Source organism: Lactuca serriola, chromosome 7 (assembly GCF_051521515.1).
Source record: "Lactuca serriola cultivar US96UC23 chromosome 7, Lser_US96UC23_V15, whole genome shotgun sequence".
In the NCBI taxonomy this organism is placed as follows: Eukaryota; Viridiplantae; Streptophyta; class Magnoliopsida; order Asterales; family Asteraceae; genus Lactuca; species Lactuca serriola.
In genome coordinates, this window is record NC_136414.1 from 202,395,277 (window position 1) to 202,539,455 (window position 144,179).

A 144,179-nucleotide genomic window follows, 5' to 3' on the forward strand; every position below is an offset into this window, starting at 1 on the left:
TACACGGATCACAAGAGTTTGAGGTACCTTATGGATCAGCCGAGTCTGAACATGAGGCAGAGGAGGTGGTTGGATGTGCTGAAGGATTATGATTGTGAGATCCTTTACCATCCAGGGAAGGCCAACGTGGTGGCTGACGCCCTGAGCCGCAAAGTGTCGACAGCCCCTATCAGAGATTTGTGTTTGAGGATGACAGTGATTACTCCGTTGTTGGAACGGATCATGGAGGCTCAGGTAGAGGGCCTCAAGGAGGAGAGGCAAAAGTGTGAGAGGATAGTGGGCCGAGTAGCTTCGTTTGATTATGACAGTCGGGGATTGCTTACACTTCGTGGGAGAGTGTGGGTACCGTACTGGGGTGGGGTACGGCAGGTGTTGATGGATGAGGCTCATAAGTCTCGATTTTCTATCCACCCAGGGGCGACGAAGATGTATAGAGATCTTCGACCCGATTATTGGTGGCCCTGCATAAAGCGGGATGTCGCTTGGTATGTTGAGAGGTGCCTGACCTGCAGGAAGGTCAAGGCGGAGCACCAGAGGCCTCACGGCAAGATGCAGCCGTTAGACATTCCCGTGTGGAAATGGGAGGACATCACCATGGATTTTGTCACCAAGCTTCCTAGGACCGCACGAGGAGTGGATTCGATATGGGTAGTAGTGGATCGGTTGACGAAGAGTGCTCATTTTATCCCGATCCAGGAGAGTATATCAGCAGAAAAGTTAGCCGATATCTATGTGCGTGAGATCGTGGCACGTCATGGAGTGACGGTATGGGTACTCGTCTTCATTTCAGCACCGCTTTCCACCCTCAGACGGACGGGCAGAGCGAGAGGACGATTCAGACTCTCGAGGACATGCTCAGAGCGTGTGTTCTAGACTTCGGTGGCAGTTGGGATACGTATCTTCCGTTAGCGGAATTTTCGTATAACAACAGTTATCATGCGAGCATTGATCGACCACCCTTTGAGATGCTTTATGGGAGGAAGTGTAGGACCCCGATTTGTTGGGGCGAGGTCGGTCAGCGAGTCGTTGGGAGCACAGAGGTGGTGCTCAAGACGACCGAGTTGATTCAGCAGGTCCGTAGTAGACTGCAGACTGCGCAGAGTCGGCAGAAGAGCTACGCCGACAGGAGGCGTTCAGACTTGGAGTTCCGGGTGCGCAATATGGTCCTCCTGAAGGTCTCACCCTGGAAGGGTGTCATCAGGTTCCGGAAGAGGGGCAAGTTGGGCCCCAGGTTCATTGGTCCCTTCAGGGTTTTGGCCCGAGTGGTTCGGGTTGCTTATCGGTTGGATCTTCCTGTAGAGCTTAGCCAGATCCACAACACTTTCCATGTGTCTCAGTTGAGGAAGTGTTTGGTGGATGAGTCAGCAGTTGTTCCCCTAGAGGATATTCAGGTGGATAGCAGCCTGAATTATATTAAGAGGCCGGTCGCGATTCTGGACCGGAAGACAAAGACCTTGAGGAACAAGGAAATTCAGTTAGTGAAGGTGCAGTGGTAGCACCGGAAGGGGTCTGAGTGGACGTGGGAGGCTGAGGAAGAAATGAGAGAGCATTACCCGGAGTTATTTGCAGATTCAGCCGCAGCAGACTTCGAGGACGAAGTCTGAGACAAGTGGGGGAGAATTGTAACGCCCCGTCTCTGGTATGATGCTTTCGTGGCTTTTATTTAGAAGTTTTATTGAGGGACTCGGCGATTCAATGGCCTGACTCGTCGAGTAGGGTTGAGTTTTCGTGCACGTGTTAGTTGGTGACTCGGCGAGTCCATATTTGGGACTCGGCGAGTCTGCCTGCCTAGAAGAAACCCTAAATCCCCGGGTTGCTCACTATTTAAGCAATGCTTTGTGCCCCAAACTCGCCTCCTTCACCCTCAGAGAGCTGTGAGAAAACCCTAATCCATCCCTTGTTTGTTTTAAGTGCTTTTGTGTGGATTTTGAAGGCTTGCAGAAGAAGAAGAAGAAAGGAGCAAGGAGAAGAGGTGTTAAGCAAAGATCCAAGGGCAAAATCAGAGTTCATTGAGGTATTTCTCGGATTCCTTCTGTTTTATGCTTTAGATTTCCATTTGAACTCTTATAGGGCTAGTTTGATGCATTCTCCAAGCCTTATAGTTGTTTGGATGCCTTAATAGGTCGAGATATCCCTAGATCTGTTCATTTAGGAGTTGTAGAGCCCGGATCTATTGCCTTTTTGAAGATGCTTTGCATAAGAACGCTAGATCTACTCTTCTAAGTGCCTTTTTAGCCTTCATCTCCTTCTTCATGTGTATGTACACGTAAAGTTGGAAACTTTACGTGGTGAATCAGCTTATTGGACTCAGATCTATCATTTGTATGCGCTGGATTCAAGCAGAATCAAGTTTAGAGTAGTTGCATGGATGTGACTCGGCGAGTCGGAGGAACGACTCGGCGAGTCAGGTCGCGAGTCCCATTTTTCCCCTTTTTTGAGTGATGTCGAGTGGAAGCCGTGAATAGTAGAGTGGACTCAGTGAGTTGGAGGGCAGGCTCAGTAATGGAGGGACTCGACGAGTTGTTCATACAACTCGGCGAGTCCAAGGCAATCTTCTTAGCTCAAGAACAACTCGTCGAGTTGTTCATATGACTCGGCGAGTCAGATGAAGATTGTCTGAGTTCTTGGATCGAGAGGGTACTCGTCGAGTCGATGCCATACTCGGCGAGTAGCCACGAGTAGGGCTGAGAAGTGAGACTAGAGACTCGGCGAGTTGGCGGCCCAACTCGGCGAGTCAGGTCAATTGTGGGTTGACTTTGACCAAGAGAGTTGACTTTGACCAAGGGTAAAAGAGTCATTTTACCCAGTGCAGTGTTTAGCATTTGATTGAGTGTGTTTATGGACTTATAGCCGGGGAGATACCGGAGCAGCATCAGTTAGCTTCCAGAGCCATTCACACAGCAGCCAGTTCACGAGGTGAGTTTCCTTCCAGTAGTAACGGGTCTAAGGCCAGAATGCCGGCCCGTTTAGCTAGCAGTCAGCTTCGGACCTCGATCTGATGTAGTAGTTAGTATGTTTGATGCCTTCGTGGTTCAGACAGGATATATGTGTTTATGCCAGTTGATATGTTTATGCTATGTTCAGTCAGCTTCGGACTTCGGTCCGATGTGGGGGACAGAGGTCCAGTCAGCTTCGGACTCCGGTCCAATGTAGGGGACGTAGGTCCCAGTCAGCTTCGGACTTCGGTCTGATGTCCTAGTCAGCTTCGGACTCGGTTCGATGTAGGGGACGAAGGTCCCAGTCAGCTTCGGACTTCGGTCCAATGTTCCAGTCAGCTTCGGACTTCGGTCCGATGTAGGGGGCAAGGCCCCGGTTAGCCGGACTTCGGTCCGATGCAGTGGGCAAGGCCCAATATGTGCTTTATATGTTATTGTGTGGTATGTGGTAGTTTGGGGGAGCTCACTAAGCTTCGTGCTTACAGTTTCAGTTTTGGTTTCAGGTACTTCCGCAAGCAAAGGGAAGAGCTCGGGATGAAGGCATCGCACACACCACAGCTTCAGTTTTTATCCTGGGAGTTGATCAGCTATCTTAGATATGTTTTGATACAGTTGTGACACAGTTTTCTCACTGTATTTTAGTATGGTTTTGAGATTCGCAACGCATGGTTTTATTATAATATACTCAGTTTCAAGATTTTTGGTTATATTAAAAATGAAATTTTCGGGTCGTATTTTTGGGTCGTTTCACGGCTCTTTTCCTTTGAAACAAAGTACCTGAAACCAAAATTGTAAACTGTAAGTACGAAGCTTAGTGAGTTCTTCCATCATACCACATACCACATAACACCATCGGTATCTCTCAACCGGTAATTGCCATCAGTATCTTTCAACCGGTAACCGGGGACTATTTCACCTCTACCACTATCACATAATAATATGTCATAAACATATTGATCACGTACTAACATCATAAACATGTTGATCACATACTAACATATCATAAACACGCTGATCACATACTAACATATCATAAACATGTTGATCACATACTAACATATCATAAACATACAGATAAGCATTACATGGGTTTTGTATACCCCTTCAGTATCTTTCAATCGGTAACTGGCATCGGTATCTTTCAACCAGTGTCCATCATCGATATCTTTCAACCGGTATCTGCCATCGGTATCTTTCAACCGGTAACCGATGACTATTTCACCCCCTACCACTATCATATAATAACATGATATAATCATACAGTCAGGCATATCTGGGGTACTGACCTACCCTTCGATCCTAACGACCGAGTCAAGGAAGGACTATTCCCTGCTACTACCACTGACACACATAGCATATCACATAAGCATATCACATAATCATATCTCATAAGAATATCTCATAAGCATGTCACATAAGCATATCTCATACGCATATCACATGAGCATATCACATAAACAGACCAAGATAATTATCACAAAGACAACCAACTACCCACATTGGTGGGTCGGCATTGTGGCCTTAGACCCACCCCTACTGGAAGGTAACTCACCTTACACTGCTGAAGTCCCATAGACACAATCCCACACTGCTGTAGTCCCGCAGACTCAACCCCAGCTGCTGGATGACAGGTTCCCGAACTGTCAATACCAAAATAACACCTAATTAATAATTGGGTCCCAGCACATAATCATAAACACATACTTGGATAATTACTACATTACCCCAGGTTGGCTTTATTCAAGCCCAAGGCCCAATCCATAGGCCCAAATTTAACTAGGAATCAAAACCCAACACATGGCCCAATTGTCCAAATTGGGCCTAGGCCTACACATGGTCTTATTCTAAAGCCCAACCTCATATATTCATTAAGGCCCAAACTATGGCCCATCTATGACCCAATTTTCTAAATTGAGCCCAACTCCTCATATGGGCCTTACCCGAAAGCCCAACTAATTACTCTAGTCCAATTGTTTGACTTTGGATGACCCAATAATAATCCAACCATCAAGACCCAACAATAAACCCAAGAGAAATTAGGGTTTCACATAAAATGATGATTAGGGTTAAGTGTTTCTCACTTAACCCATTAGGGACAATCCACTAAGGACTTAATCCATTAAGCCGAATATTGCCTATATTAATTTCGGCCAATGATTATTATTTATTATTCCACGATATTAATAATTCCCGTGTGTTCCGATTAAATTCCCCAATAGGGTTTTGATGGCATTAGGGTTTTCCAACCCAAATACTAGCCCATTTATTAATTTGTTGGGCTTTTAGGTCATTTAGGGCTTTATTGGGCCTATTAAGGTCTCTTTGGGTCAATTAGGGTCCATTAGACCCATTAGGGTTTCCTTAAGCCCATCGATCACATGTTTGGGCTTTTATGTCCATGAAGCCTCATTGGGCCCATTAGGGTTTTAGTCCCTTGACCAAACATCCCACACTAGCAATCCCAACACAACTTAGCACACTACCACCCGACACGACGCCCGGTGGCAGCAAGAGGCGGCAACCACCACCGTAAGGTGGTGGTTTTCAATATCTTTTCATTATTCCTATTTGTAATTACACTTTACAATGCTAAATCTCAAATAAACACACACACGTACTAACACACACATACACACGGAGGTGCATAGTGGTAGCCACCACCTCACGGTGGTGGTGGTGGCGGTGGCGGTTCTTAGTTTTCCAGCCAACCAACTAATACATATAATATTACACTCATCAAAAACGCTCATACACACACTAAATCACCTACATGCACATCTCGAGGCGGCAGCATCGGCAGTTGTGATGACAGCCACCACCTCACGTGGTGGTGGTGGCGGTTTACCTTGCTTCCCTGCCCAAAACAACACACACATTCCACTGTTAGCCCCAAAATCAGCCCATAAAGGCGAACACAGACATAATCAGCCACCTGCAAGGTGGCAGAACATCGCCAGAATGCACAGAGGTGGCGACAGATGGCGGCGGCGACCCAAAACGATGACCACAAGGCTGCCAACGGCAACAATCGATATATACGACGCCAGATAACTGGGAATAACAGAGGAGGGGAGAGGGAGAGACGGTAGATGTGCTTACCATCGATTTTTCCAGTCACTCACGGCCTTCGCAACAACAATACCCCACTCGATCCTTAGGTGTTTACGGCCGTAAACTCTCATGGTGACTTGTTTTGTTTGTTGTTTAAGTCTTAAACACTTCTAGGAAGGATCAAGGTTGGCATCCAAGGCTTAGAAAGGAACTAGGGTCCATTTAGCCACCTTAAGAGGGGTTCACGGCGCAAGAACATCCTTGGCCATGAACTCCTTTGTTCTTATGATTCTTGATGATTTTCAAGTGTTATCAAGTTCATATTAAGCACACAAGAAGCTAGGGCAAGTGTACTTACAAGATAGAAGCTCGATTGGGTGTTTAAGGTCCAAGAACACTAGTGTACGTTCTTGGTGTTTTGAAGATCTAAGTGAAAAACAATAACAAATGGATGAAATGATGTATAAATAATAGATATTAGGTTATAACAACAAGTCAAGTCGAGAAATACTTACGTTTTCGGAAGATCGGGCGAAGAACGGGATGATAGTAGAGAGAGAATGGGGAGTAAACTTGAGGGTGGAAGTGAGAAATGTGGGTTTTGGGCAGTAAACTCATGTCTAAGCCATGAGTTCATGGCCGCATGGGAGTTTACGGCCCAAACTCCAAAAGTTTGGTCGTGAACTCCTTATTAGGGTGGTATGTGTGGTTTTGCAACTCCAAGACCCGAGACAGTACTTCCTTTCATTCGTTCGTTTGAAGAATAATCACTAAAAACACTCAAATGGATTTTAAATTGGCTAACAATTATCAGAAATGTAATTGACTTTTAATTGAAGTACTTGACTTTAGAGTTTGTACAAATGAAAATTCCGGGTTGTCACAAGAAGCTTGGAGCCTTTCGTGCAGAGATGATGGCTTTGATAGGAGCGCGTACGTTGACATTTTAAGAGTTTAGAGCTTGTGGAGCACTAGATTATCATGGGGGTAGGGACCCCATTGCTAGCAGCAGGTGGTTGGTAGATGTTGCCAACGCTTTCCGCGCGAGCCAGTTTCCCGAGGGAGACAAGGTCAGACTCGCCTCTTGTCTTCTGAAGGTCAGAGCACACGATTGGTGGGAGGAAGTTGTTCATGCCTTGGGGGATGATGTCGCGTTGGACGCGATGTCATGGAGTGATTTCTCAGCTAGGTTCAGGGCTTAGTTTGCACCAGTTATTGAGGTGCAACAGTTGGCACGAGAGTTCCAGGATCTTCAGCAGACTACTAAGATGGTGGCTGAGATCACCGCCAAGTTCAGGGAGAGGGCTCTCTTGGTTCCGCAGTATGTGGTGAACGAGGAGATGAAAAAAGCTCGATATCATGAAATGTTGGGATATGACATCATCCAGTTTGTAAGCAGGTCCAGCTGCAAAACGCTAGAGGGTATGATTGCTCGGGCCAGAGAGAAGGAAATTGATCTAGAGCAGATCAGGAAGAGGAAGCCGGATGAGGTTCAGGTAACCACGGGTTCGGGCAAAAGGCCCAAGGGGTCAGATTGGAGATCAAGGGATTACCAGATCCGCAGCCGATGCGGAAAGTGTGGCAAGACGCACGAGGGTGCGTGTAAGAGTGGTAGTGGTGGTGATTCTGGCTGCTTCAGGTGTGGTCGGACTGGTCATTTTAGTTGAGATTGTACTATTACCACCACTCAGGGGTCAGATTTGATATGTTTCCTTTGCAGTCGGTGGGGCCACAGGAAGGCCCATTGTCCGAGTTTGCTTCTGGAAGTATAGACGACCTGTCCCTTCCACTTTGAGGATCACCGACAGCCATCAGGGTCGGGTAGAGGCGCCTGCGGTGGGAAGCAGGGCTTTTTAGTTGTTGGTAGTGGAGTCGCGAGTAGTACACGAAGAAGTACCCGACAATATTGGGCTAGCAGCTAAGTTTCAGGGTTAGTTAGCGACTACTCAATTGATTAATGTGGTAGTCGGGTAGCTCGGGAGAAGGAGATTATTTTGGATGGGCAGTGCGGTAAAAGGAAGCAAGCACTTATTTCAGGACAATTGGGAAAAAGTGAGGAGTCATACTCAGCTAACTTGAGTGTTGGAAGTCGGGAGGACCTTGAGGTGTGTGGTAAGTGTGGAGGAACTCATGGGTTTGCTTGTCACAAGTTCAGGTGTTTCAAGTGCGGGGAAAGGGGGCACGTGTATCGGGATTGTCAGAAGGATCATATATATTTTCATTACCACCAGCTTGGTCATTTCAAGTCTTGCTGTCCTGTTTTGGTGGTGGAGAGAGTCCAGGTTCAGGTGCCCATTGTCCCATAGGAAGTCAAGATCGAGCCGCACTAGATCACAGGTATGTCATTTGAATTCTCCCTTTTGTAATAATTCTAATGATACTTCGGAATTTTGTGGTCTGCTTGTGATTGAGTGATATGCCATCTGCATATCTTGGATTTTAGAATAAAAGTTAGAGGACGTCCCCTATAAAGCAGGTTACTTCGGACGCAGTAGCGGAAACAAGTATGTGTGAGACTCGATAGCATCTCACTACCTTCGGGAAGGTGTGGTTCGGGTATAGATTGGTTATATTCCAGCATGAGGAGCACCTGAGGGAGGTGCTAGAGACTTTGAGGAGGGAAAGACTTTTTGCAAAGTACTCCAAATGTGAGTTCTGGTTGTGTGAGGTGCAATTGCTTGGGTACCTTGTCAATCAGAAAGGTATTCTAGTCGTTCCGGCTAAGATAAAAGTCGTGATATAGTTGGAGTTTCTGAGGTATCCAATTGGGATTCGAAGCTTCCTGGGTCTAGCGGGTTATTTTCGGAGATGTATTCGGGTCCTTGGAGGTGGTGTGATCTTTTGGACTGGTTAGTATTGTCACACTAGCAATGGTAAGCGTGGTTTTCAGCATATTGCGCATAGAATAGTAAGAAGGATTGAGAATCCTTCCAGTATTGTGTGCTATAAGACGTTAGTTGAATCTAAGTGGGTGAGATTCATCCAAGGATTTAGAAGTAGGAGTAGTTTTGAAACTGGATTAAGTTTCGCACCCTTGTCAGAAAAGAAGACAGCCCAGGCAGTTGTATGGTATGAAGATAGTGTTAGAGTGTTATAAGTCTGCGGGTGTAGCCGTAGCATTCACTACCAGCCAAGTAGTGTTAGAGTGTTGTAAGTCTGCGGGTGTAGCCGTAGCATTCACTAGCAGCCAGATAGTGCTAGATTGTTGTAAGTCTGCAGGTGTAGCCATAGCATTCACTAGCAGCCAGATAGTGTTAGAGTGTTGTAAGTCTGCGGGTGTAGCCGTAGCATTCACTAGCAGCCAGATGATGTTAGAGTGTTGTAAGTTTGTGGGTGTAGCCGTAGCATTCACTAGCAGCCAGATAGTGATAGAGTGTTGTAAGTCTGCGGGTGTAGCCACAACATTCACTAAGTTGGTAGATAGCGTGAGTGCGTTGTTAGGACACGGGAAGGACAATAGTACCCACCAGTTCATGCATAGCAGTAAGGATATGGAAATCCGTGGATTGGATTTCAAAATTATCTGGATGGATTAGACCTAGTTGAGCCAGTGATGAGACTGTAGGTGTAACATCCAGATCTCCAGGTATATTATTTTAAATGATTTATTCTGAGAATCATTGATCTACTCGACGAGTTGGTGCCATAACTCGTCGAATAACAGTGGGGTGGCCACATGAGTTTAATGAACTACTCGACGAGCCCAAGAGTAGACTCGTCGAGTAGGCGCTGTAAGTGGAAAACCTAGATCCCGGGGATTGGGGGCCTATTTAAAGGCACTTATAGCCCTCATTTGTGGCTACCAATCCAGAGGGAGAAACCCTAGAGAGCTGGAGCAAGTTGTGTGAGAGAGAAAACTATTTTGATCCTTTTTGGTGTTGCTTTGCAAAAGAAGAAGGTGTTTCCAGCTAGAGGAGGTCAAGAGGGTTGCTAATCTGTGGTTTCCAAGCTTAGATCTTCAGTGTTGAGGTAGCAAATAGATCTTTTCTCTGTTTTGTTTAAGACCCTTGAATTTTAGGGTTTTCTATACCCTTTATTGGCTTGATTTGTTGGGTTTATTGTCCCTTTGAGTGTTAGACTCTGGATCTGGACCTTTAGAGGTCCAGAGAGCCTTATCCTTCCTTCTTTATGTTGTTCCATGGGGGAAATGAACTTAGGTGGCCATTTTATAGAAGATTTCACCAAAAGGAGCCCTATGTATGTTGTATGCATGTAAAGGTCGAACCTTTACATGATTATCGTGCTTGGGAAGGTCAGATCTATAGGATAGAGAAGCAGATCTGACCTCAGAAGGTCATTTGAGTGTTGTCATGGAAGCAACTCGCCGAGTTCATAAGTGGACTCAACGAGTCGAGTCGGGGTTGCCCCACGATTCGTCAGGAGTAATCCGTCGAGTGAAGGGATGACTCGACGTGCCAAGTGAGGCTAGAAGGATTCAGAGGACCCCGCATGGACTCGTTGAGTCGCCCATGTGCACTCGACGAGTCGGGTCAAAGTTTGATCGTTGACTTCAGTTGACCTTAGGGTTTTGGTCAAGACTGATTCAAAAGAGTTTAGGGAGGGGTAGAATGGCCTTCTACCCAATCTTTGGAGATGAGACTATGAGAGGGTATTGATCAGGAATGTTATTCGGATGATAGGAGGTGGCTAGGTCGGGACGTCGAACACGAGAGTTTATTCGACTTCATTCGAGGTGAGCCTTATCACTATACATTACCTAGAGTGATATCTATGTGTAGACCGGAGGGTCTTGTGTGCTATGTGTATGTATGAGATTATGTGCATTTTGATATATGTATGTTATGTGTTGTATAGACTGGACCGGAAGGTCCAACGAGATAGACCGGACTGAAGGGTCCAACAATACAAACCGAACCGAAGGCTTTAACGAGCTATGACTGGACCAGAGGGTCCAACGAACTACGGGACTGGAGGGTCCCGCTGAGACACATTGAATGGAGGGTCGTTCTCTACCCTCGACTGGCGTATGTGTTGTATGTGGTATTTTGGGGGACTCACTAAGCATTTATGCTTACCGTGTTATGTGATATGTGTTTCAGGTACCAGCGAGGATCGCGGGAAGGCACCGGCATGAGTCGTATAAACTGGGGGATTTTGTGTATTATGATCTTGGGATTTGTTTTATGGAGTTGTCATATGATACATTGAGATTTGATGATATTATGAATGAAATTATATTTTTAAAAGTGAAAAATTGTTTTGCAAAATTTACGTTGTTACACTAGGAATGTCACTACAGTTTTGAGATCGGGGAAGCAATGGATTTGTGACATCCTCAAAATCACGGCCAGAAAAGATCGATTTTGTTTATGCTTTTTAAAAATCAGAGTACTTCTTTTAATAAAAATGTTGCGGAATTTGTTCCCAGAAAAACATGATCAAATACGTTATTAAAACATTTTCGAAGAAACGTATTCTATTCATTTTAAAACGTTTGGGATGTCATCGTTAATACATAAACATAAGCATAAACAGAACTTGCATTTATTTACACTAGTGATCTACATCTCTTTAAATCTCTCAGTGTAATGTGACTTCATATCAACACCTGTGATATAAATAAACTGAGTAGGTCAGGTTGGGAAACCTAGTGAGTACATAGGGTTTTCAAGCCACAATAATATAATTATTATGTTTAAACACTCAAACAATCAACCCAATTACCCATCCCCATTATCTTCTTTACTCTTAAGGATTTAACCTAAGAGTCATCTATCCTGCATTCGTTTATTCTGAAGTCCCTTACTTCCAGGGTCATAGGACTGACACTAAATCCATAGCTGCCAATGTTCGTTCGTAATGCACTAATTCCATAGCTGCTATAGTCTACTCTTCAGGTACTAAATCCATAGCTACCAGTGTTCATCTAATAGGTACTAAGTCCATAGCTACCAATTCCTAACAGGTACTAAATCGATAGCTACCAGCGTCTAACTAATAGGTACTAAGTCCATAGCTACCAATTCCTAACAAGTACTAAATCCATAGCTACCAGCGTCTAACTAATAGGTACTAAGTCCATAGCTACCAATTCCTAACAGCTACTAAATCCATAGCTACCAACATCTAACAGGTACTAAGTCCATAGCTACCGGTGTTTGTCCAATAGGCACTAAGTCTATAGCTGCCAATGTATACTCTCATCATCTTATATCTCTCATCATTCATCTACCATGTCATACCCAACATATTCGTATATATAAAATACGTATACAGTTTAAATCATTTAAAACATGTATAAAACGTTCATCCAGCATAGACAACAAGTATTCAGATAATATGCACACATAGCACGTAGTTTATATAAAATACTTCATATCTATGTGTAAGATGAAAGGGACCATGCATTCACCTGAAAGGTGGTGAATTAGCACTCGGACAACACTTCGATAATCTCAAAACAATTTCCTTCGATAAAACCTAGTACCAATACCACTAGGGTTTAGTCTAACGATAACTGCGACAAATTAATAGTCTGACTATTATTATTATTATTATTATTATATAAGCGTTAATAACACTCAATATAACTCATAATAATAGCCCAAATAATTATTTTAAGGACCTAATAACATTCCTATAATTATTTTAAAGCTATATTAAAAATTGCGTAAGCGTAGCACACTTACAGCAAATTTTATCGAAAACCAGAACTTATTTGGAGCAGCGTTTCGAAACCGAAAGACACTTTTTCTCGGGACTCCGGGAGCCTCGGGGATTCCCTCGGGAGCTAAGGGGTTTAACTAGGGCTTAGGGGGGTTTAGATAAGCTAGAGAGAGAAAGTTTAGAGAGAGAGATATGAGAAATGTGTGAGAAATTCGGAGGAGTTCGGACCCCTTTTATAGGCGCCAACAGCCTCGGATAAGGTTGCCAGCCGAAGCCAGTTGTCTCGCACCGTCGGATGGATCAGATCGGACCTACTCGGGGCGTAACTTCTTTGGACGCGGGGCGTACTGCGAGGGTGGCGTGTCATAATCCGAAGCGAAGCCTTGGTCAACAAGCAACGGCCAAGATGCAGCCACGTCATCAACCTCGCAACAGGTCTCGCAAATTTACTTTCCGACTTCTAAAAATCATAACTTTCGCATATGAGCTCTGTTTTTGACGTTCTTTCTATCCACGTGAAGGTGGAAACGTACTCTACAACTTTCGTTTAGACTCTGTTGGCTAATTTTGGCTCGATTTTAAAGTTTATATTATTAACAGGCCGGGACAGGATTCGTCCGTTAAATCCTCATAACTTCTTCATCTGACGTCCGTTTTCGCCCATCTTTTTCTCGTTATGCTACTATTAATGAGATCTTCGATTCCCGTTTAGGCCGTGTCGGCTAAAAATCGCTCGATCTATTATTCGAATTTTGGGATGTACATTGCTAGTCCGAAACTTCGAAAAATCATAACTTCTTCATACGAAGTCAGATTCGGGCGTTCTTTTTATCGATGTTTTTAGTTTAACATATTCTATGACTTTTGTTTAGAGAGCTAAGGCTAAATCTCGCTCTATCATAAATTCACTATTTACGCTTCCCGGTGTCGTGCCGATTCCGTCGCGAAACTTCGACGAGTCATAACTTCCTCGGATTTCGGCGTTCTTTATATGTACAGAAACATTGTGACATATTCTACAACTTGGTTAAGATTTATTTATTCTAAATAATCTTTTCTCGAAAAGTCGTTTTCGACCCCTATTGCCTCTAAATTGACTAGCCCGGATTTGCGGGCGTTACAGGATTACTTCAGGTTACTCGTTAGATAAGGCTACAATTTGTCATGTAGCAGTCACGTTTAGTCGTGGTTTGGGTAACATCAGGATTCGACGCACGGACCCGATCGGTTGGATCAGGAGGTTGTTAGAGCCTCAGTGGCATGATAACTAGTAGCAACTAGTTCCAGAGAAGGATTTTGTTCAGAAGTCGTGTGAGCCTCAGTGGCATGACAACTAGTTCCATAGACCATTTTACCTTGGCTGCTATGAAATGCGCACTCTTAGTGAATCGATCAACGACCACCCAAATCATGTCGTGACCATTCTTTGTTCTGTGCAGTTTAGTGACAAAATCCATAGCAATGTCTTCCCACTTACCCATAGGCACAGGCAATGGTTCTAAACTCCCATACGGTTTCTGATGTTGCGTCTTTACTCTCGCACAAGTCACACACTCAGCCACATACTTTGCAGCATCAAGCTTCATCGTCGGCCACCAGTAGTAGGGTTTCAGGTCCCTATACATTTTAGTGCTACCGGGATGAATCGAGTACATGGTTTTGTGAGCTTCTTCCATCAGAAGATCTCTAACTCCTCCTGTCTTAGGTATCCAAATCCGATCTTGGAACACCTTCAGTCCATGACTGTTTACACCGAACACCAACGTTTTGCCCAAACGTTCCTCCTTTCGGTCATTCTTCTCAGAAGCTTTGCTTTGATCTTTCTTTATACTTTTCAAAATAGTCGAGACAACTTCAATTCTCAATGCTCTTGGCCTTTTCCTTTCAAGATTGACCTTCCGACTAAGAGCATCAACAACAACATTAGCTTTACCGGGGTGGTAAAGTATCTCACAGTCGTAGTCTTTAAGTAATTCTAGCCAGCGTCGTTGCCTCATATTCAATTCCTTCTGATTAAAGAGATATTGGAGACTCTTATGATCAGTGAAAAGTTTGCACTTCGTGCCATAGAGGTAATGCCTCCATATTTTCAGAGCGAAAACTACCGCTGCCAACTCCAAATCATGAGTCGGGTAATTCTATTCATGCTCCTTCAACTGTCGAGACGCATATGCTATCACATTTTCTCTTTGGGTCAAAACACAACCCAATCCAACCCCAGACGCATCGCTATAAACAACGAAGTCTTCAACTCCATCGGGTAGAGAAAGTATCGGTGCCTCGCATAGCTTCTTCTTTAGCTTCTCGAATGCTTCTTTATGCTTATCACTCCAAGCATAAGTAGCTCCTTTGTGGGTCAAAGCTGTTAATGGACTAGCGATCGAAGAAAAACCTTGGATAAACCTTCGGTAATATCCGGCTAATCCCAAAAAGCTTCGGGTCTCCGTGGGACTTTTCGGTTGCTCCCACTTTGTCACTGCTTCAATCTTTGCCGGATCAACCATTATACCTTCTTGGTTGACCACGTGACCCAAGAATTGGACTTCTCGAATCCAAAAATCACATTTGGAGAACTTAGCATATAGCTTCTCCTTCTTCAAGACTTCTAACACTTCTCGCAAGTGTCTGCCATGCTCCTCTTGGCTTTTCGAATAAATCAGAATGTCATCTATGAACACTATCACAGATTTATCTAGGAACGGATTACAAATTTTGTTCATTAAATCCATGAATGCTGCCAGAGCATTGGTTAGTCCAAACGACATAACCAAAAACTCGTAGTGTCCATATCGGGTTCTGAATGCAGTCTTCTCAATATCCTGCTCTCTTACTTTTAGCTGATGATATCCTGACCTAAGATCGATCTTCGAGAGATAGCTCGAACCTTGCAATTGATCAAACAGGTCATCAATCCTTGGCAACGGATATCTATTCTTTATTGTTGCCTTGTTCAGCTCTCTGTAATCGATGCACATTCTCATACTTCCATCTTTCCTCTTCACAAATAACACCGGAGCTCCCCAGGGTGATGAACTAGGTCTAATGAAACCTTTGTCCAATAACTCCTGAAGTTGCATCATCAGCTCCTTCATCTCCGTCGGTGCTAATCGATAAGGTGCTTTTGCAATTGGCGTTGTCCCTGGAAACAAGTCTATTCTAAACTCCACTTGTCTATCAGGCGGTAATCCAGGAAGATCTTCGGGAAATACTTCCGGATAATCACACACAACAGGAATATTCTGCATCACCTTCTTTTCCTTCTTAGCATCGATCACGAATGCTAAATATGATGTACATCCCTTGGTCAAACATTTTCTGGCTTTCATTAGGGAAATGATTCCAGAATTCACTCTGCGTTTGTCCCCATACACCATAAACGAATCTTTCCCAGGCGGGTTCACTTTAACTATCTTCTTCTTGCATAAAATTTCGGCATCATTGGCGCTAAGCCAATCCATTCCCAGAACGATGTCGAAACCGTTAAGTTCTATAGGCAATAATTCCTCGTGGAACTTATTCCCATTCAGATCAATTAAGATGTTTTTCATACGATGGCTAACAGGTACAAACTTGCCACTAGCAACTTCGACTAATAAGGCATTATCTAGTCTATCAACAGGCAAAGCTAGTTTTCTACCAAATTCATGCGATATAAAGGAGTAGTTGGCTCTAGAATCAAATTAAATTTGGGCAGGCAATTCGTTAACGAGAAAGGTACCTGAAGCGACATCAGCTTCATCTTTAGCAGCTTCTAGTGTCATCTGGAATGCTCTCGCCTTCGGCTTTGGCGGAATGTTGGGTCTAGCTGCCTCCTTCTTCTTCGGGCAGTCCCTCGACATGTGTCCCTCCTCACCACAACCATAGCAAACTTTCTTAGTGAGGGTACATTCATTGGCATAGTGCCCTGGCATTCCACATTTGTAGCACGTAGCCACTACCTCACATTTCCCATGATGCTTCTTCTTACATTTGTCGCACCATTTCGCTTCACCTCCTCCTCCTCTCGAACTAGACTTCGAGAACTTGTTTTTCTTATTGGACCCTGAAGTTCCATCGAACTTCCTCTTTTCACCAACATCTATCCTTTCTAGACCCTTTTCCTTCTGCTGGGCCTCCACATTCTTAGCTGCACGAACAGCCGTTTTCAGAGTAATTGCCATTTTGACTGTCGGACCAAACTCGGTAGGCAGTCCATTAGCAAACCTCTCAATCTTGGAGAGTTCCGTTGGCACTAGGTACGGAAATAACTTTATTTTCTCAGTGAATGCAGTAGCATAGTCATCTATGCTCATCCTCCCCTTCTTTAAGTTTTGGAACTCATTGTTCAGATCAATCAGGTCTATCTCTGAACAAAACTGCACCCTTAACTGTTCCAAGAACTCCTCTCATGAAATTTTCAGGGTGGCATAGTATCTGCCAACAACTTCCACCAACTCAAGACTCCAGTCTTCAGTTGTCTGAATGCAAAGACAGTCTTCTGTTTGTTGCTACAGTCGCAACTTTCAAATACCATCTCCATTTCGGAGATCCAATCCATTATCTCAACAGGCTGTGGGCTCCCAGAAAGACTTGGTTGTTTGGCGCCCAAGAAGTTCTTGTACATTCGCCCATCCTTGTTGTTTCTCCTTTCCGGATCATTCCTTCGTTCTCCTTGAGTCCCAACTTGACTCATAATGCGACTATTGTTCCCTTCCTCCGATTGCTCGGGAATCAATTCGGGTTCCTCAATAGGTATGATAGGTTCGTCCCTATTATCATGCAACATCTGTCGCATCTCATCCCTTTGTTCGGCTAGCATAGCCCGAATCATGGCTTGCACCCCAACCATTGTTATTGGTTCTGGTGCTGCTGCTACAACAGGTATTTGCTCAATCACTGGCGGTTGATTCCTGTTTTCATCTGCGTTTCCAACGCCACTCCTTGTTCTCACCATTTTTGATCTACACACCGAATAAGGTGAAATTAGATCCTCATTCACGATAGATATTCAAATCATCCTTATTACTCCGAAACATTTACATGCTAGTTCTAATAACGTAGGCATACGCTTAGAATCCTACACACATAAGGTTTCCAGATCCGGTCGGCAACAGACCGTAGATCCGAACAATTAATATCATATATGGCAACATATAACATTTAGCACATAAAATCATTTTAGGCAACTTTCCTAAAATAAACTAGTGCTCGTGTCTAAAATCCAACAGACACACATCACAAAATTCCACTTAGCATTCTAAGTTTAAGTCTAGAAATCCTATAAATTCCTAGTTTGCTTAAACTAATGCTCTGATACCAACTGTGACATCCCCAAAATCTCGGCCAGAAAAGACCGATTTCATTTATGCTTTTTAAATAATTTCAGAGTAAATCCTTTTGATTTAAAAGAGTTGCGGAATTTGTCCCCAAAACAAACTATCCCGATTACCCATTCCCGTTATCCTCACTTTACGTCCCTAAAATAACATCTATCTCAAGGGACCTAATCTAGGATTTTCATCGGGACGGACATTACTGCTAAGGGGTTTCCTCAACAATAGATATCCTAAAGGCAACCATGAGGGGGATAGAGTACACCGGTGAACACATCGTTCGCAACACCTACAGGTTATGCACCTGCTAGCGTTCCACAGGACTGTCTAGAAAGAGTCTGTGGTCGTTATCCATACTCCGCTGAATAACTAGATCAACAACAACAACAACATCGAGGCATCTCATCTGTTTATTACACACCAACTATCTACCCATGTTCTACCCAACATATTAGTAGATAAAAATATATATTTTCATACATAGTTTAAAACCTGTATATCATTTTCATTCAATACATATTCCACATAACAGATGAGGCACACCCACATGACACGTATTTCATAGAAAGTAAATCAGATCTATGAGATAGAAGAGAATGAATATACATTCACACTTATAACAACAAAATTATACACATAAACAACAATATACTTAATACACTCAAACCATACTTGTATTATTATCGTGTTTATGAAAGGTAGTATACACTCACTTGATCAGAAGATGTTCGGACAGTACTACGGCTTGTAGAAGTAGTATTCTTCGGTAGATCTGGAAGATCTCCACAAAAATCGAACTTCTCGCGGGCAGAGCTTCGGCTCGGGAACCGCACTTCTCGGGATCTTCGGGATCTCGGGACTTGCTTCGGGGCTCGGGAATAATACCGGGGCTTCGGGGTATTTCTGGCATGCAAATCGATGGAAAACGGGAGAGAGAAGAGAGAAAATAGCAAAAGAACTCGGCTGCCCTCGCATCCTATTTATAGGAGGCTGGAGCCTCGGAGTACGCGGGGCGTACGCCTGTACGCGGGGCATACAGGTCCGAAATCGTCATGGCGTTCGTCATCCGAAGAACTCGATTGCGAGGTGCGTCATGCTTCGCTGTACGCGGGGCGTACTTCGGATCAGATCGGTGACTCCTTCGGATATACATCCGAATTAAAGATTTAATTTAAATACAAAATATTTAATAAACTTCGAAAATTCATATCTTCTTCATACGAACTCCGTTTTCGACGTTCTTTATATCCACGTGAAGGTGAGACTACGCTCTACAACTTTCATTTAGACTCTGTCAGCTAATTTTGACTTTATTTTTATTATTTATTTTTAATAAGCCGGGACAGAAAAACTTCGTTATAAATTCATAACTTCTTCGTTTGACGTCCGTTCTCGCCTAACTTTTCATCGCTTCGATACCAACAACGAGACCTTCGGTCCTCGTTTAGATTGCTTCGGCTAAAAACCGCTCGATCTCAAATCGAGTATTTCAGGCTGCATACCACTAAGCCGAAACTTCGGTAAATCATAACTTCCTCATACGAAGTCAGATTTGGGCGTTCTATATATATTCGGAAACCTCGTTTCAACTACTACAAGATTATCCAAAGATATTAAGTTTATTTTACACTTAAATTTTGACGCTTATTTTTATTCTTAATTAATCAAACCACATAATTAAGCAATTAAGCACAAAACACATAATACTCAAATAATACACTTCTATTATTTCAAAACGGGTTACAAAGGTTAACCTAGACTATTATATCAACATTAATGACAAGCCCAGAAACATAGGCGTTACATTATTTGCGAGGAATAGTTTTAGTCCGAATGACCGGATGAAAGGTCAAAGGAAGTGGCCAGCGGGAGTTAGATTCTTTCGGCTGGAGTGTTGAAAGTAGATTGCAGAACGGTTGGACATAGCGGACTTCGAGGACGAAGTCTAGTTTTAGTGGAGGAGAGTTGTAACACCCAGAATCCGAAAGACCAAGAAAGGAAAGAAAAGCCCTTAGTCAAAGGAGTCAACTCGTCGAGTTCAAGGAAGAACTCGACAAGTCGGAGCGGGATCTGTGTGAAAAAGTAAGTGACTGACTCGACGAGTCGGAAAATGGACTCGGCGAGTCTGATCTGGGTTGGGAAACCCTAATTCTAGGACTTGGTACCCTATTTAAGCATCTTATTCTCTTCCCTAGGGTTCATTCTAAGCCTCTCTCGTCCATAACCCAAAACCCTAGCCACCCAACTCCATTGTTTGAGCCTTGGAAGAAGATTAAGGGCCATTGGAGTGCATCTTTGAAGCTTGGAGGGAAAAGGGCAAGGAAGGAAGAGCAGATCCAGCCTCCATATCAATTTGGCATCTGTTAGGAGGTAAAAGTCTAAATCTTGAGCTTTCAATTGATAGATCTCTTTCTAGCTTTGCCTTTTGTCACAATTGGACCATTTCCATGTAGAATCCGGGTGATAAGCCTTTGAGGATGGATTGGACTGCAGATCTGGAAACTTTTGAGCTTTGGAAGCTCAAAGTGGTTTGCTTTATCTAGTTAGGGCTCCATTTCTTGGCCTTGACCTTCATAATTATCTTGGATTTGGTGTTCTAGCCTCATAACACCTTGCATGCATGTAAAGTTAGCTACTTTACGTGCAATGCTAGCATAAGGAGTCCAGATCTATGAGTTAGAGGTGTTGGGATGGACTGAAATCGACATAGTAGAGATGTCTCAGGGAGGACTCGGCGAGTCAGTTTATGGATTCGGCGAATTGAGTCGCTATCCCAAATCCTTATGTTTATAAGCCGGATCAATGAGTAGGGTTAAGGAGGATTTAGTCAGTCAGGACCCATAATGGTTATGAAGATCATAGCACTCGATGAGTTCAATGAGGAACTCAACAAGTCCAAGACAATCTTCTTAGTAATGAAGATGAACTCGACAAGTTGTTGATACAACTCGGCGAGTCAAAGCCTAGACTTTCATGCGATGAGGATGAACTCGACGAGTTCGAAGAAGAACTCGGCGTGTCAGTTGAAGATGGTCCCGAAGGGTTAGTTGAAGGAGAACCCGTCGAGTTATTGCCAGAATCGACGAGTGGAGTCGGGGTTGTTTTGGAGATAGAGGGGCATGGACTCGGCGAGTTGGTAGAACAACTCGGTGAGTCAGGTCAACTGGAAAGTTGACTTTGACCAGGACCTTGACCAGAGTTGACTTAGTTGACCTCTGGAGGACAGTTGAGGCTAAGTTCTATTATTTGGTGTTAGTAGCTCGGTGAGCTAGGAGAGCAGCGCTTCAGAGAATAGTCGATTAGCAGCCAGAGGATTATCAGTAGAGTTCAGCAGTACAGGTGAGTTTTCCTTCCAGTAGGAATAGGTCTATGGCCACAATGCCGGCCCGTTTAGATAGCAGTAGTTCTGGACTTTGGTCCGATGCAGTAGTTCAGTATGCTTGATGTCTTTATGATTCAGGCATGTTTATGTGCTAGTTAGTTCGGACCTCGGTCCGATGCAGTATGCAGTATATGTGCTTATGTTATATGCTATGATCATGTTATGCTATGTTCAGTTAGTCCGGACTTTGGTCCGATGTAGGGGGCAAGGCCCCAGTTAGTCCAGACTTCGGTCCGATGCAGGGTTCGGAATTAGGTCCGATGCAGTAGGCAAGGCCCAGTAGGTGCTTTATATGTTATTGTATGGTATGTGGTAGTTTGGGGGAGCTCACTAAGCTTTGATCTTAGAGTTTCAGTTTTGGTTTCAGGTACTCAGTTTTTAAAAGAGGAGCTCGGGAAGATTGCAGTGCACACACCATATGTTCAGCCTGGGATGTTTATACTCTTATATTTTGACGATCGTTACGATATTTTGAGATACACTGTTTATGATTTTTATATGATGTTTGATGACTATGGTTTTATTATTAAATTAAAACGAAATTTTTAGACTGTATTTTTGAGACATTACACCATGAATGAGATCTAGCCCTTTCCATGGGAGTTTGTTGTCATATTTCAAGTTTGGGATCATTTGGTGGGTTGCAAGCCACCAATTAATCAACTTTATAGATTAAGACGTCGAAGAGGACTTGGATATGTAATTATAGCTTCTGGAATGGAGTATTAAGCACTTAATGGGAAAAGTAGCTTAACAGAGGAGTACGTTTGGCGTACATGTAGGTACGCGCAACGTACACCACCTTCAGCTAGTATGCTTAGTGTACAGAGGAATACGCCCTACGTACTCATCAGATATAGGCTTGGTTTGTTTTGGGCTTCGGTTTGGTCCATGCATGGGATTTTGGTTCTCTAGGCCTTAATGGGTCATCAGAAGTCAGATAATGTGGGCCAAGAAGATGTTTGGGCCCAATTTGGCAAATTAGGCCATTAGTGGGCCACTAGTGGGCTTGGGAAGCCTACCTGGCATTGAGCCATTTTTAGAGCATGGTTTGGGCCTTAGATATGGACCAAGCTGGACTAGGGGTAAAATGGTCATTTTACCCTAAGAAGGATTATTGATTTGGACTAAGTGATATTTTGGGTATTGGTAGCTCGGGGAGCCGAAGGATCAGCAGTTCGGGGATTGTCAGATAGCAGCCAGAGAGGAATTAGCAGTACTTCAGCAGTGCAAGGTGAGTTTCCTCACTGTGTGCATGGGTATAAGGCCATAATGTCGGCCCATTATGTTTGTATATAGTAGGAAAACCCAGGGTTTAGCCTTGGGCACTGTATGTTGTATGTTCCGGATCACGATCCGATGTCGGTTGAAGCCCGCGAAATGTTAGTATGCTTGATGTGCACGAAAGTACCCACTAATTTTAATATTTATAACCTAACAAACTTAAACTAACTATGCACTTATAGGCAGTGTACCTAGTCAGATTACAATATAGCTTGGGTAAGTCGGGTGTCGATCACAGGGAACGGTGTTACTAATTAATCTACTTACTATTAAATTAACCTAATTATTAACAAGTTTAAAAGGGGGTTTTATTTGATTTTACAAGATCAAATTAACCTAAAACAGGAGGAGGACTTCTGGGCTTGGACCCGCAACCCCAACTACTATCCCCCTCCTCCACCTCCGTTTTAGGTTGTTCCCCCCTCTCCGAGCATCGAGGACGATGCTTATATTCAAGCTTGGGGAGGGGTATAGTTGTACACTAGGTTCATTTCATATTCATGCATGCATTTTTCAAAAAAAAAAGTACGAGATGATGACACTCTTTACATACAATTGCTCCATGAAATGAAAAAAAATACCGAAGCAAAACCGGATTGTTACCGGAAGCATAGAATCAGCTGTCATAATTAGGGGACCCAAACACTGTAATTCGAGACCCTAGCCTTAGATAATAAAAAGAATTTATATTGAAACGTTTTTTGGGCGGTAATAACAGCTTTAGGATGATTTGCTTTTGAATGTTTAAAAAGAATCTTTATCGGCAACTCTGAACCCACAGAACACGGACCTATTTGTTGACACGCGTTACCCTCGCGGTAACAGAGAGCTTAAGTATCAGACCCACACAGTCAAGAAAGAAGGAAGGGTACAACTGTCATATCTAGTACCCTAAGCAGACTCTCAAATGCGAAAACGAAGAAATCTAAAGAAATTCCAAAAATGAAGATTGAAGAATCCAAGTTCAAAACGAAGTACAAATCAAAAGCCAATTCAAGTCAAATCTGGTGAATGAAGAACTGTGTGATATGATACTTATGGCTCTCGAAAAAGTGAAAGCATAGGAGCTGGGCCCCTTCGGGTGGGCTCACTGTTTCAGCGAAAGCTGATTCGCCGTGACGGGTTCTTAAGGATGCGTCGATTCTGATTCTTGGCCATCTAGTCTTAAGGACATGAGATCCGGACTCTGTTATTTTCGCCCATAAAGCTTAGTAAGGTATAAAGATTAAATAAAACTTTGGTTGGATTATTGGGTTACACCGTTTCGGGTCTTCCTCACATTGAGAGTCTATGATATGTGGAAGGAAACAGGATGGTTGCCAAGGTATCAATGATCGAAGCCTCATTGATGTAAAGTCTGATCGTACCTTTATTTAGTTACAAAAGTACATATTTTGTGTTTGTTCTTAATCTTCTTTTTCTTTTGCTTCATTTTGTTTCTCAAGTGCATTTTGTATATACCTTAAATTTTCATGGCATTACATTGCATGCATTTATTGTTAGCCTTTAGGATCCTTCACACCCTTTTCATTCTAAGTTCCTTTTTGTCATCCAGAAATCGTCCCGTTTCGTCTATTTCTTGATCTTTCTTGAGGACAAGAAAGGTCTAAGCTTGGGGAGATCTGTTGGGTGCATTTTGTGCACCCTTTTTGCACAACTTTTAGCCCTTTTTCTATGTATATCCTTAAAATAATTTCGTTGTTTTTATTGCATTTTAGCATATCTAGGTTAATTTCTTGAACAACCTTATTTGCACTCTTTCATGTCAATTTCAGGTGAACCGGGGGTTGGAGCGCGCTTTTGGAGGTGCTAGGGAGCGTTGATGAAGATTGCGGGACGATTGGACGAGAATCGGAAGAATTAGAAAAAATCAAGTTTGGACGAGCATCTAGAGGGCAACACGGGGCGTGTTGGGTTTGCCCTAGAATCCAACACGGGGCGTGTTTGGCTATCAAACATTTATCATCTGAATTCGATGAACACGACCCGTCCTCATTTAGCCTATATGGACACGGGGCGTGTTGGGCTATCTGGGCATTTTTGGGCATCGTACTTACACTCAACACGGCCCGTGTTTATTTGCTCTATATCGACACGGGGCGTGTTCGACTTAAAAAAACTGTCTTTTTGGCAGTTTTTCCTCTTTTCTTATTTCGGGAATGAGGTCATTTTTTGGAGCAGAGCAGAAAAAAAAAAGCATTTTTGAGGAGAAGGAGTTGAAGTTTTTAGCAAGGATTGTCCGTTAAGCATTTGGAAACATTTTGATTTCGTATTTGTAAGCATTTTAATTGTTGAATTCATCTTCTAGATTTCTGGTTTTGTTCTAGTCATGTGTGGCTAGAACTCTAATTTCTCCAACTCATGTTTTGACTTTCTAGTTGTGAATCTAATCATATGACATGATGTTTGTTCTTACTTTCTATCTAATGAATTTGATTTTGCTTCAATCGAATGTTTGATTCTAATTGTGATTCTTATTGGCCATTTGAATTAGGGTTAGGTCATTCCAGTTATCTCTTTTACAAAATCCGTAATTGTTTTGTGAAATTGAACAAGTAACAAGCATTAAATTGACATCTACTGAATGAATTTAGTGTAAATCTTATTCATACACTTTTACACTCCCGAGCTTATGAGGAGTATTGGGTGTTGTTGGGAACATTCACATAAAGCTTCATGCAATCTTTCAATCTAATTCTAAGAGCTTGTTTAGATTAGGTTAGTAAGGTTAGGATTAATCAAAGAGCTTGTTTTGGTTAATTATTGTGGTGAATGGAAAGTGTTAGAGCTTGTTAACCTTTTCAAGTACCAACTTAGATAGAATGAAACAAAGGTCTTGTCATCTTGGATTCACATTGTTGAAGTGTCATACATGAAGTTGGAGTCTTTATAATATCAGAATTTAATTTACTCATTCAGCCAATTACTTGTGATTTTACTTTATTTGTCTAATCATTGCAATCAAATCCCCCTTTTTCTTTCATCTTTTGTGAACAAGTACCTTACGCAAAAAGGGTATAGACTGATTGTCCCGTGTCTCTGTGGATCGACCATACTTGCCTTGTACTACTTTCTAGTGCAATAGAGTAGTGTTACTTAGGAGTATATCGTACCCCTTTTATTTGTTGGGTTTGACACCCCTAAAAAATTGGCGTCGTTGCTGAGGAAACGGTGTTACTAATTGTTTATGCCTAGATCTTTTCGTACAGGTACACCATTGCCAATTGATTCGGAGATAGAGAAGACTGCAAAGAAGTTAAGGAAGCAAGCCAAGCTTCGTAAGAGGCAACCGGTTTCCGGTACTTCTTCATCATCCAATCCCCCGGTCATCAACATTTGGGAGGACATACCCCTCTCAAGTGTATCCGCATCAGAAACAGACAGCCCATTACTCTCACCACAAACAACCTCACCCATAAATACCACTCCACCCTCTTCACCTATTCATAATATCCTAAACAGTTCACCTACAAAAACCACAACCAATTCTCAAGCCATGGCACATAACCCTGGAGGGAATCAAGGTCCTCCAAACCCACCACCCGAACAAACTCTCCGTCAATGGTCAAGACAAGAGGTGACTCAACAACCTCTTTGCATCACATACCCAGCCGCCACCAACTTGGAACTAAAATCCGGGCTTATCCACTTACTCCCAACTTTTAGAGGATTGGAGAACGAAGATCCTCACAAGTTCCTCACCGAGTTCCATGTAGTATGTGTGGGTATGAAACCACACAATGTCACGGAGGATCAGATTAAGCTTAGGGCATTCCCCTTTGCAGTGCAAGACGCCGCCAAAGACTGGCTCTATGACCTTCCACCAGGGACGGTGACTACTTGCGTAGACCTTGCGAGATTGTTCTTGGACAAGTATTTTCCCGAGATGAAAGCTTCCGCCCTACGGAGGGAAATCATTGGAATCAAGCAGCACAAGAGAGAAGCTTTTCACACATATTGGGATCGATTCAAGAAACTTTGTGCTCGATGCCCAAAGCATGGAATTACCGAATACCAGCTCCTCCAATATTTCATTGAAGGAATGACTCCAATGGAAAGAAGGCTTCTTAATGCCTCCAGTGGCAGATCTTTACCCGACAAGACTCCTACTGAAATCCGCAATCTAATCAAGAACATGGCTGAAGATTCCAAACATTCAAGCCATGATGAAGAATGGTACACGGATGCACCCCGGGGTGTAAAAGAAGTTCAAACTCCTCAGATTGAAGCTCAATTGTCCGAGCTCACAAAAGTATTCATGATGCTAGCCAAAGACAAAGGTGTGCAGCCCACACCCCGCCCATGCGGTATTTGTACTCAAGTGGGGCATCCAACCGACATGTGCCCTCAGCTTCAAGAGGAAGATTATGAAGAAGCAAAAGCCATGGGAGGTTTTCTTGGGTCTAATCAAAGGGGATATGAGCAGCCACGGGGTGATCAAAGATGGAGTAACAATCAAGGTTGGGGAGGACATCAACAGGCAAATTATCAACCAAGTCAACCACATCAATACCAGCAAAGACCACCTTTTCCACCACAAAACTTCCAGCTAAGGCAACCACAACACTCTCCTCAACAATCGGGTTCATCAAGTACGTCCTTAGAGGACATAGTGAAGAGTTTGGCAACTAGTACACAAGCTTTCCAACAAGAGACAAAAGCAAGCATAAAGAACTTAGAGAAACAAGTTTCATAGCTTGCCACTTTTGTAAGCAAATTAGAATCTCAAGGAAAGTTAGCTGCACAAACTGAAACAAACCCAAGGCACAATGTGTGTGCCATCACATTGAGAGGCGGAAAGAGCTATGATGGTCCAAAAGTGTCGGTTGATCAAAAGGAAGAAGAAATAGTGGTCGAAGAGGCAACCAAAGAAGAGAAGAAGGAAGATAAAACAATCGAAAAGAAGCCCTTTATCAATGAGTCTAAGGCCACACCTGCTCCATTTCCCGAACGATTAAAGAGCATGAAGAAAGAACGGGAAGAGAGTGAGATTATGAAAATGTTCCAGAAAGTTCATATCAACATTCCACTCCTCGAGGCCATCAAGCAGGTACCTAGATATGCAAGGTTCCTTAAGGATCTTTGTGTATCTAAAAATAAATTAAAAGGAAATCAAGTAGTAACAGTTGGGGAGCATGTATCCGCGGTGTTGCAAAAGAGGATGCCCCCGAAGTGCAAGGATCCCGGTGTCTTTACTGTGCCTTGCAAATTTGGGAATCTTTATGTGCCTCGAGCTATGATTGAGCTAGGTGCATCCGTAAATGTCCTACCATATTCTCTTTTCAAATCAATTGGTGTAGGAACATTGAGCAAAACCGGTGTGATCATCCAACTTGCAGAGCGGTCTTTGGTACATCCAAAAGGTGTATTGGAGGACGTGTTAGTGCAAGTTGATGAATTTGTTTTCCCGGCTGATTTTTATGTCTTAGATATGGGAGATGATGACTCTCCAAGTTCAAGTTCCATACTTTTGGGTAGACCTTCCTTAAAACTTCTAAAACAAAAATTGATGTCTACAATGGAACTTTAAGTATGGAATTTGATGGTGAAGTTATCAACTTCAATGTTTATGAAGCAAAAAAGGTTCCTTCTGATGTTAAATCTGTGAATTTTGTGAATATGATCCAGCCATTGGCTGAAAAGAGCTTACAGTCGACTAACCATGATTTTATGGAGTTAGTCTTGTCACAAAAATTAGACAGGGAAAAGGCCAAAGAACTTGCAAAGGAGTGCGGTATAAACGAGGAGGTGCTGGAGATTTTGAAGTTCAAGGATGATAAGCACATACGGATTGCTGGAAGAGAAGTAGAATTACCTACTACCGAAGCCAAACTCCTTCCACCGGTGGAACAAACACAAGATCCGGGAGCAAAAACTCCACCAGACCCCTTAAAGAATATACATGTCGAGAAGGAGAACACTCAGCCGGTCATCAACTCAAATAAACTATCAAAGAAGGAAAAGAATGAGTTGATAACCCTGGTGAACAAATACCAAAAAAGTACTAAGTGGACAATCTCTGATATTAAAGGTTTAAGTCCTTTTTGGTCTGTGCACAAAAAGAAAGCCAAAGGAAGGTTGAAGGTTCCATTGAAGGAGGTGGCAAGAAGATTGATGTGTTGGAGAGACCCACATACTTAGAACGAAGCATATGCGGGGACAAAGTCAAGCCAACGACCTAAAACAAGGGCAGCTAACCGGGAGGCAACTCGGGGGTATTTTCGTCATTTTTCGTTAAAACAATTCGTTCTTTGCATTCTTATCGTTTTTAATGTTCCAAATGTGTTTTGTCATTGTTTTCAAACCAAAAGAACGGGCCTTGGGTGGAAAAGTATTTCATTTCCAAGAGAGGGAAATTTTCAAATTCAAAAAGTGGGGATTAGCATCCAGGGACCAACACGGGCCGTGTCTAATTTTGGCCTACAATTGACACGGGTCGTGTCCATGCAAAAAAGTCCCAAATTCTTCCAGAGACCAACATGGGTCGTGTCTCATTTTAGCCTGCAAATGACACGGGTCGTGTCCATGCAGAAAAACTCCCAAAGTCTTACAGAGACCAACACGGGTCGTGTGAGGTTTTGGCCTTGACCTAACACGGGTCGTGTTCGTCTTTAACTCAACATAGAACCCCCAACACGGGGCGTGTTGATTTAGCCTAGGGCGACACGGGGCATGTCCGCGCAGCAGTTACCCTCCTTTTTAAAGAAAAAAATCGGGATTTAGCCTCATTTATCCCCACTTTCACTTTCTAACAGCCCCTCTCTCCCAACAAAAACCCTAGGTCCAATTTTCATAAAAAAAACCTTTCAATCTCTTCAAGATTTTGGCTTTCATCTACAAAAAGGTTTGATTTTCATCATCTACCCTTCATCTTCTCCATCTTAAACACCATTTTCTTGCATTTTAATCGTGGATTTGGGGGTTTTGACAAACCCTAGATCCGAAAATTCTCACTTGATTTTGGTGTTTTAGTGTCTCAATCTTGAAAGGGGCAAGCTTGGGGAGGTTAAGGAAGATCTTTTCCATCAAGAACAACACAATCCAACACACGATTCGGTAAATTCTTTCCAACTCCTAACTTTTGGATTTCGTGTTCTTGAGTCAAAGTACTTGAAATTGTGATCTATTTGGACTTGATTCTTAGTAGGAAATCTTTAAAAACCAAATTTCCCGCGAAATTTTGGTGGCCAAGTTCAAAGTTGATTGGACCCATGAACAGTTGACTTTTTGACATTTTGACCCATTGACTTTTAAAATTGTCCCAAACTAGACTATGGAAGCTACATATTCCAAAAGACCAAGACATACCAAATCATCCGCCCGCCATCAGAAGCCTAGATCTCCATCACCTCCATCTAGATCCCCATTACCTCCACCTAGGTCCCCAACACCCCCAATCGACCCGTCTCATTGCGGTGTCGTATGTCTTGGCCCAATTCAACAGGGCAAACTTGAGTCATTCCTTAAACGGGGTCATGCCATCCAAAAATTTGCGCATGCTCCATCCCTAAAAGAGTTGCACGTTTACAACCAAGTCAAAACCATGTTCCGCAATATAGGGTGGCACGGCTTGTTGAGGGTCCATGAATTGAGCTATAAAGTCCCAAAAACTGAGTTTCTATCCTCCGTTTTTTTGGACCATGGGATTCTCTACTTCCGTCTAATGAATCAAGACTATGAGATCTCTTTAGATCAAATCAATGCCATTGTGGGGGCCCCAACGGAAAACACATTTGGCCCCACCGACCCAATTCAAGGATTCTTTGACTCACAATGGTGGACTCAACTCACCCGACAACACCCATATGTCTCTAGCGCTGCCAAAGCCTCATCACTTATCCATCCCGTGATGAAGGTGGCCCATAGAATCATTGCTTCACTCGTCGCCCCTAGAGAGGAGCAAAGCACCATCAGCGCGCTAGAACTCAAAATCCTCTATGCAATGACCCATCCCGAGAAAAACCTCATTCCTCATTATGGTCGATTTGTGTGCCACAAGCTCATTCGCCTGAGCGCATCCCGATCGGGAAAACTTGTTTGCGGGGGTATTGTCAGTCTGCTCGCCAAGAGCGCCCAAGTCCGAGCCCCATACCCCGGTCCCCATCAGCCACTGCCGGGTGAGCCTTATCTCACCATTACTGTCCTTGAGTCCATGCGACTTTTCCGTTCGGCAAGCGATTGCACACACCATTGGACCGTGGGTCAAAATCTTGATCCAAAGCTCCTCATCACACCAGAAAATAAAGGCATTCTTGCTTTCCGAGATCCCATTCACATGACCGATTGGCAAATCATTCCATACATCTTCCCGCACTCATACTCCACCGAGGTAGATGAGCAAAGTGAAGACAACGCGAAAGATGGTGATGATGATGAGGAGGAAGAGGAGCCTCGCCGTGCTTTTCCCACCAGTGGTGCCAGCTCATCCCATTTTGCTGCATCCCCACCTTATCATCAGCAGTATATGGATGCATTCTAGTCAATCCATACCCGCCTCGACACCTACCAGCAAGATCTTGCAAGCCTGACCCATAATTTTTCCACCTTCACCACTCAGTACACTCGGGATCAGGAGCATCAACGCAAAAAGGAGGAGGACTTCTGGGCTTGGACCCGCAACCCCAACTACTATCCCCCTCCTCCACCTCCGTTTTAGGTTGTTCCCCCCTCTCCGAGCATCGAGGACGATGCTTATATTCAAGCTTGGGGAGGGGTATAGTTGTACACTAGGTTCATTTCATATTCATGCATGCATTTTTCAAAAAAAAAAGTACGAGATGATGACACTCTTTACATACAATTGCTCCATGAAATGAAAAAAAATACCGAAGCAAAACCGGATTGTTACCGGAAGCATAGAATCAGCTGTCATAATTAGGGGACCCAAACACTGTAATTCGAGACCCTAGCCTTAGATAATAAAAAGAATTTATATTGAAACGTTTTTTGGGCAGTAATAACAGCTTTAGGATGATTTGCTTTTGAATGTTTAAAAAGAATCTTTATCGGCAACTCTGAACCCACAGAACACGGACCTATTTGTTGACACGCGTTACCCTCGCGGTAACAGAGAGCTTAAGTATCAGACCCACACAGTCAAGAAAGAAGGAAGGGTACAACTGTCATATCTAGTACCCTAAGCAGACTCTCAAATGCGAAAACGAAGAAATCTAAAGAAATTCCAAAAATGAAGATTGAAGAATCCAAGTTCAAAACGAAGTACAAATCAAAGTTCAATCAAATCAAAAGCCAATTCAAGTCAAATCTGGTGAATGAAGAACTGTGTGATATGATACTTATGGCTCTCGAAAAAGTGAAAGCATAGGAGCTGGGCCCCTTCGGGTGGGCTCACTGTTTCAGCGAAAGCTGATTCGCCGTGACGGGTTCTTAAGGATGCGTCGATTCTGATTCTTGGCCATCTAGTCTTAAGGACATGAGATCCGGACTCTGTTATTTTCGCCCATAAAGCTTAGTAAGGTATAAAGATTAAATAAAACTTTGGTTGGATTATTGGGTTACACCGTTTCGGGTCTTCCTCACATTGAGAGTCTATGATATGTGGAAGGAAACAGGATGGTTGCCAAGGTATCAATGATCGAAGCCTCATTGATGTAAAGTCTGATCGTACCTTTATTTAGTTACAAAAGTACATATTTTGTGTTTGTTCTTAATCTTCTTTTTCTTTTGCTTCATTTTGTTTCTCAAGTGCATTTTGTATATACCTTAAATTTTCATGGCATTACATTGCATGCATTTATTGTTAGCCTTTAGGATCCTTCACACCCTTTTCATTCTAAGTTCCTTTTTGTCATCCAGAAATCGTCCCGTTTCGTCTATTTCTTGATCTTTCTTGAGGACAAGAAAGGTCTAAGCTTGGGGAGATCTGTTGGGTGCATTTTGTGCACCCTTTTTGCACAACTTTTAGCCCTTTTTCTATGTATATCCTTAAAATAATTTCGTTGTTTTTATTGCATTTTAGCATATCTAGGTTAATTTCTTGAACAACCTTATTTGCACTCTTTCATGTCAATTTCAGGTGAACCGGGGGTTGGAGCGCGCTTTTGGAGGTGCTAGGGAGCGTTGATGAAGATTGCGGGACGATTGGACGAGAATCGGAAGAATTAGAAAAAATCAAGTTTGGACGAGCATCTAGAGGGCAACACGGGGCGTGTTGGGTTTGCCCTAGAATCCAACACGGGGCGTGTTTGGCTATCAAACATTTATCATCTGAATTCGATGAACACGACCCGTCCTCATTTAGCCTATATGGACACGGGGCGTGTTGGGCTATCTGGGCATTTTTGGGCATCGTACTTACACTCAACACGGCCCGTGTTTATTTGCTCTATATCGACACGGGGCGTGTTCGACTTAAAAAAACTGTCTTTTTGGCAGTTTTTCCTCTTTTCTTATTTCGGGAATGAGGTCATTTTTTGGAGCAGAGCAGAAAAAAAAAAGCATTTTTGAGGAGAAGGAGTTGAAGTTTTTAGCAAGGATTGTCCGTTAAGCATTTGGAAACATTTTGATTTCGTATTTGTAAGCATTTTAATTGTTGAATTCATCTTCTAGATTTCTGGTTTTGTTCTAGTCATGTGTGGCTAGAACTCTAATTTCTCCAACTCATGTTTTGACTTTCTAGTTGTGAATCTAATCATATGACATGATGTTTGTTCTTACTTTCTATCTAATGAATTTGATTTTGCTTCAATCGAATGTTTGATTCTAATTGTGATTCTTATTGGCCATTTGAATTAGGGTTAGGTCATTCCAGTTATCTCTTTTACAAAATCCGTAATTGTTTTGTGAAATTGAACAAGTAACAAGCATTAAATTGACATCTACTGAATGAATTTAGTGTAAATCTTATTCATACACTTTTACACTCCCGAGCTTATGAGGAGTATTGGGTGTTGTTGGGAACATTCACATAAAGCTTCATGCAATCTTTCAATCTAATTCGAAGAGCTTGTTTAGATTAGGTTAGTAAGGTTAGGATTAATCAAAGAGCTTGTTTTGGTTAATTATTGTGGTGAATGGAAAGTGTTAGAGCTTGTTAACCTTTTCAAGTACCAACTTAGATAGAATGAAACAAAGGTCTTGTCATCTTGGATTCACATTGTTGAAGTGTCATACATGAAGTTGGAGTCTTTATAATATCAGAATTTAATTTACTCATTCAGCCAATTACTTGTGATTTTACTTTATTTGTCTAATCATTGCAATCAAATCCCCCTTTTTCTTTCATCTTTTGTGAACAAGTACCTTACGCAAAAAGGGTATAGACTGATTGTCCCGTGTCTCTGTGGATCGACCATACTTGCCTTGTACTACTTTCTAGTGCAATAGAGTAGTGTTACTTAGGAGTATATCGTACCCCTTTTATTTGTTGGGTTTGACACCCCTAACACTAATCCGTTTCACTTATCACCCAACTGACTACTCAACTTCTGATAACTTGAGGTTCCCACTAGCAACATAGTCATTGACCAAATGTATTGCCCCGGTTCTGGTATGTAAATTTAATTAAAGTATCTCCATTTCTTAAGGGGTACTCGACGAGTCTGTAGCCCGACTCGTCGAGTAGAAGTGGAATGAGCTCGCGATTTAAGTTGGCTACTCGGCGAGTCCATATGTTGGGACTCGACAAGTCTGCCTGTCTGGATGAAGTCCTAATTTCAAGGGTTTGTACCCTATTTAAACGTCATTATAGCCTCCCACCCCAGCCTCCAGCACCTTTAGAGCATTTCCCATGTAAACCTTAGCTCTCATTGTTGAGCTTGAGTGTGTTTGTGTTAGTTTGGAAGCTTTGGAAGAGAAAGAAGGAAAGAAGGTCCATAGAAGCGAAAGGAGATCCAAGAGTTAGCTTCCATCTGTTTCTCATTCAATTAATAAAGTTATTACCTTGTGTATTCCTCCATTAAACCCTCTTTTATGCTTGTTATGTCTCTTTTGGATCCTTATATAATTCAAAACTTGAGATATGGACTCTCCTTTGGATGGAAACCTTAGATCTGGACGTTGTTGAACTCCAGGAGCTCATTATAGCCACCTTTATGCAATTATGGCCTTGTTCCAAACCCTAAGTGCTTAGTATTTGATGATTTTGGGTATTTTAGCCTTATACTCTTGTGCATGCACGTAAAGTTGGAAACTTTACGTGTAAAACCAGTCTTAGAAGCTCAGATCTATGATTTGGGAGCACTGAAATCGATTAGAATCGACTGTATAATAATAGCATGCTTGGGACTCGGCGAGTTGTTCTTCAGACTCGGCGAGTTGTTCTTCAGACTCGACGAGTTGTTCATACGACTCGGCGAGTCACAGACTGGACGTGTTCATATGATGAAGGAGAACTCGACGAGTGTTCATACAACTCGGCGAGTCGGATGTAGTTAGACTCGATGTTGCATCGAAGATGAAATCGTCGAGTCTTTTCCAAACTCGACGAGTAGAAGAGGGTAGAGGATTAGACTGGATAATAAGGACTCGATGAGTTGGCGGCCCAACTTGGCGAGTTCAGTCAACTGGAAGTTGACTTTGACTAGGAAGTTGACTTTATTAGGGGTAAATAGTCATTTTACCCTAAGATTAGTTATCAGTATTTGGTTTAGTGTTTATGAGATTTGTAGCCGGGAAGTTCCGAAGCAGCAATTAGGTAGTTTCAGATTTAGCATCTCAACAGCCAGCGTTACGAGGTGAGTGTCCTTCCAGTAGGAACGGGTCTACGACCACAATGCCGGCCTGTCTAGTTAGCAGTAGTTCCGAACTTCGGTCTGATGCAGTAGTTCAGTGTGCTTGATGTCTTTGTGATTCAAGCATGTCTTTGTGTTATGTGTTCCGGACTTGGGTCCGATGCAGTATGCAGTATATGTGTTTATGCTAGTAGGTATGATTATGCAATGCTCAGTCAGTTTCCAGACTTCGTTCCGATGCAGAGGGCAAGGACCTGGTTCGTTCCGGACTTCGGTCCGATGCAGTTTCCGGACATCGGTCCGATGCAGAGGGCAAGGCCCTGGTTAGTTCCAGACTTTGGTCCGATGCAGAGGGCAAGACCCTAGCTAGTTCCGGACTCCGGTCCGATGCAGTTTCCGGACTTCGGTCCGATGCAGTGGGCAAGGCCCAATATGTGTTTATATGTTGTTGTATGGTATGTGGTAGTATGGGGGAGCTCACTAAGCTTCGTGCTTACAGTTTCAGTTTTGGTTTCAGATACTTCTGCTAGCAAAGGGAAGAGTTCGGGTTGATGGCATCGCACCCACCACAACTTCAGTTTTATCCTGGGAGTTTTATTCAGACATTTTGTTATGATTGATACAGTTTTGTTTTGACATGGTTACTATGACTTTTGAGTACTCATTCCATGGTTCTTGTTATATATGACATTGGATGATGTGATTTTTAGTAATATTAAAACAAAAATTTTTGGGTCGTGTTTTGGGTCGTTACAAGTTGGTATCAGAGCCTTGGTTTGAGGGATTCAGGCATACTTTCGAGTGTGTCTGAACTCAAACTAAGGAAATGGTGAAAGATTTTTAAAAGAGAAACGTTTTCGAAAAGAAATTTTGAAAAGAACTCAGAAAGAAAAAGAGTTTTCTTAAAAAGGGGGTGTGGTGCATGCGATCAGCCGAGCTCAAGTAAGTACTCCCAAATTACCCATACAAGTTTATGTTATGATTATCAGTTTCAGTTTCATTAGAACAGCATGCTAGAACAGGACTAAGGATCTAGGAGGATGCCTTATGTGCCTGTTATATGTGTTTCAACTTTATGAGAATTACATGCCAGTATTGAGTAGACAACAGTAGGATAGCCTGGTTAGGTTATTCCTGATAGTATGAGCTTAGCATTGTATGCTAGTGCAGATTAGTCAATATGATAGCCATAGTGGTATATGCTTGATTATGTACTCGATGCTCGAATGTTGCTTACTTTGTGCTTTTAGGAGTTCTAGTTGTCTTTCACTAACTAGTAAACGAGTATGTTAAGTTACATATTGCAAGGACTAAATAATTTCAGAAGGTTAGGTCTAGCTCTATTCCGCAACTCTCGTTTGAGTCCATCCGTTATAGGGTAGGATCTCTCATTCGAAGAATTATCTAGTCTAAGTGATATGTAATAGTATTCGCGAGCTAGTTAGGGGAAGAAAGTGGGGACTTCTTATGCAGCTGACGGCGGAGAGTGGGTTGGTGATTACCCTAGGTGTGACATCCCCAAAATCTCGGCCAGAAAAGACCGTTTTCATTTATGCTTTTTAAACAATTTCAGAGTAAATTCTTTTGATTTTTAAAAGAGATGCGGAATTTGTTCCCAAAAAAAAAACATGATAAAATAGATATTTATCAAAACATTTCACAAAGAAATATGATTTCATTTCATAATCAAAAGTTGGGATGTCATGTTCCGATACAGATCATAAAGCATAAACGATAACATTACAAGTCATTCAACAATATATACATATACAGACTTGTAAACAAAACAACTTGATGATTCGTCCATCTTAAGCTCTTGCGCCACTTCCTGTAATACAAATAAACTGAGTGGGTCAGGCTTGGGAGCCTGGTGAGCATATAGGGTTTTCAACCCACAATAAATATTTAATTTAACAATCAACAATAAACCCGATTACCCATTCCCGTTATCCTCACTTTACGTCCCTAAAACAACATCTATTATAAGGGACCTAATCTAGGATTTTTCATCGGGACGGACATTACTACAAAAGGGCTTCCTTAGCAATAAATATCCTAAAGGCAACCATGAGGGGGATAGAGTACACCGGTGAACACGTCGTTCACAACACCTACAGGTTATGAGCCTGCTAGCGTTCCACAGGACAGTCTAGAATAGTCCGTGGTCGTCATCCATACTCTGCTGAATGACTAGAATAACACCAACAACACCGAGGCCTCTCATCTGTTTATTACACACCAACTATCTACACATGTTCTACCCAACATATTAGTAGACAAAAATATACATTTTTATACATAGTTTAAAAACCTATATAGCATGCTTTAATCAATACATATTCCACATAACAGATGAGGCACACACACATAACACGTATTTCATAGAGAATAAATCAGATCTATGAGATAGAAGAAAGTGAATATACATTCACACATATAACAACAAAATATATACACGTAGCACGTATTTTATATAAAATACTTCATAACATTGCGTTGGAAGAAAATGACTACACACTCACTTGATCTGAAGATGATTGGGCAGCACTACGGCTTGCAGAAGTAGTGTTTCTCCGTAGATCTGGAAGATCTTCACAAAAACCGGGCTCCTCGCGGGCAGAGCTTCGGCTCGGGAATAACACTCTTCGGGATCCTCAGGGCTTTGGATCTTGCTTCGGGGCTCGGGAATATTACCGGGGCTTCGGGGTATAAACGGCACGCAAATCGAGGAAAAAAGATGAGAGAAAAAGGAAGGGTTTGTAAAAGGAAGAAGCTGGATTCGCATCCCCTTTTATAGGGTCTGATCCTCGGGGTTACGCTGGGCGTAACTTCGGGGTACGCAGGGCATAATGCCTCGGTTTCCGTCATCCCTTCCGTCATCGGCTCCTCTACGTCATCGCATACGAACTTAGAACACTCGAGTGGTACGTTGGGCGTACACCAGTACGCTGGGCGTACTTCGGATGAGTCCGGTGACTCCTCTTCGGATAATACCAACATTTAGAATTAAAATTAATTATTAAATATTTAATAAACTTCAAAAATTCATATCTTCACCATACGAACTCCGTTTTCGACATTCTTTATATCCACGCGTAGGTGAGACTACGCTCTACAACTTTCGTTTAGACTTCGTCGACTAATTTTGACTTTATTTTTATTATTTATTTTTAGTAGGCCAGGACAGAAAAACTTCTTTATAAATTCATAACTTCTTCGTTCGATGTCCGTTCTCGCCTAACTTTTCATCGTTTCGCTACTAACAACGAGATCTTCGATTCTTGTTTAGATTGTTTCGGCTAAAAACCGCTTGATCTCAAATCGAGTATTCGGGCTGCATACTGCCAAGTCGAAACTTCAGAAAATCATAACTTCCTCATACGAAGTCAGATTTGGGCGTTCTATATATATTCGGAAGCCTCGTTTCAACTACTACAACATTATCCAATGATATCAAGTTTATTTTACACTTAAATTTTGACGCTCATTTTATTCTTAATTCATCATATCACATAATTAAGCAATTAAGCACGAAACACATAATACTCAAATAATACGTTCTTATTATTTCAAATTTGGGTTACAAAGGTTAACCTAGACTAATACAATGCTAAAAATGGCAAGCCCAGAAAAACGGGCGTTACAATTCTCCCCACCTTAGGATGATTCCGTCCCCGAAATCACACATCAGCAAACAAATGCGGATAGCGACTCATCATGTCACTCTTCGTCTCCCAGGTGAGATTCGGCCCATTCGCGTGTTTCCATCGAACAAGCACTAACTCAACCATCTTACGTCGCAATTTCTTAGTCTTTCGGTCAACGATTGCCTTTGGTTTTTCAATCAACCTTTTGTTCTCATCGATTCTTAACTCCGAAAGTGGTATCATGTCGGGAACTTCTCCCGTGAACTTCCTCAAATAACACACATGAAAAGTGTTATGAATTCCATTCAGTTCCTCTGGTAGTTCGAGCTTGTAAGCTTGGTTCCCAATTCTCTGAAGAACTTTAAACGGTCCAATAAACCTTGGACTTAGTTTTCCCCTTTTACCAAATCTTATAAGTCCCTTCCATGGCGATACTTTAAGCAAAACCGAATCTCCAACTTCAAAAGTCATCGGCCTTCGCTTTTTGTCAGCATAGCTCTTTTGACGATCCTGAGCTGCTAACATTCTCTCCCTAATTATTTTCAACTTTTCAGCAGTTTGATGGACTATATACGGTCCCATAAACTGCTTTTCCCCAGCCTCAAGCCAACAAGACGGCGTACGACACTTCTGTCCGTACAAAGCTTGATAAGGTGCCATCTTAATGCTCGAGTGAAAACTATTATTATAGGAAAATTCTACCAATGGTAAATGTTCATCCCAATTACCTAGGAATTCCAAGGTACATGCTCTTAGCATATCTTCAAGTGTTTGTATCGTCCGTTCGCTGTGACCATCAGTCTGCGGATGGTAAGCTGTACTTAAACACAACTTGGTACCCAATTCCTCTTGTAGACTTTTCCAAAATCGTGAGGTGAAATGACTATCACGATCTGACAAAATTGTTAGCGGAACACCGTGAAGCCTCACAATTTCTTTCACGTAAGAATTCGCAAGCTTTTCCATAGACCATTTCTCGTTGGCTGCTATGAAATGCGCTCTCTTAGTGAATCGATCAACGACCACCCAAATCATGTCGTGGCCATTCTTTGTTCTGGGTAGTTTAGTGAAAAAATCCATAGCAATGTCCTCCCACTTACCCATAGGCACAGGCAAAGGTTCTAAACTCCCGTATGGTTTCTGATGTTGTGCCTTGACTCTCACACAGGTCACACACTCTGCCACATACTTCGCATTGTCAAGCTTCATCGTCGGCCACCAGTAATAGGGTTTTAGGTCCCTATACATTTTAGTGCTACCAGCATGAATCGAGTACATGGTTTTGTGAGCTTCTTCCATCAGAAGATCTCTGACTCCTCCTGTCTTAGGTATCCAAATCCGATCTTGGAACACCTTCAGTCCACGACTATTTACACCGAACACCAACGTTTTGCCCAAACATTCCTCCTTTCGGTCATTCTTCTCAGAAGCTTCGCTTTGAGCTTTCTTTATACTTTCCAAAATAGTCGAGACAACTTCAATTATCAACGCTCTTGGCCTTCTCTTTTCAATATTGACTTTCCGACTGAGAGCATCAGCAACAACATTTGCTTTACCAGGGTGGTAAAGTATCTCACAGTCGTAGTCTTTAAGTAACTCTAGCCAACGTCGTTGCCTCATATTCAATTCCTTCTGACCAAAGAGATATTGGAGACTCTTATGATCAGTGAAAAGTTTGCACTTCGTGCCATAGAGGTAATGCCTCCATATTTTCAGAGCGAAAACTACCGCTGCCAACTCCAAATCATGAGTCAGGTAGTTCTTTTCATGCTCTTTCAATTGTCGAGACGCATATGCGATCACCTTATCTCTTTGGGTCAAAACACAACCCAATCCAACACCAGACGCATCGCTATAAACAACGAAGTCTTCAACTCCATCGGGTAGAGAAAGTATCGGTGCCTCGCATAGTTTCTTCTTTAGCTTCTCGAATGCTTCTTTATGCTTATCACTCCAAGCATAAGTAGCTCCTTTGTGGGTCAAAGCTTTTAATGGACTAGCGATCGAAGAAAAGCCTTGGATAAACCTTCGGTAATATCCGGCTAATCCTAAAAAGCTTCGGATCTCCGTGGGACTTTTTGGTTGTTCCCACTTCATTATAGCTTCAATCTTTGTTGGATCAACCATTATCCCTTCTTGGTTGACCACGTGACCCAAGAATTGGACTTATCGAATCCAAAAATCACATTTGGAGAACTTAGCATACAACTTCTCCTTCTTCAAGACTTCTAACACTTCTCGCAAGTGTCTGCCATGCTCCTCTTGGCTCTTTGAGTAAATCAGAATGTCATCTATGAACACTATCATAGATTTATCTAGGAACGGATTACAAACCCTGTTCATTAAATCCATGAATGCTGCTGGAGCATTGGTCAGTCCAAACGACATAACCAAGAACTCATAGTGTCCATATCGCGTTCTGAATGCAGTCTTCTTGATATCCTGCTCTTTTACCTTTAGCTGATGATATCCTGACCTCAGTTCGATCTTTGAAAAATAACTTGAACCTTGTAGCTGATCGAATAGGTCATCAATCCTCGGCAACGGATATATATTCTTTATTGTTGCCTTATTCAGCTCTCTATAATCGATGCACATTCTCATACTTCCATCTTTCTTTTTCATGAATAACACCGGAGCTCCCCAGGGCGATGAACTAGGTCTAATGAAACATTTGTCCAATAACTCCTGAAGTTGCATCATCAGCTCCTTCATCTCCGTCGGTGCTAGTCGATAAGGTGCTTTTGCAATTGGCGTTGTTCCGGGCAACAAGTCGATACGAAATTCTACTTGCCGATCGGGCGGTAATCCAGGAAGATCTTCGGGAAATACTTCTGGATAATCACACACAACGGGAATATTCTGCAACACCTTCTTTTCCTTCTTAGCATCGATCACGAATGCTAAGTATGATGTACACCCCTTGGTCAAACATTTTCTAGCTTTCATTAGAGAAATGATTCCAGAATTTACTCTGCGTTTATCTCTGTACACCATAAACGATTCCTTCCCAGGCGGGTTCACTTTCACTATTTTCTTCTTGCATAAAATTTCGGCATCATTGGCGCTAAGCCAATCCATTCCCAAAACAATGTCGAAACCATTAAGTTTGATAGGCAATAATTCCTTGTGGAACTTATTCCCATTCAGATCAATTAAGATGTTTTTCATACGATAGCTAACAGGTACAAACTTGCCACTAGCAACTTCGACTAATAAGGCATTATCTAGTCTATCAACAGGCAAAGCTAGTTTTCTACCAAATTCATGCGATATAAAGGAGTAGTTGGCTCTAGAATCAAATAAAATTTGGGCAGGCAATTTGTTAACGAGAAAGGTACCTGAAGCGACATCAGCTTCATCTTTAGTAGCTTCCAGTGTCATCTGGAATGCTCTTGCCTTCGGTTTTGGCGGAATGTTGGGTCTTGTTGCTTCCTTCTTTTTCGGACAATCCCTTGAGATGTGCCCTTCCTCACCACAACCATAAAAAACATTCTTGGTTAGGGTGCAGTCGTTGGCATAATGCCCTGGCTTTCCACATGTGAAGCATGTGGTTTCCCCGCCACACTTTCCATGATGTTTCTTCTTGCACTTGTCGCACCATTTCGCCTCTACCTTTCCTCCACTTCCTCTCAAACCAGAAGATCCATCGATTTTCCTCTTTTCACCCACCTCTAACCTTTCCAGACCTTTTTCCCTGATCTGGGTCTCAACATTTCTAGCAGCCCAAATGGCGGCTTTCAATGTGGTTGCTTGCGTAACCATTGGACCATAGTCCGCCGGTAGTCCAAGGGCAAACTTGTTGACCTTAGAGAGTTCTGTAGGTATCAAATATGGGATAAACTTCATCTTTTCTGTGAACCTTGCAGCGTATTCAGTAACGCTCAATTTCCCTTTCTTCAAATTCTGAAACTCATTACTGATTTCCAGAAGGTCCTGCTCGGAGCAATATTGCAGTTTTAGTTGTTCCACAAAGTCTTCCCAAGACATTTTGCTTGCTTCTCCCTTGGGCATAAAGTCAGCTAACAGCTTCCACCAACTCAACACCCCAGATTTTAGCAGAGGGATCGCAAGAGCGGTCTTCTGCCTGTTGCTGCATTCGCAACTTTCAAACATAGTCTCCATTTCGGAGACCCAGTCCATAACTTGCACCGACGTCAGGCTTCCGGAAAAACATGGTGGTTTGGATGCCATGAAATCCTTATACTTGCACCCACGACCATCATTTCCTCCATACTGGTTGTTGTGTCTAACCACTGGTGGGTTGTCTTGACCAATGATCCCACTAAAGTTTTCTCCTTCAGATTGCCCTCCATTCTCCTCGGGCTCTTCCACTTGAATTGACGGTTCTTCACGATTCTGCCTAAGCAGGCGTCTTGTTTCTTCCAGCCATTGTTATCGGCTCAGGTGCTGCTGCTACGACAGGTATTTGCTCAATCACTGGTGGTTGATTTCTGTTTTCATCCGCGTTTCCAACTCCGCTTCTTGTTCTCACCATTTTTGATCTATACACCGAATAAGGTGAAATTAGATCCTCTTTCACGATAAGATTTCAATTCATCCTTAGTACTCCAAACGATTACATGCTAGTTCTAATATCGTATACATACGCTTAGAATCCTAAACACATAAACCTTCAGATCTGGTTGGCAACAAACCGTAGATCCGAACAAATAATATCATATATGGCAACATATAACATTTAGCACATAAAAGCATTTTAGGCAACTTTCCTAAAATAACTAGTGCTCATGTCTAAAATTTAACAGACACACATCTCACAATCTCCACTTAGCATACTAAGTTTAAGTCTAGAAATCCTACAAATTCCTAGTTCGCTTAAACTAATGCTCTGATACCAACTGTGACATCCCCAAAATCTCGGCCAGAAAATACCGTTTTCATTTATGCTTTTTAAACATTTTCAGAGTAAATTCTTTTGATTTTTAAAAGAGATGTGGAATTTGTTCCCAAAAACAAAACATGATAAAATAGATATTTATCAAAACATTTCACAAAGAAATATGATTTCATTTCATAATCAAAAGTCGGGATGTCATGTTCCGATACAGATCATAAAGCATAAACGATAACATTACAAGTCATTCAACAATATATACATATACAGACTTGTAAACAAAACAACATGATGATTCGTCCATCTTAAGCTCTTGTGCCACTTCCTGTAATACAAATAAACTGAGTGGGTCAGGCTTGGGAGCCTGGTGAGCATATAGGGTTTTCAACCCACAATAAATATTTAATTTAACAATCAACAATAAACCCGATTACTCATTCCCGTTATCCTCACTTTACGTCCCTAAAACAACATCTATTATAAGGGACCTAATCTAGGATTTTTCATCGGGACGGACATTACTGCAAAGGGGCTTCCTTAGCGATAAATATCCTAAAGGCAACCATGAGGGGGATAGAGTACACCGGTGAACACGTCGTTCACAACACCTATAGGTTATGAGCCTGCTAGTGTTCCACAAGACAGTCTAGAATAGTCCGTGGTCGTCATCCATACTCTGCTGAATGACTAGAATAACACCAACAACATCGAGGCCTCTCATATGTTTATTACACACCAACTATCTACCCATGTTCTACCCAACATATTAGTAGACAAAAATATACATTTTTATACATAGTTTAAAAACCTGTATAACATGCTTTAATCAATACATGTTCCACATAACAGATGAGGCACACACATATAACACGTATTTCATAGAGAATAAATCAGATCTATGAGATAGAAGAAAGTGAATATACATTCACACATATAACAACAAAATATATACACATAGCACGTATTTTATATAAAATACTTCATAACATTGCGTTGGAAGAAAATGACTACACACTCACTTGATCTGAAGATGATTGGGCAGCACTATGGCTTGCAGAAGTAGTGTTTCTCCGTAGATCTGGAAGATCTTCACAAAAAACGGGCTCCTCGCGGGCAGAGCTTCGGCTCGGGAATAACGCTCTTCGGGATCCTCAGGGCTTCGGATCTTGCTTCGGGGCTCGGGAATATTACCGGGGCTTCGGGGTATAAACGGCACGCAAATAGAGGCAAAAAGATGAGAGAAAAAGGAAGGGTTTGTAAAAGGAAGAAGCTGGCTTTGCATCCCCTTTTATAGGGTCTGATCATCGGGGTTACGCTGGGCGTAACTTCGAGGTACGCAGGGCGTAATTCCTTGGTTGCCGTCATCCCTTGCGTCATCGGCTCCTCTACGTCATCGCATACGAACTCAGAACACTCGAGTGGTACGCTGGGCGTACTTCGGATGAGTCTGGTGACTCCTCTTCGGATAATACCAACATTTAGAATTAAAATTAATTATTAAATATTTAATAAACTTCAAAAATTCATATCTTCACCATACGAACTCCGTTTTCGATGTTCTTTATATCCACGCGTAGGCGAGACTACGTTCTACAACTTTCGTTTAGACTCCGTCGGCTAATTTTGACTTTATTTTTATTATTTATTTTTAGTAGGCCAGGACAGAAAAACTTCTTTATAAATTCATAACTTCTTCGTCCGACGTCCGTTCTCGCCTAACTTTTCATCGTTTCGCTACTAACAACGAGATCTTCGATTCTCGTTTAGATTGTTTTGGCTAAAAACCGCTTGATCTCAAATCGAGTATTCGGGCTGCATACTGCTCAGTCGAAACTTCAGAAAATCATAACTTCCTCATACGAAGTCAGATTTGGGCGTTCTATATATATTTGGAAACCTCGTTTCAACTACTACAACATTATCCAATGATATCAAGTTTATTTTACACTTAAATTTTGACGCTCATTATATTCTTAATTCATCATATCACATAATTAAGCAATTAAGCACGAAACACATAATACTCAAATAATATGTTCTTATTATTTCATATTTGGGTTACAAAGGTTAACCTAGACTATTACATTGCTAAAAATGGCAAGCCCAGAAACACGGGCGTTACACTAGGGCAAGCCTAGGATGAGATTAGCATGAGATCAGCAGTAGTAGTAGAAGGGACTTGGTGGAGTCGAGTCAGTTTTTGGGGAAGGTACAGATAAATGTTGAAGGTAGTAGGGGCCCATACTACTGAAAGCAGAGGATCTGTACTTGAATCAAGGAAGGCCAAGGCGAAACCAGGAAACTTGTAGTAACAGTGATACCTCGAGATATATCGGTATTTCTGACGTTGTCGCTATGTGTTTCAGAATGGTGGTTTTACGCCTTAGACCAGTAGTCGGCAGTTTAGGTTCCGGTGAGGGATCAGGACCAGGCTCGGGAGCCGAGCATTTGGATGATCAGACTAGAGAGTTTCTCTCTTCAGAGATTACTCGCATCATACTCGAGCAAACTCCTGTGATCTTTGGTTCGATCAAGGAGGGTATTTTAGAGCTGATGGATGAGAGGTTGAGCACCTTTCGTGCTGAGGTGGCGACCATGATGGGGTACCTTCAGGGAGTTCAGAGCCTGTGGAGCTCCTGACTATCATGGGGCTCGGGACCCCATAGCGAGTACCAAGTGGTTGGCGGATGTCACCAATGCTTTCCGCACCAGCAGATGTACCGAGGGGACAAGGTCAGACTAACATCCTGTCTTTTGAAGGACAGGGCACGAAATTGGTGGGAGGAGATCGGGCATGTCATCGGGGATGACACAGCACTTGATGCGATGACTTAGGCTGATTTTACTACCAGGTTCAGAGTCGCGTTTGCACCGATTATCGAGGTGTAGCAGTTAGCCAGGGAATTTCAGGATCTCACCCAGACTACAGAGACAGTGGCGGAGATTACCGCCAAGTTCATGGAGAGGGCTCACTTGTTCCTCAGTACGCAGCTGATGAGGAAATGAAGAAGGCCCGTTATCATGAGATGTTGCAGAGTGATATTCATCAATTTGTGAGTCGGTCCAGCTGTAAAACACTGGATGACATGATTGCTAGGGCTTGTGAGAGAGATTGATCTAGAGATGGAGAAGAAGAGGAAGCCAGAGGCGTTATCTGGCACTGGGAGTTCGGGCAAGCCCAAGGTATCAGATCACAGATCTAGAGGATTCATCCCTGCAATGGTTAGACTCAAATGAGAGTTGCGTGACAAAGTCCAATCGACCACTCTGTGATTATTCAATCCTACTGCAAGCAAATTAGCATAAGCCTCGAATAACGAGCAACCCCACACACAAATTCCAGATCACTGAAACCACTTCGACTCCTCTTGCTGCCCCTAGATGCTTTCTAAAAGTAGTCGTGACCTTCCTAATCCCAACTTGTCTGCCAACTGATTGAAACACCGGACTCATGCCTGGTTGCTGAGTCGAAAGACACACATACACAGTCGCCCTAGGAGACTTCCGAGAGAAACCTTATATGGCGATAATTACCCAAACCATCTCGTCACTAAATCCACTGCTAAAAGAATGTTATTTGATCAAACATATAATTTTGACAAACTACAGTGACAATTTTAATAATTTGTTCCATAATCTTTTTAGGTATAGCAAGGACCAAACATGCAACAAAAAGATATTATAGGGACCGTCTAAATTTAAAAAATATATTAAAGATCAAAAACGCAGATTATCCCAAACTATAAGGACCATTCGTGTAATTTACCCTAATATTATATTTGATTTATGTAAATTTTGTATGTATGTATTCGACCCTATAAAGTTTTTGGCTTATACCCACTTATGCTTTTATTACATATTGTCAATTAATAAAGTGGAGGAATCATGGAAGAAATATCTACTTTAGGAAATAACGAAAAGCTAGATTTTAAAGCCTATCTCTAAAATCAATATTTTTGTGATGTTTCTTTCAAGAATAACATTAAAGCCCATCTCTAAAATCAATATTTTTGATGTTTCCTTACAAGAATCACATCAAGAAAAAAAAAATAGGTAAATTACACGGATGGTACCTATGGTTTAAGATAATATGTGTGTTTGGTTTTTAATAATTTTTTTTAACTCGAACCATTCCTACTTTATATTTTTGTTGCATGCCTAGTCCATGTCCATTCTAAAAAGTCTGATTTACCTTTACTGATTTATTTATACTTTATTTCTTAAAAAAAATATCGGTTAGTTAAATATGAAAAACATATTAATTAAATATATATTAGTTTGATTCAATGACCCACACCACCCCCCGTCATCATCTCCTACCCTCCCACTCACCCACCCCACCCCTACCTTTTTCTTCCGATCATTCTTCTTCGGTGAGCCATCACTACCCCCTCCTGTTCCATTCATGGTCTCTTCCATAACAAAAATTCAGCATCTTCACAAAAATGCAAAACTAAAGCCTAAATATATAAAACTTAAAAATAAGATGAAGGGCATTATCAAGGTTAGAGATGGATCTGAGATATATGTGAGGTCGTCGGTTTTACAAAATCAATTTAGGCCGACATTGAGGAGGGAGGAGGGAGGATATGTAATCAAAGGGGAAGATGGAGGTGGTCAGAGAAGATGGCCAAACCTCTCGGTGGTGGCTCAGAAGGCGAAGAAAATAAGAGATGAGACTAATGAACCATATCTCCCTAAGATGTTCTTCTGTCGAACCAGATCTACCCCGTTAAGCGAGATCTCCTTTTGTCTGGGGGTGTTTTCGACGATCTTTGCGGTTTCCCTGTGTTTTCCAGCAACTAAACGGAAGGGTGTGGTTGGTGGTGGCCCGGTGGGGTAAGAAAAGTGACGAGAATCTGAAAAATGATGAAGAGTGGGAACTGAGAAGAGATAAAATGGGTAGGGGTGGGGCCCATTTCCGTTATCTTTATTATTAAAATAAAAAATAACAAAATAGAAAAATAAAATTAAAATTAAAGAGGATATAACTGTCTTTTTATATTGAGTAGGGACCAAACGCATAATAAAAACAAACCATAGGAATGGGCTGAGTTAAATAAAGTTTTTAAGGACCAAACATGCAGATTACCCTAAACCAGAGTGCAATCCATGTAATTTAGATGCACATTCGAAGAAAAAATAGATTGAATTCGAACATATGTTTGTTGCCATAATATTATATTTTGATTTGAAAGATGAAATCCGTTGTTGGTGGGTTTGGAAAACAAAACAAAAAAAGAAGAAGTCAAAGGTGGGTGGTTGTTGATGCCTTGATGATAGGCATTGGATTAATAAAATATTTTATTTTCATATTGAAATTTATTTTAAAAAATTAATGTCAAAAACATGTCAAATAACACATTAATGGACCATATCCTATTTAGCATTCATATGGGATGGTATCAACATATTTGGTCATCCAAATTCCAGAGTTAATGCACAATGTTCCTTTAAATAAGACAAGACAAAATTTCTTCTTTTTGCAAGAACATGAATTCATATTGGTACTACACAAAAATAACAAATCTTAATGCACAATGGTCATCCAAATTCCAGAGTTAATGCACAATGTTCATATAGTATGTATCAACATATTTACTCATTCATAAAATTGCACTACACAAAAATAAAATACAAATCTTAATTTCTTATGAAATGTCAAATCTTAATTAGTTACCACGACATCCACGGAGGGTTACAATTTCCAAATATGTGAATGCACATTAAATATTTTATCATATTACCGGGTTAGAAGGTCGCTAGGATTACATGGTAATGGTATCCTACATGACATATTTAAGTTACATTAATGCCACATGACATTGTTATGGATTTTTATTTTTAATTTCAAATATTTTAAAATTTATTATATTAAGACTTATATATATTCATCTTCTTCGTATCTTTGGTTCAAGAACAAAAAATTATGGAGTATAGATGTGTATTCATCGACGAAGGGTTCACAAAAAAATAAATAAATAAAAAATAAAAAAATCCAGGGCTCAAGCTAAAAATTTCAAGTATCCATGTATTTATCGATAAAATATTATTATACAAAAAATAATTGGGTTCAAAACAAACTTTTTATAGGTTCAAGACCCAAAATTATTCATAGTCACCATTTTCTTTTCAACCATATTCATTGAAGTTGCATTCTTCGGCGAACGGTGTTTGTGTATCAATTTTTTTTCTTCAAATTTGTGATTGCAATAGGGTTTTTCGGTTTTCAGCAAAATTGAATCCCGAACGAAGAAAACAACTTGAGAAGACGATGAAGATAATCTTTTAACCTAAATATATTGTACTATATATATTATATTTAAGATGTTAAAATACACAAGGTTACTGGTTTACCTTTCTACTTTGTATAAATTATAATATAAAATCATCAATTTGACACAAAAAATTAAAATCTAAGTTTAACAGTACAAAAATGTGACACGTTTATATTTTGTCCATACATACACATGGATTTGGTATGTGTGTAAGGGTTAAATTTGTGAATAGATAAAATCGCAGGGTTAGTTATTGAATAAATGAAATTAGAGGGTGAAATTTAAACCAATACACATCGATAGTTACAAACAATGAGTAGTTACGAGTCAAGCCATGGAATGAGTAGTTGAGTACGGCTCCAAAAGAGAAGCGTCAGCGCCCATCACGATTTCCACTCGGACACAATATCTCCGCCAGTACCACATCAGATTCGTTTCGTAATGGCGTATTTCTTGAAGAAGATTCTGGAATCTGCAAATCGTTTGAATTCGACTAATTCCAGTTCGAGCTCATCACTGAATTTGAACTTCTCGATTTCAAGTCATGCATCTGTATCAGATCAGGTTATCGTGTGTTCGTCGTCAACTGGGGAATTTGACCGAATACCTATTGATATATTTATGCAAATTCTCAAATTGCTTGGACCTAAAGAGGCGGCGAAGCTCATAGTTGTTTGCAAATCGTGGAAATTAATCGTCTCTTGTAATAATTTGTGGATATATTATCTTCAAAACAAGAAAGATCCCTGGGACGCGATGTTCTTCGCTGAAAGCAACTTACGATCCGGTTATCCTCTTAGGTACATTTTTTTCGCTATTTATGATTTTTTGAACCATATGATTTCATCACAGAACTATATGATTCATTCAAATTTCTCTTAAATGTAACTGTATTGAGAAAATATGGCTGCTGAAATTGCGATATAGGTATTCGTATTACAATCAAATTTCAAATTTCATGTTTGCTGCAGAAGTTATCCTTCTCAGATGCAATCATTTATGCAAATTTATGGGCAACGAGCTCAGGTTCCTGGAGCTATTATCATTGATGGTGTGTATGCTTCAACTTAAACTGCTATTAATTATGATTATTTTAGTCGAATTCTGATGTTGATTCTAAAGTATTCAGTTTCTTATTCTTATATATCCTGATTAATTAAAGGTGGTTCTGGCTATTGCAAATTTGGTTGGAGCAAATATGGTTCTCCATCCGGGAGGGCATCAACATTTATGGTAAGCAACTGCAACTGATTTGGTGACTTTGGGTTTACCAATCTATTTTCTTGCTTCTTACATTCTAAAAAAATCTACTTCCATTATTTGATATTCTAAAAGATGGATTGTATCTGTATATGTAGGAATTTGGAAACATTGAGTCTCCAGTGTACTCTAGGCTTCGCCATTTTTTTGCAACAATGTATAGCAGGTACCCAATCTCATTACTTACTTTCCACATTATATTTAATATTTTCTTTTCCCTTAGTTGAATCTGTAAATTTTCTTCAGAATGCAGGTGAAACCATCTTCACAGCCAACTGTTGTCTCAATTCCAATCTCTCAATATGGCGGTATGGTTTCTAATAAATAATATCTGGAATGATATGATTTTTTATGTATTATCACATTGATTTTTACATTCATCATGTGATTTCATGCTGTTATTTTGTGAATGTGTTTCAGATAGAGAAGCTGCTAAAACTGCCAGACGACAACTAAAAGAAGCCGTCTACTCAGCACTGTTTGACTTGAATGTTCCTTCTGTTTGTGCAATCAACCAGGTTTGACCATATTTGTTGACTTCATAACACAATATATATATATATATATATATATATATATATATATATATATCCGGATCCCTAAAAACAAAAGTTGTTGTATAATCAATGTGTGCAGGCAACTTTAGCTTTGTTTGCAGCAAAAAAAACCTCAGGAATTCTTGTGAATATTGGTTTTCATCAAACGTGTGTTGTACCAAGTATGCTATCTCTTCCCTTCTTCATCTTTCTACCATTTGCATGTAATTTTGAAGTCTCATCAAAAAGTTTTAATCTTATGTTATTCAGTTTTAAATGGTAAGATTATGCACAAAGTGGGTGTGGAAAGTATGGGAGTTGGAGCTTTAAAGCTTACAGGATACCTTAGGGAACAAATGCAGCAGAGAAATCTTAATTTTTCCTCATTATACACAGTGCGCACGTTGAAAGAGGTATATACATATATGTATTCTATGACTGTTTTAAAAGGGCATTTAGGGTATTTTGCCTTAATGTTGTTGTTGTTGGAATAAAATGGCATTGCAGAGGCTTTGTTATGTTGCATTTGACTATGAAGGTGAATTACGAAAGGACACAGAGGCATCATATGAAGTCCCTGTTGAGGGTTTGTTTACTCTTAAGCAAGAAAGATTTCGTACAGGAGAGATTTTATTCCAGCCACGCATTGCAGGACTGTATGTACACCTTAAACATATGATACATACATCGTCATATGAATCAATCAAAGTTTATTACTTATATGATTGAAGGGGTATTTTGGTCTTTTTGGTACATACTGATACAGGAGGACTGCAAATGGTTTGCATCAAGCAGTGGCAATTTGCCTTGAACATTGCCATGCTGCAGGATTAACCCCTGATGAAACTTGGTTCAAGACCATTGTCTTGGCTGGAGGCACTGCATGTTTACCTGGTGTAGTAGGTACATTAACATATCACTGCTATTGCTATTTTATTTATATATATATACAGAGACAGATGATGGTGTTATAATTATATGATGATGTGTGTAATAAATAAAGTGATGGATTAGTAAGTATTTTGGTAATGCAGAAAGATTAGAGAAGGAATTGCATGTTCTTCTTCCTCCATCCATATCCAATGGAATTCGAGTTATTCCACCTCCACATGGTGCAGATTCTGCATGGCATGGGGCAAAGCTTCTCAGCAATGTAAGTTCTTCCTTCATTCTGGTTGTGTCTTTAATGAACAAATCTTTGGTTTTTGATATGATAGGATGTGATGTTATGCATGTTTTGAATTGAATAGATTGTGGTCCTTGTTGAATCAACTTAATATAGAAAGTGTTAGGTTTGCTGGATTTAACCAGAATTGGAATTCAATTCCATTCCAATCCTCTGTTGGAATTTTCAATTCCTTTTGACAGATTCCAATTATTGTCCAAATCATACAACAAAGTTACATATTTTTTTTTACCAAATCATACAACGAAATGCCAAAATATCACAAAGAGGTATATTCAAATGGAGTCAATTCAATTAAATTTCATGCACTTTCCATGTAGCTAAGCACCTTTCCAAATTCATGGTGTATCACAAAGAAGGATTTTCGACCAAAGTCCAGAAGAAACTTCATATGGTAAACTTTTGCTTTTTTTTTTTTTTTTTTTTTTTTTTTTTTTTAATATTTATTATAACCATAAGCCACCAATAGGCAATTAGGATCGTCTTGCTATGTTACTGATTCCTGCAGTTTGTGTATATAATTATATATGCCTGATGTGGGTAATCAATAATCTTCTTAGGGCATGTTTCTTTTTCCCTATTATGTTATGCATGGGTAAATGATGTATGTATGGATTAAATAATGTATACAAAAGTATGTTGTATTGATAAAATGCTGTATACAAAATGTTTGTTGTATGTATAAAATGATGTGTACAAAAAGTTTGTTTCTTTCTTTGATTGAATAAATTATTATAAACCCAAATGTATAGGCACAACATCATTACATAATAATCCAACTAAAAAAACACTTCTAGAAAAATATTTTGAAACTAGCTCAAATTCTCATATTCATTTAAATTCAACCATACTATTTATATTCATAAGGGTACACGTGAAATATAATTGACCCAACTCAGACATCTAACCATTTCTTGAAACACGCCTAATGTGCTCTAGTACATACCATCATGCTCCAAGTTGCAAAATCTCTAGTAGACATGTATTCAAACACTTGCTATGCGAGCTTAACTTGGCCATATCTCATGTAGCCATAATCATGGAGTTGTTTGTATGTATGTTATTTTCTGAGAAATTAGCAATAACATGTTCAGACGATCCCATGTTTCCTGAATCTACGTACATGTTTATCATCGAGTTGTGTATATATGTGTGTCAGGTTTTATTCCAACTTTGATTATTTGCGCATGGAGTTGTTTATCTCTCAAAATGGGTTCTAAACGAGAACACGCTTTTAGAACATATGTGTATATGAGGTTGTCAGGTGTTAGGGTTCCCTCTAAGAGTTTGTTGTAAAGTAAAGGTGAATCATGTTGGTGATCAACCAAAGTTAAGCCTCTGATGATAATAGTGTTGTAGGTACGGATGGGGAGAAGGAGAACGAATTGATAGAAAAAGCTTCATTGATTAACCTTGTGTTAATCTACGTTTGATCAATCCTAACACCACAAATTGGGTGTCTAATTTCATGGTTTCCTTAACGTTGTTGAATATTTGTAACAACGTGGCATGCATGGCGGGTGATGACAAGATGCCATTTATTCTATCCTAAAAATGCTCTAATGATCAAGAGTGATCAGAAGTGGAGGAGTGGAACTTGATGTGATGTATTTGACTTTTTGATTGAGGCATTCCTAGTGACCTCTTTAACGTTGGACACAATGCCAAGATGGATCAATGTAAAATTGAGAATACACCAATACAAACTTGTGAGTAATCAAGTTTATTTTGTAGCGCTTGAGATAAACTTAGTTAGATTTGCAATGATTTTTTCCTTGAAGATATAAGATATAGAGACATTATTGTATGGTACCAAGTGTAAAATATCCACCGATCATACGAGTTGCATACCTCTTTGATGGAAAACGTTGAGTATAAGACAGAGAAATTGTGAAATCAAGAGATTGAGTTGGTTTTAAAGCACAATACAATGTCAACTTTTACTTGGCAGACACCCCTCGACACTCGTGAAAAATCAAAGATATTCCTTGACTTATATCCTCTTGTGTCTCTTTTATTATTTCCCTAAGATCCCTTTTAGTGGTTATGACTCATTAATTCATCAATGAGAAGCAAACAAATAAGGGGTGTGTTTTTTTTTCATAGAAGACCGAGAGAGCATAAATTTTAATAGAAAGAGGATGGAATAATAGGCAACTTTCCAACCTCTACTCCTACTATAATTCCTCGATTATACACCAAGTAAGATCCCCTAACACTCCATATCTAAATTCATGCCCTCCCCAAATATTGCTAAAACCAAGATCTTTTCGAGGCTTCCCGAATGAAGATATCTCCACTCAACACCAATTTTGACTTTGTGTCCGAGGCTTGTTTCTTATCCTTGTGGTTGGTTTCGTATTGAGGTTTTAGAGCATGTTCTTTTCCCTTTAAGTTTGTTCTATAGTTAGTTAGGTTGTTTTGGTACCTAGGCATATGGGGAAAATGACTTAGGAGGGTAACTACCTCTTATCCGTGTTCACATATTGACAACTTTTTATTTTTTGTACATAAGAAAACAACTAACTTGTTTTAACTGTTTAAATTACACTAATATTACCGGTTAATACCTATTTTAACCGGTAACTCAAAAGGAAAATGACTTAGGAGGGTAACTACTTCTTATCCGTATTCACATATTGACAACTTCTTTTTTGTACATAAGAAAGCAACTAACTTGTTTAAACTGTGTACCATCCCAAACATCATGACAAAAAATTTCGTTTTTAATTTAATACTAAAACCATAATTGTCAAACCATTAATTTAATACTTCGGCATCGGGCCCCACTCGGCATCAGGCCTCGCCTGGCATCGATCCCCGCTCGGTATACAAATATGTCTCTCTTAGGCCCCACATCTCTCCGGGCCCCGCCCGCTAAACACATACAATCATATAACATGCTAACACATAAAGAAACATACTCTACTGTATCCCTCTCCTAAGAAACATACTCTGCTAATAATGAGATACGGAACCTCGTCCGTACTCAGCTAGTGATGAGATACGAGACCTCGCTCACACTCACCTCCCTACCAGGCACATACAAGTATCACACAGAAAACAAGTATAATCTAACATGCAAACATTCCTTGGGCACCCGCTCGACATCGGACCTAGGTCCGAAATCACATACTAGCATACAATGCCTAGGGCTAACCCCCGGGTCTTCCTACTCATTGACTACATGGGCTGGCATTGTGAGTGAGTCTCCTCACAGTGTGAATGGGTATATGTGCCTGGTAGGGAGGTGAGTGTGGGTGAGGTCCTGTATCTCATCACTAGCTGAGTACGGACGAGGTCTCGTATCTCATTATTAGCAGAGTATGTTTCTTTATGTGTTAGCATGTTATATGATTGTATGTGTTTAGCGCGCGGGGTCCGGAGACAAGAGGGGCTTAAGAGAGACATATTTGTATACCGAGCGGGGCTCGATGCCAGCCAGGGCCTGATGCCGGGCGGGGCACGATGCCGGAGTATTAAACTAATGGTTTGACAATTATGGTTTTAGTATTAATTTAAAAACGAAATTTTTGGTCATGATTTTTGGGATGTTACACAGTTAAAACAAATTAGTTGCTTTCTTATGTACAAAAAAGAAGAAGTTGTCAATATGTGAACACGGATAAGAGGTAGTTACCCTCCTAAGTCATTTTCCCTTTGAGTTACTGGTTAAAACAAGTATTAGCCGGTAATATTGGTGTAATTTAAACAGTTGAAGCAAGTTAGTTGCTTTATTACGTACAAAAAAGAAGAAGTTGCCAATATGTGAACACGGATAAGAGGTAGTTACCCTCATAAGTCATTTTCCCTAGGCATATGTCCCATGACCCTTTTCTTTTCCTTAGATGGGGAGTCACAATGTGCAATTGTATTTATTCATTTTATTAATAAAATTTTAAAGGAGCCGTCATCCTCATTCACCTCAAAAAGAAAAAAAGAAAAAAAAAAGACAAAAACCCCTATAAAAAACAAGGCATAATCGGGAGGGGGAAAAAAGAGGGAAAAAGTGATATTGGTGCAAAGTTCTTGACATTGTTCTTCTTCTTTTATATATATATATATATATATATATATATATATATATATATATATATATATATATATATATATATATATATATATATATATATATATATATACTAGGAAACTTAATGGGGCCGTGATAATCACGGCTTTAAAGAATTAATCAATAAGCTAGTTTTAAGTGATCTTAGGGAAAACACTAACTTCGGAACTTAGTTTGATCAAGATATTGATGCTTTAACCAACGGTTGGTGCATTTATGCACAAAAAGATAATCTAAAGTGATGAGTTGCACATGAAATAGTAATATAATTTCATGTATATTTTTATTATATCAGGTTACTTTATGTTATCCCACTACAACATATAGTTCGAAAGATCTACCAAATAACAACATTGTATTAAGAAAAATTTGAAAGTACAATGCTAAAGTTGGGCGGGTTTTAAACCTACAACATATTAATATGAAGCAAAATGGAAATTACTTACACGAAAAATGTAAGTAAGATGAATTGTTAAACAAATAAATTTCCACCTCCATTTAACCAAAGTACCAACAGCTTTGAGACCGGATCAACTTCAACTTCAACAAAATAGTAAAAAAGAAATCATTTTCAGTTTGAATCGAATATGAAATAAGGTGAAAATTGTTGAAATGCAATTGGTGGTTTTTCACTTGTTTGGATAAAAAAAAGTCTTGATGGATTCCGATAATAACGGTTTACCCACATGCAATGTGCGCACCAGATCATCTTAAGTATTATATTAGATCCCCTTATCTTTCCTTCGGTCTCCTTCCTGTTGAATGCAGAAGTACACCAATAGGATTCCGATAATAACGGTTTACACACATACAAAGATAAACGACAATAAAATAAAGTTGCTTACTTGACTTGATGGATTTACTACATGTTGAATGCACAAGTACACCAACAGGTTCCCCAAATCTAAAGGCATAATATAACTCATGCACAATCACAGTCAATAAAGTCATTAAAAAGTATCTTTGGAGTCCATTTCAGCATAAACCTATGAATATATGAAGTATTCATAACAAGGGTCTTTTAGATGCTTTAGAACTTTTATCCTTTTAGCATGTTCTTTTCTATTACTACTTGCTCTTTGATAACTCAAATATATCACATAACACCACTGAAACTAGTTTTAGAAAAAAAAAAAAAAAAAAACCTGACAATAAGATTTGTAAATCATAAAGAGTGAAGGCTAATTACTTTTGAAACGACCTTCAGCTTATAAGCACCATTTCCTATTGTTTGACTTCGATCGAATGAAGAACCCAATAAAATTAAAATTAATTCTTAATGGAAGGCTTGCAATTAAACATATGATTAGTTAAGACAATGAAAAGATCTTGTATTATAAACAATGATAAAAAATTTTGTTCTTTAGTTGAAGAAAGTGAGTGAAATAATAATACTAAACTTCATATTTAATTTACGTAATTTTGCACTTCTATGTAACTATGTTTCACTTTTTCCTTTTGAAATGGACTCATGCAAATGATCGAACACCTAGTGGGCAGAAAAATTACTTCCCCACATTTATTGGCTGAGAGAATGCATAAGTGTGTGTGTGTGTGTGTGTTTGTTTGTTAGGGGGTACCTTGTAGCTTCAGGTAAATGAGTGGCTCTATGTTTTCTTCTGTTGGAGGGTGTCATCCAAATTGCAAATATACTGTCATCAACATCAGGCAACACATAAGTCAATCGCTTCTCCTTAAAAACAGACTAAATTGGACGTGTTGCCTACACTACCCAACGTGTGCATTCCGGAATTTCCTAAACAAAGAAGTAAGAAAGTCAATGTATGAACAAGATATTGAATTATTTTATTAAAAGTAGTTAAGAATTTAAGATAAGCAGTAAAACTAACCAAACATGGAAAAAAAATACTCGACAAATTTTACAATGAGCATGCCAATCTTCTTCACCTAATAACCTAACAATCAATATTTTTTAATACCTTTGTAACTACCCATGTATAAAAGTGAACTCTATTAAGCTTAAAATAGGGTAAATATTTCAATTTGTTAAAATTTAGAAAGAACTGTTACATAACCATCACATTTTTCGTGATTAATACCTTCAACCATCTTTTGTAATACTTTAAAAGCAAGAGTATCAAAAAGTATTAAAAAAAAACGTTTTTTGTCATCACTTTTGACAGATGCGTGTTTTTGAAATCAATCTCATGAGAAATTACTCTTGTTCAACAAAATGCAATTACAGTAGATCAAGTTCACTAAGATTGAAATTTAACATACTTTATGTAGGACCTGTCTTTTTAAAACAATTTTTGGTATCATCAACCAAACCAAAAAAAAATACTTTCAGGAACTTTATCTACTATAATTGTTTCAAAAAATAAAGAAACTAATTTAGCATCTATTGTAAGCAATAGCAAATTTCAAAAACCCTATTTTTTCTTGATTACAGCACGGAGGTAAAGTTGAGTTCCTCTTTTTGATTAATCACAACCAAATCTCTTCTATTATGATAATATCAACACCCAACTTTCTAGTTGCAACTTTCTCTTCTTTAACATGAGAAGAAAATTAACATTTATAATAATTTGACATGACAATGGTTTAAAGCACATCAATAATCAATCATGCAAAAAATTAGGAAAAAAATCACCTTAATTTGGGCTTCCATGGCATCAATTTTGACAATCGAAATGGCCGCACCCAATACTGTAGGATTGATTTCGTTAAAACACCAAAAGCAAAAAATTAGAACAACTATCAAACAATCAGCATATCAGTCGATTACAGTTCTTCATTTTATAATCCAAACATGATCAGTCACGCAAAGAGGAAGTTTTGGAGAAAGAATATATCAGTTTAGGGCTCAAATAAGCACTGAAAGCCAAATTAAACAGAATCAAGTATTAGAAAACCTAAACATACTCTTAATTCAATTCAAAAAATTAAAGAAAGAACGCAGCCTAGGAAAGTGTCGATTTGAGGAGGCAATGGAGAAATAGAGATATGTCAGAGCAGTGTCGATGATGAAGGACGTTGATGGAAGAGGGTTGTGTAAGCATAGATAGAAAAGGAGTCCCAATTCGGACCATCAATTAACACCCTAATGGAAGTGTGCTGTCCCGATAGCTGCGACATCAGCTATTTCGGCTGGTGGCGACATCGACTGACTGAAAATATGTAAACAAGGAATGATCTTGAGACGGTCCTGCCCGACCTTTTTTAGGTGAAGGAAGGAGAAATCAAGAAATGATGAATATAAGATTAAAAAAAGAATTACCTTAATCAACTGGAGAAGAAGCATATAACGTTGAATTGGAACATGCCTAATGCCTATAGAACAACTGCCCCTTTGAAATGGGGTCGACGCGTAACCTCCGATGATTAAGCTATTTGAGGCGGCAAAGAATAAGCCGGATGTGGCAAGTAGCTTGGAAAGTCTTGTGTTTATCGACAATGAAGAAAACCCCACAGTTAAGTATCACATGCCACCATGAGAGAAGCATGAGGCCAGGAGGTAACAGTGAGGCGGTGTGAATGTAGCAACCAAGCTGCTTACACCATATATGTTAAAAACGGCCGCCTACACCTTTTTTATTGGAGGAAGGAAGCAGGTCGATGACGTGCACCAAAGTATAAATCTTCAACATATAGGTAATGATATATATATATATATATATATATATATATATATATATATATATATATATATATATATATATATATATATATATATATATATATATATATATATATATATATATATATATATATATACACACACACACACTAGTTTATAACTCGTGAGAACCACGGTTATAAAATTAATTAAATTTTTATAATAAAATTTTATAATTATTAATCAATTATTTTAAATAAGTCATTTTAAACAAATTATTAATTAAGAGATATATCAAAATTTTAAAGTTATTCTAACTTCAAATTTAACATATAACTAGATTATAACCCGCATTAAACACGGAGAAGGTATTAAAAAAATTACCAAAACATTTACTGCAAATAAAATAATAAAAAAAAAGTAATAAATAATAAAGTAATATAAAATATGTAAATAGTTCATTACAAAAAACAACTATGTTCGAATGCAATATATATATATATATATATATATATATATATATATATATATATATATATATATATATATAACCACTAATATCTACTTGGCATAGTGACTGTATCAAAATCAGAACAGATTGAAAAAACTCGTTGAGAAGGATGTGCCAGAACCACATGCTCAATCGTATTTCCTTTAAAGAAATATAGGGTATTGTTTCTATAATCCCACCATTCATGTGAACCTTCATTGTAAGTACTAACATCTACTTTAACCCATCGATTGTGAATGAAAACCCAAATAGACCTAAAACAATCTCCACTTACAGAGAAATATCCTAATTTTCCGTGAAACTTGATCAGTCTCGATGCATACGGTTTGAAGTCATTAATAATAGAAGGTGCATATATAAGTGTATGTTCTTCTGAATAAATATCAAATCGCAATATGGTATCATAAGATAATAAGAAGTAAACTACACCGTCAGTCGTAACTGCCTCATCAGAAACAGGATAAACAGATGATGGTAACTCGATATTTTGAAACTCCCTCCATTGCCATGTAGTAGATGAAAACAATTCTATGTTGTAATAATCGTAGTCCACTTTTTTCTTAAGCATATCACTACAAATAAAATAAGATATAAGTAAATAATAAAGTAAATTAATAACATAAAATATACTACATATAAACCGCACGTAAACCAATAACCAGGAACCGTAGGACACCCGAGCATAGAAATAGCAAGAAACAAAAAAAAACGCACGTAAAATCTAAAAGAAACGCAAATGGGAAACGAAAAAGAGGGTGCAACACGAGGAATTCTCAGTGGTCACCCATTATAGTATTACTCTCGCCCAAGCACGCTTAACTGCAGAGTTCTGATGGGATCCGGTGCATTAGTGTTGGTATAATCACACCCGAAATACTATCAATGCTTATTGATTTTATGTCTTAGAAGACGCAAAACCTCATTTGTTTTCGTACGCGAGGCGTGGGACCCACGTGACCGATCGACTCCGTTCCAAAAATACGAAACCAACAACCATGAACCGGAGGACACTTGAGCATAGAAATAGCAAGAAAGAAAAAAACAAAAAAAAAACCGCACGTAAAATCTAAAAGAAACGCAAACGGGAAACGAAAAAGGGGGTGCAACACGAGGACTTCCCAGAGGGTCACCCATCCTAGTACTACTCTCGCCCAAACACACTTAACTGCGGAGTTCTAATGGGATCAGGTGCATGAGATGTTATAGACATATGTGTTAAAAATTAAATATTAAAAGTTTATATATTGGGAAGTTAGAATTGACGTTATATGATTTAAGAAGGGGATGCAAATATAATATAAAAGAAATTAAGAATACTTTACTTTGATTGGTTAGTTGTGAAAGTGGCGATCTTGAGGAAATAAATGTGGATTGAACATTTGGTTGTATGATGTTATGAGACGGGGTAGCCTTAGGTAATTGTGAAAGGTTTCAAGTAACTCGACAATTAGGTGGTATGAAAAAATTATTTTCTGAAATGAAGATTCGTATCATAAACGGGGGAGAAATATTAAAAAATATTAATAGTACAATAGATAAGCAAATATAAAAACGAAAGTGTAATAAGAAAGATGCATAACATATAAGAAGATGTACCTTTGTGGGATATTGTTTGTAACGTTGAATGTGATGGTGTTTTTAGAGCATTGGATGAAGAGGATGCATTCACTAAGGAACAATGGTATGTATATCAAAAACTCAAAATAAAATATAAAGAGAAATGAATTATACAAATTGAAGATTATAAGCATTTAAGCACTTCAAATATAAACATAATGCTTAAATATGAATCTTACCATTTGTGATGTCAGACAGTGGTGTTGTTGGGTGAAACATTAGTAACAAACCTTGTAGGTTTTTTCTTTCCCGAAGCATTTGAAATGTCACTCATTTCAATATGTTTCAAAAACTCAAAATAAAATATAAAGAGAAATGAATTATACAAATTGAAGATTATAAGCATTTAAGCACTTCAAATATAAACATAATGCTTAAATATGAATCTTACCATTTGTGATGTCAGACAGTGGTGTTGTTGGGTGAAACATTAGTAACAAACCTTGTAGGTTTTTTCTTTCCCGAAGCATTTGAAATGTCACTCATTTCAATATGTTTGATAAGTTTTACGTTCTTGGTTATATATATATATATATATATATATATATATATATATAGCGATAATGATGATTTCTAACACATTAAATAAGGGAAGTAGATATTTGAAGGGTTTAAATTAGGTAAAAAATAAATTTTGCACATAAATAAATAAAGTAATGAAATATTAGTTGGGTTTAAATTAAGTAAAAAAATAAAGTCTTCATATAATTATGGAGGGAATAAATGCAGTATAGAAAAATAGATTTTTTGAATACATATTGTATGATTTTATTGTGTTACCATATGCAAACAATGTATATTTATGCAAATAAAATTTAAATTTGACTTTGACAAATAAAAGTATGTGAAATATCATATATAATAAAAATATAAATTTTCATGTGTGTGTGTATATATATATATATATATATATATATATATATATGCAAATAAAATTTAAATTTCATTTAGACAAATATAAGTAGGTGAATTAGCATATATATAATTTATAAAATCAAATGATGAACGAAAGAAAAATAAACAAAATATGCATTAAATCAAAACATAATTAAATCAAAACAGTTCAATAACTTAAGATTGTCATAACTTCCAATTATATCATCGTGTTCACACCAAATAACAACCCAATAAAATTTTAAAAACAACCAAAAGATCCATAAACAGACAATTAAAAGTACAATACATAAAATATTAAAAAAGTACAATACACAAAAGATTAAAAAGAAAATGTCTCTAGACATATTGAAGATGATATGTAAAATTTTGTTGGGTGGCTTCATATTAGTATTTTCCTGTATAAAACAGAAAATAATAAAAATCCGGTCAAGTAAAATATAAAACAATTATATTCATTTTTTACTTTATATATTTCTAATAACTTAGTTACTTAGTAAAAAAATAATAAAAATATAAAACCAAATCTGATTAAGAGGAAATGAAAAAAAATGATGATTATAAAAACTTACCTTATTCCACTGAAAACTCTATAGACTAATGAGGTAATTGATGATCTTGAAACAGCAAAACGTAGGTAACTAAAGTGTGGCTTCAACAATTCTACTGAGTTGTGAAGCTTTATCTGCATACTCCACACATGATCTGGACCTTACAAATTAATAATATACAAATAATAAGTAGAAAGTTAAAAAAAAAGTACAACAACCATTTCCAATTGAAGATTACCTGGAATCATTGGTGTAAAGGAAGATTTGCCAAAAAAAGATTTGACAACATCGGACACGGATATTCCTTGAGGTGTGAGGGAATAAATTATGTAATATAACATATATATAAAAGACTCTACACCATAGCTTATAAGAAAATGTAGTAGCTGGAGAACTATATACACGGATGTGGAAACATAAGCAACAAACACAGCTTAGTATAAAAGCTAGAGGAACCTTGCTCATATCCTACAAGTCAATTATAAGAAGTTAAAGGTTAGGATGCAAGAATCGAAAAAGCATATAAAATGACCATTGTTTCATAATGCTTTTAGTCCACAAGTCAAAGTCACACACGGTTAATGGAAGAACCCAAAAAGCATTTAAAATGACCATTTTACCCTCATAACACTTTTTGTCCTTTTTAGTGTTTGGTCCAAAAAGTAATTTTTTTCCTTTTTGATCCATGTTTCATAATGCGTTTATTCACCGAATCAAACACGGTTATTGGAAGCACCCAACAAGCATAAAAAAATGACCATTTAGCCCTCACAATGCTTTTAGTACTTCAAACGCTCATGTCGGAAAGGAAAGAAGGTGGAGTCTTAATTACCGGATGTTTGAGGTGCTGGAACAACATAAGCACCATAAGCTCTTGAACAGGTTGGAGGAATGTCATTTGCTGTTAAACTTAACAACAAATTGAGGCTTAGCTTTAAGCCCCTCACTCTTAATTAACCTTATGTATCTCAACAAAGTTTCTTCAGGAAGTTCAAGTGAACCCATAATTAGCTCAACTGTATCAAATCCCAGCTGCTTACATTCCTGTTATGGTCATACAATACAATTTATTAGGGTAGAATTGGAATTCAAGAAATAAGTGAAACGTGATTTGACATTTTGTGAGCCGTGACAATAGCTAATTACATGTATATACTCTTTGAAAGAAGATGAACCTTTTCTAAGCAAATATTCGGCCCAATCAACTGTACTAAATATGCATTAAATCAAAACAGTTGAATAACTGAAATTGTCATAAATAGCACGAATATCATCGTGTTCACACCAAATAACAACCCAATAAAATTTTAAAAACAACCAAAAGATCCATAAATAGGAAACTAAAAGTGCGACACACAAAAGATTAAAAAGAAAATGTCTCTAAACATATTGAAGATGATATGTAAAATTTTTCTGGGCGGCTTCATATTAGTCCAACTTTTCAAACTTTGGGATCTTCAAGGTATCTCGTACAACACCAGTTTTTGAAGAAGACCACTCCAAATAGTCAGTGTTGGCATCAATCTCAATAGGGCGCTTCCACGTACTGGATGATGGTGTAACAGCTTCAAGGTCAACAACATCAAGATTGTCATCATGCACAGAATTAATATTTTCCTGTAGAAAACAGAAAATAATAAAAATCGATCAAGTAAAATATAAAAAAAAACAGAACATATTTGCACAAATTCATGAAAATGAAAGAAAATATATTGAAGAGAGGGCATAGGGTTTGACTTTGGAAATATATGAGACAGTTACCAACCTTATTTGGCTTGTTAATAGGAGTACCATTATCATTTATATTATGGTGTTGATGATTTGGTGACCGTTTAAAAACCTCAACAATAACCCTTTCATCATCAGTCAACTTATGTACAGTGTAAGCACGATAGTTGTTTTGCAGATTGAACATGGATATCTAAACTTTGAAGACAAACTTCTTATTTAGAAGGATTTTGAACTCATCAGGTATCTGTTATCGTCCTTGATCCTAATTTACATTATAAAATGGTTGGAAAAGTTAAAGAAGAAAAATCATATATGTCAATCATTTAAATAAGGGAGATATTTTATCAAACCTTAGCTATTTTTTCCATAAACCATTGGTTTCCATGACGAATTATCTCTTTTACATGACGCTCAAACAATACGAACGAAGAAGACCCACTTTCATCTTCCACACGAACTACTATCCTAATCCTAAAAATTATAACATAATACTTATATTTAGCTTGACATACACAATGAAATATATGAAAAAAGTAAAGTACATGCATAGTCAAAGAGATAATAATTACTTACTTTCCAAGTACATCCGAGACAAATCCACAACCATCACAGTGAAAAGGGCCAACATCGACATCATCATCATTTTTAGTGACTTTTTTAGAACAATCACGGTAATAAAATGAATATGAACCATCATCCATATCAAAACCAATGATAGTAGCGATGATGGTTAAACCAACTTCCTGTTTCATATATAGGATTGAAAGGAATCGTATTAAAATATTATTTCATATGAATTGTACATAGAAAATCAAAACAATAATAGAATACGGAAACTGTTATATAAAAATGTTAAGTAAACCTCATTAAAATCTGGAATCTCATTAATGTTTTTTATTTGAAAACGGATGTAGTAATCCTCTGGATTAGCCACAACAATATCTGAGTTGAGCTGGGATGTACGGCTAGAAGACTCAACATTCGTATCCAAAGCATTAAGACTACATATACAAAAAAGTGAGGTTATTCAACAAAAGTAATGATTTTGTAAGATAAATGTGTTAACTATGGTAAATAACTAATTTAAGGTAATCATTACAGTTGTTATCATACAAAAACATAAAACATTACATGATTCATAATTATTAGAAAAACATACTTTGCTTTGAACTCTAAAATCTTAGGCATATCATCATTTATATGCAATCTAGACCCAAACAAACAATTACCAACTTGACGCTGACCTGCAAATAAAAAGTAAAACAATATTGTCAGTAATTACTTTGAAGTTGAAATGATAATTTGTTATTCAAAAATCCTTACCACCCCAAATTTTGAGTTTCGCCAAACGTAGCAGGATAATAACAGGAGCAGTCTCATTATGTTGTGAAATGTATGTATTCAGCTTTAGTGCAAACCTGCCCCACAAAGCGACTGCAATTTTCGTACCACTAAAAATGCATGGTGGTTATTAATGAAAGATAAATATAAACGGGGGAATGTGTAATAATAATACGAATGTGTACCTTAAATCCTGAGCAACCAGATTCATTAACCTTTTCTCTCTTCCATACTTAACAATGACTCGCATGGAATCAGTTGACACAACTTCACCAAGAAAATCTATGTGACAAAATGTAATAAATTAGTAATAATAATAATCCAAATGTGTATTACACTAAAAACTGAAGTATATAAATAAGTTAAACTAATAACATAAAAACATACCAAATGCAACACGAGTGTCAAAGTTCCTGGCTAGCAAATCTGGGAAAGAGATAAAATGATAAGGATCTACCGTATCAACAAAATCAGTGGAAACACGAACTTTTGTGGTTCTGTAGAAATTGATTTTACGTTTATGAGGAACACGTATGTATTCGCCTTCATTGCTAGTCATAGCGAAGTTACTAATCTCTCAGACAGCTCCTTCATCGAATAAGGATTCAAATACAGGAATAAGATTTTTTTTTATTGTTACTTGTATTCTACTTCCCTGTAGGTGACAATGAAAAAAAATGATACTTGTTAATTAAAATTAAATAAAATAGAAACAAATTTAAAGATAAAGTATCAACAAATTCAATAACATAGAAATAAAAGAGAAGAACTGAAATCGATAAACATCCATATTTTTCTGCCATGAAATATTCAGTAAAGTCCAACCTATTATTTCATTATATACAAAAAAACCCTTTTATTATTATTAATTTTGTTTAGAAAAACCAACCTATTTTTTTATCGTTTAAAAGAAACCAAGTTATAGGTATCCAAACAATATGACTGGCTGATTATCAGTTATGTACTAAGGCCTTACACATTCTGTAAATGATAGATTATCAGTTATGTACATTGAAAATTAGCATAACCAGGATGTAAAGAGAATAGACAATCACCTGAAATTGTCAACAAGAATGGTTACTTCAAATGCGAACAGAGGAAGGAAGACAATCTGCAGGCTTACAGGAGGAGGCTTAGTAACTGCACAAAACAAAATTAGTATGGAATCAGAACCGATATACATGGTATTATTTTCTAAACAGTTGATATAATAAAATTGTATTGATAAATATTAAAGCTTAGGACTTACATCCATTTTAGACTTGAAGATCCACAATCTGCACATACTTCATTACAAGATTCAGATTAAAAAGCTGATATTCCTCTTTTATGCAGCTGATGAATCTGACATTACAAAAAAGGTATGAATATGATATTATTATGAAATCATTAATGATTTTAATAAAAAAATTAAACTTACTGGAGGGTGATGTCCGTTCATCCGATTCTCTGTCTAACACCATAAGCATAGAGTTATTTTGGGAACAAAATATTTATAATATAATATGAGATGTTTGAATTTGAACATAAACATACATGTATATTTAAATCACTCTTTCTCTTTTTCCCTTTTTCCCCTGAGTAAGCAACACAAAAATAGATAGTTAAAATTTCTCAATATATGTAAAAATAAATTACAACTCCAGATAGTCAATCATTCAACAATAAATAATAATTTTAATACAAAACTAATTTTTAAGGAGGGTTGGGTATGATTTATTTTTTATCAAATGTGACTTGACTTGGTTCAGGATGGAAGGGAGCAATCCCCATAGTTGAATTTATTGTAGAAGGTCTTGGATCTTTTTGAAACAGGAAAAAACACTGCAACCACCATTAACAAACAAAAAAATGGAAGAACACAAAAAGGAAGTTGATATGAGATCAATTCATTACAATATTCATATTAAAAAGCTGACATTCCTCTTTTGTGTAGCTGATGAATCTGACATTACAAGAAAAGGTATGGATATGATATGTAAATGAAATCATTAATGATTTATAATAAAAAAAAAAAAACTTACAAAAAAAGGTATGAATATGATATGTAAAATATAAGATATAAAGTATGATATGTAAATGAAATCATTAATGATTTCTAACACCATAAGCATAGGGTTATTTTGGGAGCAAAAATTTTATGATGAAAAAAATATGAGATGTTTGAATTTAAACATAAACATACCTCTATACTTAAATTTTACTTTCTCTTTTTCCCTTTTACCCCTAAGTAAGTAACACAGAAATAGATAGTTAAAATTTCTCAATATATGTAAAAATAAATTATTTATTTGAGTTTGAGCTGATCTTCCTTTTGAATATTTGTCAAGCACTTGTTTTTTGTCAAGTGCTTGTTGGTTTAAAATGTTTTCTTCTGTATACTTCATTAATCTGTCAAATCCAACCCATTATAATTACACATGGATATATATATATATATATATATATATATATATATATAACAATTTACTAAAAAAACTATGTAGGATTGGGAGAGGTTTCTATCCAGGTCAGCCTGAAACCATGCAGCAACAAAAACATAAGAAAGAATTCGAGAAAACCGAAGATTTGATGAAAAAAACATGTTTTAGATCCAACCTTAATGGGTTAAGGCAAAAAAAAAAGACGATTTAAAGTGTTAAGACACACATTGTATTAGTTGTCTCATTTGCTCCAAAGTTTGGATCTAAAGCATGTAAAACTAATATATTTGATTTGATTGATCAGCAAACGGTGGAAGGTCTACTTGAGTCGAGGTATTCGCTGATTAAAGAACAACAGCTGAAAAATAAATGACAAATGATTCAAGCATATAATCATTAGTACATGAGACAATTTAGAAATTAAATGCATGACTACTATTGATCAGCTCCTTGAAATACCTGCACTTATATTCTCAAATGCAGGACTACTATTGATTGGTTCTCCTCTTGTCTGACTCATGGTACACCTGTAGTAAAGGAAAGATAGGAAAAATATGTCAGAAGAAATATACCCAAAATCTATGAGTAGGTCCCACCAGCCTAAAGCATCTACAAAACCTGTTAAGTGAATAGAAGTGATTAAGAACCTACATGGTGATTTTATTGTTCATATGCATGATACTTTTTAAATTAGAAAGTAGATGATAACCAAAAAATATTACCACATAACTTCAGGAGGGTGAAGACAGTGGCAGCAATGAAGAAAACCATGGATATAACAACCCAGAAATGCTGGAAAAAATAGAGTTTTTAGACTCTTAAAGACAATGGTCTCTTTCGATTAAATATGAGAAGAAAGGTGAAGGCATATAGATATGAATATACTTTCTTTATAAAATAAACTTACAAGAAGTGTCTCCCATATTGCATCATCACTCACACTTTCATCATCTCCAGGTAATAAGGCCTTGCACATTCTGTAAATGATAGATTATCAGTTATGTACATTGAAAATTAGCATAACTAGGTTGTAAAGAGAATAGACAATCACCTGAAATTGTCAACAAGAATGGTTACTTCAAATGACAACAGAGGAAGGAAGACAATCTGCAGGCTTACAGGTGGTGTCACAACTAGAAATTTTGTGTCTTGTAACCACTACACTCAAGTAAAATGTAGAATCAAAAACTTAAGAGCATGTATGATGCTTACTCTATGACAACAAAACTTCAATCCAATACACCATACAAGTACTACAAATAGTCAACAAGCAATTGGAAACCCTAGAAGTTCTTGTTAGGTCCATTTTGGGCTAGGACTTCCTTATTGGACTCATTGGACCAATAAGCTTCCAATTTGACTATCATGGGATTAGAACCTTTAAATGGGCTCTAATTGGACCCACATTCATTTATTTCAACATTTTGGGCCATATTGGGCCTAGAATGAAATAAATTAAATATTATGAACCATAATTAACCTAAACTAGCCCAACAAAGTATAAAAATCATATTTATATTTTTTTAGGCCAAAAATCATCCAACCTAACTATAATATGGGCTTAGGGGCATTAAAGCCCAATAATCTCCTTTTCCTTCCAAAATCTTGGCCCAAAGCGCAAATCCAAGAAGTGAAGAGTTGACTTAAGCCTTGCCACCTCACTTATACCTCACATACCTCCATGCATGGACCAACATGCATCTAGGATTGTCAACTCAACTCTCTCTCTCTTCTCTTCTTCTTGATCTCGACCGAAAGCACTCACACACACACACACTTCCATCACTTTTTACTTATCAAACACTCTCAAGAACACCCTCACCTCTCTTTACTAAATTTTCGAGATTTAAGGGCATTTCAAGGAGATTTTTCACAAGAATCACCATCCAAGGTAAGTTTATACTTAAATCTATGATCTAGATTCCTTGATTTATCAAAAATCTCTTCTTAACTCATAAGAAATCATGATCTTGCATCCTAGAATCACCTCAAAGTCGAGATCTTCATCAAAGTGTGCTAGGGCCAAAAATCACCTCATTTTCTTCCATCTTTTCTCCAAAACCGAAATCACACCCAAAGGTGAGCTTCATACCCCCTATTTTTTGGTTTTTATAAGTTTTGTGGGGTGGGGGAATACAAGCAAATGTGTATATCTATGAGTATATGTATGCTTTGTATGATTTCTATGTTTGTTTACATGTTCTTATGTGATTATGGTGTTGAAACTAGTCAAAAACTCCTTAAAATCGAGATTTGCATTAGGATGTATGAAACAAGTGTTAAACATATTATTATACACAAATCAATTCTAGAAAAATAACCAAGTTGGTTAATATGAACTCATTGGGCTAAAAATCCCATTTTTGGACTCAAAATGTTGAAAATATAAAGTTAAAGGGCCCAAAATGACAAAATACAAATTCGGATGGATGAAATGAGTCAAAAAAAGTTTCAATAAGGTATTTTTCTGGAAATATTCTCTTTGAAGGATTAAATGTGAAATTTTTAAGCATAATGGGCCAAAAATGAATTTTTCGGCCCAATAAAGCCCAATATGCGAGATTTTCAAATTAGAGGGGCTGAAACTGTGATTTTCTGTAAAACAGGGGACTACTAGTGCTCCAAGTCCATTTCAAGGGTTAAAAATGCTTTTCATATTTAAAAGGGACCAAAAATGCAAAAAATTTCTATTTTGGGCCAAAAGTGTAAAAATTGCGAACATAAGGGTTTCAGTCGAGAAAATTTTCATTTGGTGGACTAAAACTGTTTTTCAAATAACTTTGGGCTGAAAAATAACTTTTCTACAAGTTTTGATACTAAAGTGTCAAGAAAAATGGTTTGAGGACTAAAATAGAAATTTATTTTATACAAAGGGTTAAATGTGTAAATTATCCAAAAGAAAGGGGCTGCAATAATGAAACATCCTAATGTTTTAAATAATAAATCCGTCATGATGAAATACTAGCACCTCAACTATCGGCAAATTATAATACACCTTCAACACCAAAATCGTTATCAAACGAATTGATTCGGTCTCGAATCAATAGTGAATCCGAAATTACTAACACGACGAAACTTCAATACACACGCGGAAATTTCGGGAAGTCAATACACACGTGAGAATACACGAGACGTCGATACACCGTCTTTGGGCCCAAAAGTTTCAAATCGTGTTTGTTGGGCCTAGCTAGCCCAATGGCATGATCTTTAGGCCCGAAGGAAACTCGTTTACATGTAGTTGGGTCTTATATGACCTAATTTCGTGTAAAAGGACTTTTACAGGCTTTGTGTTGTTGGACCCCAAGGGCCCTCTGGTGCTGCTAGTAAAGTCGAGAATTCACCAAATGCGAGTCGGGCTAAGGGCCCTTCGCATTCACGATAGCCTTGAACGACTTACGGAAAATATCGGGACTTCGCACCCTCTTTTCCTCCTCGGTTGTGGGGCTACATGAAGTCCGGGTGTTTGGATTAAGTGAATAGTGCGAGCGACGCCTAAGGGATCGTTTGTATGGTTGTAAACTAGTCATTTTCATTAATGTGTGTTTATAACAATTCACAATCCATAATTAATCCAACGTCACCGGGACTCAACGAATACACCCGTCGTAACGAAATAACAAGATATAAATCATTTGATGCAAAGTATTAGGAAAACATCGGGTTTTCCTAGGGTTTTCAATTAATACACCTACGAGTTACATACCGAGTTTTACAAATTGTACTTTTACATTTATAGAAACAAACAAGCATACTTACGGATCTTCACACTTTTTATACTAAGTTCTTTCCAGAAAATATTGGATTTTCTGGTGATTTTCAAAACAATACAAACCACTATATTTCAAACACTACTTATGAACTCACCAACATTTCATATGTTGACGTTTTTCAAAATACTTGTATTCTCAGGTAACAGGTAAATCGAAAAGGAAAAATGTACTCAGTAACGTCTTGCTGTTGTTTTAATTAGTACCGAACAATTTACTTTTGGGCATGTAATATTATGGATCAATGTACTGAATGTAAACGCTACCAGTTGTAATATTCCAATGCTTGGTATTGTATGATGTTATGTTTCATGTATATTCATTGTGATGGTATTCAATTGAGTCACAATAGCCCTCGGACGTTTCCGCCGTCTGGTTCGGGGGTGTGACAGGTTGGTATCAGAGCTCTGTTTATAGTGAACTAGCATATCTAACCATACATTAATATGCAACTATAAACCAAAAGAGGGACTAACATAACTCTGAACAAAACAAGTAAAATACAACAATAAAACACCTTTGCTTGCATTAGGAATAAGGAACATAACGCCGAACAAAACAAAATAATGCTAGTATCTCGGTTAATTCAGGACTGTTCTTAGTGGTACCAAGGAGCGGATGTAGCCTGATCAACTACATCCCCTCCAAGGTATAACTAACACATGTTCTGATGAGATGCGAGCTAGGGAACCTAAAAACAAACCCCTTTATCACCAAAAAGAGAACGTCTGTTTAGTCTGCAATAGTGGAAGAGGCATAGGATAATATTAGTGAACTTTTATGTGTTTTGCTATGTGTTGCGAATCTATGATTGTATGCTAAACGATAGAAGTACTTAAGTCCGTGCCATACACCTAGTCAGTAGGACCACAACCTCACGGAAACCACGTACACTCAACATCTTTCCGTTTCGTGACAAGAAGATGCCTCACCGACCTACTCGCGGAAACCCTGGACCAACCCCACCCGAAGTTGACTCCACTGCATTCCCGGCGGCTGTGTCTACTGCGGTCACCGCAGCTATGGCACAAATTCACCAAGGGAACAACGGAGGAGGCAACGGGCAAGGGGCCGGGAGTTCGAACAACGGGATGAATCAAGGACCCACCAAAACATGTACCTACAAGGACTTTACAAATGCCAAACCACGAACTTTTAACGGCACTAGAGGAGTGATCACTCTGAAGCGATGGATCGAGAAGGTGGAATCGGTATTCGAGATATGCGAATGTCCTGAGCAGATGAAAGTGAAGTTCGCGGCCTGCACTTTTGTCGATCAAGCGCTCACCTGGTGGAACGGACATGTGGAATCCATGACACTCCCTGTAGCCAACTCCATGCTGTGGGCAGAGATGAAAGAAATGTTGATGGCTAAATACTGCCCACGAGGTGAGATTCAGAAAATGGAGCAGGAGCTGTGGAACCTCACTGTGCAGAATGCGAATATCGATGCCTACATATCGAGATTTAGTGAACTATCTCTGTTGTGCCCGGGTATGATCACCTCGGAAGGAAAGAAGATTGAGCGATTCATCTGGGGACTAACATCACCAATCCAAGGAAATGTGATAGCTGCAAACCCCGAAACATTTGACAGTGCAAAAAGATTGGCAAAGAAGTTGTATGACCATAACAACAAGAAGGGTGAGAAGCCAGCGGAGGCTGAAGGAAAGAAGGAAGGTGATGGCAAGAAAGGGAAGAACAACAAGAGGAAGGGGCGTCAGGGCCCCGAGACCTCTAAAAAGCAGCAGACAGTGGCAGTTAATGTTGTCACCGCACCGGTTCCAACCACACCACATGCTCCAGCCTCAGCTGCTTCAAATGCTCCCAGACCTTATTCCGGTAATCTTCCCAAGTGCAACAAGTGCGGTTTCCATCACAATGGAGAATGCAAGGAGTTGCAGTGCACCAGTTGTAACCGAAGGGGGCACACGGCGAAGTACTGCAGGACCTACCCTCCCCAGAACCAACAACAGGGAAACAGCAACAACAACAACAATCGCAACAAAAACAACATCACTACTGGCGGCCACAATGCAGGGCCTAGCCACACCTGTTATAGGTGTGGGAGGACCGGGCATTTCCGCCGAGACTACCCTAACAACAACAATCCAGGAAACGGAGGAACAGGAAGGATGCTGACCATGGGTCAGGGAGAGGCGATTCAGGACCCCGCTGTTGTTACCGGTACGTTTCCCCTAAACCACACTTATGCATGCATCCTATTTGACACCGGAGTGGAGCGAAGTTTTGTAAGCAATAAGTTTAAACATTTATTAAAACAATAGCCCCAGAAGCTAAATGAAACCTTTACGGTGGAAATGGCCAATGGGAAAACCGAATCCACCGGGGAAATCTACATCGGATGTACCCTAACCCTCAATCAACACGTCTTTCGAATAGACTTAATGCCTGTATCAATTAGGAGTTTCGATGTGATTATTGGCATGGACTGGTTAAGCCCCCACCATGCTGAAATTATGTGTCACGAGAAGGCCGTTCGCCTTCGCCTTCCTAATCACGAAACCCTAGTAATTTACAGAGACAAACCTAGCATGAACCTTCGCCTCGTCTCGTGCATCAAGGCACAAAAACATCTACGAAAGAACAATTTGGCGTTCCTGGCTCACATAGTGGATAAAATCAAGGAAGAGGTTAACGTTCAAGACATTCCCATAGCATGTGAGTTCCCAGACGTGTTTCCTGAAGATCTTCCAGGAGTACCCCCAGAGAGACAAGTGGAGTTCCGAATTGACCTCGTTCCAGGAGCAACTCCTCTCGCTAAATCACCCTATCGGCTAGCTCCTGCTGAAATGCAGGAATTGTCCAGCCAACTCAGTGAACTCTTGGACAAGGGATTCATCCGCCCTAGTTACTCGCCATGGGGAGCTCCAGTCCTCTTTGTCAAAAAGAAGGACGGATCTTTTAGAATGTGCATCGATTACAGAGAGTTAAATAAACTCACTGTTAAAAATCGCTACCCACTCCCACGAATCGATGATCTATTTGATCAGCTCCAAGGAGCTAGTTATTTTTCTAAGATAGATCTACGGTCCGGATACCACCAACTCAAAGTCCGGGGAGAGGATATTCCAAAAACCGCTTTCCGAACTCGCTACGAACATTATGAATTTGTCGTAATGCCCTTCAGTCTAACAAATGCCCCTGCCGCATTTATGGACCTGATGAACCGGATCTGTCGACCATTCCTCGACAACTTTGTCATCGTCTTCATTGATGACATTCTCGTCTATTCCCGAAGCGAAGAAGAGCATGGCCAACATCTCCGACAAATCCTAGAAACTTTGCGATCGGAAAAGCTATACGCAAAACTCTCCAAGTGTGAGTTCTGGCTCCGGAGTGTGAACTTCCTAGGTCATGTAGTTAGCCAAGATGGAATTCATGTGGATCCCTCTAAGGTCAAAGCTGTTGAAGGATGGGCAATCCCGACAACACCCACGGAAATCCGTCAATTCTTGGGTCTAGCAGGCTACTATAGGAGATTCATTCAAAACTTCTCTAAGATCGCCAAACCACTTACCTCGCTTACACAAAAGGGCGTACCATTCAAATGGACGGACAAACAAGAAGTCGCATTTCGAACCCTGAAACAAGCTCTCTGTAGTGCCCCGGTACTATCACTACCGGAGGGAACGGAAGATTTCGTGGTCTACTATGACGCGTCAAATTAGGGCTTAGGTTGCGTTCTCATGCAGCGTGGAAGGGTGATAGCTTACGCATCCCGCCAACTAAAGACGCACGAAGTGAATTATACGACCCATGACCTAGAATTGGGAGCCGTGTTCTTTGCCCTAAATATTTGGAGGCATTACCTTTACGGTACGAAGTGTACCATCTTCACAGACCACAAGAGTCTCCAGCACATCTTGAACCAGAAGGAGTTGAACATGAGGCAACGAAGATGGGTTGAATTACTAAACGATTATGAGTGTGAGATCAAGTACCACCCAGGCAAGGCCAACGTGGTAGCTGACGCATTAAGTCGGAAAGAGTACTCTAATCGTCGTACGAAAACTCTCTCAATAACCATCCAATCTCACCTAGCCACTCAAATTGAAGTAGCCCAGTCAGAGGCCATGAAGACGGAAAATAGAGCAAGCGAAGCATTGCGCGGAATGGAGAAGAACCTAGAGGCAAAGGAGAATGGAGTATACTATTTCATGAACCGTCTTTGGGTCCCTAAGCTCGGAGGATTTAGGGAGGTAGTTATGAAGGAAGCCCATAAGACGCGATACTCCGTTCATCCCGGCTCAGACAAGATGTATTTGGATATTAAACAACACTATTGGTGACCCAACATGAAGGCGAAAATTGCCACCTATGTTAGTAAGTGCCTTACGTGTGCCAAGGTAAAGGTGGAGTACCAGAAGCCCTCATGGTTATTACAGCAACCGGTAATCCCTGAGTGGAAATGGGAGGGGATTTCTATGGATTTCGTGACCAAGCTACCCAAGACGTCGGATGGACTGGACACCATATGGGTAATAGTCGACCGACTGACGAAATCTGCCCATTTCCTGCCCATAAAGGAATCCTACAAGATGGAAAGATTGACACGTTTATACATTCGAGAAATCGTGAGACTCCACGGAGGGCCGGTGTCTATTATCTCAGATAGGGACAGTAGGTTCACTTCACGTTTTTGGCAATCTCTCCAGAAGGCACTGGGAACTCATCTCGACATGAGCACCGCTTATCATCCACAAACGGATGGTCAAAGTGAACGAACCATTCAAACGCTCGAAGACATGCTCCGCGCATGTGTGATAGACTTTGGGAAGTCTTGGGATACCCACTTACCCTTAGTCGAATTCTCATATAACAACAATTACCATTCGAGCATCAAGGTCGCTCCTTTCGAAGCACTATACGGGCGTAAGTGTAGATCACCGTTATGTTGGGCTGAGGTGGGTGATACCCAACTAGCAAAAACACATACATCGGACAAGGCACTAACGAGACTGGAGATCATTCGTGAAACCACGGAAAAGATTGTTCAAACCAGAGCTCGATTACAAGCATCGCGCGACCGACAAAAGAGCTACGCCGATAAACGGCGAAAGCCCTTAGAATTTCAGGTCGGGGATCGAGTACTGTTGAAAGTCTCACCCTGGAAAGGAGTTATTCGTTTCGGAAAACGGGGAAAACTAAACCCACGATACATTGGACCTTTCGAGATCGTCGCCCGAATAGGTCCCGTGGAGTATAAACTGCCACTACCCGCAGAGCTAAACAGTGTACACCCCGTGTTCCATGTCTCTAATCTAAAGAAGTGTCTATCGGATGAAACACTCGTCATTCCCCTTGACGAGATCGAAATCAACGAGAATCTCCTGTTCATTGAAGAACCGGTTGAAATCATGGACAAAGAGGTGAAGCGTACTAAGCAAAGTCGCATCCCGATCGTGAAAGTACGGTGGAACGCGAAGCGTGGGCCAGAATTCACGTGGGAACGCGAAGATCAAATGAAGCAAAATTACCCACACCTATTTTAGCATTCTCAAATCTAGCTTTCAAACAAAATTTCAGGACGAAATTCCCTCTAACGGGGGGATGATGTCACAACTAGAAATTTTGTGTCTTGTAATCACTACACTCAAGTAAAATGTAGAATCAAAAACTTAAGAGCATGTATGATGCTTACTCTATGACAACAAAACTTCAATCCAATACACCATACAAGTACTAAAAATAGTCAACAAGCAATTGGAAACCCTAGAAGTTCTTGTTAGGTCCATTTTGGGCTAGGACTTTCTTATTGGACTCATTGGACCAATAAGCTTTCAATTTGACTATCATGGGATTAGAACCTTTAAATGGGCTCTAATTGGACCCACGTTCATTTATTTCAACATTTTGGGCCATATTGGGCCTAGAATGAAATAAATTAAATATTATGAACCATAATTAACCTAAACTAGCCCAACAAAGTATAAAAATCATAATTATATTTTTTTTTAGGCCAAAAATCATCCAACCTAACTATAATATGGGCTTAGGGGCATTAAAGCCCAATAATCTCCTTTTCCTTCCAAAATCTCGGCCCAAAGCCCAAATCCAAGAAGTGAAGAGTTGACTTAAGCCTTGCCACCTCACTTATACCTCACATACCTCCATGCATGGACCAACATGCATCTAGGATTGTCAACTCAACTCTCTCTCTCTCTCTTCTCTTCTTCTTGATCTCGGCTGAAAGCACCCACACACACACACACTTCCATCACTTTTTACTTATCAAACACTCTCAAGAACACCCTCACCTCTCTTCACTAAATTTTCGAGATTTAAGGGCATTTCAAGGAGATTTTTCACAAGAATCACCATCCAAGGTAAGTTTATACTTAAATCTATGATCTAGGTTCCTTGATTTATCAAACATCTCTTCTTAACTCATAAGAAATCATGATCTTGCATCCTAGAATCACCTCAAAGTCGAGATCTTCATCAAAGTGTGCTAGGGCCGAAAGCACCTCATTTTCTTCCATCTTTTCTCCAAAACTGAAACCACACCCAAAGGTGAGCTTCATACCCCCTATTTTTCGGTTTTTATAAGTTTTGTGGGGGGGGGGGGAGGGAATACAAGCAAATGTGTAGATCTATGAGTATATGTATGCTTTGTATGATTTCTATGTTTGTTTACATGTTCTTATGTGATTATGGTGTTGAAACTAGTCAAAAACTCCTTAAAATCGAGATTTGCATTAGGATGTATGAAACAAGTGTTAAACATATTATTAAACACAAATCAATTCTAGAAAAATAACCAAGTTGGTTAATATGAACTCATTGGGCTAAAAATCCCATTTTTGGACTCAAAATGTTGAAAATATAAAGTTAAAGGGCCCAAAATGACAAAATACAAATTCTGATGGATGAAATGAGTCAAAACAGTTTCAATAAGGTATTTTTCTGGAAATATTCTCTTTGAAGGATTAAATGTGAAATTTTTAAGCATAATGGGCCAAAAATGAATTTTTCGGCCCAATAAAGCCCAATATGCGAGATTTTCAAATTAGAGGGGCTGAAACTGTGATTTTCTGTAAAACAGGGGACTACTAGTGCTCCAAGTCCATTTCAAGGGTTAAAATGCTTTTCATATTTAAAAGGGACCAAAAATGCAAAAATTTTCTATTTTGGGCCAAAAGTGTAAAAATTGCGAACATAAGGGTTTCAGTCGAGAAAAATTTCATTTGGTGGACTAAAACTGTTTTTCAAATAACTTTGGGCTGAAAAATAACTTTTCTACAAGTTTTGATACTAAAGTGTCAAGAAAAATGGTTTGAGGACTAAAATAGAAATTTATTTTATACAAAGGGTTAAATGTGTAAATTATCCAAAAGAAAGGGGCTGCAATAATGAAACATCCTAATGTTTTAAATAATAAATCCGTCATGATGAAATACTAGCACCTCAACTATCGGCAAATTATAATACACCTTCAACACCAAAATCGTTATCAAACGAATTGATTCGGTCTCGAATCAATAGTGAATCCGAAATTACTAACACGACGAAACTTCAATACACACGCGGAAATTTCGGGAAGTCAATACACACGTGAGAATACACGAGACGTCGATACACCGTCTTTGGGCCCAAAAGTTTCAAATCGTGTTTGTTGGGCCTAGCTAGCCCAATGGCATGATCTTTAGGCCCGAAGGAAACTCGCTTACATGTAGCTGGGTCTTATATGACCTAATTTCGTGTAAAATGACTTTTACAGGCTTTGTGCTGTTGGACCCCAAGGGCCCTCTGGTGCTGCTAGTAAAGTCGAGAATTCACCAAATGCGAGTCGGGCTAAGGGCCCTTCGCATTTACGATAGCCTTGAACGACTTACGGAAAATATCGGGACTTCGCACCCTCTTTTCCTCCTCGGTTGTGGGGCTACATGAAGTCCGGGTGTTTGGATTAAGTGAATAGTGCGAGCGACGCCTAAGGGATCGTTTGTATGGTTTTAAACTAGTCATTTTTATTAATGTGTGTTTATAACAATTCACAATCCATAATTAATCCAACGTCACCGGGACTCAACGAATACACCCGTCGTAACGAAATAACAAGATATAAATCATTTGATGCAAAGTATTAGGAAAACATCGGGTTTTCCTAGGGTTTTCAATTAATACACCTACGAGTTACATATCGAGTTTTACAAATTGTACTTTTACATTTATAGAAACAAACAAGCATACTTACGGATCTTCACACTTTTTATACTAAGTTCTTTCTAGAAGATATCGGATTTTCTGGTGATTTTCAAAACAATACAAACCACTATATTTCAAACACTACTTATGAACTCACCAACATTTCATATGTTGACGTTTTTCAAAATACTTGTATTCTCAGGTAACAGGTAAATCAAAAAGGAAAAATGTACTCAGTAACGTCTTGCTGTTGTTTTAATTAGTACCGAACAATTTACTTTTGGGCATGTAATATTATGGATCAATGTACTGAATGTAAACGCTATCAATTGTAATATTCCAATGCTTGGTATTGTATGATGTTATGTTTCATGTATATTCATTGTGATGGTATTCAATTGAGTCACAATAGCCCTCGGACGTTTCCGCCGTCTGGTTCGGGGGTGTGACAGGTGGAGGCTTAGTAACTGCACAAAACAAATTTAGTATGGCATTAGAACCGATATACATGGTATTAACTTCTAAACAGTTAATATAATAATATCATATGTTTTCATACCATGGCTATTTTCAAGATAGATGCAAAGAAGCAGTTCAAATGCAATAAGCAAAGGTGTGGCAACAACTGCATGACATGGTGCCTATTGCATAAAAGAGAAAGGAAAAGTATTCCTCGATGCATAATGTAAGATATGGAAATGACACAGTTCATAAGGTTTATACAGATTGTTCATGCTTATAGTCTTACTTATTACGGTGAATGAAATATGATGATGAAAAGGAAGAAAAAGAAAGAGATCATACATCACAGCCATGGAGAACTGATGGGGCAGGTAATGAGAATCTTCCTCTGGCAACAACAACATGAAATAGGAAAAGTGGGAAGAAAATGACCCTGCATACAACAATAAATCATCATCCACTATGCTTTCATTCAGCAATTCATGCATAAAGTATTGAAAAACCTTCGGCTTTAAGAAACAAAACTCTCTATTTCAATCTAAACTTGCATAGGAACTTTGGGTAAACATGTTTAGAGGGGATAATCTAGAAAAAAAAGGAGCCAAATCTCGAAGCAAACATAAGTATACAAAAACCCCAATAACATTTCCAATAATTCAAACATCATAACATCAAACAAAATAAAAGTAAAATCCATGCACAAAAACATAAAGCAAAAGGAAATCGAAACTGACCACCAGGAGTAGGAAACAAGATGATCGAGTTTAAGAGCAATATCAGCATCCCAAACAGCTTCCCGCAAATTAGTCACAACTTTCATGGGACTAAGTGGCGTATCGATCATATTCAAACAAAACCCATCTTTCAAAATCTTATCTACATAAAGAACTCGATCTCCTAATCAAGCTTCAACATATTTCATCTGCATCTGAAGTAGAACACACAGGATCGAAAATCGTTGATGGTCGACACGGTGCCCCTCAAGGCTTCCTGGGGTTATGCATAGGATCGATTCCATGTATATATGAAATCAATGGGGTTACACATATCGGCAGAAGGAAGGGGTTAGGGTTCATATCTATTAAGTTTCACGGGGAGCTAATTGTGTTGATTGTGTGGAGAGAAAACCTAAGAATGAAATTAGGAATGAATCGTAAGAAGGAAGTTTTATTCGGGAGGCGCGTGTATTTCTTTGGGTTAGCATGATGTCAGCAAAATGATCCTAAGGTGGAGACTAAAGGAGAGAAATGCAATCAAGGGCCCTTGTTTCTTCATTGTAGAATTTAAGGTTCTCTTTTAATAATATTTAGAGATTAGAAAATGTAAATTTGAATTTTGAAATGAGTTGCCTAATATATCTACATGACATATGACATAATATTAATGAGGAGTTGTATTAGAGTGACACTTGGCAAAACAAGATTAAAACTATTCATTTATTAGAATATATATATATATATATATATATATATATATATATATATATATATATATATATATATCGCTATTCTAATAAATGAATAGGTTTATTCTCTTAATGACAAGTCTCATCATATTAAAATTCCTCATCCTCCTTAATAAATGAAGATTTTTTTTTGCCACATGTCAATCTCTCATGAGTTTTGACACTTGTTATTTTGTGGTATTTTTAAAATAAATATTATCCACTTGTCAATTTTTAGTTTGTTTCAATTTTTAAAATTAAACTCATATACTTATATATGTAAAGTATTAAATATCATATATATGATATTAAATTGCAATAAATACGTTTCTTTTTTTCTTATTTTAAAATTATACATTAAAAAATATTTTTTGTTTACATTTTAATGTTTAATCTTTTTTTAAATCAACCTGTGTATTACACGGGTTTCACACCTAGTATATATATATATATATATATATATATATATATATATATATATATATATATATGAAAACCCTGTGGTGCCGCCTACACCAAATTCACACAGACCCAAGACCGCCACGTAACCCACCTTCGGACAGACGCAATTGACAATAACGTGGATTCAATCTTCTCATCTCATGTTCAGCCCTCCTTCAACACTTCATTGAACCGATTCTCCTTTATCTACTAACCACAACTCCGACTCCCTCCCCAACGATAACTCCGACCACATCAACAAAAAAAATCTAATTTCCCAGCCAAAGATTGCGCCAATTCATCTTTGTCATCATGTCTCCTTGACTCCTTCATCTGTTTGTTTGATTTTTTTATTCCCATAATAGTTACGGCATCACGATTTTAAACAGTAAGATGACGATTGAAGAACTATAGGTGTGGATTGCAATTGTGAGCCCCAAATTCTTAAGTTACAGACGATTAAAAAAGGTATTTTTAGGGTTTTCAAGGGAAAAACCTACTTAATTTCATGGTTGGTTCGTTTACCTCTTTTCTGTACATTTTTTCTCTATGTAGTTGATTATTGAAACCCATTTCTTTTATTGGATAAGTTTGAATTATTTTGGTTCTTTTATATGATTCTGACGATTTTAAGATGTGGGTTTTGTTTTTAGATAATGAAAATTCTAATGTAGGTATTGCTTTCTGCTTTTAATTATGTGTTTGTGATCCCTTCAGCACTTCCTAATTCCTATCGCTTCTTATCTGTAATTGTAAAATATGATCATTTAGCTAATGGTTCTATACATGGTATTGTCTCCCTTTGGTGATTTTTGGTCCCAACATCTATAAGTTAGCAAATTTTAAATTAAAGGATTTTTATGTGGATATTTGGTCAACTTAAATGTAGTTACTGGATCATATTTTAATCTCAGTTGGCTTGTAGCGCACCTTTTGTTAATCAGAAAAATGCCATACAACCTCAATGACTCAATTGTAGAGTTGGAAATGAAACTCAAAACTAAGAATTATATTCTTGATTTTTTTTTCTTTATCTCCTGGAATCATTTGAAATATTGTTCTTACTAATACTATGTTGTGGATTTCGGCTATATGTAAATTGAGACTTGGGTGGAGAAATTGTAAATTCACCCCTCCTCCGCTATCTGCTTCTCATGTTAGGGTAATTGAAGTAAATGGGTGATCCTCCTCATCATCTCTACCCATAACAAACCCACAGTCGGGGTTTAGAATTTGCTCTATAAAGTTATACATGAAGGACCGGAAATAATACAATCTCTAAGAGCAAAATTAATAGATTTATTATAAAATTTATCTTATATCTTTTCTTTAAATATTATTATGGTCATTAAAGAAAAAGGTAATCAAAACAGGTAGGATACATGTTTCACCTGCTTAATCTTTATTAAGTCACCACTCACCAGGCTACATGTTTTTATCAGTTTCTGTTTATAACTGATTTATTGGTCTCTATTTATACACCTACAAAACCAATATATAATATCAACGTTAATAGTCAATTCATCTTTTATATGCAATAAATGTGAATCTTCTGTGATAATTTTCTCTTAAAGTTGGTGCTAATATTTTTAGCTTTGTAAAAGGACTGACAGGATATTTCCGCCAAGTTCACTTGCATCATTTGAGCCCACCAAAGGAAGAAGAAGTGTCCATTAGAATCATGTTATATTTTGTGATGTCCATTTGATTCCATTTGTGAATGGTGGCATTGACGAATCACATGATGATCATTGAAACACCAACAACTAGACACGTACATGACATTAAGGATGTTCCTCAACAACCTGCTAGGAAAATCATCTTCTTGTCATGTCGATTTAAATTATGTAATCCTTTGATTTTGGTTTGTGATTGTGTCTACTGAAGTTTCACTTAATACAAATTGATTTGGAATTACACCCTCAAAATTTTAACCTGGCTTTATTGAACTCCTTAACTCCTCTCTTTCTTTTCTATCACAACAAACAATATGTGTGATCAAACATTCATATTATGCTTAGGCACATACAATAAAGGCCCTTTTTTGAATTTTTGCTAGAAGGTGATTGATATTTTGTGAAATTGAGTTGTGTATTTCACTTTCTACACTTATTAGTATTTACCATTCTATTTAGGACTATTTATGTTTCTGACGGCAACATACTTTATAAAGACAAACTTGTAACTTATTAGGAAAATTTTGTCTATGCGGAGAAATAATGTTGTAAATAATGATGTGGAAGTGATCGATAATTTCTAACATGTACTTTTGATTATTTCAAGTTCGTTACAAAAGGGAAGATGTCATTGTTAGTGGATCTTCAATCCTTTACGCAAGCAATCACATGATTTCTCTTTTTTGACGATTCTTGTGATAGTACTCATAGCCATGGTATAATTTTCTAGCACATTTTGGATAAAAAAGTAAGATCTTGGAAACTTTCTAGAAAAAAGAGTAAGCTAAGTTATATCAATTATAGTATCATATTTGTCTTTTCAATTTGTAACCCTTTAGTTATTGGTGGTAGAACTTTTTTTTTTAAACATTTTATTTATCAATGTCAAAATAGCATGTAAGTATTAATTGGGTACCAATAATAACTATTTAATTCTTTTTCTCAATCGTAATAGCAATGCACTTTCATCTTTTTACCAATAATTAAAGTTGTTCATCAATAATAGTAATGCACTTACATTTCTTCAAATATATAGACAATGGCAAAGAAAATACCCATATTACCTTCAATGGGCCATGCTTAGCACGGGCCTCAAAACATACCTAGTATGTGTGTATATATATATATATATATATATATATATATATATATATATATATATATATATATATATATAAGGGAGATAAAATATGAAAGAGACCTCTAGAGAATGGGTATCGAGAGATGGGAAAAAGGGAAGAATGAAGAAAATAAAAGATTTTATGGGTTTGAGCACTTATTCTTTCTTCCATTAAGACATACAAAATTATTTCTTAAAGTGGAAGAGACTTTGACGAAGCTTTTCTCAATAATCATAGAGAAATAAAGAAGGAGATATTTTGAAAGCTTGAGCTTTGAAGCTTCTAACTTTTGGGATTTGAACATTATAAGGTAAGAAAATATCTTAGATCACCCTTGTTCAATTCGTGTTAGTTTGAATACAAGAATCAACTCTATAGTGAAAATAAGCTTGATTTTTGGTATTGAAATCATCAAGTTGTCAAAGCCTTCAAGGCTTTGTTCTAACTTGTTATTTTTGTTTTGAATATGTAACAAAATTATTAAAACCTTTTTGATTTCATGCACGAGACTATCTTACACTATAGTAGCTTCCTATTTGCTCAAATACTTTCGAACAATCAAAACCAAAGAACAAGCTTTCATACATGTGCATATCTTACCGGTTTGGCTTCCCCTGAAGCATAGACCCGAAAAGAAGAGTTGCATTAACACTCATCTTCATCGATGTCTCGGAGGATCGCAAAACACCAATTCAACACAAAATGGAGGGACTTACAACAAAAGTTATCTAATTTTTACGACATCTACAACAACAAGGTAACGACTCGAAATAGTGACCAAATATGAGATTATTTTTAATATGGCACTTGAGGAATATCGTGTGAAAAGTAACATGTTGAATTTTAATCATGTAGAGGTTTGGGATGTTGTAAAAGGTTATCTAAAATGGTCGACGACGCCTCTTCCAGGAAGGAGTTCGAAACAAAGCAAGAGTGCAAGACATCCGGCCTACACGATTATATGACATTGTCAATTGTATGTTGTTACTTCGACCTTAACAATGATGATAACGAGGATGGGATTAAAGAACCCCAATCCTTAATTGGAAGTTATAAAGCAAAGAAAGTCGATTCATTGTCAAAAGATCTGGTCATATCTGATAAAACAATTGAAGATTTTTTTAGAATGGTTGCACACACACCCACTATATTATTCATATTCTACACCTTTCGTTTCAAAGGAGACTTAAACCTTCAACCTTTGGCTGATGACAACTATTCATCAACTCTCGATACCGCTAGGTCAGAGACCCTTTTGACGATTCAAAAAAATCTACTTCTATATACAATCAACATTTAGAGGCCCTTTTGACGATTTAAAAAAATCTACTTCCACATACAATCAACATTTAAGCTATGTTTGACATACTAGCTGAAAAGCTAACTGTTAACTAAAAAGCTAGCTGATAGCTGAAAAACTAGCTGATAAAAAATGGTGTTTGATAAAACTAGTTGTAAAGTTAGCTGAAATATATAAAATAACATAAAAGGACATTTAAAAGAATGTGTTTATATAATTAATTAAATGGTATATTTGGAAAAAAAAATTTAACTCCTAAAAAACTAGTCTAAATAGCTAGCTTATAAGCTAACTTTTTGTTTGTCAAACATGACAACTTAAAAAAGTTCAAAAAATACGCTAGTTTATCAAATAGTTATGGGGGTGCCAAACACAAACTTATAGTTCGAGAAAGAAAGGTTTTATTTGGTCAAAGTCACAAGAAGGCAAGAGAGAATGGAATTTGAAAATATTATTAACAAACAACGATCATCTAACAAGAGCAGGTCGTGACACGATTCTAGCAATACAAGCGGATATAGCAAAACAATATTGTGGGATGTAATTTTAGTTACAATTATTTTTAGTTAGGTTAAGTTTATGTTATTTTATGTAACTATTTAAATTTTAGTTTAACGAAGAAGTTAAGTATTATTTATGTTTTATTTTTTTATTTTTAGTTTAAATATTTAAAAAAAAAAAGAAACTAAATATCCTCCTACTTTTTGTTTCTATTATCTTTCTATCTATTTTAGATGGTGATAAATGTTATTAAATTTAATTTAAATTTGATTGAGATGTTAAATTTATACACTTGTCATTGTCTTAAACAGTTAGGAAGAAAATAAGAACAAAAGATAAAGGATATTTAATTTCTCTTTAAAAATAATAATCTACTATCTACTATAATAAATAAAGATAATTTTGCCACATGTCAATCTCTAATGAGTTTTGACACTTGTCATTTTGTAATATTTTTTAAATAAATAATTTCCACATCAATTTATGGTTTGTTTTTTCAATTTTTAAAATTAAAAAGCCACATAATCTTATATATATATATATATATATATATATATATATATATATATATATATATATATATATATGTAAAGTATCAAATATAATAAATATTATAATAAATTGCAGTTAATATGTTTCTTTATTCCTTATTTAAAATTTTTATTTTAAAAAGTACTTATTAATTACATTTTAATATTTTATTTTCTTTAATCAACCCGTATAATACACGAGTTTTACACCTAGTACATACTATTTATCTTGAAACCAATAAAATTTGATAAAAAAAAAAAGAAAGAAAAGGTTGATATATGCCTTGTAGCCTAAGGAAAAGGAATTTACTCCAAGAAAATCTGGATGAATGGCAACCGACGAAATTCACACGAGACCCTTATAAATTGCCCCATTAATTGTTAGAATACATGGAAGAAGAAGCAACAAGGGATGTTCGATTATATAGTCGGATGCAAGGTTGTGAAAATCACTTGATGTTAGCTAGTCGGTGGACTGAGGTTATGAGATTGATCGGCTAGGCGGAGATTAATCGGGGACCATTAATTGCTAATTTGTTGAATTTTAAAAAATTCAATATGACTAATATTATATAAAAGTTCATAAATACCACTAATATCATAACAAAATGGGTTATTATGATTAATAAAAGACTAATCATACCTTAAATAGTTTCTATTGAGATATAACTTCTTCAAAGTGTTAAAATTTCATTGAGTTCTACCGCTTCACTCATTATGTATGCAGGGATTAATCGCTAAGCGCCCTCTAATCGGTCGAGTAGTGCCTAGGGATTAATCGGAGATTAATCGGGACCTAGTTGAGATTTTTACAACATTGGTCGGATGTAACTATTCAAGATAATACTTAATTAATTCTTCCTAGACTTAAAATTTGTTGTAGTTTACGTGTTGCAAATCATTGTCAATGGAGGTTAGTAAGAGGGAAGAAGAAGAAGAGGCAGCAGGGAGGAGGGAGGAGCAAATTTCTTCATGTCGATGTTACTAGGTCTTCTTGCCTAAAACTATAAAGTTAGAAAATACAAGGTTGGAAATATTTGTTAACTTTTAATTGGTCTCTTTTGTTACAATCAATATGAAGTTTCATACGAAAGTTTGACCTAATTATATGTATAATATCCCACTTGATGGTTTTTTCTTTTGGTCATCATATATATATATATATATATATATATATATATATATATATATATATATATATATATATATATATAAGCAGAAGTCTTGCAAGTTGACTTTTCAAACTTTTTAAATTGGGCTCTATATTAACGAGTACATAAATTACTAAACCTTTATAGCACATTCTTTTTTCCTTTTCGTTTCCTCATCTTGGTGTTGCTTGTAGACTGCACAAAAACTTAGTAATAGGTTTCATCGTGAACACAAGTGGCATATGTTGCTTCCAAATGGCGAAGTTCATGTAGCACACAAGACTGAGCACAAGCTCGAATGTTGGAATATCAAAGAGTTGGCAACTCAAATTGAGTTGTTTAACATTGCTTGGATGTGTCGAGTTCAAGATTGAAGATTATCCTTTGTTACAACAATAAAAAAGGAGATTGTTGGAATTCTTACCAGCCTTTTACTCTTGGATAATGTAACACGTTCAAGTACATTCTCTGTTCAAAAGACAAAGACAGTAAACCAAGCATTTCAGACTATAGTCAAACTCGAGAAAAGTCTTTAGAAAGAACGAATGTAATGATGGCTAAGAATCCTTCCATAGTTATAACGAAGAGCAAGAATAATGAATGTTGTAGGGTTCATAGAAACTACTTTGATCTGATGATCGGGCGCAATATGTGATGGAAAGGGGATTTGAAAGATACAGTGATAGAAATTGTGAGATCCCATGCACCAATACAAATATATCTTTAAAGAGCTTGAAAAGTTGAATAAACAAAGGATGAATTTATTGCAAATCTGGTTGCAGATATTGGATCACCGGACAACTAACTGTAGTCGTGTGAAGAAAGAGAGAGAGAGAGAGAGAGAGAGAGAGAGAAAGAGAGAGAGAGAGAGAGAGAGAGAGAGAGAGAGAGAAAGAAAGAAAAGAGAGAGAGAGAGAGAGAGAGAGAGAGAGAGAGAAGAGAGAGAGAAAGAGAGAGAAGGCAGGTTAACCTTTTTGCAGTTGAACCTAAACCTACGCTTAGCGGTTTTGGTGATCGAATTTCAACAACCAGTTTTGCAATAAAACATGTCGACGATGGAAGTAATTTCATGAGAATCCTAGAGTTCCAGGAGCAGACTTCAGACTACACAGAGTCGGCAGAAAAGCTATGCCGACAAGCATCATTCATACCTGGAGTTCCAGGTCGGGGATATGATTCTCTTGAAAGTGTCGCCTTGGAAAGGCGTCATCCGATTCAGGAAGCGGGGCAAGTTGGGCCCCAGGTATATTGGACCTTTCAAGGTCATAGCGCGGGTGAGAAAGGTGGCGTATCGGTTGGACCTGCCAGCCGAACTCAGTCAGATTCATAGCTCCTTCCACGTCTCCCAACTACGGAAATGCCTGGTGGACGACTCAGCAGTGGTGCCCCTAGAGGATATTCAAGTTGACGACAGTCTGAACTACATTGAGCGGCCCGTGGCGATCCTCGACCGGAAGTCGAAGGATCTGAGGAACAAGAAGGTCGAGCTGGTGAAGGTGCAATGGCAGCATCGGAAGGGCTCAGAATGGACGTGGGAGTCGATAGACGAGATGATGGAGCATTATCCAGAACTCTTTCAGGATCGAACAGCAGACTTCGAGGACGAAGTCTAAACTAAGCGGGGGGAGATTTGTAGCACCTAGTTCCTGTTATGTATTTTATTAAAGTACCTTGCATTTTGGCCTTGGACTCGGCGAGTTAAGGTCCAACTCATGGAGTCGGAGCGTCTTGGACGCGGAAGTTTAATGACCTACTCGACGAGTCGGCGGCCGGACTCGACGAGTATGCGTTGTCCAAACAAAATCCTAGTTTGAGGGTTTGCACCCTATTTAAACCACTTATTCAGCCTCCCTTTTGTCCCTAATGCTTCCAGAACTCCCCATAGCAAACCCTAGCCATTTTTTAGAAGAGCTAAGGCATTTTGGTGGATCTTGCTAGTTGTGACCATAAGGAGTAAGGTGAAAGACTTGAGGAAGCAAGTGGAGAGCAGGGGAACCCAATTTTGTGCATCATCCACAGTTCATTGGAGGTATAAAGATGTTATCTTTCCCTTTCTTTTGATAGATCCCTTTTTGGGGAGATTTAGGGCTTTTATAAGCCATTTTTGGTGACCAACCATGATTGCAAGCATGGTTGGGGGTTGAGGCTTCAGAATTAGGTCATTAAGGGAGTTACAAGGCAGTTAAGGGCTGCTTTTGCACCCATGTAAGGTCCTATGCATCATGAGGGCTTATTTTATGTCCTTTTGAGCTCAAAGTCCCATGCATGCACGTAAAGTTTGTAAATTTACGTGCTAGAACGATTGAAGGAGCTTAGATCTATCTTTTGGTCAAGAGTTGTACGCTGGAAATCGAGAAATGAGACTTGGACATACTCGACTCGACGAGTCGTTCTTAGGACTCAGCGAGTCCGAGGCGAGATTCCCCTTTTCTGTTAGGGTTTGAAGGAACCCAGTTGAGCGCTAGAAGGGTTTTTAGAGGGTCCAAGGGAGCGACCCAATGAATTGGACTTAGCCTTAGACCTGGAGTTCATGGGACTCGACGAGTGCTAGAACAAACTCGGCGAGTCCAAGGCAATCTCCTAATAGTTGAAGATGAACTCGACAAGTTGTTCATACAACTCGATGAGTCAAGCACATGACTTGTCCATCAGAAAACTCGGCGAGTCAGATGAAGGTTCATTCGATGTTCATATAGATGAGGAACTCGTCGAGTCGTTGCTAAACTCGACGAGTAGAGTCGTGGTTAAGGACGGGTAAAGGGTAGGGACTCGACGAGTTGACGGCCCAACTCGGCGTGTCGGGTCGACTGGAAGTTAACTTTGACTTGGACTTGGTTAGGGGTAAAATAGTCATTTTACCCTAAGAGTAGGTATCAGATTATGGCTGAGTGTTTTGTGGGGATTATAGCCGGAGGATTTCCGGAGCAGCAGCAGACATAAGTTTCCCGCACAGATTATCAGCAGCTACTCGTACGAGGTGAGTTACCTTCCAGTAGCGGTGGGTTTACGGCCACAATGTCGGCCCACCAGTAGGAGTTGTATGTTAGATGATTGTCTTTGTCATATAATCTAGGTTGCTACTACTTGATATGTTATATGTTGGCATGATATGTTATATGTGATAGTAGTAGAGTTAGGTTGTTAGGACTGAAGGGTAGGTCAGACAACCCAGATATGTCTGACAGTATGTGATGATATGTTTATATGCTGCCATGATATGTTATATGTGATAGTGGTAGTAGGAGGGGAATAGTCCCCAAGTTCGGTTGTTAGGACCGAAGGGTAGTTCGGACACCCCAAATATGTCTGATAGTATGTTTATGTTATGATATATGTGATAGTAGCAGTAGGGGTGGAATAGTCCCCTGAGGGTCGGTTGTTAGGACCGACGGGTAGGTCAGCACCCCATAATGGCTTGACACGGGTAGATCGGCACCCCAGAATGGCCGTATCAGGTAGGTCGGCACCTCAGAATGGTCGTCACGGGTAGGTCGGGCACCCCAGAATTGTCCGGCAGTATTTATGCTATGTGATCGCATGGTATGTGGTACGATGGGGGAACTCACTGCTTCATGCTTACAATTTACAGTTTTGGTTTCAGGTACCTCTTCAGCGAAGGGAAAGGAGCTGGCGCGGTAGCAGCACATCATACACACGCATTGATTTTCCGCACTTGAGATACTCTAGGATTGTACTCTGACATGTTGCTATTATATGATTTGGGTTTTCAGTCATGATATATTGATTTACAAAAGGATATATTGTTACATAGTTTTGTTATGAATGTTTTTATAATCAGTTAATTAACATGAAATTTTTGGACTCGAAATTTGGGTCGTTACATGTGCTATTCAATTCTACATGATAAATACAAAGTTTGGTAAAATGGTATATACATTGGAATAGTTACTGAAATTATGAAGTTGTGGACCTACTTTGAGAAGGAGAAATATGTGGGATTCTTGAAATTTATGTCGAAGTGCTTTTTGGAGGTAACAATGAAATTACTTTATTGCCCTTATTTTCCTAAAAAGGCACAAGGGAAAATGCCACTGTAGCACAAGTAACTTTTGCGTTTGATCCGATTTGACCAACTATGTTATTTTTTGTACAATTGACCATTAATATATTTATGTAGATGTCAATTACACCATTGTGACCGATTTTAGAAGGTTTCCCGGTTTCACATCCCACTTATCATTTATTTTTAGTTAAAATTGTTAATGATGTGTATATTTGGTCCACGTCATTTTAATGAAATATATTAACACATATCCTCACTTCACTCGTCTCCTTCCCCGAGTAGAATCCATATCCAGTCTCCTTACATCACCATATCTTTTTCACGATTTTTTTTTAAGATTTTAGAGAGTCTTTTAGCCCACATTAAGGCATTTTCTTTATTTATGGAAAATCAAAAGTTTGAAAAGGAGCTCGCATATTTACGCTCCATACATGGTCATTTTCACACTTAGACCATTCGGATTATTATTTTTACCCCCTCGGATCCACTTACATAATTTTGGGAACCAAATTTTGAGTCAAAAGTTATTTTGATAAAAGCAAAAACTCAATATGTGTTTTATCAAAAAAAAAAAAAAAAAAAAAAAAAAAAAAAAAAAAACTTAGATAAATGACCAATTCAATTATTGAACAAATTTCCCTATATTTTGGTCACCCGACGTTTGATATTCATTTATTTAGGTATGTTTTTATTGTATGTATATCGAGTTGTTTTTTCGCAAATTGGTGATGTTAGGGAGACTGTCGAGTCGGATACTACGGGAGGTTTGGGCCAACACTAAGTGAACTGATTCTTACAACGGTGCCCGAGCGATAAACCAAATCACACTTAAGAGTGGCCGACAAACGTGAGATCATGCAACTTTCGTGATTAGAGTGTACACTTAAAAAGAAAAGCTCTATACGAGCCCATCCATTTGCTTTCTCCCTACTACAGATGTTCTTCATTGTATGCATATTCCATTGGGGCTGCGACTGGCCATCCCTCCTTACTCACCTAGAGGAGTTGTCCTAGCTATGGTTTATGGTCTCGTTGTCATCGGATGAAAAAGTTGTGAGATAATAATTCTGATCATGTTGACTAACAGTGATCAGGTTCCGTGGTTCTATCCATTCTTTTTATTTTCTTAGGATAGTTCATCCCGAGTTCATTTTAGTCTTGTCTTACTTGAGGAAAAGTAAGGTTTAAGCTTGGGGTGATTTGATAGTTTCATTTTATTTACTTCTTTTTATAGTTTATTTTAGCATATTTCATCCATAATCTAGTTAATTTCCATGCATATTTTCCTTTTTGTTATTTGATGACTATTTCGGATACTTTCTAGTTTCGTGAGCTTTATTGCAGATTTCATGGAGACTAGTGGAGCAGGAATGTTCGGGACGTATGGAAAGCGATGGGAATTGGTGGACAACAAGGATCTTAAGCTTGATGGGTGGTGGAGATGATGCATGGAGCGAGATTGATGATTATTTGAAAGCTTTGAGAGAAATAAACTTTAAATTTGCAAGATACGGGAGAATATTCAAGCGTGTGTAGATTATTAATTGGGCGAGTTCACGAGCTTTGGAGGATTTGGAAAAGCCAAATTGGGCTTAAAATGAAGAAAAACTTGAAGAAAATGGGCTAGGAGGTGACTAGATTCGATCTGGGCTAGTGGGATATGTTTTGGAGGCCCAAAAACTCAAAGAAGCCCATGTCAGGCACCACCCGCGCAACCCACCCGCGCAACAGCACGCGGGTCGCGCGGCCCCCTGTAGGGGCAATTCCGGAAATTCTTGTTTTGAGCTATATGAGGTAGTTTGGTGTGCCACTTTTCTCAACTCTTTGACATCCGATTTTTGGAGATTCTCTCTGGAGTTTTGAAGACTTTTGAAGGCCAAGAACACTTGAAGAACATCATCTTTTTACCTCTTGATTCTTGTTTAATGTTTGGTACAATCTCCTCTAACTTTGTTTCTTTGAGTTTAGTCATGCTTGGCTAAACTAATCTTGGTTGACTTTTTGTTGAATCCTTTGAACTTTTATTGGATGTTGAAGAATTCATGAGCTTGTTCTTAAATCTTTATGGAAATGTTTTGTGTTTTATCATATTATCACTACTAGTATGATTTTATTCATGAGTTCAAATGTGTTTGTGGTGATTAGTTGGCTAATTTATTGATTAAGTAAAGGATCCTCAAATTAGCAAGCAACAAATGATTTTTGTGTTGTTTTTGCTTCACACAATCTTAAAAACATTTCCTCCAACATGGTGGTGAAAGCATTTGACCCCCCTTGGATTTGGTGACTTTTTGGTTCTTAATGCTAGTTGACTTTCACTAATTACATGCTTAATGGAAATTGTGACTTTGACTAAGGAAATTGTTATGAGCTTCTCTAACTATTTTAACAACTAAGAAAAGTCTAGGTAATCTCAAGCTTCTTGGATTACTATAGCCAAATTGAGGATTTAAAACAAGTATTGTACTATTGGATTCTAATGATATGTTCTTCAAAAAGTCAAAGTGAGGAAACCTTAAGCCAACCATCCTTCTCTTATTGATTTACATCAAACTCTTATTTTTGTTGAAATTGTTTATTTAAATCTTAGTTTAATTCTAGTTTATTTCAAGTATTTCAAAAGATCAATCCCCCCATTTTTAATTTATTGTCATTTTTCAAGTTTTTTTACAAAGAGATTTTTCATAGAGTTATAAAATTGAACCAATCTCCGTGGATACGATCTCTTTACCACTATACACTATTTTAGTGTGTAATATTTACGGTTATTATTTTTGTTGGCCTCGACAACCAACACATGATCATCCTCATCCAAATGACATGTCTCAATTTCCTTAATTAGTCTTGCACCATCAATCACTTCTTCCACTATGTTATCAACAACCTATTCTTTGTGTTCATCTAACCATTTTTGCATGTTACTATTACCAAAATGGTCTACATAGGTATGGATTATAACACCACATTCATAAGCTATTGCTATAAAATCGGCATAATCCATCTCATTGGAAATTAAGGTCAAATCTTTGGGAAAATCAGTATCGGGTATTTTGTAAAGATTCCTTGGAAATGCACATCGACTTCGATGAATACGGGATCCATGTTTGAGGTTCGAGGAGATGAAAGCAAGTAAGGGTTTATCAAAAGAGATGGAAGTGGTGAATAGTCGACGGGAAAATATCTTGTTTAAGTTTTTTTTGAACGACGAAAAAAAATGACGTAATCGACCCGAAAAAATAAAGTTCATTCCCTCATAAAGCCGCTTAAAAAGTTAAGTGATTAAAAGGATAAACCTTAGAAACTTCATAGTTTGTATGTATCTTTTTCCCTATAAATTTGCTAACTTGCTTTGCTCGGAAGAGGTAAATGTCAGAACTCAGAAGTTATGTAATTTACTCCCGTTGTCCCACATCGCCTGTCTAATAAGAAGTGAGGTAGAGAGGTTTGTATATAACGAAAAGTGGCCATTACAAATTTCTTTTATCAATATAATTAAAAAAAATCGGTTTTGGGGCTAACAGGTCCGGTCCAATTTTCAAAACGTCGCTTGTTTGCCTTGTGGCTTAAGGAAAAGGGAATATTAAAGAGCGAAAACCCTAAAGAAACCATAGAGGAGAATAAGGCAACGTGGATGATCGGATACGTGGTTGGATACGAGAACGATGCAACTATTCAAGGTAATCAATTATTGTAGTTTACGTGTTGCAAATCAGAGTTAATGGAGGTTAGTAAGAACAAAGTAAGAAGAAGCAGCAGGGAGAAAGGAGGGAAAGGAAGAATGTGAAACCGAGTTTAGCCATTACTGTTTGTTTTTACTAGTGCAATTATTCTCATATTCTAGCCAAGAACTACGAGAGAGCAAATATAAGGTTGGAAATGTTTGGTAACTTTTAAGCTTTTTTGTTTCATTGAGTGTATTCTATCAATATGAAGCTTCATACTGAAGTTTGACCTAATTATATTTGATTACTTGGTCATCAGTCATCACATCATGTAAGCTTCTTTAATTCTACCTCAAGTCTTGCAAGTTGACTTTTTAATCTTTTAAATTCGGCTCTCTATTTCAAACAATCCATCATTATTGTTGTCTAAAGATCTGAATCAATGCGTGTGTAAATTACTCGGCCTTTATAGCGCATTCTTTTTCCTTTTCGTGTCCCATCTTGGTGCTTCTTGTAGAAGGCACATAGACGCGTAGTATGTGATTTCATCGTGGTGGCATGTTGCTTCCAAATGGTGAAGCTCATGTTACACACAAGACTTCACACCCATTTGACTATTGGAATACGGAAGAGGTGGCAACTCAAAATTAAGTTGTTTAACATTGCTTGAATGTGTAGAGTAGTTGAAGATTGAAGATAATCCTCGTTACATCAATAAGAGAGGAGATCGATGGTAGGAAATATGACTAGGGAAGTGTTCTAATTTCAAGTTCATATTGTCTTCAAAAGTTAAGAACAAACCCTTCACACGATTGGACAACGTCGTCAATAAATTCCATTACAAGACACAATAACAACAAGCCGTATATATCCTCTTGGAAATTGCAATACCATCAAGTTCATTCTGTGTTCAAAAGCCAGAAACTCAAGCATTTTGCACTGTACTAATTAAAACTAGAGAAAAGTCATCAGAAAGAACAAATGCGATAGTGATGACTAAGAATCCTTGTCGGGTTATAATGAAGAGCAGGAATAAGGACTGTTTTAGGATTCTTAGAGACTACTTCCATCAAGTGTACGTTTTCGACCAGTGCTAAAGTTGGTGACCATGTGCAAGAGGATTTGAAATGCGATTCATAAATTAAGATCCCTTTTACAGCAAATCTTGCACATGGTCACCAGCTTTCATCGTCGACAATACACAATGGAAGTAGTCTCTAAAAAATCCTAAAACAGTCCTTATTCATGCTCTTCCTTATAACCCGAGAAGGATTCTTAGTCATCACTATCGCATTTGTTCTTTCTGATGACTTTTCTTTAGTTTTTACTACAGTGTAAAACGCTTGAGTTTCTCCCTTTTGAACACAGAATGAACCTGAAACGTGTTGGAGTTTCTCATAGGGAACGACTGGTGATCATAATTTCTACCATATATCCCCTCCCTTGTTATAAACATGGATACTCTCTTCAATGTTGAAGTCAACACATTCAAGCAACTTTAGACAGCTCCTTCAATATACCAACTCTCAAGAAGTTATCACGGACATGTGGTTAAATGGGGCAGTGATCTTGTGGTTGACATTTATTTCGTAATCAGCAAGCAACATACCACTAACATTTTTCAGAAACCCATGAACAAGATTTATGTGTATCCTACAATGAGAAATGGGAAAGGGAAAAATAATGTTTTATAAGGGATGAGCAATATAATTACATACTTCTTTTGCATATTAGAAGGTAAGAATGACCAAGCAGAAGGCCAAATTATTTAACTTTATGTAGATAGAAGCAATTAATACTCGATGACCCTATCATCACTTTCTTTCCCTACAAATCCAGCCTGGGGGAAATTGTATATGATCCGATCAAATCTTTGCAACTGAAGATCAATGTTAAACCGGATTCTTAAACAATATAACTTGTGTCTGTTTGGATAGCATATCATACATTGTCACGAGCAACTTTCTGCTTAGATGCCACCATTGATCTTTAGATGTAAAAAATTGATTGGATCATTTACAATTTCCCACATGCTGGATTCCTGTGGAAAGAAAGTGATGATATTGATAGGGTCATCAAGTATCCTTCTATTTACATAAAGTTAAGTAATTTGGTTGTCTGTTGGTCAAACACTGTAACTTGTGTGTGTTTGGATAGCATATCATACATCGTTATGAGCAACTTTCTTTTTAGATGCGCCACCATCATGCAATATTTGCCCTGTTTTGGGTCTTTGTTGTTTGAATTTATGCCATTGCCTGCTTAGATGCCCTTTTGATCACAAAACATGATGAATAATCACATCTCTATCCAATTGTGCTATTCAATTCTAGTTGATAAATACAAATAAGTTTGGTAAAATGGTATATACATTGGAATAGCTACTGAAATTATGAAGTTGTTGTGGAGCTACTTTTAGATGGAGAAAGATGTGGGATCATCATCCACCTAAAAAGGGTTGAAAATAATTGTTTTTATGTCTTATTTTCCTAAAAAACACATTGGAATAGTTACTTAAGTTGTAAAGTTGTTGCTCTTATTTTCCTAAAAAAAACCACCAACCCCCTAATAATGTTTTCTGTAATTAATTGTGTACCATTAATTGCCTAATTTGTTTGTTTAGTTTGTTTAGTTTTTTTTAATGAACGGAAGAAATATATCAAATATAAAAAATAGCTAACCGAAATCTCTATAAAATACAAAAAGTTCTTATTATAGGAATTCTTATAATAGCTTCTAATTCATGTATTGCTTTGGCCGATTTGATGAGTATTTTCATTGATTATTGAAGTCGATGTAGTTTTGATAACATAAAGACATTTATTAGTATAAATATTTCACGGAGCTCGTATTATAAATATTTCACGGAGCTTGTATTAAGTCACAATGTGGTAAAACATATCATTATAAAATTTAAAAACCAACTCTTATATGAATAGAAATTTATCTAAGTGATTAAAAAGAAACTTAGTTTTATCGTACAACGAATGAAAAGGCAAACGGGCAACAAATTACGTCGCTAAGTCAAAGAATAAATAACTTTCTTGGTCATTTTACATGTATATACACAATAAACCAAAATATCTTTCTTGGTCATTTTACATATATAAACATCAAACATTAAAAATAACTTATCAACTTATTGTGTTTGTTTAACCCTAAAAATAACTCAAATCCTATCTTATTCCTATTCCATCCATATCAACCGCTACATAAAATATATTGTTCTGCCAAGTACAACCATGCTCATGTACCAAAGAGTAAATTACACAAATCATCTTTTGTGCATGTGTCAAAGCACACGTTCAGTCAATGTTTTCAAAAGTTAACTCAGATCATCCATCGTCTTGTTAAAAGTTGCATATGTCATTCCTCGTTAGTTTAAACAAACGAAGGACGGTCTGAATTACTTTTTAAAAATATAGATTGAACATGTCTTTTGACACATGTATGATGGATGATTCGTGTAATTTACTTTATACCAAATGATGTCTCAAAAGTAAAAGAAAATTGATATATTTTTCTAGAAAAATACTTTTTTTTTGTTTACGACTAAATATCCAATCAGATAAATGAATTTATTCCATGAAAAAAACTTCCCATTAATTAATTTCTATTTTATTTATCTTTATTGACATGATTTCTTTGATATTTGTAACTTTAACCTTTGTATTACAACTGATTATGTGATTATAGATTTACTCTGTTCATACATAAAGATTTATTTATAGACAAACGTTGACCTAAAACTGCTTGTGGGCCCCAACATGTCATCAACGGGTATGACCTATATGCTCATCAAGCACCGCAAACCAATGTTTTAAAACCCGGGTCGACCCGACCGGTTCAATCGGTTGGACCGTGACCCAAGATAGAAAGCGGGTCAAATTAGAATGGGTTTTTGTAAAATTACCGACCAGATCGAACCGGTCGGGTTTAACTTGAACCGCGGCTGAACTAGGTATTTCGAACCGGTAAAACACGGATTGGCCCATTTATTAGGGTTTGGTTAATTAAGTGAGATCGCTCTAGGCAAAACAAAGTCGGATCTTCTCTTCTCAAGGAAACGAAAGCAACGAAAGCAATGAGCTGAAGAAGAACGCAAGCAACGACATCAGCAACGAGCTAAAGAAAGAAACTCGACTCTTCTCTTCTCCAGGTGAGTTTCCTTGTTTCTTCTTTTCCCTGCAAAACAACAACTTTTTGTGTTTCTTTTTTTTCTTGCAAAACATCGATTTTGATTAGCTGTGAAGAGAAGCAAAACATCGATTTTGAATAGTTGGTGTTATGAAATCAGTTTCCCCCTCTATTACTAATCCACTTACTCCAATCCGTCCAATCATCCAATTTTGATTAGCTGTTATGAAATCAGTTTTCTTTTGACTGTGAAATCAATTGAGTGTGAAATCAGGTGATAAATTTGTTTTCTTTTCTTCTCCAATTGACTGTGAAATCAGGTTCTTTTCTTCTATAGTTTCTGATTAGCTTTTCTTATGAAACATGTTTTCTTTTGAAACAGGTGATAGATTTTGTTAGTTTACAGTTCATTTATGGTTAATTGATCATTGTTTCAAGGTTTTGGTTGTGACATATTTGGTTAGTTTACGGTATGCAAGAAAGTAAACTTTGTTGGCATCAAATTATTGATATTATATGTGTATGTAGAATGCTGGAAAGTAAAAATATATGAAAATAGAAAAACAACATAAACCGGGTTGACCCGACGGTTGAACCGGTTGACCGGTCGTTACATCAGGTCAACTAAAAACTCGGGTTTTAAAACATTGCTGCAAACATTGTGTCAATCACCACGGACATTCCGCCAAGCATACATTATATCAAGCCCACCGGCGAAAAGAAATGAGAAAACATCGAAGATTCTCAAGTTGTTTTAACTTAGTAATTTTTATTAGTATTCGTTTGCTTTATATTCCCAATGTAATTTGGAGATGTTTTTAATTAGTCTTTTGCTGCTAAGTTTTTAAAATTTTATATTATGATATGATTAGAAAATGAACTACTAGCAAAACCGTTATAGTCAAGTCTTGGATGTTCGGGTATGAAAAAAAAATAAAAATAAACTATAGCACAAGTTTGTAAATCTTCTCAAGACGTTTCCCATTAACCATTAAGTCTTGTATGGTAAAGTGTTGAATGAGTTTAAATGATATATGCATGCATTAAGTGATGTATACAAAAAGTTTGTTGTATGGATGAAGTGATGTATATAAAAAAGTTTGGTGTATGAATAAAATGATGGATACAAACACTTGTGTTCTTTCTTGGATTTCCCAACGGTCCGGACAACAATAAATGACGTATTTACCTTGTCTAAGGCCATGGGGTATGGCATGGTTCTTTACATGTAAAAGGTGATTTGGAGGGGGGTTTCTACGCGTGAACACCAATGAACACCACCCCCATTAAATGACATATTTACCTTGTCTGAGACCATTCACGGATGATTACGAACAATTTTATTGGCTGAATTTTTTCTCCCTAGTTATTCCTCCTGTTTCTCTTTCTCTCTCTTCCTTTTCTCTTTCTTTCTCTTATTCACTAGGTGTTCACCAATGAACACCACCCCCATTACTAGTAAACATGTAGTGGAGTGAATCTTTAGATGATGTGGCACCCTAAGGCCACCGGGTATGGAAGCTTTTTTGATGCGTAAAGGGTGACGTGGAGGGGGGTATTTACGCGTGAACACCGCCCCCCTCCCTGGTGAATGTGACATGGAGTGACATGGTTCACGGGTGGCTACAACCAATAGAATTTCAGCCTTCTCTCTATCTCTCTCTTGCTTTTCTCTTTCTCTCTCTTTGTTCACTAGTTATTCACTAGTGAACACCACCCCCATTCTTTGTAAATATGTAGTGAACTAGTTATTAGGATGATGTGGCAGCCCTTACACACGTAACCATACCTCATGGCCTAAAACGCGTAAACATCTCTAAATCATACCCTTTGGCCTAAATATTAGTAACTAAAACCCAAATGTATAGGCACGACATAATTAAATAATAATCCAAGTAAAACAAACAAAAATAGTTAAAAGATAAATACTTTGAAACGAGCTCTTTACTACATCCATATTTATTCAAATACATATCAAAATTACACATATGTAAGTGATCATTGTACATTTTTTGCTAGCTTTTAATGAAATTTCTGTTATTCTAAAAAAAACAAGAATTACACAATTGATATTTCAAATTCTCATCGTGCTATATATTCATTCAAATTCATAAAATTGGTGTAAATAAAAATTTTAATCTAGTTAATAAATATAAGAGTATTTTTGAATATATATAGAAATTAGAAAGTCCATAATTAAACTTAGTCACCGTTAAACCCATTAAGTTAAAAAAGGAAACATCTAAAATTCATCCCTCGAACAAACCATATATATCTTGATACATTCCATGATCGATATCACTTGCCACAAACTCATGAACTTGGCCCTCAACCTCAATCAAGCTCGACCCTCGCCTTGTCTCTAAATTTCTATCCAAAAGTTGTTTTCTCAATTTATGTACGCGTTCTTGTTCTTCTTCAGTGTATGCAAACACATGACTTGCTAGCTTATACCGCTCACCAGACCATGGCTCCAACACCACTATCTGCTTAAAAGCCAATTCCCCGCGCTTAAAATCTTTATGGATTCTACAAGCCGCAAGCAACGCACCCCAAATAACCACATTTGGCTCTTCCACCATTGTTGCTATAACCTCTTCCGCCTCATCTAACCTACCCGCACGCCCCAAAAGATCAACCATGCACCCGTAATGGTGAACCGATGGTCTAATATTATATAAACTTGTCATTTGGTTGAAATATGATTGACCCAATTCTACAAATCCTCCATGAGAACACGCGGTGAGTATGGCTACAAATATAACTCCGTTCGGTTTTATTCCATTATCAACCATTTCATCAAAAAGTTGAAAACATTTGCGAGCCAACCCGTGTTTTGCAAACCCTGAAATGATAACTCCATACGCCACCACGTCTTTTGAAGACATGTTTTTGAAGACTTCATAAGCAAAATCAATACATCCGCACCCCGCATACATGTCAACAATTGATGTTCCAAGTTTAACACTAATTTCCCCCCATGTCCGGTTTATATAACCATGTATCCATCGACCCTGATCAAGTGCTCCCGAACGCCCGCATGCAGAAAGCGCGCTCACAAGACTCGACTCGTTCATTGGAATCTTACACGCTACCATTTCTTGAAAGATGACCAACGCATTCTCGAGCATACCGTTTTGGGTGTACCCTGTTATCATCGAGCTCCAAGTTGCAGAATCTCGTGTAGACATTTTATCGAACAGTTGGCGGGCGAACTTAATTTCTCCCAGGTTCATGTAGCTGGTGATCATGGAGTTGGCTGCGGACACGTTTTCGTCGGGGAACTGGGCAAGAACGCGTTCAGACGACCCCATGTCGCCTGAATTCGCGTACATTTTTATCATCGAGCTGTGGATATAAGTGTTGGGTTTTATTCCATCTTTGATGATTCGTGAATGTAGTTGTTTACCTTCCGAAAGAGCTTTTAACTGGGAACAAGCTTTAAGAACATAAGTGAATGTGTGGTTGTCGGGTGTTAGGGTTTCCTCTAAGAGTTTGTTGTAAAGTAAAAGTGACTCATGTTGGCGATTAACTAACATTAAGCATCTGATAATCATGTTGTAGGCATACACATCTGGAAAACGGATTTTCTCAAACAGAGACAAAGCTTCATTGATTTCACCACATGCAGAATATGATTCGATTAACCTCGTTGTATTAATCTTACGTTTGATCAATCCTGACACCACAAACTGGGTGTGTAATTGTCTGGTTTCTTTCACGTTGTTGCACATTTGCAACAACGTGACAGGCACTGTTACGCATGTTGTCATCCCTACTATTTATTCTCTTTATTCTTTCTAAGGGGAAATTTATTTTGGTATTTAAAGTATTGCTATTCGTTCACAGCCATATAAACATTATCCAAGAATCAAAAAGATGAAAGATCGTTTTATATATAGCAAAGTAGGACCACACATATATAACATGATTGATTACAGACCAATTGTAATAATAGATGCATTCGTTGTAAAAAAAAAACACCAAATTTTCTTAGTGAGTATGGGAAGATATTAAATAATTATACAACATTAAAAAAAAAAAAAAAAGAATCTCCTTCGTGGGCTATCTAATATCGATGATACAACATTAAAAAAAATAACTCAAAACAAACTTACAGGAATTTGGCAACATGAAGAGGCAATTTTGATTCTTGAGCCTTCAAAACCACCGGAAGAATAAGATAAGAAAAGTTGCAGTTAGTGAGAGAAGTAACGATGGGTTGCGGATGATGTGGCTGTTGTTGGTATCAGCTCCTACACCATTCCTTGCTGTTCCTGGTGCTAAAGCAGGGCAGATGAGGCCTACTTTGTCATCGCGACACAAGCTAGCAAAAAGGCCAGGTGGATAGCTGCCATACAGATTGATGTAGCTGAACATTGTTGAAGAACACTCGTTTTCTAAGTCGTTTAAGTCTGCTGCATAAGGACATGCGAAGTCTTTGAATGCTTGACAACAGAGATCAGCAGGGTAGCGTGGGCCTTTGCAACGACTGGTGATGATTGTGTAGTTCATGAACTCAAAGTTTACAGGACAAGCTGCAAGTAAAAGTAAGACTGATCAATTCAATCAAAGCAAAATTCAATATATCAAGAGCATGGATTTGAATCGAAATTGAGCTAAGTCGAGTTCAAAATCTCGTGCTGCAAAACCCTAACTTATAGATCAACCCGAATCATTCATCCTCATTCTCCAATTTTGAGAATCGAATTAAACTAGATGATTTGGTGATTAAAACAATGAAAACCAGGGAAAACAACTAGAAGTAAGAACAAGCTGAAGAGTTCAAAACAGATTATGCAGAATAAAAAGAGCATACGTTTCTTGGCCTGGAGAAGGTTTCTTCCAATTAAAGCTAAATCAGAGGAGAATACACCATCTGTACACAGAAAACAAGCGACGAAGAAGGGGTTAAAGGTGAAGATCCGACGTAGAACCACTAAATCACAATGAAAATCGGAATTAAAGAAACAAACCTGAAACGGAGACCGGAGAAGAGAAACAAGTAGAGATGCAGAAGAGCAGAAGAAGAAGTGAGATCGAAATCTTCATGTTTAAAGAAGATGCACCAATTGAACTCCCGCAAAAAGATTGTTATTATGATTGTTAGTCTTCTTCTACTTCAACTACGGGAAGAGAGAGAGAGAGAGAGAGAGAGAGAGAGAGAGAGAGAGAGAGGACAGGAAAGGAGGAATTTGAGAAAGACAGCGAAGCACAGTCAGATCCAGGAAATGGACATGGAAGCCAGTAGTGTTTCACGCGGTGTGGCGGAAGGACTTTTTCAATTCGGCACAAAATTTAATTCTAACTAAAATATGTCTCATTTTGTCGATTTTTAGACGGATTATACGTAGATAATTACAAATAATTATATTAACATCCCTGCGGTTGGAACGGCATACATTCAAATTTGACCGGAAATCAAGAAAAATAAAGTAAAAGGAAGCCATTTGATGAAGATATCAATCAACATAAAAGGAGGCAACATGTACATCACAAACATGACCCCTTACAAGTAGTTTGCAATCATAACCCGAGTAAACTATTGTCTATTCTAATGTTTTGGTCTATTGGTATTGTACTGGATTGGCACCAAGGTACACATCACTAGCATTGTGAGAATAGACAAAGGTAGGAATGGAGACATGTTGATAGAAATTACGCATCAAGTTTCATGCCCAACTTATTTCGGCAACAACATTAGCAACCTCATGGTAGTCAATCCCGACCCTAGATCTAGATATGGTTTCATGCCTATTCGATGACCAGTGAAGCAAATTTGGGCCAAGAAATACAAAATAGCCCAATGTGGATCACTTGGTATTTAGGCAACATGTCCGGTCAAGATTAGAGTAAGTAATAAGACGTCGCATGAGAGAGACAACGAGTTGCAATCTAAAGTGTGTAGTGCCCTAAATGTATTGTAGGATCTTCTTTAAAGCGGTAATGTGGGATTCACGAGGATCGTTCATGTAGGCATATCAGTTGAACTGCATAAGTGATGCCATGACCAATGAATGTGAGGTACATTAGAGCACCACATAGGCTTTTGTATAATGGCATGTCAGCGATAGGGGAGATATGGCCAAGTTTTGTTGAGGTATTAGCCAGAGTGCGTGCAGGTTTACAATTAAACATGTGGGCACACTCTAGAATTTCATAGGAATATCTTTCCTACGAGAAAAACATACCCTTTTTTACCCCTTGAGACAAAAATGTCGAGAAAGAAGTTCATATCCCAAAGATTAGTAATGGAGAACTCATTGCCAAAAATATCTTTAATTTGTCTAAGAAGATATGGAACTTGTTGCCAAAGATATATAATAGTGGGAGATGAAGTGGTCGTACAATGGAAGATATGTAGCAAGAGTAAAATACTAAAATGCCCTAAATGAAGAAATGGCTAGATCTACAAGATAATATGATCAAGCAATAAGCTTTTTACCTCCTCGAGGTTGCTAGCAAGTGGAGAATCTCATATCCAAGCTTCTCCCAAGCTCCAAAGTCCTTCTACCAACTCCTTCTTCAAGAACACCACCAAAGCACACAAATGAGCTCAAAATGCATTCTTCTCACTTAGGGTTTGCTAGAGGGACGTTTTCTCAGGTGGAGGCTGATGAGGAAATGAGAAATGAGGTGACAATGATGTTTATATATGGGCCAAACCCTAAAAATTAGGGTTTGAGGATTTATCACGTACGCCCTGCTTACGCGGTGTACTCCCAACGTACTAGGGTATGCCCCAGTACACTCAACGTACACAACGTACGCCCAACGTACTAACTGATTTGGCCAAAATCACCAAAATGCCACTATGGGTCATTCTTGCAATATTTCTCAAGAACAAGTGACAAAATGGAATATTCCTTCATACATAGGGTTAAAATTGAAAATATCTCATCATCGGGATGTTACAAAAGGGCACATGTAACCTAAAAGGATCTATGTCTTACACTTTGAAGGCAACATACTTTGAATAATAAAATTAACATGAACCCTAGCAATTTCGAAATTAATAAATCAAGGTTACATACCTCAAACTTGTTATAGCAAACAGGTTACTTTAATCCTTCCTTTGAAAATCTTGGAAAACTAGAACCAAAAAGATGATGCCTCTAATGGCCCACACTCAAACCCTAGAACTAGAAGACAATTAAGGAGAGAGGAGAAGAGGTAGTTTTTTCGTTCGACGCCTTTAGGGAAGTGAGAACCACGAATTTAAAGTCCCAAGGGGTCATATTTATAGCTAGGGATCACAAGGATTTACCCTTATTTGAGTAATAAAATACTCAGATTTTATTTATTTGAAACAATTATCCTTATCAACTTTAGGAGGCTTCCAGAAACCCTAATGCAACATTATAATTTCCAGGTATTATACTTTTGGCCCTTGTGTTAATTTTTATTTGCAAAATGGTCCTATGCTCATGTTGTAAGAAACGCGTGTCTGGCTTCATACGCCCAACGTAGTATGGGGTATGCCCATCGTAATGGGTTAATGAACGCGGGTGGGTACGACACTACACCCAACATATGTCAAACTACCCCCAGTGTAGTGCGTCGGACTTAAACCCTAATTTGGAGAGTTTGGGCACTATATAATCATACTTATGGCTCATGTTACCCTCATTTCTCAGCCTCCATCGACCATATAGCCTCATCTTCAAATCCTATACCTTTCCATTGTGTTTTTGAGCTCATTGTGTGCATCTTAGTGTGTTTTGGCTAATTATCAAGAATAAGGAGTTTGGTGCAAGGTTATGGATCAAGGAAGAGCTTATGGATCCTGATTCTCTACTCAATTTCCAACTTGTTTGAGGTAAAAATCTATGATCTTGTTCATTAGAAGCTTAGCTTAAATTTATATGGGTTTTGGACCCTTTTTGGCCCCATGAATGAGATCAAGTGGTTTGACATCACTCCAGGAGCTTTGAGTTGCCGCTCTTGGTGTTTCTGAGGTTCAAGGTCCATAAAGTTGGCACCTTTAGGGTTTAGAATCATCCATGCATGAGATTATGTCCATTTAGTGAAAGTAGAGTGCTACATCTTGAAGTTGGGTCCATTTGGGGCATGCAAAGTCACCAAGTCAGTGACTTTATGGTTGTAGGTGCTTTTAAGGGCTTGATTTGTGGTTTGGACTTCTGGTCTTAAGCATTAAGTGCTAAAAGTGAGCTTTGACTGAATGGGTGAGTACGTTGGGCGTACAAGTCTATACGCGACGCGTACAAGCCATTTAGTGTGTACGCTTTGTAACAACCCGAAATTTTGAGACAATATAATGTAACACCACTCAAATTTAGGACAAAATATAACTTTCCTAAAATATTATTTGGGTTAAATAAAGTGGTAGGAATTGTATCAAGGTTTTCGTACATATAAAGAACACAAAAATCCGGGTTATAACGAAGCAGTTATGACCAATCTAAGATTCGCGACAAAACCCGGCAACACCGATTAAGCGAAAAATGCAAAGTTTCAATACAATAATTTTTAGCCTTAAGTATCTAAACAAAAGTCGTAGATTTCGTTAAATGGTGAGCGTGCATAAAAAGATCGCCCAAATTAGACCTCGTATGAAGAAGTTACGATTTTCCTAAGTTTTGTAACAGTAGTAGATGGCTAAAAACTCGAATTGAAGATCGAGTGTTAGTTAGCTATCGCCACCTAAACGAAAGTTGAAGATCTCCACAATAGGAGTAAAATGATAAAAAGACAAACGAAAACCGACATCGAATAAAGAAACTATGAATTTTTAACGGACTTTAGCAGTCCCGTCCTATTAAAAATATATCATAAAAAAAATAAAGTCAAAACTAGCCGATGGAGTCTAAATGAAAGTTGTAGAGCATAATCTCACCTACGCGTGGATATATAGAACGCGAAAAACGGAGCCCGTACGCGAAAGTTACGGAATTTAGAAGATGGGAGACTGGATTACGCCCAGCGTAATCCAAGATTACGCCCAGCGTACTAGACCTAGTGTCAAGTCCCATAGGCTCGAGTGCTCTACGCTAGCTAGACCGGAGTCGTAAGCCGTGACGCATTTTTACGCCCCGCGTAACCGAAGTACGCCCCGCGTAACGCGTACGCCCAGCGTACTCCGGTGGTACGCCCCGCGTACGCGATCCTCCAGCACTATAAATTGAGGGTTTGAGCTACGGGTTTTGACACATATCTCTCATATCCTCTCTCACTTTCACACACCCTAGAGCTCCAGAGACCATCCCGACACCCTCGGTTTCTGTACCCGAGCCCCGACGAAAGATCTACGCTACCGAGATCCCCGAAGAGCCCGAAGACGCAGCTTTCTGCGGTCTGCTCAACTCTAACCTCTCTCTCTTCAAACCAAACGAGTGAGTTCATACCCCTATAAACTACATTTTTAAATGTGATATCAATACTTTTTATATACACTTTTAAGGGGGGGAATACAAGTAAACACACGATTATTATCGTGTGTAACCCAAAGTTTCACTAAATACTCATTTTTATCAAGTAAATCATATGTGATTCATAAACACTACATGGAACCTTTCGTACGCGAAACATATCACGATATCATCTTGTCTCTTGAAATTAAATATGTAGTTTTACATATACGAACCAAACACTTTATTTATACTTTGAGTATGTGTGTTCATTTATGTCACTACAAAAGTTACACCTTACATAACAAGTGAGCATTTCACTAGGGTTTATTATATAACGAAACAAACTTTTGGAAAAACTATAATAGTTTACGACAAACATTTTTACATGTTAAAAACTCGTTATCAAACTGTCTTACATACTTTATGTTTCCTTTCAAACATTGTTAGAATCGTATTTCAAACAAAGGTCTTCTTATACTTAAAATCGTTCTTATCAAACAAACTACTTTCAAATCGTTTTATAAAACTGACATCAAGTCATCATTTCTTATTTATTAAACTTCTCAAAGGTTATAAAAAAAACTTCTTTTATATTTTTATTGTCAAATGCACGCCTATGCATGTGTAGTTATATATATATATATATATATATATATATATATATATCATGTATACAGATATAAACATAAAAGTTTTCCATCAGTTGGTTCAGTACCTTTGGATGGAAAAGGCATATTTTGGTTATACACATACACTACTAGTAACTATAATAGGTATAAGTTAGGATATACTACTTACCAATCCAAATATAAGGAATCACACAAGAGTCAGTTTATTTATAAGTCTATACTAATACATCACATACTATATAAAGAGATACGATTATATACAATTACAAGGCATACAAATTTCAAGACATACAATTACAAGAGATACGATTACATCAGATAGTGTACTAGATATACATAAAATTTTACATACTACACGTACCATATCAAAGAGATATTTTCTTATACAAGAACAAATGGACATTTTCATATGTAAATCTGTTTTTATACTAGGTTTTGTGAGACATTTCACGTACTTTTGAGTATGCATTATTAAGTCATGTATTATATACCATAATCCCTTGTAGGGGGAGCGTGATACTTGTGTATAGATCTATACGGGATTGACAATCCCACACCTAAACTATTAGCTACAGTTAGACCGGCAGGTCTGGGGTGACAAATGTCATAACATTCCAACGCCTGAAGAACGTTATTACAGGCAGTCTGGGTCATTAGCATGGTTATAAAACTCACATGAAGTATTAAAAACACGTTGATTTACGGGGTTATCATATACCTTAGCGATTATAACTGTACACAAATCTACTATTTTAGACATGAAAAACATTATGGTAGTTCATTTTGGGGCTTTTAATCTACCATCCACTTATAAACAAATATTGGATTTCTGAAGCAAACATTCAAAACAGTCGAGTCTTGGTAGAAGACTACATTTTATACTAGTAGAAAATATGGGATTTTCTAGGATTTTCAAACGTTTACAATTACTTACAAACATATTCGTTGGTACAAACTTTCCTTCAAACATTTACAGGTCTTTCTTTACAGCCTTACAAATCAAAGTCACATAAATACTTATGAATTCACCAGCATTATTGCTGATACTCGCTTTCAAAATAACTTGTATTCCCAGGATACGGATAGACAGGTACGTCTACCAGGTTCTGTGAAGACGGAGCGATCAAGACTCGTCTTTTATTTTTGAATATTCATTTTTGTAGAATTACACTATGAAAGAACTCAAATGTAATTAAAATTATACTATTAATGCAATGGATGATGTTGTTGCTTGTTTACTACTTTGCATTGTTGTGATACAATACATGACGTCCTCCGCCCCAGAACGTTTCCGCCGTTCTCGGTTTTGGGGTGTGACAGATTGGTATCAGAGCATTGTTTATAGTGAATTGAGTATATCAACCCATAAAAGATATACAAACTATAAATACAATAGGGATTAAAATACTCTGATAAAGAGTCTGCTTTTAATATAATAAAATATTTAATTGAGTATACATATCTACTAAAATCAGTGTCACTAAGACAGAACAAAAGAATTACGATTGTTGGGCAGCACAAGTAGACTTAGAGACATATAGTCAAAATTGGGATGATATAGCCTGATCAACTATATTATCTGAGGGTTGACTAGCATGTGCCTAAGTGTGGTTGTGAGTTGCAACAAGTCTAAAAACTTACCCACAATACCACAATGAGAACAATAGAACATAAACCTAAAATACTATAGGAGTATTTTGTGTATTACTATAAACTACTTATGTGTTAGATTCTTCTACCCCAATTACCGTATAGATAACATAGCTGGACCCCATCCCCACGACGACCCGTACTTCCCGAACAAAGGCAATGCTGGATGGTTTAGAGAAGAACCAGAGAATGATCATCCAATCCCTTTTGAATGATCACCATACTGAAGACCTTTCGGATGATGATAACTCCGAACCTAAGGAGGAGAACCTACCCCCGGTAACTCCCAATTCAAATCCTAACCCTCGTCCAGCTCTTCATGGCTCGACGCTTCCTTGGGTAGAATACCTGGAAACATGGAGTGAATAGCAAGATCAACCTATGTCGTTTAAAGGAGACCGAAGCTGCTACAACGTAAGGGGAACTCAGCTGACAAAGTTCTACAAATCCTGATCCATAGAGTTGCTCGAAACGAAATTCAGGGCAGGACGGCTCTCCATTGTATCAAAGAGGTTAAATACCAACGCAAGAATGCACACCATCTATGACCTTCTTCGTTACACCTATAACACACCTTCTTGAGGGGTGCGCACTTATTGGCGTAGTGTCCTGTCTTCCCACATTTGTAACAAGTCATCTCCTCGCTACATTTCCCGAAGTGTTTCTTCTTACACTTCTCACACCACTTAGCTTCATCTCTTCCCCCAGATTTCGAGAATTTACTTTCTTTGTCGATTATTGAAGATCCTTCATGCTTCCTTTTCTCTCCAACATCAGCTCTTTCCAGACCCTTTTCTTTTATTTGGGTCTCAACATTCTTGGCTGCCCAGATGGCGGCTTTCAGAGTGGTTGCTTGTTTGACTATCGGACCAAAGTCCGCTGGTAATCCATTGGCAAACTTGTTGACCTTGGAAAGTTCAGTTGGAATTAAGTATGGAATAAGCTTCATCTTCTCCGTAAAGCTCGTAGCGTATTCAGTGACGCTCAATTTTCCTTTCTTCGGATTCTGGAACTCATTGTTGATTTCCAGAAGATCTTGCTCAGAGCAGTATTGCAATTTCAGTTGCACCACGAATTCTTCCCAAGACATCTTGCTAGTTTCCCCCTTAGGCATCGAACCAGCCAGTAACTTCCACCAGCTCAATACTCCAGATTTTAACAGAGGGATTGCAAGAGCGGTCTTCTGTCTGTTGCTACACTCGCAACTTTCAAACATCGTCTCCATTTCGGAGATCCAGTCCATGACTTGCACCGGTGTCGGGCTCCCAGAAAGACATGGTGGCTTGGATGCCATGAAATCCTTGTACTTGCATCCACGTCCATCATTTCCTCTATCCTGGTTGTTTTGGCGAACTATTGGTGGGTCGGCTTGACCAACGGTCCCACTATAGGTTCCTCCTTCAGACTGCCCTCCATTTACTTCGGGCTCTTCAACTTGTATTGACAATTCTTCGCGATTCTGCCTGATCAGACGTCTGGTTTCTTCCATCTGATTATTCAACATTGCCTGGATCATCACTTGAACTCCGGCCATTGTCATTGGTTCAGGCGCTGCTGCTACAACAGGTATTTGTTCAATCACTGGTATTTGATTCCTGTTTTCATCAGCATTTCCAACTCCACTCCTCGTTCTCACCATTTTTGATCTATACACCGAATAAGGTGAAATTAGATCCTTATTCACGATAGATATTCAAATCATCCTTATCACTCCGAAACGTTTACATGCTAGTTCTAATATCGTAGACGCACGCTTAGAATCCTAAACACATAAGGTTTCCAGATCCGGTCGGCAACAGACCATAAATCCGAACAATTAACATCATATATGGCAAACATATAACAATTAGCACATAATAGTATTTTAGGCAATTTTCCTAAAATAAACTAGTGCCTGTGTCAATTTAGGTGTACTACCTAAAATATAATGGACACACTCAACTCACAATCATTGCTTTGCATTCTAAGTTTAAGTCTAGAAATAAACCCATATTCCTAGTTCACTTAAACTAATGCTCTGATACCAACTGTGACATCCCCAATTTCACGGCCAGAAAAGACCGATTTGTTTATGCTTTATTTTATAAATCAGAGTGATCGTTTAAAAAAAACAGTTGCGGAATTTGTTCCCAAAATAAAATATGATAACCATTTATCAAAACATTTCTTGAAAAGAATGTATTTTCATTAAATAATAAAAACTCGGGATGTCATGTTCGTTACAGACCAAAAGCATAAACAATATAAAACAGATCTTACAATGGTTAATTATAACTACAGATCTATAATCCCAAAATCTCTCGTCAAGTCCACCAACTTATACCCTTGTGCCATTACCTGTAATGAAAAGAAAACTGAGTGGGTCAGGCTTGGGAGCCTGGTGAGCATATAGGGTTTTCAACCCACAATAATATAATCATTATATTTAATCAGCAAACAATCAACCCAATTACCCATCCCCATTATCTTCTTAAGGTTTTACCCTAAGGACCAACTATCCTTCATTCATTTATTCGTAAGAAATTTGGCATGAATTCCATTGCTGCCAAAGCTTACTTTATCAAGTACTAAATCCATAGTTATCTGGTGCTAACTCCATAGTCACCAAGGTTCACTTAACAAGCGCTAACTCCATAGTCGCCAAGGTTTACTCAACAAGCGCTAACTCCATAGTCGCCAAAGTTTACTCAACGTGCGCTAACTCCATAGTCGCCAAGGTTTACTCAACAAGCGCTAACTCCATAGTCGCCAAAGTTTACTCAACGTGCGCTAACTCCATAGTCGCCAAGGTTTACTCAACAAGCGCTAACTCCATAGTCGCCAAAGTTTACTCAACGTGCGCTAACTCCATAGTCGCCAAGGTTTACTCAACAAGCGCTAACTCCATAGTCGCCAAGGTTTACTCAACAATAGGCGCTAACTCCATAGTCACCAAGGTTCACTTAACAATAGGCGCTAAATCCATAGTCACCAAGGTTTATTCAACAAGCGCTAACTCCATAGTCACCAAGGTTCACTTAACAATAGGCGCTAAATCCATAGTCACCAACAATTTCCATCTACCTATGTTCTACCCAACAATTTTGTAGATATAAATACTTACACAGTTTAAATCATTTAACACCTATATAAAACTCCAATTTCCATGCCCATCTCAAATAGAAAAATAACATATAAACACATAGCACGTATTTCATAGCAAATACTTCATATTTATGTGTTAGAAGAAAGTAACTACACACCCACACATATAAACAACAATATACTTAATACACTCAAACCATACTTGTATTATTATCGTGTTTATGAAAGGTAGTATACACTCACTTGATCAGAAGATGATCGGACAGCACTACGACTTGCAGAAGTAGTAATCCTCAGCAGATCTGGAAGATCTTCACAAAAATCGAACTTCTCGCGAGCAGAGCTTCGGCTCGGGAACCGCACTTCTCGGGATCTTCGGGATCTCGGGACTTGCCTCGGGGCTTGAGTATGATATCGGGGCTTCGGGATATTTCTGGCACGCAAAACGATGCAAAACGGGAGAGAGAAGAGAGGAAATGAACAAAAGAATCGGCTGCCTTCGGATCCTATTTATAGGAGGCTGGAGCCTCGGAGTACGCGGGGCGTACTGCTTCCGAAATCGTCACTACATGCGTCATCCGAGCCACTTGCTGCGAGTGTCGACACTTCGGTGTACGCGGGGCGTACTTCGGATGAGTCCGATGACTCGCCCTCGGATAATACCGGAATTAAAGATTAAATTTAATTACAAAATATTTAATAAACTTCGGAAATCCATATCTTCCTCATACGAACTCCGTTTTCGACGTTCTTTATATCCACGCGAAGGTGAGACTATGCTCTACAACTTTCGTTTAGACTCCGTCGGCTAAGTTTGACTTTATTTTTATTATTTATTTTTAATAGGCCGCGACAGAAAAACTTCGTTATAAATTCATAACTTCTTCGTTTGACGTCCGTTCTCGCCTAACTTTTTATCGCTTCGATACCAACAACGAGATCTTCGATTCTCGTTTAGATTGCTAAGGCTAAATATCGCTCTAACGTAAATTCACTTTTTACGTCGCGCTGTGTCGTGCCGGTTCTGTCGCGAAACTTCGACAGGTCATAACTTCTTTGTTATAACTCGGATTTTGGCGTTCTTTATATGCACGGAAACCTTGTAACATATACTACAACTTAGTTAGGATTATTCATCCTAAATAATCTTCTATCAAAAAGTCATTTTTGACGCTTATTGTCTCTAAATTGACTAGCCCTGATCTATGGGCGTTACAGAAAGGAATATCATGTATTCCTTGTACACATCGCCGAGACGTGCCGAGAAGTGAAGGACATGCAGAACATCCAAGAAGTACGCGGTCTTCCCGAAACTTTTCCAGAAGGACAACCGAGACTACCAACACAGCGTCAAGTCGCATTCAAAATCGACTTAGTTCCAGGGGCTACCCCAGTAGCTAAATCACCTTATTGTCTAGCTCCAACCGAGATGCGAGAACTTCCTAGCGAGCTTAACAAACTCCTCAGAAGGGGATTCTTTAGGACAAGTTTCTCACTTGGAAGAACACTGGACCTGTCTATAAAAAAAGAAAGAGCGTTCCAAATGTTAAAGTAAGTCTGATACATCGCACCAACATTATCCCTCCCAAAAGGGGATAGAATATTTCGTGGTGTAATGCGATACATCCAACCAAGGGTTTGGTTGTAAGCAAGAGGAAAAGTCACTGCCCATACCTCAAGACAGCCTAAGACACAGGAAATTAACTATTCAACACGTGATCTTGAATCATGAGCAACGGTAATTGCTCTAAAGATTTGGAGACACTACTTGTAGGGTACAAGGTGTAATACTCTCACAGATCACAGAAACACTCAACACACATTCGACAAGAAAAAGATATCATACCAGTGAAGTCAAACGAAAGAAGCAAAGTCGTATCCCGATAGTGAAAGGTTCGTTGGATGCCAGGCGAAGACGAATGATTACTTAAGAACACGAGTAGCAAATAAAACTTATGTCCATAGCATGATTATTAATATTGCTTAAACTCGAATTTCGGGACGAAATTCCCTCTAACAGGGGTATGACGTGACAACCCGACATTTTGAGACAATATAATGTAACACCACTCAAATTTAGGCCAAAATATAACTTTCCTAAAATATTATTTGGGTTAAATAAAGTGGTAGGAATTGTATCAAGGTTTTCGTACAAATAAAGAACATAAAAATTCGGGTTATAACGAAGCAGTTATGACCAATCTAAGATTCGCGACGAAATCTGACAACACCGATTAAGCGAAAAACGCAAAGTTTCAATACAATAATTTTTAGCCTTAAGTATCTAAACAAAAGTCGTAGATTTCGTTAAATGGTGAGCGTGCAAAAAAGGATCGCCCAAATTGGACCTCGTATGAAGAAGTTACGATTTTCCTAAGTTTCGTAACAGTAGTAGAGGGCTAAAAACTCGAATTGAAGATCGAGTGTTAGTTAGCTATCGCCACCTAAACGAAAGTTGAAGATCTCCACAATAGGAGTAAAATGATAAAAAGACAAACGAAAATCGACGTCGAATAAAGAAACTATGAATTTTTAACGGACTTTAGCAGTCCCGACCTATTAAAAATATATCATAAAAAAATTAATTCAAAACTAGCCGATGGAGTCTAAATGAAAGTTGTGGAGCACAATCTCACCTACGCGTGGATATAAAGAACGCGAAAAACTGAGCCCGTACGCGAAAGTTACGGAATTTAGAAGATGGGAGACTGGATTACGCCCAGCGTACTAGACCCAGTGTCAAGTCCCATCGGCTCGAGTTCTCTACGCTAGCTAGACCGGAGTCGTAAGCCGTGACGCATTTTTACGCCCCGCGTAACGCGTACGCCCAACATACTCTGGTGGTACGCCCCGCGTACGCAATCCTCCAGCACTATAAATAGAGGGTTTGAGCTACGGGTTTTGACACATATCTCTCATACCCTCTCTCACTTTCACACACCCTAGAGCTCCAGAGACCATCCCGACACCCTCGGTTTCCATACCCGAGCCCCGATGAAAGATCTACGCTACCGAGATCCCCGAAGAACCCGAAGAACCCGAACACGAGCCCCGACGAAAGATCTACGCAACTTTCACACTAAATACTCATTTTTATAAAGTAAATCATATGTGATTCATAAACACTACATGGAACCATTCGTACGCGAAACATATCACGATATCATCTTGTTTCTTGAAATTAAATATGTAGTTTTACATATACGAACCAAAAACTTTATTTATACTTTGAGTATGTGTGTTCATTTATGTCACTATAAAAGTTACACCTTACATAACAAGTGAGCATTTCACTAGGGTTTATTATATAACGAAACAAACTTTTGGAAAAACTATAATAGTTTACGAAAAACATTTTTACATGTTAAAAACTCGTTATCAAACTGTCTTACATACTTTATGTTTCCTTTCAAACACTGTTAGAATCGTATTTCAAACAAAGGTCTTCTTATACTTAAAATTGTTCTTATCAAACAAACTACTTTCAAATCGTTTTATAAAACTGACATCAAGTCATCATTTCTTATTTATTAAACTTCTCAAAGGTTATAAAAAAAACAACTTCTTTTATATTTTTATTGTCAAATGCACGCCTATGCATGTGTAGTTATATATATGTATATATATATATATATATATATATATATATATATATATATATATATCATGTATACAGATATAAACATAAAAGTTTTCCATCAGTTGGTTCAGTACCTTTTGATGGCAAAGGCATATTTTGGTTATACACATACACTACTAGTAACTATAATAGGTATAAGTTAGGATATACTACTTACCAATCCAAATATAAGGAATCACACAAGAGTCAGTTTATTTATAAGTCTATACTAATACATCACATACTATATAAAGAGATATGATTATATACAATTACAAGGCATACAAATTTCAAGACATACAATTACAAGAGATACGATTACATCAGATAGTGTACTAGATATACATATAATTTTACATACTACACGTACCATATCAAAGAGATATTTTCTTATACAAGAACAAATGGACATTTTCATACGTAAATCTGTTTTTATACTAGGTTTTGTGAGACATTTCACGTACTTTTGAGTATGCATTATTAAGTCCTGTATTATATACCATAATCCCTTGTAGGGGGAGCGTGATACTTGTGTATAGATCTATACGGGATTGACAATCCCGCACCTAAACTGTTAGCTACAGTTAGACCGGCAGGTCTAGGGTGACAAATGTCATAACATTCCAACGCCTGAAGAACGTTATTACAGGCAGTCTGGGTCATTAGCATGGTTATAAAACTCACATGAAGTATTAAAAACACGCTGATTTACGGGGTTATCATATACCTTAGCGATTATAACTGTACACAAATCTACTATTTTAGACATGAAAAACATTATGGTAGTTCATTTTGGGACTTTTAATCTACCATCCACTTATAAACAAATATTGGATTTCTGAAGCAAACATTCAAAACAGTCGAGTCTTGGTAGAAGACTACATTTTATACTAGTAGAAAATATGGGATTTTCTAGGATTTTCAAACGTTTACAATTACTTACAAAAATATTCGTTGGTACAAACTTTCCTTCAAACATTTACAGGTCTTTCTTTACAGCCTTACAAATCAAAGTCACATAAATACTTATGAATTCACCAGCATTATTGCTGATACTCGCTTTCAAAATAACTTGTATTCCCAGGATACGGATAAACAGGTACGTCTACCAGGTTCTGTGAAGACGGAGCGATCAAGACTCGTCTTTTATTTTTGAATATTCATTTTTGTAGAATTATACTATGAAAGAACTCAAATGTAATTAAAATTATACTATTAATGCAATGGATGATGTTGTTGCTACTTTGCATTGTTGTGATACAATACATGACGTCCTCCGCCCCAGAACGTTTCCACCGTTCTCGGTTTTGGGGTGTGACACGCTTAGTGTACAACTGATTACTCCCCGCGTACCCATTCTATTGGGCTTATCGTTTTGGGATTCGAGTTTCGGCTATTCTTTAGGCTTAGATGTTTGGGGGTCTTGTTGGGCCATCTGAGTGCAAGTGTTTTGGACTAGGAGAATTGGTGGGCTTTAGGGTGAGGCTCATGTAAGGGTTTGGGCCCAATTTGGAAAACTGGGCCAAGTATGGGCCTTGAATGGTTAGTTGTATTTTAGGTCTTTTGGATTCTACTTTTGGGCCTAAGTCTTGGTCCAAACTAGGTAAGGGGTAAAATGGTCTTTTTACTCTAATTATGGACTAACAGTTACAGATTGGAATCCAGCTATTAATTTGATGTTATTTAGTATCGATAGCTCGGGGATTCTGTGAGATCCCTATTTTCACGGCCAGAAAAGACCGATTTATTTATGATTATTTAAAAATCAGAGTATCCTTTTTGAAGAATAATATTGTGGAATTTGTTCCCAGAAAACATGTTAATGATATTATCAAAGCATTTCCGAAGAAATTTATTTTATTTTTGTTAAAACATTGGGATGTCATCATCAATACAAAAACATAAGCATAACGAAATATTACAAGCCTTACAGTAATTAAACTAGTGGCCTAATACCCCTTTAATCTCTCAGCAGAATGTATCTTTCATATAAATATGTAACATCCTAAGAATACGGTCCGAAAATTTCATTTTTAAAACATTAATAAAAACCATAATTCTCAATCATAAACATAACTCGTTATATCAAATCAGAGTAGCATCTCAAAACATGTTCTTTTTATCAGAGTAAACATCCCATGCTAAAACTTCTTGGTGTGTGTCATGCAGTCATCCCGAGCTCTTCCCTCCGCTACCGGAAGTACCTGAAACCAAAACTGAAAACTATAAGCACGAAGCTTAGTGAGTTCCCCAATCTACCACATACCATACATAATCACATACTGCAAACATTGGGCATAGCCCGCTACATCGGGCCTCGCTCGGCATCGGATGAATCCGACATAAGGCATTGAGCCCCGCTCGGTATACAGATCTGTTTCTACCAAGCCCCGCCTATCTTCGGGCCCTGCCCGCTACACACATACAACAATAACATATAGACATGCTAACACAATCACTATACTATAACTACTAGTCTCAAGGCCCCGCCTATCTTGGGCACCGCCCTTATTCTGCTACTAATGAGATATGGAACTCCGTCCACACTCAGCTAGTGATGAGATATGGGCCCCCGCCCACACTCATCCCCTACCAGGCACATACAAGTATCACAAAGACAGCAAGTATAACTACACATACTCTATTGCCACGGGTACCACTCGGCATCGAATCGTAGCCCATAAATATATATCTATAACCCTTCCTCGGGCCTCGCCCGCTATCGAACTAAAATTCAGAACATATAAACTGCATCGGGCTAACCCCGACATCAGATCTAAATCCGGTATACACTAACATACATAAACGGGCCGACATTGGTGCCTTAGACCCGTTCCTACTGGAAAAAACTCACCTCGCAAGCTGACTATAGAATTCTGCGAATAACCCCTCGTTGCTAGCTGGTTGATCCTCGAACTGCTGATCACTCGACTCCCCGAGCTATCAATTACCAAAATGACACTTAGACTAAAATACCCTCCAAAAGTCAAACCAAAACAACCCTGGTCAAAGTCAACGCTCCAAGTTAACCCAACTCGCCGAGTTGCTCCTTCAACTCACCGAGTCCAATAAGTCAAAATCTTGAGATCGCGATCCAAGTCGTCGAGTCAACCCCTAACTCGCCGAGTTCACTGGCTACTCAAGGTTGCGATTTATCGAGTCAACTCGTCAAGTCAGCCCTCAGACTCACCGAGTCCCAACATAACCAAAAACGGGACAATACACTTAGACTCGTCGAGTCCCTCCCTGAACTCGCCGAGTCTCCCAGTCTGATTGGCCATCTTAACAGATTAAGCCCTTATACTTCAGATCCAAACCCCAAACTTCGTCTATATGCTGAAGATGACCTCATGAGGGTAAAGTTTCAAAATTTACCCACTCCTAATCCTTCTTAATAGGTTGAACCAAACCCTAGCTCCTTAAGACATAACTCTAGATCCCAAAAACTCATATTACTCCAATCCAAGGCATAACAACATAGATCTAGGCCTTATACACCATAAGGACACATCAAGTTTCTGCCTTTCCTTCCAAGCATGGCCTTTTGAGGCTTAAAAGGCCATAAGCGATGGGTTTTGAGCATTCTAACAACCCTAAGTGTACATGCAACCCTAGAAAACCTTGGATCTATGTTTGTCTAAAATACATGCAACATAAGATTTCCAAGGTTCATAATCCTATCTAGCATACATAGGGAACTTTTAATCTAAAAGATGGCTAGAATTACATACCTTGTAGTTGATTTGATTCCTTGAAAACCTTGAGAGCCTAGCACCCCAAGTGTGATGCCTCAAATGCTTCACACGACACCAAATGCTTTGGAATAACTTTAGAGTATGTATAACACTTGTAAAAATCGACTTGCCCTCTCTTATTCTTAGTGTTGCCAATTTTGGTGAGTATGATGTTCCTTATATAGTGTGTCACATCTAGGGTTACACCATGTAAGCCCTAATGTGACATGACTCTTCATTTCCATGACCCATGGGTTTGTAACTCCCATGGAGCATCCTATGGGTTTAACCCAACTTGATAATCCATGGAGCCTTTTAGCCCACTATACAAGTTTTGGATGATTTACATAATCAACCCATATATTTAATTAGTCATCTTTTGATCGCTTAATTAATTCCAAATTAATTCTTGATCAATACTAATTAAATAATATTATTAATATATTAGAACTTATAGTATATTAATAAACCACAAGTGTTATTTCTCTCATTTAGTCTATCCAAATGCATGATGCCATGCAACCCAAATGGACCATGTCGGGTCGGGTCAAGTACATACTAAATATAGTTATGGACTTAGACACCTTATCCAACAGTCTCCCACTTGGATAAGTCTAATAACTATATCTGTAAGTATGACTTCAGGAACCGATCAACAATCGTAGCTCTTTCAAGGTCTCTCAGAACTGAGAAGATGATGATGTGCCGTTTAAGATAAGTGATCATATAATCCTCTGTTCTAGATATCAGTCGGACAAATACATGGAACAATGTTTTACTTATTGTCAAGCAGTTTGTTTCCCGATTTCCGATTTGTTTGACAAAGAACTTAATTGAGCACATCAACTTAGTTCTGACCGGTCCTGATGCATAGGTCAAAAAAAAATCATCGAGGGGCCCAGATATCGCTTCTAATCCAAGAAGGAACAGATAAACTTCGACTCATATGCTTATTCTACTACTTGTTGAATCACACATAAAAGTACGTTTTATAACATCGATTTACCAATGCGGTTTCGTACGATCAATGCATAACCAACTCATAGGCAACAAGTCATATCTCTAGGTTTAAAGACTTATATCATATTACCGTCTCACGATCACTCGAGATAAATTCCATGAAGTGATACCAGTGAGCGTGGGTTGATTCCAATGCTCAGAACTTATGAGCACTCATGAGTGTTGTAGCCCTGTCCAACAACTTAGACCTATGCAACCATCTCATGACAGTCTTGATTCATACCTACTTCCAACATATGACCGACTATGGAGAGTTCGAATAATATGATATACCAAACATAATTATTCTGGAAGTCAAAACATGCAAAAGAAATATAGTAAACGATTGACAAAAGATAGCAACACTTTACTCATAAATAAACACACCTTTTATTCATCATCAAATGTCAATTACACTTTACAAATTTCAAAAAATTATCTAACTACTAAAACTAATATCATCCTTCAGTCCTATGCTCCGAGCATGCTGGAGATGTTTAGCCCGACTCAGTCCCTTCGTGAGGGGATCTGATGCGTTCTCATCCGATGATACCCTCTTTGCCACGAGGAGTCCTTCTTCTATTCGATGTCTGATGAAATGGTATTTTCTGTCGATGTGTATGGATCTCCCGTGATCCATTGGTTCCTTGGCTAAGGCAACTACACTTTCACTATCATAGAAAATTTCCATTGGCTCATTTATAGCTGGTATAACTCCAAGGTCTCCAATGAAGTTCTTCAGTCATATCGCCTCCTTTGTTGCCTCGCTTGCTGCTATATACTCTAATTCGCAAGTTAAATCAACCACTGTCTCTTGCTTGGAACTCTTCCAAGTAATTGCTCCTCCGTTTAAGGTAAAGACTCAGCCTGATTGAGAGCGGAAATTATCCCTATCCGTTTAAGGTAAAGACCTAGTGGGGCTCGATGTCGGGCGGGGCCCGAAGCCGAGTGAGACTCGATACCAGGTGGGGCCCGATGGAAGGTGGGGGCCTAGTATGTGATTCATTATGTATGGTATTGGGTAGTTTGGAGAACTCACTAAGCTTTGTGCTTACGAGTTTCAGTTTATGTTTCAGATACTTTCTGTTCCAAATGGAAGGGATCGGGATTATTGCAGCGCACACACCACCTAGTTCTGTTTTTGTGTTTTACTTTGATTCGAGATGATGTTTGGTACACTTACTTTCACTGGGATTGTATTGATGTTGTTTTTGAAATACTTAATTTATTAAATTAAAACTGAAATTTTTGGGTCGTATTTTTGGGATGTTAAGCCTATCCCCCCCCCCACCCCACCCCCAACAAACCGTTCACCCAATAGAACCCTTTAGAATTGTATTTCCTTGTTCAACTATGAACAATTACAATTCACACCTTACACCTTTAAATAAATCCAATTGATCCTAAATTAATTCTAGATTAATTGTGATTAATATAACTGATGTCATATTAATTTATTAATCATATAAATTAACAAATCAATTATTTTAACAGTTGATTTCATATTAATTTATTAATTAAATAACAAATAATAAATCAACTATCTATTTCCAATTAATATATTAATCATATAATATATTAAGAAATCATTTCCTCATAAATTCCAATTAGTTTATTAATCATATAATAATCTAATAATCATCTCTCTCTCTCTCTCTCTCTCTCTCTCTCTCTATATATATATATATATATATATATATATATATATATATATATATATATATATATATATATATACAAATGTCATTTTAATCAACTTCTAGTTATGAGGGTTTCCCAAAAAATATTTTTCTTCTAATTACAATAATATATCAATTTAGTTATGAGTTTAGACACCTTAATCCAACGCAAACGAATTTCCAAAAAAATGAGAAGAGGTGATCAATGAATGAGACCAACTATATAATCGAATTTTGGCAAAAGACCAATATAGTTTACCAATTTCTTTTATGATACTGGAGCATCAATATTGTCGAGAAGATCAATAATTATATTGATTCTTGTGTAGGTGTCCATGATTGATGAATCATCATCGTTAAATACTAAAAATTTCTAAAACTCTAAATCATTGCAAAACATACTCTTAATCCGAATTGAAAGTAAGAAAAATGGTTTAAGTGAATGGTATATAAAATACTTTTTTCATGAGTATAATTAATTGTATTTTTATTGTTATTCAGGTCATGCAAATGCAAATGCAATTATGTGAAACCGATGGTCCAATGATTCACTTAAATGGTCCATTAGACAATGACTTCCACTTAAGTAAAAATATTGGCATGGTGGTTGATGTCGTGTAAAGTTTAAAAAGGTAATTGCTACTTTTAAGATGATAATCCTTCTAAAAGCCATGGTTGTCTTCCTCTTCCATCAAAGCCCTTTTAACTAGAAAAATAAGGATCTATCAACATTTTGGTTACTTTTTTTTTTTTTTTTGGAGAGAAGCAAAATATTTCATGTTAGTGATTTCTAGTTTTTATAACACCAACTAATTATTAGAGTTTTAACCAATCTTTACAAAATCAAATTTTTAGTTGAATCTAGACGATTCAACCCTCTGTTCAACATGTTAAATCTTCGATCTACATCTGACAGTGGTGTGCGTCGGCCTTCGAGTTCTTTAGAAATCAACTATTTTTTTAATGGGCTAAGTGAAATCCAATTATCTTAATCCAATAAACCAGTTCAAATAGTTTTTATTGGTTATATCACACAGGTTCAACCCGGTTTTTGAAAAAAAAAATTCTGTTGCAATCCGGTTTAGAACTTAGCGTAAAACCGGTTGCTGTTGAACCGCTCTCGTCTCCGGTTCCCGATCCGACCGATTCAACCGGCCGTTTTGTATTATAAAATCCATGTGTTTAGTTCTTAAAACCACAATCTATGGATGAATAGTTAGTACCAAATCTTGATCTAGTACCTCTATCGAACTGATATCAAATTTAAACATATAATACAATACTTACTACTCTAAAATCATGAAATACAGGATTCGATACTATCAATACAGATACTAGTACCGAAAACCGATAGCATTCCCATATCAATACCGAAAATATTAGTTCGGATCTGTACCAATTTCGTCTCATTGTCATCCCTACAGTTATAAGAAAGGATTTGGGAATAGATAAAACAATATAATATATACTTTAAGATCTTATAATATTATATAGGCTTATACTGATTGGACCACATATGTATTGTTGTGCTAATATGGGCCAAGACCCATGAGCTATGTTGCTAAAACGCTTATCACATATTCACAATTTACAATTTGCAATTGACATCGACTTTTTAGAACTTTGAAAACTCTTAATAAAAATTTTGAATTATAGAAGTTTGAAATTACGAGTTTGAAACTTTTTATTTTAAACAAAAATGTCATTACCCAAAAAAAATCATGCAGCTTTTGTTAGTTTTATCTTCTTTATGGTTCATATTATTATTATTATTATTATTATTATTATTATTATTATTATTATATATATATATATATATATATATATATATATATATATATATATATATATATATATATATATATATATTACAACCATTTTTGTCGAACACATGTATATAATATGTGTTCATGTATATAATATGACTTTTAGGCTACCAAGCCATAGCATTGATTTAAAGCTTTGAGTACGCTAGTTTTAGGAAGATCAGGATCAGTAAACAAAGGACATTGATGTTTCAATAATATGGTTTGAGTTAAGTATTTATGTGTATTTGACGAACCACTAATTGTTAATGAAATATGCGTCTGGGCGAAAAAATACAAGAACAAAATCTTACTGTATAAAGTATATTTCGAAAAAGCATTTGACATAGTTAACTGGAATTTCCTTGACTCATCTCGAGTGCAGATGGGGTTTGGAGAGAAATGACGGATGTGGATAGGTGGATGTTTGAAGTCGGCAACGACTTCAGTGATAATAAATGAGTCGCCAACAAAATAATTCACCATGTCTAGAGGTGTTAGGCAAGGAGATCCTCTATCGCATTTCTTGTTCATCATCACCATGGAGGGTCTCAGTGTAGCAATGAAAAACTGCTTGCATGAAAGGGATTTTTTAAGGTGTTCAACTTCCTAACAATGGTCCAATCATTTCTTATCTACCCTAATAAATGAAAATGTTATTGCCATTTGTCATTCTCTCATTTAATTTGTCACTTGTCATTCTCTCATTTAATTTGCCACATGTCATTTTGTTATAATTTTGAAATATATTTATTTTCCACTTGTCAATTACATCACTAGTTTATAACCCGTGGAAATCACGGTTGATATGTTCAAGTTTTTTACTATATAGACAAAAAAGAATATATTAAATGTCAACAAAATAAAAAGCAATGTATTTCAATTGTATGTAAAGTTGAATTAATTTGATAAGTTAAAAGAAAGAAAAATCTTTTAACTTATATTTTGAAACACTTTATACAACATTGAAATTTTATTGGTCAAATTGTCACTCTTATCTAAAATCACTAACTTTAATCATTATGTGTTCTTTACTCCGAATAAAGTAACATATAACTAACTGTATAAAAAAAACTGAGTTTTATACCTCCTTGTCCATTAAAATCATTTCAATCAGATATGTGTCATTCCTATCATATTTTGACTTTTGAGTCCAAAGACGTAACATACGAACCATTATTATGAAATCATCCTTGATTGGTTATATCTTTTATAGGAGTAAATATTTTGAGACAATCGTCCATTGTACCTTGCAATTAAAAAAAACTTGCATCTTTAACAAAAAAAACAAAAAAAAAATAACTAAATTGGGGCAATATTCTAATTTGGTTAAAAACATATCAAGTAGTTTACACAAACATTCGGCAGTGGCCGGAGATGGTGGCTGGCGGGTGTAGGTCTATTTTCTGAAACTTCAAAGGGGTGGGTGGGTTTGAGTGGGGGTTGACCATTTATTTATTTTTTATTTAATATATTGAAAAGAAAATGATAAGTAAAATAAAAAATAAATGATAAGGATAAAATAGTCTTTTTATGTCCATCAAGGATGGTTCGAGCGAAAAAATAAAATTACAAGGACGGTCCGAGTTAATTTTTTAAAATAAAGAATAAACGTGCAATTTGACACATAGACCAAGGACGAATCGTGTAATTTACTCTTAAAGTACAATGTTATGTCATGCATTTACATATTCAAGCAAAAGACATAAACAACGATGAACAAATGATAAGTTTGTTTTTTTATTCATTATAGGCATTGTAGTGTAAGGGTAATTATGTAACTTTTCATAAGTGTAATATCCTTTTCATGCATAATATCCCTAGGATGTCATTTAGATCTATAAGTGGTATTTGAATTAATACATACATCTTACAAACATAAATGAAATTGCAAAACAATTTAAATTAGATGAAAGTACATTACATAAATAATCATGTAATAGCAAAAAGAACTACATGTAAATATTTTTAGTGCATATATCCTAACTCTTTCTTTTGTTCTTCATTAAATTCTAGAATTTTAAAAGTAGTATTTTCTAAGCATAAGAATGAAAGTATGATAAAATAAATACAAAAATACAAATATGTACATTTATATTATATAGTGGATTCTATTGTAAACATATAAGACAAAGTACAACACTACTTTTTGCATTTAGCCCAAAAAACGTTTAACACAAGAAATAGATATATAATTTAAATTTGGCTAAAACATCTTACTTTTTATGTAGAAATATCAACATGAGACAAAAATGATCAAACTAAAATTTAGCACTTTACAATAACACAATATTATGGATTTTTTAAACCTATACTTCTCCATTTCCAATAAATAAATAAATAGAGAAAATGACAAATATGTTCAAATGAGATGTAATGTGTTAAAAATAAAAATAAGTTTTCAAGTCTTTTCGTGCACAAACACATGCTTAGAAGTTCTTACCAATAATAGTGACTTACCTATACAATGTGATGATTTTGTACCTCTTGCACCATCATTTGACCTGCTTCCATATAGATATAGGAAGCAAAATTCCATGCGGATAATAAAGTTACTTTCATATAGAAAGTCTTATACATTTTATGGGAAATCTAAGTGAACACTTGACACCCACATTTAAAAGAGGTGGTTTATCGGGTGTAACCTAATATAAAAGATAGTCCAACATGTTGGAGTTTATAACATAAAGACTACATTCAAATCACATGCATTTATGTTTTCATAGGTAGTTTTCACATCTATACTTTGAAAATAAACCCAAATATTTAATATATGAAAATAAAGCACTGAGTAACAACATAAAACATGGAACTCTAAGTTTCCTGCAAAGTACTCTCCTTTTTACAGAATTGCTAAAAAGTCATCTCTTTTTTTTGTTAAAAAAGAAAAAAGGTGAATCCAATATACTTTAAAATAGATATTATCATTTTGTGCATCAGACCATGCTTCTTTATTCCTGTCAAAACTTAATCATAGCTTATTTTATAAGATGAAAATTTACTTATTTTTCTCAAATCCTCCAATATTGCTTCACCCATGAATTATTAATCTCCCACTTTCTTTATCCCATGAAATATTCATGTTCTAATTTAGAGTTTTATATCACTTGGTATATGATCGATAATATCTCCAATAAAATAGAGAGAATTAGGGAAATGGTGTATACCAACCTCATCAAGGGTTTTGACCCCATTTCCAAGTTTCAACTGCAAGGTAAACTGTAGGAAATCTACAAAAGATCATTAAATAATATCTCCAATAAAATAGAGGGAAATGGTGTATAACAGCATCATCAAGCGTTTTAACTCCATTTTCAAGTTTCAAATGCAAGGTAAACTGTAGGAAAAACTGCAAAAGATCATTAAATCCCCAAGAATCAACGATAAAGAAACCGCAAATCACAAATAACTTAATGGAGATAAAACCATAGACAAAACAAAGTGATGAAAAAAAATTGCCAACCTTCTTTGATAAAAGAGAAATCCATACACAGAATGGGCTAGTTGTTGCCAACAGAAAGAACATAAAAAGCAAAGTGGAGTAAACACCAATCGAAAAATTGGAACTGACAATGCATAACGGAAGAACGACAATCTAAACTTTAACCCGGATATACGTTATACTAAAAAATGCCATACTCGTAGTTTCCAAATACATGTCCACCGACATCTCTGAATCCTTAGTCTTCAACCCCAATAACTTTACCATATTAAGTTTTGCTAATTTTATGACCTTGACCAATTACCGGGATTGAATTTGTAGGATCGTTTATATTCAAAAATTAAAATGTTTGCCATATCACAAAAAATAAGAACATGATCAAACTTTCTTACAATTAACTTGCATATATAATAGCTATAAAGTTACATTGAATATAATACAAAGGAGAAATTGTGAAAGATGAGCAAATCACCTTGAAGATCTTGGAGCTATTAAACTTGAAAATATTTTGAATAATCGGACGGAATACACATCGATGATGGAAACCAAAGCAGTTTTTGTGTCGTCTCTAGGGTTTCACGAGGATGCGAGGGTTTAAATAAAGTGTGAGATATATGAACAATCTAAATCAATGGCCACCACCCCTTTAAGTTTTTAAATATAAAGAGAGAAACATAAATAAAGAGATCGGACATAAATCTCATAGAGATAAGCATGATGGCGGAGCAGGTAGAGAAGATGAAGATAAAAAGCTACCCATCGAATTTAAATTGGAATGGATTAGGATTCATGCATTTATTGATAAATAATGAAATTCAATGGCTGATTTTTTGGGATGTAAACAGTAATGGAGGAATGTTTGCTGATTTTTTGGATACAACGTTATAACTGAGACTCAGAATGAGCGGGAAAACAAAGCTCATGGTGAACTAAAACCTACCACGTGGCAAAGTAGATGCTTAGAAAATGCCATGTGGCATATCTAGGAGTCTTTTATTAGAAGGTTTTTTTGCCACATATTCTCTTCTCCTTCATTTGGACACATGACATTTTCTAACATTTTTAAATTTTCTATTTTCCACTTGTCATTTTATTGTATTTTTCATTTTATTAAATTAAAATTCCATATTTAATATGTAAGGTAATATATATGTAAAGTATTTATTAGAAATGGTTTATATATGTAATGTATCTAATACATTAAATCTTCTTTAATTTTAATAATTCAAAAGATTCCTCATTTTTCTTATAAATTCAAATTTTTCAAATTGTTAAAATTTTATATTTTTTTTAAATAAACCCATGTAATACAGGAGTCTTTTATTAGAAGAGTAGATTATTCATTTCCACTATATCATTAATTTAGTTTCCATAAATTAAACCTACTATAATAACTATTAATTTCAATTTTGAAATTTGAAATTTGAAATTTCAATTTCAATTTCAATTTCAAATAAATTTACATTTTAAACCAATGTATTTAACATTTTATTATAATAACTCATTTAGTACACGGGTCTAACAATTAAACACATAATTTTAATTAATTTATTTTTTGCATGTTTTTTTTTCATAATTTTCACTTATTTCATATTTCAAATTCAAATAAACTCCTCATTTAATCGCTCTTATTTAACATTATGTTTTAATTAACCCGTATAATATACGGGTTTCACAACTAGTTTTGTAATAAACTTTAAATTTTGATATTTTTCGTTTGGCAACCAAAGTGAACTTTCACACAACGTCTTAATGGATTAATGCGTTTGAGTCGTAGTGATTTAAGACATTCTCCGATCCCTAATATTACTTTTTTTTTACACTATATCTATAATTATAGTGTAAAACATAGCGTAAACATTAAAATCTTTCAACTCATTATATTATATTTAACACTAAAAAAATTAGTGCAGTATATTGTTCTTTATTCAATACTAGATATAAGACTCATGTATTACATGAGTTTATTTCAAAGAAAAAACTAAATATAAAATTCTAAACATTTGAGAAGTTTTAATTTATAAGAAAAATAAGAAAAATATTGAATTATAAAAATTAAAGTATTTTTTTTCTCTAAATTTAAACAAATAATTTAGATAAATAAATAAAAGAAATTAATGAAACTTTAATTTAGTAATTTTAAAGTTAAAAAGAAAGTTTCTAATTTAGTAATTTTAAAATTAAAAAGAAAGTTCATTATGGAAACTAATATGCATTTATTATTATATTTAAATATTATATGAAACTAGGTGTGAGACCCATGTATTACATGGGTTTAATTAAAAAAATATATATAAAATTTTAACAATTTGAAAAGTTTGAATTTATAAGAAAAATGAGAAAAATTTGAATTATTAAAATTAATGAGACTTTAATGTATTGAATACATTACATATATAAACTTTTTCTAATAAATACTTTACATATATATATATATATATATATATATATATATATATATATATATATTACCTTACACATTAAATGTTGAATTTTAATTTAATAAAATGAAAAATACAATAAAATGACAAGTGGAAAATAGAAAATTTAAAAATTCTAGAAAATGTCACGTGTCCAAATGAATGAGAAGAGGATATGTGGCAAAAAAACCTTCATTTATTATAGTAGATTTAATAAAATAGAAAAACCATAAAATGACATGTGGAATAAAAAATAATTCAAAATCAACAAAATGACATTTGGCAAATTGAATGAGGGTGTGACAAGTGGCAAAAAAACATTCATTTATTAGAGTAGACTATATTTAGTGTTACACTAAAATCCAACATTATATATAGTGTTAGGTATAGTGTAAGGTTGGAGCATTATAATACAATTTATAATATAAAAATAGTTTTTAGCGTAAGGTTGGAGATGCCCTAAGTTTAGTTGACCATCTTGGTTACTAGGTATCTTGTTTACCGATGTGTAATAAATGATTCATTTTTTTATGTTATGGTGGAATCGATACAGACTATGTTGTCATGGTTTTTGGTAGTATTTCGCCCCTCGGGTATATTTAAAATCCTATGCCTACTTAGACCATGTCCATGTACGTAGCTATCTTTGCAATGTGTATCTATCCTTCTTATAGATACAAAAGAAAAAAAAATTGTCATATACCCTAATAAATGAAAATGTTATTGTCACTTGTCATTCTCTCATTTAATTTGCCACTTGTCATTCTCTCATTTAATTTGCCACATTTCATTTTGTTATAATTTTGAAATATATTTATTTTCCACTTGTCAATTACATCATTATTCATTTCCACTATATCATTAATTTAGTTTCCATAAATTAAACCTACTATAATAACTATTAATTTCAATTTTGAAATTTGAAATTTCAATTTCAATTTCAAATAAATTTACATTTTAAACCATTGTATTTAACATTTTATTATAATAACTCATTTAGTACACGGATCTAACAATTAAACACAAAATTTTAATTAATTTATTTTTTGCATGTTTTTTTTTCATAATTTTCACTTATTTCATATTTCAAATTCAAATAAACTCCTCATTTAATTGCTCTTATTTAACATTATGTTTTAATTAACATGTATAATATATGGGTTTCACAACTAGTCTACTCTAATAAATGAAGGTTTTTTTTGCCACATGTCACCATCTCATTCAATTTGTCAAATGTCATTTTGTGGTTATTTTGAATTAATTTTTTTTCCACATATCATTTTATGAGGTTTCTATTTTACTAAATTCAAAATAATATTTTAATGTAATAATTGCAATAAATATAGTAATAAATAGATATCAATTTCATTAATGAACTTACCTTTTAATTTCAAAATTCTCAAATTAAAGTTCATTAGTTTCTTTTGTTTATTTATTTAAATTTAAAAGATAAAAAACATTTCAGTTATAATAATTTATTATTTTTCTTATTTTCTTATAAATTCAAAGTTCTCAAATATTTTGACATTTTTATTTAACTTTTTTTTTAATTAACTTATGTGTTACATGGGTCTCACAACTAGTCTCCTATATGCAGATGATGCACTCTTTTTTGGAGAGTGGTCAAAGAGGAATATTAAAAATCTCACTCGGATCCTTCGTTGTTTTCAGGTATCCTATGGTCTCAAGGTGAATTTTTCGAAATCCAGAGTTTTTGGTGTTAGGGCTGCCATGAATGAAACGACATCTTGGGCTAGACCTCTCGGGTGTGAACCATCCGCTCTTGTTGGGTCAAAATATGGTTTATACTTTACTTTTCTGGGCAATTATAATTTTGTGTAATATTTATGAATTTTCGGTCTAGTTTACGGCTGAGTTTACGGCCGTAAACTCATTTACGGTCCATTTGTTTCCGGCCCATGTTCCCTAGTATAAATAGAGGTGTTAGGGTGAGGAGTATAGATTGATGATTGATGAACCCTAGAGAGTTTACGGCCAGAGAGAAACAGGAGCTTTTATGTGTGTGTGAATCTCTTGTATCCGGATCATAATTCATATCAATACATACAAGATTCATATTAATTCTTCTTCTCCTTCTCTTCTATTTTTATCTAACATCATCCGTTTGATTGAGATTTCGCACCATCAAACGGATCTGACTGATACACGGGCAAATTAGGGACTTACAATTGGTATCAGAGCCAAGTTGTATCAGTCAAAAGGAATTATTGTTTCATCCAAAAATCGAATATTCTGTGTTTACGGTCCAAGCTTACGGTCGTAAACACCAAGTTCATGGGCCGTAAACTCTTTTTGGGGCAATATTTGATCTTATTTTCGAAATATTTTTTCGTTTTTGGATAGATCTCGCAAAAATAAGGGGGGTTTGTTCTTTGTGTTTTTCATAAAAATGGATTTTTAATTGAGTTTTGGAGCTTCAAAGTCGAATTTTCACGTAATCTTAAACTGTTTTCGGCCGAAGCTTACTGCCGGAAACAGTTTACGGCCGGCGGCCTATTCCCGTTTACAGCTAGGGTTTCCGGTATTTGCGGCTCGGCTCGGTAAATCGGCTCGGACGTGGCGGCTCACGATTTCGGCTCGGCTTAGATCGCTGCTTGAAGTGTGCGGCTCGGCTCAGCAGGATCAAATAAAAAGAAGGGGACGCGAAGTTAAGGGGAGGCCGGGATTCGAACCCGGGTCTTCTGTATAATCAGTCACGCGTTTTGACACTTGGGACAACATACCTGTCGTTTCAAACCTTCCATTTTTTAACTATAAGCACTTCCTGTCGCAGCAAATTTCGCCAATTTGTCATTTTTAGCCCAAACATTAAATTTCTTTTAATCTTAAATTCCTTTTTCATCCAAAATATAATTAAAAATAATAATAATAAATAAAGTAAATTAAAATTAATAAATAAAATTATATTTTAATTTTTGACTTTTATTTTTGAATTTTATTTTTGACTTTTTATTTCAAGTTTTGATTTTGACTTCCAAGTTTGACCTTTGACTTTAAAAACTTTGACTTTCTCGTTTAACTTTTAAAATTTCAAATTTAGCTTTTCGGTTTGACTTTTAAGTTTGACTTTTCAAGTTTGACTTTTGAGTTTGATTTTTTTTTTAAATTTGACTTTTAAGGTTGTTTTAAAAAAAAAAGAAAAAAAAAGGCATTTTAAGTTTGACTTTTAAATTTTATTTTAGCTTCTAGTATTTTTTTTTAATCGATTTTAAGGTCTACGAGGGAATTTGAAAACATGAAAGAGAATCGTCAGGAGATTTTAAGACAAAATTTCAACATGTTCGATTATATCCTTGGAGAAACCCTGGAAACTCAGTTGCAGCGATTCACTACACTCACTACTGAGATGAATATAGTCGGGATCTTCTTGACTAAGTCCGAGATCAACAAAAAGCTGCTAAATTCACTTCCGAAATCGTGGGATATGAATGTAGCTGTCATCAAGAAGACAAAAGATCTCAATCGTCTTAGTATTGCTGAAGTAATTGAAGAGCTTGACGCTTTAAAGAGTTCTGTAAACCTTCCGGTCAATGAAGTGTCATGTTCTCATTCATGTGAAGTCTCATGTTCTCAATCATGTGAAGATACGATTAAATTTCTTCGGGTTGACAATACTGATGTTTCTGTTACATGCGCAGGTAAAGTAGCAGAGGATGAGAACAAGGAGAGTTCTTCTGAACAAACAAATGACCCCTTGAACTCTAAATCTGTTGCTTCTAATCAACCTGCCGTTGGTAAATACAGGCCTCCAATTCCAGCGCAACAGAGTTCTTGTGGCAAGTGTGCATGTGGGGACAACAAAAGACAAGGCAAAGATACGCCACCAGGGGCAGGAAGAGACAACTCCCCAGTGAAGAAAAGGACTTGTTTTCACTGTGGAACACCTGGACACATTGCCAGAAATTGTCCTAATCGCGCATATGTTCCCTACTATGCACAAGGCTGGCAGAACGTGCCAAGAGGGAGATACTCCAAAGGAAACCCCTCAAGGTCACGTTCAGACAATGCTGATTGGAACGCGCAGAAGGCCAAGAATCAATCTTCCAAGGCCAAGAATCCGAATGCCAAGGGAAAGAAGGAAACGTCGGCCCGGAAGTCTAGTTCAAGACATGCTCCTGTGAAGCCAAGACCGGTTAGGTCAAAGTCATCTCGGCAGTCGGCTTCTAGTTCCAAATCAAGTGCCGAGCCATCCATCGGATCGAAAAAGAAATGGGTTAAACCCAACTATAAATGGGTTCCGAAGGATCAATCTCCCAAAATTCCTAATGCTTCTAACGTTTCTACATCTTCTGTTTGTGATAAGCAGGATATGTCATGGGAGAGAGTATCATGCGTTGATGACAAAGGTCGACCCAGTTTCAAAATGGACTGGGTTCCAAAGACCAACTGATCCCGCTCTGTGTCGGAGCAGCTATGGAGGCATATCATCAGACTTCGGTTTGTTGGTAGTGGCTGCTCCTGGCATATGATAGGGGACATCTCTCAAATATATAGCACTCATAACTTTGTTCAAGAGTTTGTGTCCTTTGCGGGAAAGGAAAGAAGGGAAGAAAAGAAGGGATCACATGGGGTTAGTGCTTAATGACATGAAGAATGTTCGAATCTGTTCTGAGATTATGCGTGCTGTTCTCAGACCTTCTGGATGCAGATTCAATCGGTGAATTACGGTTTGCGTTTTCTTCTCTATACTCCTGTGCTTTTTCTTAAGCTGATTCGCTTTAAAGACTAATTTTTGTTTTAGGATAGTTTAAATTTGCGCATTTACTTTCGTTTCTCTCCTATCCACAAATTTAGGGGGAGAAATAAAAACAAAACAAAAATTAGAAAATTTAATTAAAAAAAAATCCAAAAACATTAGAAACTCAAAAATAAAAAAAATATAGTGTAAATGGATTGTGCTTGCAGGAGATGTTCTGGGAAGTGATATTATCAAGTGATAACAGGCAACCTGAGTCTGCGTAACGTACCCGAAGTTGAAGGGTCTATGCTCTAACTTGATGCGTCGGTAGGCACGAAAAAATTTGAATGGACATGACTAGGCAGAGTTGAACTTAGGAAATTTATAGACTTGACAAATCTTGACCTAGTTAGATCCATTTAGCCTGACAATACGACGCTCGGATAGGTTGAGCAGGGAGATATATATGGGAATCTACTCGTCACATTAATTGAACCCGTACTTGGAACCGTGGTTTAACTTTTCCTCGATGTGCGGATTCTGTCCTTAATTCCGGTTGGATGGGGCGACTGGTAAATTCCGATAAATTAGGTCTGTAGAATATCGTTTTCTTTCTTTCTGTCTGTTAGTCATATGTTGTCTCATTTGCGTGACTTATAATCTGACCTGGTACACAACATATGCAACTCTATTTCTCTGCAGGATATATATATATATATATATATATATATATATGTGTGTGTGTGTGTGTGTGTGTGTGTGAAATACTTCTCATCTGTTAGCCATATGCTGTCTCCTTTGCGCGACTTCTAATCCGACCTGGTACACAGCATATGCAACCTTCTTCTTCTCAACCCCTCTGAAGTAGTTAGCAATAGAATTCTGAATCTCTTCTCTCTCTGAATGGTTGTGTGCTCACCCGGTGTAAGGAGTACTCTGGAAGTTCTTGATGGCCGGGGCATATCAGGAAGCGGGAAACACGTTCCAGTACACTTAAAATTGAACACATATAGATTCTCTATAGATCTCTCTGCTCAATTTAGGTGGACAACAAGATCCCTAGTCGTCGTCAGATGAATGGTCCTTAAGATATAGTATCTAAGGAATTAGGATCAGATATAATTTTTAGGAACTTAAGTTCACCTTGTCTTGTATCAAATAGTATGTCCTAAATCAGTCACAATTTTTCGTGTTTAAGTGGACAACAATACCGACGATCGACTAGACAAAGATGTGAATATGGAAGGTACCGACAAGTGGATAAAGGCTGTCTAAAAACTTTGATCCCAAATCACTCTTAAAGTTAGATATCATTTTTATTTTTGTTAAATTTGTCATAGTTTCTTCTAATTTAAATATTAGGGGAGAATTAAAAAAATTAAAAATAATGAAAATAAAAAAAATCAAAAAAATTTAAAAAAATAAAAAATAAAAAATTAAAATTCAAAAATAGTGTTATTTCTGTTTTATTTCTTGTTCAGAAAAATAAAAAAAAAATCCAAAAATATTTTTATTTCTGTTTTATTTTGTGTGCTAAGTTTTCTTTTAGTTTTTGTTTTGTCTTGAAAAGTGATTTCAGGTATAGATAAGACGCATGGAGTTTGTGTTGAAGATTTCTGAGCCAAAGCCTCGTCCGTGAGCATCGAAGAATTCGCATTCGAATGAGCAAGAAATGAAGATCATTATTTCAACATTCAATCCTTCAACCCCAGAAGCAAGGTGAAGCTGTAATTGCAGATTATGTGACGGATTGCATTGAAGCCTCCTCAATCAGTCTGCTGCTATTGTTCTACCTGCTAAAGTGATCTAGAAGATTTGTTCTCTCTGAAGATTCTCAAGCTGAATGCGCCATCTTTCAAGAATCAGTCCGTCAAGCCTCCTCACCCAACGTGCGTTCAATGCTAAATTCTGAAGAAAACCTCAAGTGCTCAAGATGAAGTCATTCATTGAAGATTCATATGTTCATCCTGATGTTATGAAGAAATTGAAGATAAATGTTGAAGCCAAGCTCTCATTGAAGATTGACAAGAAGAGTCAGCTACTTTTTAGGGGAGCTTGTTGGGTCATTAAGAAAAGAAAGCTATAAACCAAGGGGGAGATTGTTGGGTCAAAATATGGTTTATACTTTACTTTTCTGGGCAATTATAATTTTGTGTAATATTTATGAATTTTCGGTCTAGTTTACGGCTAAGTTTACGGCCGTAAACACCTTACGGCCGTAAACTCATTTACGGCCCATTTGTTTCCGGCCCATGTTCCCTAGTATAAATAGAGGTGTTAGGGTGAGGAGTATAGATTGATGATTGATGAACCCTAGAGAGTTTACGGCCAGAGAGAAACAGGAGCTTTTATGTGTGTGTGAATCTCTTGTATCCGGATCATAATTCATATCAATACATACAAGATTCATATTAATTCTTCTTCTCCTTCTCTTCTATTTTTATCTAACATCATCCGTTTGATTGGGATTCCGCACCATCAAACGGATCTGACTGATACACGGGCAGATTAGGGACTTACAGCTCTTCCATTCACGTACCTCGGGTTCCAGTGGACGCCAACATGAACCTCAAAAAATATTGGAAGCTGGTTATTGACAAATTCATTGCTAAATTATCTATGCGAAAATCTACATATCTCTCTTTCGAGGGTCGGCTTATATTTCTCACTTCTGTTATGTGGAATCTTCTTACCTATTTTCTATCTTTATTTGTGGCCCCCGCAGGAATTATTGAAACGTTGGAGAAGATAAGGCGGAATTTCTTGTGGGCGGGTCCGAAGGGAAATAAAAAATAAACTGGGTGGCATGGAGTAAGTGATAACTGTAAAAAAAAAGGATGGGTGTTACGAGTTGGCACAATTAAAGCTTTAAACATCGTGTTAATCGCAAAGTGGTGGTGGCGTCTCCGGAAATCTCATTATCTGTTGTGGAGCCAGACGATTATAGCTATACACAAACTTGAATCTAAATCCATGGATTATTACGCCAATCTGTCAATAACAAGTGTGTGGAAAAATGTTGCAAGTATTAAGAAAGTCTTAGCAAAACAAGGGATTCCACCTTCTAGTATTGTAAATAAATTAATTAATGCGGGGTCGGAGACATTGGTGAGTGAAATAAACCCAAACGGGGACTATACTTTGGAAGCACTAAGAAAAAAATTGACAGAGACGCTTCGTCATCCTCTACAGTTTGCGTATGGCTAAATGAGGTCCCGAAAAAAGTTTCTTTCACGTGGAGAGCTAAAATGGGACGCATCCCTTCAGCTATGGCTCTTCAACACCGTAGAATCCCTCTTCCTTCCTTTGATTGTGGTCAACTAGGACACTATGAAGAATCAGCTGATCACATCTTGGTAACTTGTAGTTTCGTGAAATGGGTACGAGAATGGATCTTTAAATGGTGCGGTATCCATGACTGCAACTTCTCCAACATGACTGGGATTCTTGATTTCGCGACTGGCCGGTTCTAAAAAAATATTTATGTTTACACTAACAAAATGAAAGCAATCATTTGAAATTCTTAATGAATGAATATGCATGCACACAAAATCTGTATATATATTACATTGGGCACCCATGCTTTGGGTTTTATACACCAATTTGAATGATCTTGAACGCTTTTATGTTTTATGAGGCGATTTTTGAGAAATCATAGATTTAGAACGTGACTCCAAATATATGGTGGTATAGTAGTATTTAAAGATGTCAACCATAAGCGCGGATCTCATTCCATAAATTGTATTGCTTTCTGTTTGCTCTTTCATCTTATACTCTAAGTAAACCTTTTTCTAACACTTGTTTTCACCATAATAGATTCACCTCCTACTTTTTACTCTCTCTATTACTTTCTAGTTTTTACACACCTCACATTCACATTCACATTGCCAAAAACAATTCACCGCTTGTCCACCGCACCTTCAACAGATCCTCCGCCGCTGCACCCAAATACCATCTTTAAATTTTAATCTTTAATAAAATATTAAACTAAATTACATTTTTATAATTTTGGTTCTTATTTGAGATTCCTATAACGTATTTGGCCCATGTTTTAAGTAGAATGACAAGTTTTTGCAATTTTGGTCCCAAAAATGTTACAAATAAGGATCTAAATTGGTAGAGAGAACTTTTTGGGATCTAAACTGTAAAAATTAGCTATATTCATTTCTCAGGGACAAAAACTGTATTCTACTCTAAATAATATTATTTAAATAAAATAGGGTATATATATCTTACGTGAAATTTTGACTCCTGTATATTCTCCATCAAGGCTGCAATCTCAAGTTGCTTCACCACCGTAGCATGAAGTACCTGCACGGCACACGATCATTACTCCAAAATCTTAGTTTTTAATGGAGTAATAATAATAATAATTTCATGATTATAATTTTTTTTTTAAATAGGCTTACACTTTTGGTTTTATTAAGATCAAATTCGACTAATTTAATCCTCTCCAACGAATCATACAACATATTCTCTTTTTCAACAGGTATCTGAGCCGGTTTCCTTTTAAGTTCTTCAAGTAGCCCTTCAAGCTTCTCAAGCCTCTCAACAAACGGATTCACACTCTCTCGTGGTTCATCTTCCACTGTGTTAGTTGGATAAACATTCTTCTGTCTTTTCAAAAAGTCAAAGGGTAGAATGGTAAGTAGAACAATCAGTTTTTCCACCAATGACACCAGTGGTCTTCCTACGTAATTAAATCCCCTCTTCACAATCTCCATTAATATAAAATCATCAGAAGCTGTTTCATGATTGTTTTCTATCTCAACTTCTTGATCCGACCCACTAAATTGATCATCACAGTTATAGTAGACTGAAGAAGAATCAGATGACATCACCTGTATAAATTTTTTTTTAAAAAAAAATAAAGTCAAAATCATAATTCTAAAATGTC

The 144,179-nt window shown here is 37.5% G+C and overlaps 5 protein-coding genes, 1 non-coding gene and 2 pseudogenes across 16 annotated transcripts in view; 2 read left to right on the top strand and 6 right to left on the bottom strand.

Moving 5' to 3' along the window:
* The first annotated feature begins 25,779 nt into the window (after window positions 1-25,779).
* LOC145064724 (uncharacterized) lies at window positions 25,780-28,122 on the top strand. Its single transcript, XM_079012105.1, has 2 exons — window positions 25,780-27,184; window positions 27,314-28,122. Exons 1-2 carry the CDS (start codon window positions 25,780-25,782, stop codon window positions 28,120-28,122), a joined length of 2,214 nt encoding a protein of 737 aa, XP_078868231.1.
* A 22,271-nt stretch (window positions 28,123-50,393) lies between these two features.
* Window positions 50,394-54,805, top strand: LOC145062756 (actin-related protein 8-like). Of its 2 annotated transcripts, none has more exons than XM_079010355.1 (13): window positions 50,394-50,867; window positions 51,039-51,118; window positions 51,230-51,300; window positions 51,426-51,493; window positions 51,574-51,635; window positions 51,748-51,845; window positions 51,964-52,045; window positions 52,134-52,276; window positions 52,371-52,519; window positions 52,630-52,766; window positions 52,898-53,016; window positions 53,370-53,443; window positions 54,401-54,805. In XM_079010355.1, exons 1-13 carry the CDS (start codon window positions 50,509-50,511, stop codon window positions 54,480-54,482), a joined length of 1,524 nt encoding a protein of 507 aa, XP_078866481.1. In that variant the 5' UTR covers window positions 50,394-50,508; the 3' UTR covers window positions 54,483-54,805. The 2 variants fall into 2 exon arrangements, with proteins under 2 accessions (XP_078866481.1, XP_078866482.1); XM_079010356.1 differs by having other exon boundaries at window positions 54,409-54,804.
* A 2,735-nt stretch (window positions 54,806-57,540) lies between these two features.
* Window positions 57,541-60,696, bottom strand: LOC145063568 (uncharacterized). 10 transcript variants are annotated; one of them, XM_079011166.1, is made up of 7 exons: window positions 60,360-60,696; window positions 59,733-59,788; window positions 58,851-58,874; window positions 58,699-58,770; window positions 57,964-58,022; window positions 57,805-57,873; window positions 57,541-57,658 (listed from the first exon to the last, which is right to left on the bottom strand). In XM_079011166.1, the coding sequence occupies exons 1-6, from the start codon at window positions 60,381-60,383 to the stop codon at window positions 57,851-57,853; spliced, it is 258 nt and encodes an 85-aa protein (XP_078867292.1). In that variant the 5' UTR covers window positions 60,384-60,696; the 3' UTR covers window positions 57,541-57,658; window positions 57,805-57,850. The 10 variants fall into 10 exon arrangements, 4 of the variants coding, with proteins under 4 accessions (XP_078867292.1, XP_078867291.1, XP_078867289.1 ...); XM_079011165.1 differs by having other exon boundaries at window positions 57,541-57,873; XM_079011163.1 differs by having other exon boundaries at window positions 57,805-58,022.
* A 1,265-nt stretch (window positions 60,697-61,961) lies between these two features.
* LOC145065044 (5S ribosomal RNA) lies at window positions 61,962-62,079 on the bottom strand. Its single transcript, XR_013688211.1, has one exon. It is a non-coding gene; the product is annotated as a 5S ribosomal RNA (ribosomal RNA).
* Window positions 62,080-62,306: 227 nt separating this feature from the next.
* Window positions 62,307-62,423, bottom strand: LOC145065255 (5S ribosomal RNA; annotated as a pseudogene).
* Window positions 62,424-104,273: 41,850 nt separating this feature from the next.
* On the bottom strand, window positions 104,274-106,059 carry LOC145061591 (pentatricopeptide repeat-containing protein At5g66520 pseudogene; annotated as a pseudogene).
* A 59-nt stretch (window positions 106,060-106,118) lies between these two features.
* Window positions 106,119-107,345, bottom strand: LLG1 (LORELEI-LIKE-GPI-ANCHORED PROTEIN 1). Its single transcript, XM_079009124.1, has 3 exons — window positions 107,128-107,345; window positions 106,971-107,030; window positions 106,119-106,689 (listed from the first exon to the last, which is right to left on the bottom strand). The coding sequence occupies exons 1-3, from the start codon at window positions 107,201-107,203 to the stop codon at window positions 106,313-106,315; spliced, it is 513 nt and encodes a 170-aa protein (XP_078865250.1). The 5' UTR covers window positions 107,204-107,345; the 3' UTR covers window positions 106,119-106,312.
* A 35,635-nt stretch (window positions 107,346-142,980) lies between these two features.
* LOC145061237 (phosphatidylinositol/phosphatidylcholine transfer protein SFH13-like) overlaps window positions 142,981-144,179 on the bottom strand; it is a 3,976-nt gene continuing 2,777 nt past the window's right edge. The window contains exons 9-11 of the mRNA XM_079008667.1: window positions 143,692-144,123; window positions 143,519-143,593; window positions 142,981-143,220 (exon numbers count right to left, since the gene is read on the bottom strand). Of these exons, the coding sequence (XP_078864793.1) occupies window positions 143,203-143,220; window positions 143,519-143,593; window positions 143,692-144,123 (525 nt within the window). The 3' untranslated portion in view covers window positions 142,981-143,202. The remainder of the gene's footprint in view (window positions 143,221-143,518; window positions 143,594-143,691; window positions 144,124-144,179) is intronic.

Bases quoted from the DNA above. Each gene is read 5' to 3' on its own strand.
- LOC145064724 (XM_079012105.1), top strand. From the start codon at position 25,780: ATGCCTAGATCTTTTCGTACAGGTACACCATTGCCAATTGATTCGGAG. The intron at 27,185-27,313 runs GTACGTCCTTAG...TAAGCAAATTAG, and splicing joins TCAACAATCGGGTTCATCAA to AATCTCAAGGAAAGTTAGCT.
- LOC145063568 (XM_079011163.1), bottom strand. From the start codon at position 60,383: ATGCTTCTTCTCCAGTTGATTAAG. The intron at 58,875-59,732 runs GTGATTTTTTTC...TTCTTTGTTTAG, and splicing joins CCATGGAAGCCCAAATTAAG to GAAATTCCGGAATGCACACG. The intron at 58,023-58,698 runs GTACCCCCTAAC...TTATGCCTTTAG, and splicing joins CATTTACCTGAAGCTACAAG to ATTTGGGGAACCTGTTGGTG.
- LOC145062756 (XM_079010355.1), top strand. From the start codon at position 50,509: ATGGCGTATTTCTTGAAGAAGATTCTGGAATCTGCAAATCGTTTGAAT. The intron at 51,301-51,425 runs GTAAGCAACTGC...CTGTATATGTAG, and splicing joins GGAGGGCATCAACATTTATG to GAATTTGGAAACATTGAGTC. The intron at 51,846-51,963 runs GTTTGACCATAT...CAATGTGTGCAG, and splicing joins CTGTTTGTGCAATCAACCAG to GCAACTTTAGCTTTGTTTGC.
- LLG1 (XM_079009124.1), bottom strand. From the start codon at position 107,203: ATGAAGATTTCGATCTCACTTCTTCTTCTGCTCTTCTGCATCTCTACT. The intron at 107,031-107,127 runs GTTTGTTTCTTT...TTCTGTGTACAG, and splicing joins TTCTCCGGTCTCCGTTTCAG to ATGGTGTATTCTCCTCTGAT. The intron at 106,690-106,970 runs GTATGCTCTTTT...TTTTACTTGCAG, and splicing joins CCTTCTCCAGGCCAAGAAAC to CTTGTCCTGTAAACTTTGAG.